Source organism: Salvia hispanica, chromosome 6, assembly GCF_029641045.1.
Source record: "Salvia hispanica isolate PSC_SH4W2 chromosome 6, Shi_PSC_v1, whole genome shotgun sequence".
Classification (NCBI taxonomy): Eukaryota; Viridiplantae; Streptophyta; class Magnoliopsida; order Lamiales; family Lamiaceae; genus Salvia; species Salvia hispanica.
The window spans coordinates 19855766-19997071 of record NC_142697.1 but is presented as its reverse complement, the minus strand read 5'-3'; the positions used below and the strand labels follow the sequence as shown (position 1 = coordinate 19997071).

General features: G+C 35.9%; 16 protein-coding genes, 3 long non-coding RNA genes and 1 pseudogene across 25 annotated transcripts; 5 read left to right on the top strand and 15 right to left on the bottom strand.

The window, feature by feature from the left end:
- The first annotated feature begins 5901 nt into the window (after positions 1–5901).
- LOC125207173 (squamosa promoter-binding-like protein 12) lies at positions 5902–10035 on the top strand. 4 transcript variants are annotated; one of them, XM_048106401.2, is made up of 5 exons: positions 5902–6020; positions 7692–8420; positions 8522–8652; positions 9096–9353; positions 9504–10035. In XM_048106401.2, the coding sequence occupies exons 2-5, from the start codon at positions 7756–7758 to the stop codon at positions 9821–9823; spliced, it is 1374 nt and encodes a 457-aa protein (XP_047962358.1). In that variant the 5' UTR covers positions 5902–6020; positions 7692–7755; the 3' UTR covers positions 9824–10035. The 4 variants fall into 4 exon arrangements, with proteins under 4 accessions (XP_047962358.1, XP_088917374.1, XP_047962357.1 ...); XM_089061248.1 differs by lacking the exon at positions 5902–6020 and adding an exon at positions 6027–7021; XM_048106400.2 differs by lacking the exon at positions 5902–6020 and adding an exon at positions 6027–7241.
- A 6-nt stretch (positions 10036–10041) lies between these two features.
- Positions 10042–10524, bottom strand: LOC148923329 (uncharacterized). The gene is made up of 2 exons (XR_016132817.1): positions 10422–10524; positions 10042–10318 (listed from the first exon to the last, which is right to left on the bottom strand). It is a non-coding gene; the product is annotated as an uncharacterized LOC148923329 (long non-coding RNA).
- Positions 10525–13866: 3342 nt separating this feature from the next.
- Positions 13867–15210, bottom strand: LOC125204287 (non-specific lipid transfer protein GPI-anchored 1-like). Its single transcript, XM_048102891.2, has 2 exons — positions 14802–15210; positions 13867–14203 (listed from the first exon to the last, which is right to left on the bottom strand). The coding sequence occupies exons 1-2, from the start codon at positions 15142–15144 to the stop codon at positions 14007–14009; spliced, it is 540 nt and encodes a 179-aa protein (XP_047958848.1). The 5' UTR covers positions 15145–15210; the 3' UTR covers positions 13867–14006.
- Positions 15211–17167: 1957 nt separating this feature from the next.
- Positions 17168–18277, top strand: LOC125204224 (arabinogalactan O-methyltransferase 1-like). The gene is made up of 2 exons (XM_048102819.2): positions 17168–17765; positions 17836–18277. Exons 1-2 carry the CDS (start codon positions 17233–17235, stop codon positions 18140–18142), a joined length of 840 nt encoding a protein of 279 aa, XP_047958776.1. The 5' UTR covers positions 17168–17232; the 3' UTR covers positions 18143–18277.
- Positions 18278–20288: 2011 nt separating this feature from the next.
- Positions 20289–21723, bottom strand: LOC125204950 (uncharacterized). Of its 2 annotated transcripts, none has more exons than XM_048103721.2 (3): positions 21568–21723; positions 21374–21451; positions 20289–21207 (listed from the first exon to the last, which is right to left on the bottom strand). In XM_048103721.2, exons 1-3 carry the CDS (start codon positions 21619–21621, stop codon positions 20356–20358), a joined length of 984 nt encoding a protein of 327 aa, XP_047959678.1. In that variant the 5' UTR covers positions 21622–21723; the 3' UTR covers positions 20289–20355. The 2 variants fall into 2 exon arrangements, with proteins under 2 accessions (XP_047959678.1, XP_047959679.1); XM_048103722.2 differs by having other exon boundaries at positions 21374–21448.
- Positions 21724–35468: 13745 nt separating this feature from the next.
- On the top strand, positions 35469–36050 carry LOC125205443 (chaperone protein dnaJ-like protein). The gene has a single exon (XM_048104370.2). It carries the CDS (start codon positions 35625–35627, stop codon positions 35916–35918), a length of 294 nt encoding a protein of 97 aa, XP_047960327.1. The 5' UTR covers positions 35469–35624; the 3' UTR covers positions 35919–36050.
- Positions 36051–39028: 2978 nt separating this feature from the next.
- Positions 39029–40502, bottom strand: LOC125205441 (chlorophyll a-b binding protein 7, chloroplastic-like). The gene is made up of 5 exons (XM_048104368.2): positions 40343–40502; positions 40013–40195; positions 39894–39931; positions 39298–39812; positions 39029–39210 (listed from the first exon to the last, which is right to left on the bottom strand). The coding sequence occupies exons 1-5, from the start codon at positions 40393–40395 to the stop codon at positions 39193–39195; spliced, it is 807 nt and encodes a 268-aa protein (XP_047960325.1). The 5' UTR covers positions 40396–40502; the 3' UTR covers positions 39029–39192.
- A 9297-nt stretch (positions 40503–49799) lies between these two features.
- Positions 49800–51492, bottom strand: LOC125207330 (REF/SRPP-like protein At1g67360). Its single transcript, XM_048106623.2, has 3 exons — positions 51207–51492; positions 50873–51112; positions 49800–50475 (listed from the first exon to the last, which is right to left on the bottom strand). Exons 1-3 carry the CDS (start codon positions 51219–51221, stop codon positions 50023–50025), a joined length of 708 nt encoding a protein of 235 aa, XP_047962580.2. The 5' UTR covers positions 51222–51492; the 3' UTR covers positions 49800–50022.
- A 492-nt stretch (positions 51493–51984) lies between these two features.
- LOC125207329 (meiosis-specific protein ASY1-like) lies at positions 51985–57180 on the bottom strand. Its single transcript, XM_048106621.2, has 22 exons — positions 57080–57180; positions 56915–56971; positions 56045–56141; positions 55897–55965; positions 55724–55816; positions 55363–55486; positions 55211–55280; positions 55080–55121; positions 54731–54859; positions 54536–54649; positions 54369–54411; positions 54219–54260; positions 54003–54127; positions 53865–53877; positions 53713–53789; positions 53514–53612; positions 53099–53249; positions 52939–53015; positions 52795–52852; positions 52541–52710; positions 52338–52457; positions 51985–52240 (listed from the first exon to the last, which is right to left on the bottom strand). The coding sequence occupies exons 1-22, from the start codon at positions 57080–57082 to the stop codon at positions 52187–52189; spliced, it is 1827 nt and encodes a 608-aa protein (XP_047962578.2). The 5' UTR covers positions 57083–57180; the 3' UTR covers positions 51985–52186.
- Positions 57181–61925: 4745 nt separating this feature from the next.
- On the bottom strand, positions 61926–65926 carry LOC125206352 (uncharacterized). Of its 2 annotated transcripts, XM_089061235.1 has the most exons (9): positions 65729–65926; positions 65430–65607; positions 64796–64975; positions 64199–64341; positions 63927–64023; positions 63729–63806; positions 63366–63635; positions 62478–62815; positions 61926–62346 (listed from the first exon to the last, which is right to left on the bottom strand). In XM_089061235.1, the coding sequence occupies exons 3-9, from the start codon at positions 64947–64949 to the stop codon at positions 62137–62139; spliced, it is 1290 nt and encodes a 429-aa protein (XP_088917361.1). In that variant the 5' UTR covers positions 64950–64975; positions 65430–65607; positions 65729–65926; the 3' UTR covers positions 61926–62136. The 2 variants fall into 2 exon arrangements, with proteins under 2 accessions (XP_088917361.1, XP_088917360.1); XM_089061234.1 differs by lacking the exon at positions 65430–65607 and having other exon boundaries at positions 65729–65925.
- A 2791-nt stretch (positions 65927–68717) lies between these two features.
- On the bottom strand, positions 68718–71342 carry LOC125204973 (cytochrome P450 78A5-like). Its single transcript, XM_048103749.2, has 2 exons — positions 70389–71342; positions 68718–69422 (listed from the first exon to the last, which is right to left on the bottom strand). The coding sequence occupies exons 1-2, from the start codon at positions 71325–71327 to the stop codon at positions 68826–68828; spliced, it is 1536 nt and encodes a 511-aa protein (XP_047959706.2). The 5' UTR covers positions 71328–71342; the 3' UTR covers positions 68718–68825.
- Positions 71343–79727: 8385 nt separating this feature from the next.
- Positions 79728–92615, bottom strand: LOC125206351 (uncharacterized). The gene is made up of 6 exons (XM_089061463.1): positions 91851–92615; positions 89362–89485; positions 86679–88659; positions 86475–86569; positions 82108–82184; positions 79728–79798 (listed from the first exon to the last, which is right to left on the bottom strand). Exons 3-6 carry the CDS (start codon positions 86778–86780, stop codon positions 79728–79730), a joined length of 345 nt encoding a protein of 114 aa, XP_088917589.1. The 5' UTR covers positions 86781–88659; positions 89362–89485; positions 91851–92615.
- On the bottom strand, positions 83226–84505 carry LOC148923328 (uncharacterized). Its single transcript, XR_016132581.1, has 2 exons — positions 83612–84505; positions 83226–83522 (listed from the first exon to the last, which is right to left on the bottom strand). It is a non-coding gene; the product is annotated as an uncharacterized LOC148923328 (long non-coding RNA).
- An 8960-nt stretch (positions 92616–101575) lies between the features above and the next one.
- On the top strand, positions 101576–106066 carry NF-YC13 (nuclear factor Y, subunit C13). Its single transcript, XM_048107031.2, has 2 exons — positions 101576–101704; positions 105492–106066. Exon 2 carries the CDS (start codon positions 105500–105502, stop codon positions 105902–105904), a length of 405 nt encoding a protein of 134 aa, XP_047962988.1. The 5' UTR covers positions 101576–101704; positions 105492–105499; the 3' UTR covers positions 105905–106066.
- Positions 101577–105485, top strand: LOC125207622 (uncharacterized; annotated as a pseudogene). Its single transcript, XR_016132624.1, has 2 exons — positions 101577–101704; positions 102548–105485. The product of XR_016132624.1 is annotated as an uncharacterized LOC125207622 (transcript).
- Positions 106067–106313: 247 nt separating the features above from the next.
- Positions 106314–109899, bottom strand: LOC125207620 (65-kDa microtubule-associated protein 8-like). The gene is made up of 11 exons (XM_089060702.1): positions 109760–109899; positions 109477–109680; positions 108778–109035; positions 108470–108682; positions 108217–108372; positions 107988–108147; positions 107754–107905; positions 107573–107660; positions 107379–107452; positions 106890–106964; positions 106314–106754 (listed from the first exon to the last, which is right to left on the bottom strand). Exons 1-11 carry the CDS (start codon positions 109844–109846, stop codon positions 106431–106433), a joined length of 1791 nt encoding a protein of 596 aa, XP_088916828.1. The 5' UTR covers positions 109847–109899; the 3' UTR covers positions 106314–106430.
- Positions 109900–112242: 2343 nt separating this feature from the next.
- LOC125198982 (flavonoid 3',5'-methyltransferase-like) lies at positions 112243–113532 on the bottom strand. Its single transcript, XM_048097188.2, has 4 exons — positions 113376–113532; positions 113207–113292; positions 112839–113115; positions 112243–112607 (listed from the first exon to the last, which is right to left on the bottom strand). The coding sequence occupies exons 1-4, from the start codon at positions 113424–113426 to the stop codon at positions 112317–112319; spliced, it is 705 nt and encodes a 234-aa protein (XP_047953145.1). The 5' UTR covers positions 113427–113532; the 3' UTR covers positions 112243–112316.
- Positions 113533–116854: 3322 nt separating this feature from the next.
- Positions 116855–118638, bottom strand: LOC125204768 (flavonoid 3',5'-methyltransferase-like). The gene is made up of 5 exons (XM_048103496.2): positions 118502–118638; positions 117828–117913; positions 117602–117746; positions 117386–117517; positions 116855–117313 (listed from the first exon to the last, which is right to left on the bottom strand). Exons 1-5 carry the CDS (start codon positions 118550–118552, stop codon positions 117014–117016), a joined length of 714 nt encoding a protein of 237 aa, XP_047959453.2. The 5' UTR covers positions 118553–118638; the 3' UTR covers positions 116855–117013.
- A 16252-nt stretch (positions 118639–134890) lies between these two features.
- Positions 134891–135788, bottom strand: LOC148923327 (uncharacterized). Its single transcript, XR_016132400.1, has 2 exons — positions 135347–135788; positions 134891–135270 (listed from the first exon to the last, which is right to left on the bottom strand). It is a non-coding gene; the product is annotated as an uncharacterized LOC148923327 (long non-coding RNA).
- Positions 135789–137509: 1721 nt separating this feature from the next.
- Positions 137510–139330, bottom strand: LOC125206349 (uncharacterized). Its single transcript, XM_048105616.2, has 3 exons — positions 138476–139330; positions 137810–138352; positions 137510–137739 (listed from the first exon to the last, which is right to left on the bottom strand). The coding sequence occupies exons 1-3, from the start codon at positions 139328–139330 to the stop codon at positions 137638–137640; spliced, it is 1500 nt and encodes a 499-aa protein (XP_047961573.2). The 3' UTR covers positions 137510–137637.
- Between the last annotated feature and the right edge of the window lie 1976 nt (positions 139331–141306).

Genomic DNA, 141306 nt, shown 5'->3' with positions numbered 1-141306 from the left:
TAAATTTAATAAAATTGGTGGATTGGGTCATTTTCAATTTCGTTTGCTCTTTTCTTCTACATTTCTAAAGTTAACTTCACGAATTATTTCTATTTGTGAGTCCCGTCATCAAATTATTTTGTCTATTCACCTAATAATATGATATTTTAATCAATAGAGGCTTATCAGAAGAAGAGTCCAACTTTGGAAGTTATATTATATAATGACCTCTTAAATCCTTATTTCACTGCTCTCTTTCCCACTTAAATTGAATTAGGTAGTGTAGTGACAAATTTATGAATATTAAATAAATAATTAATTTAATATCATTAATGTTGGGATAGTTCTAGCAATAAACAAAAATAAAGCATAGTATAAGAAATGTGGTGTGGTTAGGGGTGGGAATATGGTATTCATGGATGCCCGACCCGAAAAAACTGGGTACCCAAACCCGAAAATCATCTAAATGCCTATCCAAAATCCGACCCGATATATTTTCGGGTACTCCAATACCACCCCGGGTATCCATACCCGATATATCGGGTACCCAAATACCCGATTCTTTACATGTGTTAATAACTAATAAAAAAGTTCAAATTTTATTATATTAATATAAATATAAAAATATATAAATTGACTAATATCTTTAATGTTGCATTTATTTTGTAGTATAAAACTATAATAAATGAGTTATTTTTATTTTAAAGTATATGATTATATTTATGGGGATTGGTTATGCAATACATAAGTAAAATAATAAAAGTTATGCATTTAATTAACTGTAGAAGCAACCAATAATATAGTTCAAAAGTCAAAAATAATTAACCAAAATATAAAAGCCACATGAGTTGATTATGCAATACGTAAAACTTGATAGTTTGGAGAAGCCGTGACCTAGAGTAAGAGAGATCGACTTATTTATATAAGTTTAGATAATGTTAACCTAGTAAATTGTAATTAGTAAATAAATTGGCTCGGCTCTTGAAGCCTAAAATGGCTAAAAACCTAATTTAAAAAAATGCTTTAAATAATAAATTGGATATTTGGATAATATCCGATATCCATTCAGATTACACAATACCCGATTTGTCTTAAATTTCAATATCCAAACCTATACCCAATCCTATAAAATTGGATATTAGATATTCAATACCCGATGAATATCGGGTCGGGTACGGATAAACCCAATACCCGATATCCATATTCCCACCCCTAGGTGTACATCTAAATCAATTATCTCAAATCTAAATCAATTATCTCAAATCTAATTAGTATTCTGAATCTTTTTCCATTTATGGAGTACATCTATTTTTCACTCTTCTACGTCTAATATTTCATTCTTACTTGTAAACCATTTTTTAATTTTCTTCTAATACAATTCATTTTTTTCGATTATCGATTCAATTATCTCAAATCTAAATCAATTATCTCAATTCTAATTAGTATTCTGAATCTTTTTCCATTTATGGAGTACATCTATTTTTCACTCTTCTACGTCTAATATTTCATTCTTACTTGTAAACCATTTTTTAATTTTCTTCTAGTACGTTTCATTTTTTTCAATTACCGATTCCTTATGTGAATTATTTTAATTATCGTCTAATTAATGCATTTAATTTTTTATCTTTTTAGTTACTAGCTTTTAAAATTTTAATCTCCTTAGATTTTTTAGAAGAATAAAAGTGCCTTCAATTCCTAATAGATATAAGTTTATGTAAGAAAATCTATTTTAAATAGTGGAAGATAATAATACCAACAAGTAACTCACTTTTACATAGAATAAATTTTTTAACAAGAAAAGATATAGATTATGATTGGAAAAAATCCACTAGAAAGAAAATAAAAGGTTATTCGAATTTGAAACTTTAAATCCTATGATTATTTATCGGATCTCTAAACTAAAAATTATAGATTCGCTACTGATGAGACACATATATATCGTGAAGCTAATTCAGTTGTAGGTTATTTGATAACTGGTTGTCAGATTATATTTGCATGATGAGCTACCACTTAAAATACAAAACTTGTTATTGAGCTACTCCCTCCGTCCACGAATAGGAGTCTCATTTCTATCCGGCACGGATTTTAAAAAATGTAGGTGGAAGAAAGTGGAATAAGAGTCACTTGTATATGTTAGTTTTAAATGATATGTGAGTGGAATGAGTTAGTGGAATGTGGGGTCTCTTTACCATTTATGATAATTATGAACCGTAACTCCTATTCGTGGACGGACCAAAATGGGAAAACGAGACTCCTATTCTTGGACGGAGGGAATATTAGTTAAGAATTCCATATAATTAAACTGGATAAACTATAGTACACCTTCCATTCCACAGTAGTGGAATCATTTTGTCATTTTAGTACGTTCCACAGTAGTGAAATCATTTCATTTTTTTTAGTAAAAGTCAACACATTTCTTCTCACTTATTTTACTCTCTCTTATTTTATTCTTTTTTTATCTATCTACCTTTTTCCTCTCCTACTTTATTCTTCGTTTACTTAACTCACTAAACACAATTTTTTATAATTTTTATGCTAAAAAGAAATACTTCAATTACTATAAAATAGAGGGGGTACTATATTTTTTTTCATAGGTTTACCTTATTTTACAATAAAAATTTTTTACAAAAATGAGATGTATGGTAGTATGAAACGTTAGCGCAAAAAACAAAATAAAAAATAAATTGGAGGCAGAGAGGACAAGAAGAAAGCGCTTTTAAGTGGAAAACGACAGCGAGTCGACTCGGTTTGGATGCGTCTGTCATGTGCGAATTGCCAGAAAAATTCCCATCTCGACCGTCCACGTGTAGAGGATGGACCCCGTTCGTCAGTTCTCCCTCACCATATCGCTAACTAGTGGACGCTCACACACCATACCACTTCTAGTGGACCCACCACTACCACTCGAATTACCATTTCTATAATTAACTTTCCTTATTAGAGTATCCTTTGCACTTATTTTTTTTTATTCATTACCAGTCATATTGACATGCCATTATATGTTATTTCCTTAACATTTTTATGAGTACATATCTTATTCTTTAATTTATATAGTTTATAATTGTAAATATTTATTTATATATCTTAATTAATTAAATTAATATAGTTAAGATTAAAAAATTCTATTAGAATTTGAACAGTTACATACTTAAAATAAAATTACATACGCAAATGATAAAAATAATTTCAGTTCATCAATAAATATTATCGAAGTGTACCAAATGCCTAAGGCATTGGCTTGACGATCACGTATGGACTCACAGACAATAACACTTCTGGTATTTCCTAAATGTCGGAGGCACACTATAAATGAGACCTTGCAAGAAGTTCAGGTGCAAACTATGTACATGCCTTCCCATTTAGGAGTGCCCTTATTGATCATGTCATTGAACGAATTATCTTCGAACGGGAAAATTTTTGGCACGTTTATATTTATATAAGCGAGATCAATTTTAAAAAAAAGATAATTGATAATAAAGAGAAGTTGGAGAAAATGAAGAAGAATCAGAGTTAAGGTGTGGAATAAGATGAAATGAAGAGTATTTATAAATGTTGATATCATATTTCAATTGAGTACACATGAAGTGAATCAAATATTCTTTTTTTCCTTGTATATTTTATGCATTTTCTCATGTTTTATTCTGACATTTGGTATTAATTTCATTCGGTCTTGAATCAAGGTTAAAACGGAGATATGATAATGTTTTGAGCAAGAATTAGGAGAGCATCACGACAATCCACCCGATCGGGTGAGTCGTGCAAAGTTGTGCGGAGCTTCTATCTGACCAAATGAAATTGTCATCACATTTCACTCGTTTGGAGCGTGGCAATTTTGTGAAAACCACATTTAAATGAAGGGAAAAGGACATTTTGACATATATTCTATACATGAAAGTTAAAAAATCACAAAGAATAAGGAAAATTAGTCATAGAAGAAAATAAACCATATGAACTCTATCATCTCGAAGGACAACAAACTCATACAATTTTCGTTATTTTTTAAATTAATTTTTACTGAAATGTTTGGATATTTCACTCAATTGCCTTGAACACAATGTAGGGTTCAAATTGTGAAGTACTCTCTAACTAGTATGTAGTAGTAAGTGTCTGTCTCACTTCACGTCTTTAATGCACATTTTCTTAAGGCTATAAGTATATTGTAGAGAAGTCTTCGATAACATATTTATCTGCATACTTAGCTAGAAGCAGAACTTTGTTCGGGAATTTAGGATACTTAGTTATTTAGAGTAGGAAGTGTGAATGTATATATATATGTTGTAGTAGTAGGTGGAGCTAAATTAACAGTTATGCTTCCGTAAGATCATTAATCAATCAGAGGTATTTGCTAAGTGTTCAACTAGCTATGATTCTAGAATTCGAGAATATGTCGAGCACAATTTCGATCTCAAAATATCCCTTTGACGTTGCAATCTTGCAGCAGAAGAATAATTATAGACAATAGTTAAATTTGTTGTGTTCATTTGATATTGAAATATCGTGGTCTAAGAGCATCGCCAACGGCGGATGTCTCGGTGGACGTAGGACCAGCGTGCTCGACGTCCGTCGCGGACGTCCGCCATTACGTGGGAGGGAGGCAGACACGGACGTCCGGCGGACACGGGAGATCCACGGTGTTGCCGGGACGTCCGCCATTGTGTCGTGCTGACGGACGTTCGATTTTTTATTTTATTTTATTTTGTTAGTTTAAGTTTTTTTTAAAAAAATAATTATGTACTTTTTTTTAAAAAAATAAAGTGGTTGCATTTTTTCCGTATTCGTGTTGAAATTTTAATTTCGTACATTGCTTAATTCCGTAAATTGTTTAATTTGATGAAATTGTGATTTTTTTTATTGCAGGAAGTCTGCGCGGCAAGGGCGAGGGACATTCGCCACTGTGCAGTGGGAAGTCCTTATGACGTGGCAGTGCTGTGAGAGGTCCTTATGACGTGGCAGAAGGTGTTTTTGGGAAGTCCGTCGGGAAGGCTATGGGACATCCGTCCCCATTGGAGATGCTCTAAAATAAGGTAACACGCCATTGCATGCGATGGTGATACGAGCACACATTTATTAATTAGTTAGTTTAGATTTATCTTATATTTCTCATATTTGATTAGATATTATTAGATTTGTTTTAGGATATTCTTGTATCCTCACATATTATAAGTATGTGGAGTATTCCATAGCATTCAATCAATAAGAATATCAATATTATTGTTCATTCTTTTCTCCAAACAGAGAAAACCGTCGTGCTCGACGGGCACTCGCCCGCGACAGACATTTATCGATCGCCGATCTACGGACGCCGATCAGCCCGATAGGATTATCCTGTCAGATGGCCACATAGAGTGCGCGTTGCTGCGAAACACACGGCCCGCGAGACTTAGCAACGGCCGAAACCGTTCCCCACAATGGTGCGCTGGCAGCTGGGAATGCCCTTAAAGAAGGCTCTAAAGAGCACCAGTGCAGTATGCAGATGCTCTAAAGTATAATAAAATTGCATAATTTTAATTAGAAGCAATACCTTATAGGAGCAATGAAAAGACAAGTTAGTATTTAAATACTAGTACATCAGATCACAGTATAAAGCGGCAAGATCATACATAAAGAGTGGCATAACCGCAAAAGCAAAAAAATACTAGTAGTAAAAAACATTACATACATAGAAATAGAAGTATACCAATTTAACAAAGAAATACAACTCCAAGGCAGAATTTTCCATTGGTCAAAGGTAATGTAAATCCATGTAAGGTGGAGAGCCCCCAACCGTCCGATCTACCTCGCTCCTACCGGTATTCGTTGAGATAGACACACAGCGGATCACAGTATGGGTCCCACACCCACTGTGTAAAATACTCACACCATTGTTATTGCCGATTTGCCCCCACACCTCAAATTACTTTTTTTTTTTTTTTCTCTCAATTATTTATATCTAAAAAATTTCGCCTCTCTCAGTCTGTAAGTCTCACTTTCTCCTTTTGGTAAGATAAATTCCACTCTCTTTCCCTCCCACTTCCCAAACTCCCTCTCTCTCTCTTAACTGGGTAAGCTACAGTTTTCTCTCAATTCCTTTCTTATCAGGAAAATTATGTTACTTTCATGTCCTTGTTTGTTGTAGTATCTCAGTATCTGTGTGTTATGTTATTTAATTATTTAACTAACTCCTCTGCTACTGGAATGATTGCTTGCGACCGAGCTGTAATGATTCAACGTTGGGGGGAGTGAAGGAGTAATTGATGGATGGAGTATATCAGTGAGATTTGAGGAAATCATAACTGCTCCATTTTTTGGTTGTGCTTTCTGTTTTAGGAGAAACAATTAAGGGAATTGTCTGCAGCGGGGGGATTATTAGGCGAAGACTTTCCTAATATGTGCAAAGAAGCCCCCACCTCTCTCTCTCTTTATCTCTATCTCTTCCTTGATGGTTTTTATTTTTCTCTTTTTCTTTCCGCCCCTTTTGGAGGAGTACTAATTTTTGGGGCTGTGGTGTCTGAGGTGTTTCCACGTCATTGAGGATGGGCAAGCGACGTTGGAGAAAGGGAAAAATGTTTGCTGTGGCCTGTGAGCGAGTTTCTTCTAGTTTTTGGTTGTTTATTCTTGTAAAAAGCTCTGAATAGGGGATGGGGGACCATAACGACCCATCAACTACCCCTATTTTCTCTACTTTTTTAAACTTGATTTAACTATACGAGTATAAAAAAACTGCAGCAGCCAGCAGGTAAGTAAGAATTTTTTGCATAAAATTTGGAAGGGAGGGAGGGCTTGACTATATTCATATTTTTATTTCTACTTGGATTAGTGCAACTTTAACTCTTACTTATAATTCTTTTATGTTGGAGTTTAGTTTGGTGGTGAAGAGGCCAAAAGCAAACATATCTTGGTCTTTTTTTTTTGTTTGAAGAAAATGATTAGACCATTATCTTTTCTTTTTGTGGTTATGTTTAAGAGGCATCTCAGTCAATCTTGGTAGTGCGTATTGCCAGAAAAGAACTGAGAAGATAATTAAACACCAGGTTGAGGATAAAAGAGAAGTGAAAAGGGAAAGGTACAAAGCAGAGTCTTTATTGCTATCAAAAAGGATGGTGATTGCAGGCAGTTAACAGTAAAAATCTCTTTTTTCCACTCATTTGATTGCTCAAGTGAATGGGCTAAAAAACAAAGTATATCACCTACCACTTCTTCTTTTAGCTACCGACTACTATTCATCTGTTGTTGGAGAGCAGCTAATCTGCTTCGTTTCGTGGTGGGATGATTGGAAAAAGATGGTATTTTTGCTAATTATCTGAGATTCTGTGCTGCCACAATGTTTCTTGATGTGTACGCTTGGCCTTCTGGTTCAAGATTGGGTTTCTTATTGAACTTATTTATCATATCAGTATGTTTGATTGGTTTATTTTTGTGTGTGTGTTTGCTCGTGTTTTCCGCTCTGAATTTTGGATTTGGGGGCTGAGTACATGTGGTGATATCGGTGATGCGTTTTGGTTGTCATGAAGCGTATTGATTATACATTTGTGATTTCCTTATCCATGAAACATGAAGCTATAATTTCTTTAGGGGTGATTACTTCGTGATGTCTTCTTAGTGATTCTGATAAAATTTTGGGTATGGATAACCTATTTGTTGTTTGATCCTTCTGAAGGAGTTTCACCTACTATTTTGCTTGTTATGTAGAGTTTCTTCCTCGAATCTGAAGAGTTTAATTTTATATCTTGCAGTTTCAGCCTAGGCCCTGGTATATGATGCATTATTTGTGCTAGATTAATTGAGAAATTCTACCTAATGAGCCACTATTTGGAGATGGATTGGAATGCTAAGTGGGATTGGGAAAGCTATGATGCATTTGGTCCAAAAACAACAGAAAATCCTAAGAAGCTGCAACTAGTGGATTGGACTATTATTGATGATAGGGAAATTGATGCTGGATCCTTCAATCTCTCAGCAGGAGCCTCTGGCTCTGATGGTGGCCATGTTTCTTCAGCAAAAAGCTCAATATCAGCTTCTGATTCTTCCACAAAAGATGGGCAAACCCCCCCAGACTTCAGGCTAATGGCATATGAAGATTTTTCTGGAAATTTTAAGATTACAGAACGTGAAGGAACTAAGATTTCTGGAACTTCTCCACCTCTGGAAGCTTCCATTGGCTCTGTAGAACCACTTATTGGCCTCAAGCTTGGAAAGAGAACATACTTTGAGAATAGTGGTGCTGGAGGTCATGTTAAGAGTGCATCTTCCACTGGGCCTACTGCATCCACCGCTTCATTGAAGAAAACTAAATTGCTGGGTGATAATCTCCCGATGCCTCGCTGTGTAGTTGAGGGCTGCAATTCCGACCTTTCAACAGGTAAAGAGTATCACCGGAAGCATAGGGTTTGTGATAGCCATTCTAAAGCCCCAAAGGTTGTTGTTGGTGGCCTTGAACGCCGGTTTTGCCAGCAGTGTAGCAGGTAGACACAGAAGACAAATTGTCTCATAACATTTTATATGACTTTTTTCTTTTAATGGTTATAAGTTTTCATTGTTTTAATGCCACTCTCTCTGTTTGAAGGTTTCATAACATATCTGAATTTGACGAAAAGAAACGCAGTTGTAGAAGAAGACTTTCTGATCATAATGCTCGACGCAGGAAGCCACAGCAGGAAATTCAGTATAATTCAAGGCTCTCATCACCATTCTATGGTATATTTATCCATTTCAGTCCTTACAGTTTTCAGTTTTCAGCTTTCTAACTCGTAAAAGGTTGATGGTAAAGTTGTTTTCAGTCCTTTACACACAATATTTTGGCATTCTGTATGAGTAATCTTAAAGAAAATATATTTCTAATATAAGGACTTGTTGAACCTTGTAGAACTAATCAAGTATAGTGGAGCATTTGAGAAATTTTCATGTGGACACTGACATTAATATGATCATATCTGGCTCATTTGTGTTAGAAGACTTTGGTATGTAAATAAGTGTGTCAACGTTTTATCATGAGTAAAATTTGCTTGTTCCTATAAGCCCTAAGCTGAAAATGGGAGGGGACAAAATTCATAGGGGAGAGTTAGAAATGTTGGCTTCGTGTGCTAAACAATAGTGCAAGTTTTGGTAGTAATTAGCCTAATTTGGTTTGTCACGCGCAGGAGGAAGGCAGCAAATGAATTTTATGATGAGCAATTCTGCACTTGTACACTCTAGAGCTATGGGTGATGCAGCATGGGATAGCACCAAGTTCACCCTGACCAAAGGGTATCATCCTTTGAAGTCTAGTGGAGATGGGGTTAGCAGCGAGCAGATGCATATACCAGGAGCTAAACTTACACATTTCACCAACATGCAAAGCAGTGCAGCCAAAGGATTTCCCACATCAAAGAGCTCTGTGGCTGATGTTTCAAATCCAGGTGTGTTTCTACTCAAATCCCCATCAGCAGTAGCATTACTAGAAAAGGGTTATTGCTTAGAAGGTTTTTGTTTGTTACAAAGATAGGCAACTCGACTTGCCATTGGACTTGAGAGTGAAGTTGATTATGTTTGTTTTTGCAAATATGTAGGTTCGAAGTATTCTCCCCACTTAGATGCAGCACCCGAGTATGGTCGTGCTCTCTCTCTTCTGTCAAGTAATTCGTGGGCTCCATGTGGATCAGAATCCATGGCTTTGAATCAAATTCAAGAAAATAAAACCTGCATAAGTCAGCCTTTACCTACGATGCATGGAATCCCAGAAGGGGTGCCCCTCTCTTCTTCAGAATTGTGGCTGCATCAGCCGCCTTCTGCTCATCCTCCATTGCCAGGCAACACTAACTTCCCGGAAATCCAGCTATTCATAACACCATATGAGGAGACAGACTTATATTCCAACATAATGAACTGACTACCATTCAAAAGCACAATCTTGTTATTTTGTATTTTGAACGCTAGCTGCACAAGTGTCCTTGTTAGTTGATAAATTTATAAGGTTCTTGCCTTCCACAGCATATTCTGTTAGTGTGGAGCTAACGTTGCAAATTTGTGTGTTCTTTGGATAATCAACCTTGTTTGTTTGGAGACATTTTTTTGCTTTATCAAAAATTAAATTACAGGTAACAGATATGAGATCATATTCAAAGTCTTATATATCCCCAACAATACTTATTTTGAATTTTGATAACGTGGGTATCATTGCAAAGTGAATAACAAAACTAAGGCTGAATATGGTTGGGGTTGGGAAGGGCGGGAGGGGGAGGGGCCGGACAGCCGCGAACGCATATATTTCCAAAGCATGCACAGAAGCCACACTTGGAACATATCGGAAAGCAATCTCGGTCGACTCTGCAATATGGCAATGGCAGTGGTGCTTCAGCTTCTACTCCCACATTCTTTATTCCACCTGCATCCAATTTATTCACCACCCCAAATCACAATATATATAGGAGTTCTTTTCATCTAATTTTAAGTAGTATAACTGTATATGAGGATAATATTAGTATTACCGGATAACAGAGCGAAAAAGGAGACTAGAAGGAGAAAGAGGAATCTGGCTTTCTTCATTTTATGCTCCTTCAAATAAATCTCACACTCACAATACGTATATTTTTCGTTTATTTGTGGTGTGGAGATTCATTAGCAAACACCTTTTTATACCCCATTTTTTAGAATCAATAGCATTAATATTTCGCGTGATCCACTAAACATTAAAATGGTGACTTGTTTCTGGATGCATACAAAACGTTTCGTAAATTAACACTTTTTTCCGTTTATTTCCTAATCTTAATGGTTGTCTTCGGCAAACTCTAATTAAATGTATTTATGAAGAATTTGAGTATGATGATGCGTACAATCCTCAAACGTTACGTCGGTGATAACATCACATTACAAATACGCCATTTACAGTACTCCCTCCGTCTCGCTTAAGATGACACGTTTTCCTTTTTAATTTGTCCCAACTAAGATGACATATTTCCTTTTTTGGAAATTTTCTCTCTCCAATTAATACACTCAACCACTTTTTCTCACTCCTATTAAAATATTCATCTTTCTTTATCTCTCTACTTTAATACTTACACCTACCTTTTCTCTCTCCAATTAAATACTTTAACCAATAACTCCTAAAATCTCGTGCCGGCTATGCAATGTGTCATCTTAGACTGGACGGAGGGAGTAATATTTTGCTTAGAAGTAGTTGTAATGGGTAAGGATTAGAATTGGATTTTGTTGGGATCAAGTTATATACGTATGAGACATTTTTAGATGTACCGTCTCGTATCGCTTGTATCTGGTCACACTACCATAATATACTATGGTATTGGTATACGAGGAATGGTATGCTATCTATTTTATTTGAGTTCATTATAGTATTTAGTTTGCTTCTAATACATTAAAAAATATTATTGAAATTTTTAATTTAAAATTATAGAGAAAACGAGCAAATTGAGCTTTGATTTTTATGAATTTTGTGAAATTAAAATTTTCAATAACATTCTTTAATGTATTAGAATTAAACTATATATATAAATCAAAACGAACAACGTTAAACGTGCGTCAAATGAGAGTGGTACTCGTATAATGAGCTCACATGTAATATGTAGCATATCATTCCTAATTGGATTCAAATTATAGTTTCCCGTAAGACTGGTATCCATATTTAAATTCAAATTAAAATGGAATTCGAATCCAATTTTCCCTAATCCAATTTTGAGTAAATTAGACATATGTCACGAATGAAAAGGCAATTTTAATTTTAAGCACAAGAACTTATACGGTTTGTGCCAAGAGATCATCAAGGAAACAAATCAGAGGACTGATCGAGCCTCCCGAGATTTAATTTCACAAATTCAGCTTACCATGTAGTAGTAGTACAAAGTAAATCATGGAGTACCTATTAAAGACATGCAATCCTTTACTGATTTCATTGAGTTGAATAAGAATACAAAACAAATGGAGTATTTAACAATATGAGACCTTTGGTCTCAGACATTAACCTCTTTACCGCTTAACCAACTCACACATGCGAATCATTTACATTTATGTTTAATAGCAAAGGAGTCGATATCTTATGCATTAAATTCCACGTAACCTTATTTAAAGTCATTAGATAATAATTTGATTACATCATTCTTTACGAATATGTGAACGTTGGATATATATTTATCTTTTTAGTGAAAAAATATTCAATTTTGATTTGATTTTTATAATTTGGTCTATCTTTACCGAAATAGAATTAAGGTATACTCACTTCGTCCTATTCTAAGTCACACATTTTTCTTTTTGGGATATCACACTCTAATGACACAATTTTTTTAAGATTAGAAACATCTCTATGTTTTTTATATACTTTACTTTATTATCTCTTCAATTAACTCATAAAACAAACATTATATAAAATCTTGTGCCAAATAAGAATCGCTCCACTTAAAATGACACAGAGGGAGTATTAGTCAAAACATAACTATAGGAAACATAAGGCGTGATCGTGATGTCAGTGACGACATAGAGACGTTGTATAAGAAAAGGGTAAATGGCCAAAAAAATCATGAAGTTTGGCCGAATTCTGGTCTATCCTGCAATTTAAAAAACGACCAATCATATCATAGCTTGACAATTTTCTCAATTGTCCTATAGCAAAAAGTTTCATCATGCCACGTTTCTGAATTTATCCACGTAACTCGTGCATGTGTAAAATTTAAAGACATAATTAACTAATTAATATATGTTGTTTAAATAGTCGAATGTTTTGTTTGTATGATATTTTTTGTTTGCCAAAAGCATATATACATAATTTCTCCCATATCATAAACTATGAGACAATTATGAAAAATGTCAAAGTTATGATATAATTGGTCATTTCTTTAAAGTTTCTGGATAGACCAGAATTTAACCGAACTTTATGGTTTTTTGGCCATTTATCCTATGACCTGAATATTGTGTGTTCACTTGAGTAGTTATAAATTTTGAGAATCTTACTGCACGTCATTAGATAGATTCGTTGTATGACTAGAGAGATGGTTAATTAGATTTAGGACTCTAATTACTCGTGAGCTATTTGTTGTATACTTTAAAATTTTCAGCATGGCCTCAAAATCTTTATAAATCTTGCAAGCGAAACTCAAAATATAAAAAATCTTTAAGGGCTCGTTTGATAAGAAAGATGAGATATAACAAGATTTGTTAAATAAGATAAGAAATGCGGGCTTCGTGTCAAGATAAGCTCGGATGAAGGTATTTTCGTTGTTGTTTGGTAGACAAGAAATTATCTAGATTTTGTATTAATAAATCATAATAAATGAGGTAGAAATGCCATCCGACCAAATTTGTGAGATACATATCTTTGTATTTTAAGAAAAAATTTGCGGGCTCAGATGGGCCATAGAGAAAACCACGGGCTGACATAATAGGTTAACTAGGATATCAAACACTTAAAATAGTCATATAAATATCTATATCTAGGCATTACTAACTTATCAAACGGGCATAGTACTACGTGTTTTATAGTAGTAGTATAATTTAATTTAAACTAAATCTTGAACAAACTATAGCACATCATATAAATATGAGGTTTAATTTACGAAATATTTGCGCGAGTGAAGTAGAATATAGGTTTGTGTTAGAATGAACACATCTTAAAGTAACACCATGCCATCATTCCTAGCCAATCATTTGTACACATGGATGAATAATCAGCTACCATATGACAATCATAAAAATTGTTCAAAGGCAAATTTTCTCGGGCTGCAATATCCAATACGCTAGATTGCAATTTTTCCCGTCTGCAATATTCAATACGTTGGACTGCAATCTATAGATTGCAGTCATGAGTATTGGATATTGCAGTGTAGCGTTTATAATATTGCAGTGTAGCGTGGTGTCATAGTGTCACTTTAAGAGGTGTTGTCATTTTAACGCACCCCGTAGTATATACGTGCTATAATACGCAGTTAATTAGTTAAAATGGAAGGCAAAAGTTGATAATAGTCGAAGCTAAAAGTAGGATAGGCGTTGCTCAACAACAAGCGTGGAAGCTAAATAAAATTCATTCATCTTAAACTTCAAACATAAACCACTTTCAAACTGATCTCCGCTTAAAAAGGCGTCACCCACAAGATGAACATCGCCGTCGCCACTGTTACGCATCCTGCAACTTGAGGTTTCTGCCAATCCCCCTTATTGGGTGTTGGCGACGACGTTCCCGGTGTTGCCACTGGTGTTGAAGTCGCGCTCGTGGAGGTGTTGGTGAAGATGGCGGCGTCAGGGGAGTTTGGAGGCAGGTTTAGAAGCTCTGTCCATTGCAACAATGCGTCAAATTTAACAGTCGGTTTATATAACTAATTAAGTGTGTCTCAGGAACTTTTTCAATAGAGAGAATGGATCGTGTCACATCTCTCTCCTTAATTTCCTACCAAATGGAAATTAATACTCCATGCCATGTGCCATGTGGTAACATGTTTATCAACTTGTCCACTATAATAAATAAATACTTGCATGTTTTGTACCCTTTGTTTATTTACCTACTAATTTTCTCAAATCTTATGCATTAAAGGTACATTAGTACTTTTGCGGATACTTGATAAGAAATTCATTTAGTAGTAGTACAATATTTTGGTCCCAGCATCAATATTCAACCTGTCAATTTCAATTTCGAGTCTGTCTTTTGCGGATACTTAATAGGGAGTAGTATAAGATTTTATCAAGAACACTATTTTCGCATATTATTACACAATAATGGAATTCAAAATCATTTAGTTGTGCTCAAGAGTTTAGTAGTTGAAGTATTTGATTTCTGAGGAAATATAAATAGATAGGTTAATCTAGTTTGAAATGAAAATAAAAGTATGTGCAGGTTAAAGTAATTAATTTGAAGTAAAAAGGGAGCTTACTAGGGCATTCAGTGATGCTGGCATTAGCGAGCTTACAAGCGGAGGGGAGCTGCAGCAGGAGAGACTCCTGGACGCCCATGCTCTTGATGGCGGGATTGGATCCGTTGTGCACCTGCTCTATGATGTAGCAAAGGCACGCCGGATCTGTGTCCTTGAGCTCCGTCACCGAGTTGCAGCAGTCCTTACTCGGCGCCTTGGCCTTCGCCGTTACAAACGACAGGCACTGCGTCACCTTCTGGAACTCCGCTGCGCACTTCTCAGCTATCGTTTCCGCTCCTCCACCCGCCACCACCGCCAAGCAGAGGATCGCGGCGGCCAGCTTAGCGCTCCTTTTCATCGCCATTTAATTTCTAGGAGTATTTTGTTTAGATGTGAGAGAGAGGAAGAATGAGGATTTGTAGCAGTAGCAAGCATTGAATTGAAATTGGATAGTGGTAGATGCTAAAATTTATGTCTCCGGCATACGCATTAATGAGTTCATTCAATTCATTGTTTGGTTGACCATGCACGCGGCATCATGCCTTCCACGTGGAACCTGCCTTCATTCAATCCTAATTCCTATGGACTCTAACTGTACAATTATTATTTGTACTTTCTAGCCCAATAAACGTATTACTCTATAGTTTTCTCTTCAGATTTTCGAGTATGGACGAGGCCCAATAAACCCAGCATTATAATCGCTTTGGATTGTTTTTCAATAAAAATTGAAGTACAATCTATTTTTATGAAATGAACAAAAATAATAAATTTAAATAATTTTGATGCTACACACTGATGTTAGTAAAATTTGTGAACTTTGTCCTCGTCTATTCAGTATTAGTAATATGGAGCATGTATTTAGTCTGGTTCAAATACTTTAGAAATTGGTACTGATGGAGTCATAAATTTATAACTTACATGAAAATCAATTCGATTTCTTAATACTATATTTTTGCAAATACTTGAATTATGTATATTAGTGACGTGTCACATATATGGAACAAATTGAATTAAATAAAAGTACTCTTTTCCAGTTTTCCGCATGTGCAAGTCGTCACACTCTTTTCCTTGAGGCAAACAATTCTGGGTTGAAAATTGAGGTATTTTCTCCAACCCTCACCTTGTGTTTGGGATTTTGAGTCTCCATACATACGGAAACTGGGTCCCAAACTCTGACACAAAACTAGTACAATTTTCGTTCATTTTTAATTACTAGTACTATTTTTCTTTTATAAATTTAGTGTTGGAGTGTTAGATAATTGGTAGTAATAAGATTGGGATCACAGATTTTGAATTGAAATAAAAGGCTAAACAAAAAGAAAAATATTTGGATATTCTAGTCCAGAAGAGTGCGTGTAGCGTTTGGTTTGAAATATAAAAGCTAGAAGCCTACAAATCTAATCCCAATAGAGGGAGGCGACGATAATTAAATTTTGATACGGGAGATTTAGAAGTTGACGAATAAGATGAGGTGTAGTAATTGTAGCGGGTATTGATTTATGGGAAGTGGTAATGAAATGGACATGCGTTCCCACTCACCATAAACTCACCTCTCCCTCTTTTGTTTTACATGTAGACTCCTATTATTTTATTCTATAAAAATTGCAGATATTTATTTGTGATATTTAGACGAACAGAGAAATTACTATCACCGTATTTTCGGAATAAGCTATATTTGAACAATAAATATTGAAGGTTCTTTCGATTTGTTATTGCAAAATTTTTATGATTGCCTGAAAATAAGTCAAAAACAAACTCACACGACAAATGTGGTTTGCAATTGATAAGGAGATCACACCTTTTAATTCTGTTCTGGTTCTTGTAAAGAAACAAACTACTCCAACTAATTCCCCTATATTTGTCCCTTTTAGGATAGCAGAAAACCATTATTTGGAATCTCTCCACCATTATCTTATTATTAGTACAATTATCTACCAGTCGGTGCTAATAAAATAATACTACTACTAATATTTGGCTAGTAGAAACGTAGTATTGTTTTTAAAAGATACATTGTCTGAGGAAGGTATATCCTAAAATGATGACATTTTATCGATTAAAAGGCATATTTTTATAGTAATAAAAATACTGTAACTGCAATGATGAAAGTTATACAATGTTAAATATTTTCACAAGTTCCATTTAGTATGAAATTTTTTTGAATAACACAGATTTTAAGTAGAAGAAATTAAATATTTGAATAAAAAGTGAAGAAACAAATTTATCCTGTATATAAAAATAGAATATTTTAATTGAGATATTATCTTGAATAAGAAAGAGGAAATAGTAATAATGAAAAATATAGAAACTCTATTAGTCAAAGCCTTAACCCCTTAAACCAAAAATAAATATACAAATAATTAATAGTAATAAAATAAATACTAGTACTAAATGTGGGCGAGGAAGAATTCTGGTTTGGTCCCAGTCCCAAATCCCTCAAAAAGAAGAGAAAATAATGCAGAAAAACAACAACCAAAGCCAGGTGGCGGAGAGCCGATGGCCCCTGAGGCTGGTGGTGATGGGGCTGATCGGAGGCGCATCGCTGGTGTTCCTTCTCCTCGGTAAGAACTCGTCGGCCCCGTTCCTGTGCGGCGCGTGGGGGTCACGCGTCTCCGGGCCGGCCACCAGCCTCCAGTTAGAGGCGATCCTCCACTACGCGACGTCGACGGTGGTGCCGCAGCAGTCCCGGGGCGAGATTTCAGTCACGTTCAACGTCCTCCGGGCGTCGGGGCCCGCCGACTTCCTCGTCTTCGGACTCGGGCGCGATTCACTCATGTGGGCCTCCCTCAATCCACGTGGCAGGACGCTATTCCTGGAGGAGGATCCCAAGTGGGTCCAAACCGTCCTCAAAGACGCCCCTGCCCTCCGCGCCCACACCGTCCGCTACCGCAACCAACTCTCCCAAGCCGACGACTTGATGCACCATTTCCGCTCCGAGCCTCATTGCTCCCCGAATAAATCTTTCCTACGTGGCAACCATAAATGCAGGTATTCCTATTGCTAAATGCTAATCAGTCTTTCTTTTTTCTAAATTCCGGTGAATTCATTTTGGATTCAGATTAGCGCTCAACATGCTCGCCAACGAGGTGTACGACACGGAGTGGGACCTTATAATGATCGACGCGCCGCGGGGGTACTTCCCGGAGGCGCCGGGGAGGATGGCGGCGATATACTCGGCGGCGGTGATGGCCAGGAACCGGAAGAAACCGGGCGTCACGCACGTGTTCCTACACGACGTGGATCGGAGGGTGGAGAAGATGTACGCGGAGGCGTTCCTGTGTAAGAAGAATCGGGTCAAGGCGGAGGGGAGGCTGTGGCATTTCGAGATACCGCCCGCCGCTAACATCAACTCCGCCTTTTGCTAGGCTGCGCCAACCCAGATTTTTATTTCATTTTTACTATTGTCTCCTTTTATTTTTACTATGGTGTCAAATCATGGGTAGCTTAGTTCTACTAGTATAAACAATTATAAACATGCAATAAATACATTACTTTTTTAATGGAGAATATAAGAAAAAACTTTAAGTTGCTTGTCACTATATGATAGGAGAATCTTTATATATGATATATTTCCTATTTCACAAATAGAAATTTTATTTTAATTATAGAGACTAGTTTTTAATAAACTTTTGTGGTGCTGTCAAATTTAGGTGGCTCCACCTTGACAAGATGTCAAGATAGATTGTTATAAATATCTTCTTTAAGTACAAAAAATCAACATATTATTAGAAAATGTATGTACTAAGATAAGATAAACTTTGTTCTTATGAAATAGTACTAACAATGATAAATCATAGATTTTGTTCAATGAATTTCGCTGTTATTCAGTAACACGCAACTCATACATACACCACAAACAGGAAAATAAAATCATGTTTACTGCATGTTTAAAAATTGGTGGTTAGAGGTTCATGGATTTGGTTGCGCTGGAGTCTTGACCCTTGACCCTTTCTGGGTCTAATTTATACTAATATTTCTCCACACAAACCGCTATCAAATGTAAAATGGCCTACCTTTCAAATGGTTGAAATTTAAGATATATACGACGACTCATGTAGATATTTTGCCATTTGTGCTGTTGTGCACTACAGTTTCTCTTCAATCAAGGATCATAATTTGTTGGACTTCAATTTTAGTGTGTAGGCCCATTACAAAATGTCAATTAATCAACCGACGAATTAGATAGCATATTGAAAATAAGTATGGTGAACATTGAATAATGCAAATGGCGTTATAGTATTGCCTGCAGGGGCAGAATTGGAAGAGTGGCAATTTAGTAATTAGGCAGGTATTGATTATGCAAAATCAGTGGCAGGTATATATTGATTGATATACTACTAATGACGACTTTTGAATTAGGCAGGCATTGATTGAGCAAAAAGTGGTAGTATTAGTATTAATTAGAAACAAGCAAAAAACCCCAAGTATAAAGTCTTCATAAAAGTTTTGATAAATATTAGTAGTACTAAAATAATTAAATCTATCAGCAAAGCACGAATCGACACATAAAAATTGGTCGGAATACCGAATTGAAGTGCCATGTTTCATTTAGTAAGGTGTTTGTTCGTCACTAAATCAACATTTCATATTGATTTTAGTTAAGTTAGATATTTAAAAGAGGAGATAATAAATTAATTAATTACATTTTGAACTGATTGTCCATCAACTGGCTTGCCTTTTCCTGTTCAGATATTTATTTAGAAATTTGAATAGTAGTAGTATAAGTAATTTTGTTTAATAATGTTGTGTGTAAAGATGCAGTTGAGCTTGACCCTTGGTAGCTAGCATTATCCATTCTGATTGATTATAGAATTCACAACACAAATCTGTGGAGAGAGTATGTGAGAAAGTATACTAGTGGAGTAGTATATTAGTTGATTGATTGGAGAGATGCTCTATAGCAATGCAGTTTATTGAATTTCAGGCCAGCTTTATGGTTGCCATGTGGTCTCAATGCAACCAATTATATCTTCTTCTTGTTCTTGATCCACAAACGTTGGACGACATAATTCTTGTTCCACCTACTCTATTCATAGCATTATCCACACCAGATCCTCCATTTTCTCAATTCTGATTTCTAGTTTTGTAAATGTTAAAAATTGCTTGGAACCGGTTCACAGACAAACAGTCTGTTTTTCAATTCAAAAGGATTTGATTCATTACTGGTTTAGATATATAAAATCGGGACCAAATAGTGCCATGCATTTTGAAAAACATTGATACATGGTAGATCAACTTGCAATTGAACAAAACCATTGGCCATTGCAATAGCATATTAGCAAAAACAGATATACCCCCTCATACCAAATGACTGATTATACCCCCCTCAGTCACGAGAAAATTTTTATGGATTCTTAACTTTTTTTTTACATCTAATGATCATTCATACAAAAGTAGCCAATTAAGAAACAAGGAACCATGGTCAGTATTATATTTATCCAACACAACACGATTATTCCAAAATCAAAACCTTGCTTAAACAAAATATGTTATGCAGTATAAATCATCATAAAAAGGCCAAAATGTAGAATGCGTATATATATATTTGCACCAAAACAAGGGTTAATCCCCGTATATGTTAAGCAGAAGGCGCGTTCGTCTCAAACGACTTCCTCCTCACTAAGAGGCAGGTAACCTTAGATGGGTGCGCGTGCGCCACATCAACCGTGCACGTGACAAAATCAGGGCGGTGCAGCGCCAGCGACAGGCACTCCTTCCCGGCCTCCAACCCGGCAGCGTCAAGCAGCACGTGCCACGAGTTCCTATGCGCTTCCGATATCCAGTGCATGCTTGAACGGAGAAAGCCCCCTTCTCCGTTCGAGCAGGCAGCAGGGTAGGCAAACAGCCCCTTGGGGCTGCACTTGCACTTCCTCCTGAAATACTGGCTCAGCTGGGACCCCTTTATCCTGAGGTCCAGCCAAGCCGCGGGCGCCCCCACCACCTTGGCCTCCTTGGACGCCGCCACCTCCCTGATGACGTCCTCGTCTTCAGGGAGAACTGTCATGTAGTAGTTCCCCCTGAAGAAGGGGTAGGAGTCCCCCACCATGGTCAGGGCCTCCCTGACTGTGGCGGTGAAGACGACGAGGTAGTCCTCTGCAGTGAGGCCGCAGCTGTCGAGGGCGCGGTTGCGGGCCTGGATCTCGGGGATGGACATGAAGTTGCCCTGGAAGGACGTCTTCTTGGTGAGGGTGTCAACCAGTCGTGAGGGCGACAGCTGGATCCTAGTGATCATGTCAGAGGTGGAAGATTCGTGATCGGATCGGTCAGGGAGGCAGAGGCCGTTGCAGTACTCCGGGTACTTGGCCAGGACGTACTGCTCCACGTACTGCATTTCGGCTGGGGTGATGGGGCCCGACCACCTCAGGTCGAGCCCCTTCAGTGTCGAGATGGCCTCAGCCACTAGGTGAGCAGGGATCACTCTGTTCTCCTTCTGTTTTTTTTTTTTTTTAATTTTTTATTTAAAAAATTAGAGATTATTAATAAAACTTATGTGAGATTGTCTCTTAGGTCATGACTAGAACCTGTTTGTTCGGGTTCTGATCATGACCAGCCAATCTTAACTGAAGCAAATATATTGAGGAGTTTAAGGAGTTTGCCTTAAAGACCATGCTGGTTGGCCTGCTTGGTGACGATGATTGCAATGATTCTTCTCCTTCATCACATTCCACTTCCTTCTAATAATTAATATCAATAACATACACCAAAAAGTTTCAAATATCTATATGTGTGTAAATAAAATATAGTAGTAGTAGAATTTAATGATGACAAAATCATGAAATATGAGTAGTACCTTGGAGTTTCTCTCTGTAGTAGCCTGTTGCTGAATGCTTATTTCTGGTAACATGATAGCTTAGATTAGAAGGAAGTACAAATGAGATTGGAGAAGAAGAATATAGATGATGAGCACAAATTAAATATTTATTGGTGGATGCACAATTACTACATGCTTATATAAGAAATACATTAATGTTGATATTTAGAAAAAATTGCAAGACAAATAGCGAAACGCCGACATCGACGTCGTCAAATGGCCCACAATATAGAATCATATTAACTTGTGATTTATTAATAATGATAATCTCCCTAGAAAAATAAAATTCATGCGTGCTTGACCACTAACCTTTTTAGCTTACATCACAAAATGCTAATAATTCACAATTTGATGTAATCAGCATCACAAAAGTTCAGTTGTTTCTTTGCTTGCTTTTATATTTTATCTATTTATGGAGTTCAGAATGCTATTTACTTTTAAATTTCGAGACAAATGAGATATTCTTAATTCGGGTATGACTTAGAAACCTTAGCTTGTGAGATGGACAACCAAAGTAGTATATATATATCAAATTCAATTATAAGAAGAGAGAAAAAAAAAAAAAAAAAAAGTCTCCCTAATTCTTGATCCTGTTCCATTATTAGTTCATTGACTGAAACAAGTATGGGGAAGAAAGAAAAGGCAGTTCACTTTCCTTATAAAAAAAACTAATAATATTTGTTTTATGTTTTTCAAAAGTTGATCTTTATATCGAAAGTGACAATTTGAGCAATGGAGAACCGTTGCACAACTAGAGGTCGGCCCCACCCTCTTGTTATTAAGACTCCACTATATATTTTGAATAGGTTTAGGAAAAAATCATCTTTAATGTTTAATTTAGTACCGGAAATGGTTTCATTAAATACTGATTCGGTCCCGAACTAATTATTGTTTTATTAAAAATAAGGTCTATGGGAATATTACGTATATACCAAAGCATCTTTCATTTTGAAATGCAGTGTGCAAAAAAACAATTGGTCGAATTGATGTTTTCTTGAGGATAATAAGTATTGTGTTTATTGCCAAATAATTTAAAGATCAGCCCCGTTTAAATTGATGATTCCTTATACAGCCTACTTATTTTATGGGGTATCAATATCATATTTTAATTGTTTTGAGTGGCAGTTATATTAAACTTAATAGCAAAAGTTGATGTTTAGTAGAGCATTTTTATTAAAAGCAATAATAATAATTTTAGTAGCAATAACGTAATTTCGCATGTACTCCCAATCTCATGGATTAAAACTTAAAAGAGTTGTGGATGGATTAGGAAGAGATACTCCACTATAAGTCTAAAATAGTGAATAGAAAAATAAGACTAAAGCGGTTGAGGCATACTAGAATAGATGGAAGGCAATAAGTTAATGTTTAGTGCTTTTCACCAAAAATAATTGGAAGAAGAAGCCTTTTTAGTAAAGACAGTCAACACAATTAGGTCATAGACAGCCTTGGAATTTTGCTGGAGGGGCATCTTCCAACAACTGCCATCACCATGGATGAGCACACTCACTTGTTCCTTATCAGCTTTTTCCAAACATAAAAAAGAATTGGGGTATGAAAATATTTTACAACATTATGTTACTATAAAGGAAAAAAACAATCCAGCTTAAGCTTAAAGTAAATGGTGGTGAAAGACATAAAAGTCTACATCAATGCAACAACTTTGACGAATACTACTTCAGTTTGAATGCATAAGAAAACACAGTCGACTTAGCTCTCAAAGGCCAATGAATTAACTTATATTAATGTGAAAACAAAGACGTTCTACGCCTCTATCTATACTAGATGTTACAAAACCTCAACAAACTACTATATGGAGTATTTTAATGAGGATCCGTTTTGTTTGCTAAATTTTCAGATACAAAATTCACAAGGTAACTATCTATCAGCTTGTGGAGATAAACGAACTGCAAGTTTGGTGACCAAACTGGAACTAGTTTTACAAAATAAAATATACTTCATCTTGTACCTGGAAGAATGCAACTCCATCACATAATATAGCATTTTTCAATAATAAACTAGTCTTATAGAATTATGATAGTGAATGAACTGAGACATCACCAGATCATATTTTCTAGAATGGATCTTGTATCCCAATTACTACTAGTATTACTGCTTTGGGTGCATGCGCTCAAAGGGGCTATTTATTCAAGTATCTTGTGTACTTTGATGTGCATAAACTTAAGAGAACAACACCATGCCCCCCCTCCCCCCGAAGAGAGAGGGATAGCATGCACCTGCTCACTGGAAGTCCAATGTTTACTCATACATATAGGGATGGGCGTGTTGGTTCTTCATTAGCTTGAATATTTGCTAGCTTGTATAAGTGGCTTCCCTTTGAGGAAAAGCAATTGACAGAAACAGCTACTTAAACTTGGAGCTAATTGGGACATTTACCCTCCAAAGATATCCCCTAAATGTAATCAGAATGTTGATTTTTCATTTTTTCTCTCAGAATCTATAAGACATCAATAAACTCTACACAGAACCAAATTCCAAAGTGTTTGTATATCTTTTAGATCCTCAAATCAAGTGCATCTATCTCAGTATACTACTAAATGTCTCAAGCATCACATGTGAAATTACCATCTTAAAGCCTGAGCACAACACCCTGAAGCACTTATATAACTGAGATCTTCTACACAATTTTAGCCTATCACATGCTTATTTCCAGTCAGAGACCTAAGTAAGTAACTTGAGCAGGAAAGAATACCCAGCCCTGATAGTCCGACACGTTAATCAATCGCTTCACCTATACATATGTTCTCAATTTAAGTTATTCTTTCTTAATAATTCAATAAATAAAATCAGGCCAAACTCTAAATGTGTGTTCCAGATATCCAGTCAGAGCAGAAACACTATGGTCTATGTGCTTGGGAAAACATCTGCCTTGTTTGTTTGTAGCAACCACATTCCTAACTTCCTTACTAGTATCTGTTGGAAAGACGACAAGTGAGTCTCAAGTATGTTGGAAAGAGGAACATGTGAGTCCCAATTGTATTGAAAAGATGATATCATTTATAGGGTTATAGTTCCAATTGTATTTTTCCTAGGTACCTTTAATTCTCTAGTTCTATAAATAGGGATGTAGAATGTATCTCAAACAACAATTCAAATCAATCACAATGTAGTCTTCAAGAGTTCTTCAATTTTTTGTTGACATTTTAGCTCGTGTCAGGGAGCTTCTTCAATTTTTGGTTGATAGTTTTAACTCGTGTCAAGGAGCCATCTTAGACAGTTTTAGCTCGTATCTAGAATATATCTCAAACAACAATTCAAATCAATCACAATGTAGTCTTCAAGAGTTCTTCGATTTTATTTTTCGCATTTTACTTTTCAACATAGTATCAGAGCAGGCTCGATTCCTTGAATGGATCGATATGTATCTATAGAAAAAAAAAAGAGGAGGAAAAATTCCTCCCAAATATACAGCCCAAAATCTGCCCAAATAAACCAAACAACCGTCAAAAGTTGATCTCAAACTACTGTTTTTTTACTGATCCAATTAAAGGTCGTGGTCATCGTTAACGGATAAGAGCGAGCCGGAGATGGGGAAATCAGAAGGGTCGGCAAAGCACCGAGTGATGATAGAGCAAATGCCTAAAACTTGAGCGGCAGCAGCGCCGCGGTAGGAAAAAAGACGGTGAGAGGGTGTCGCAGCAGCGCTGGCGAAGGCAGCGAGCGACGGTGGTAGCGCAAGGCAATGGCAAGTTGGCAATAGAGATGGAACCCCGACAGCGATGAACGTCAATGACGACGAGGCTACTGCTCCACGAACAACCGACTGTGGTGGAGATGGCAGCGCGAGAAGCAAGGTTGGCGGCTGAACAGCGCTGGCAGCGGCGGTGAATCTTTTGCCCGCTGAGTGAAAGAGCAGAGCGCTAGACGACCGAAGCAAACGACGGTGTTGTGTCACCGTGAAATTGAGGGGAAAAAGGCGACAGGAAAATCATAAGTCGCTGTTCTGGCGAATTGAGAAAATGATAGGATTAAACGTCCTATCGCCGATGGATTGCAAGATGTTCGATGAATTGCCCCAGTGGAGGTGCTGGGTTTTTGTTTGTAGAGACTAGGGTTGAGACAATAATAAATTTTATTAATTATTTCTCAAGACTCGATCTAAGGGAATTCTATAATATATAGAATTCCCCCTGCTTGATTCGGACTTACGATTCGGGAAAGAATCAAGAAGAAAACCCGAAAAGATTTGACTCTATCTATCTAAGCAAATAAAACGATAATTTAGGAAAAAACAATAATTTCTCTCAAAAATAAGGAAAAGCAAATAAAGTCTCGGTGCCTATCTTGATACGAAATCCTTGTACTTGCTGGGGCGAGATCTTGTGCGCTTTGGATGATCTCTTCTCGCTTGGGCTGCTGCTTTCTTCACGGTCTTGGGCTTGTTTACGGTTTGTTGGACTTGCCTCTCGATGTCAGGTTGCTCCTCACGTGGGCTCGTCGATTGTGTTTCCTCGTTCACTGTTGGGTCCCTATCAACTCCCCCGTCGACGAGAGCCACCTTGTCCTCAAGGTGAAGATCTGGGAAATGAGTCTTAAGCAACGCCATTGGTTCCCAAGAAGGAACAACGCCATCATCCGACGCCCACCCGACTAACCATTGCTCCTGCGGAACGCCTTTGACGAGCACCGTACGTGTGGCAGACGCGCTGATGGGTGAGTCCAACGGGTTGCTGCGGCGAAATGACGCCGGTAAGTCCATTGTGGCCGAAATAAACGGCACAAACTTCTTCAAAAGGGAGACATGGAAAACATCATGGATCATGCTATCTGCCGGCAACAAAAGTCGGTATGCTACCTTACCCACACGTTCGGTAATTTCATAAGGACCGAAATATCTCCGTGCCAACTTATTAGACGCCGGCTTACCCACCGAGTGCTGGCGGTAAGGTTGGAGTTTCAACAAAACACGTCACCCACGTTGAACTCCACATCCCGGCGATGGCGGTTGGCAAACTCCACCATAGACTCCTGCGAACGAGCAATGCGCTGCTTCAGAGCCCTCAAAGTCTCTTGCCGTTCAGTCAACGGATCCTCCACGGCAGTATTGTGCGAAGGCCGTGGGTAAGTCGCGAACAAGTTGGGCGGCTCTCTGCCATATAATGCCTGAAAAGGCGACATTCCGATGCTAGTATTCATGCTGCAATTAAGGGCCAACTCCGCCCATGGGAGCAAATCGAACCACCGCGCTGGTCAGTCAAACGTAAACGCGCGTAAATATTGCTCTAACGCCCTGTTAGTAACCTCCGATTGGCCGTCCGTTTGAGGGTGATAGGCCGTCGTAAAATGTAATTTCGTTCCACTGAGCTTCAAGAGTTCCTCCCAAAAGTCACTCATAAATATGGAGTCTCGATCAGATAACAGTTTGGTGGGGAATCCATGCAACTTAACAACAGTATCAACGAAAAGTCGAGCCACTCGCGGCGCATCAAATCCTGGTTTTAATGCGCCAAAATGAGCGTATTTCGACAAGCGATCTACGACCACCATAATCGCCGTGTATCCGTGTGATGGCGGAAGGCCAACTATGAAATCCATCGATGCAGCCTCCCACACCATACCTGGGATAGAAAGTGGCTGGATCAAGCCATTGGGCTTATCACGCACATATTTTGTGGCTTGACAAGTAAAGCACGCTGCCACATACTCCCGGACATCCTGCCGCAGTCCCAGCCAATAGAAAACCCCAGCCACATGAGCCAACGTCCTGCGCTCTCCTGGGTGCCCCGCCGTGGGCGAGTCATGACATTCACTGAGAATGGCTGCTCGTGTGACGGAGTCGCGACAGACATATATCCTCCGCTTAAAGTAGAGTAGTGCATCTGTGGCTGAGATATGAAGGGGTGCGTTGCCCAAAATCACGGCCTGGTGCAAGGCTACCAAATCCGGCAGCTCTCCGTTCTCGCGACGAATTGTCTCAAGCACTGCTGGTGTTGGCTGAGCATATAGGGAAAACAATTTGGGAGCGGGGTCACTACTGTCATCGTCCCGCCGAGATAAGGCGTCAGCCACCTTATTTGAAGCTCCCGATTTGTATTCAATTGTAAATTTAAACCCCATTAATTTCCGGACGTAGAACTGTTGGTCCGGAGTCTGCACCACCTGAGAAAGGAGGTCTTTAAGACTTCGTTGGTCACTCCGGATGGTGAACTCATGACCCAAAAGATATTGTCGCCATTTTTGCACTGCTTCAACGATGGCATAGAGCTCCTTATGATAAGTTGACGCCATTCGACGGCGCGGACCAAGTTTTTTGCTGAAATACGCTACTGGGTGTCCTTGTTGCATCAAGACCGCGCCTACACCGAAGTCAGAAGCATCCGTTTCAATCACAAATGGTAGGGCAAAATCCGGCAATCTAAGGACCGGCGTAGAACTCATAGCTTCCTTGAGGGCAGTAAAGCTAGCTGTCGCGGTCTCACTCCAAATAAAGGAGTCTTTTTTGAGTAATTCCGTAAGCGGAGCTGCGATTACCGAATACTTTTGCACAAAACGGCGATAGTAGCCTGTAAGGCCGAGAAATCCGCGTAGGCGCTTAATATTGATAGGCGGCGGCCAAACCATCATAGCCTCGATCTTGGCGGGGTCGACTCGTAATTCCCCGGCTGAAATAATATGCCCCAAATAATCTATGGTCGAGACACCAAAAGCACATTTGGACTTCTTGATAAAGAAAGAATTTGTCCGAAGTATAGATAATACCTCACGGAGATGGCACAGGTGATCCCCTGCAGAGCTGCTGTAGACGAGTATATCGTAAAAAAAAACGATCACAAACCGACGGAGAAACGGTTCGAAGATCCCATTCATGGCAGCTTGGAATGTTGACGGAGCATTCGTTAAGCCGAAGGGCATAACTAAAAATTCAAAGTGCCCGTCGTGTGTGCGGAAGGCCGTTTTGTGGATATCATCAATATGCATCCGAATCTGGTGATAACCCGAACAAAGATCTAGTTTCGTGAAAATCACCGCCGCGTGCAGCTCGTCAAACAACTCGTCTGCCGTTGGAATGGGGAAGTGATCCAGTGTAGTCGCCGCATTTAGAGCACGGTAGTCGACACAGAATCGGAACGTCCAATCCTTCTTCCGAACCAGGAGAACCGGTGATGAGAAGGGGCTGGTGCTGTGTTGAATAACCCCCTGAGCTAGCATATCTTTGACTTGGCGCTCGATCTCCGCCTTCTGGAAGTAGGGGTAGCGGTATGGGCGAACGTTAATAGGTTTGCTCGACTGGAGTAGGTGTATCCGATGATCCCAGCGGCGTGTAGGAGGCAGCCCAGCTGGGACTGCGAAAACAGTAACAAATTCCTCAAGGATCGCAGCCAGTGCTGGGTCCAATTCAGCCGGAGGTGATGGGTCAGCCTGTTCGTCTAGAGCCATAGGAATCACCTCAAAGATTTCAGATTCCCTGTCCTGACGGATGAGTGAAAATAAGCCATTATAAGATATCTCCTTCGGCGGTCTGTCTTACCCTTTCAAAATTATAGGAGATTTCTTCCATAGGAACTCCATAGTTAGATCTCGAAAGTCCAACATCACTTTGCCCAGATCCTGGAGCCATTGCACGCCCAAAATGACGTCAGGGCCTTCGACCTGCAGCAGGTCGAAGGTCGAACTGATTTCCCTGCAGAGAAATGGGTGTATTGAGACTAACATAATCACAGCGCAACGAAGCACCGTTGCCTACAAATACCCGAAATGGAGAAATAGTATGTAAAGAGAGACTTAGCTGTTCCGCGACGGCGGGCTTGATGAAATTATGGGTACTGCCGCCGTCGATCAGTACAGACACCGAAGCTTCAAAAATCTTGCCCGTAACGCGGATTGAGCGCGGCCTGAGCTTAGGGCCAATAACTAGGACGCTGGACACGTCACCTGAAATCACCATATTCTCCGCGTCGCCGGTATCTATAGTCTCCTCGTCGCCCATGAAAGCATAAAATTTCTTGCTGCAAATATGTGATCGTGTATACTTTTCTGGGCAGTACCAACACAAATTCCTTCTAGTACGGTCTGCCCTTTCTGCAGCGGAGATACGAATAATTGGGTAATCTATCGGGCCCTGTGGTTCGCGTTGCTGTCGTGGCTGGCCATTTGTTAACCGGGCCGAGTCTGCCGGTTTCAGGTTAGAGATGAGGGGCTTCTGGTTGCTCTTGAACTCACGGGGTTGCCAATTGTTCCGCGCGTTATTAGAGTGTCCGGCAGTCGAAGCAGCTTGGCATGCCGCTAACTGTTGAGCGAGGGCTATGGCCTCGCTTAGAGAGGCAGGCCGGCGAATCAATAGCTCATGTTTGAGCGAGGCCGTCAATCCAACGATAAACAACGACGTCAAGGTCTCGTCTCCCACATGTGATACCTTCCGTAAAATCGGCTCGAATTCGGCGAGATATGAATCCAAAGACCCGTTCTGGCGAATGGTAGCCAAACGGCCTACATAATCCTCATATAGATCGGGATCAAAACGCTTCTTAATGTCGAGGAGGAACTCGTCCCAACTTCGGTCTGTGTTGTTGGTCTCCCACCATTCAAACCATTCCTCCGCCGCTTCATCCAATAGAAACGCCGTGAGATATAGGCGATCCGTTGGTAGAGTGAAGGTGTGATTGAAATATTTCTGAATCTTCTTTATCCACAACACCACGCCGTCGCCATCAAATCGAGGCGGATCCATCTTCAATTTTGGCCACGAATCCTGTGTAAACCCCACCGGTTTGATGGTGGTGGACGGCGGAATCTTCCAACCACGCGGGTTGGGTGCCGATGGAATCAGCGACGTTGTTTCTGGGGGCTTTTTTCCCAGGTTTTCGACCGCTGCGAGCAATCGGGTCATATGGTCATCCATGCTCTTGTTCCATTGGGTCTGTTGTCGCTCAAAGGCTTCCTGAGCAAAACGATTGGATTGAATCTTTTTCTCGTCACCAGCGATGCGCACTTTGATGTCAAACATGCTCTGGCCGAGTTCTTGGAATGTGTAATTGAGGGTAGGGTCTCCACCGGTGATAACTTCGTCGGACGCCATGGCAGAACGTAGACAAGGTTGTTGTAACAATCAGCGGGGGAAGAGAGGCTCAAGAAAGCACTAGTTGATAGGATTAAACGTCCTATCGCCGATGGATTGCAAGATGTTCGATGAATTGCCCCAGTGGAGGTGCTGGGTTTTTGTTTGCAGAGACTAGGGTTGAGACAATAATAAATTTTATTAATTATTTCTCAAGACTCGATCTAAGGGAATTCTATAATATATAGAATTCCCCTTGCTTGATTCGGACTTACGATTCGGGAAAGAATCAAGAAGAAAACCCGAAAAGATTTGACTCTATCTATCTAAGCAAATAAAACGATAATTTAGGAAAAAACAATAATATCTCTCAAAAATAAGGAAAAGCAAATAAACTCGCGGTGCCTATCTTGATACGAAATCCTTGTACTTGCTGGGGCGAGATCTTGTGCGCTTTGGATGATCTCTTCTCGCCTGGGCTGCTGCTTTCTTCACGGTCTTGGGCTTGTTTACGGTTTGTTGGACTTGCCTCTCGATGTCAGGTTGCTCCTCACGTGGGCTCGTCGATTGTGTTTCCTCGTTCACTGTTGGGTCCCTATCAGAAAACTTGTTGAGATCAGCAGCAATGCATTTTGGAAAGGATGTTAAACAATCGTAGAACTGCCCGGTCGAGGGGGAGAGGAAGTATTCTCCAGACAATTCCTCTCTTCCTCTTCGAACATCGGAAAGAACCACTGCTGAAAGTACTCTCGGTTTGTCCGGCCGAGGGAGAGAAGATGTATCCCACCGAACAATCCTTCTCCAAATGTATGTTGGCCGAGAAGGCAAAGATGCCCGCGGGAGAGAGGGCGAGAAAGCTACTGCAATGCAACCCACATATCGATGGTGCCAGGAAAGACCGGTAGCAAGACAGCCCGTAAAGGAGGCGAAACAATCGGAGAATTATTTGGCAAGAGGAAGTACCAGCATAGTGGTGAGTGCAACGAAGTCCAGTTTAACTGGAGAAGAAAGCAGCCTCGAAAGAGGCGCGGTGCACAATTGTCGAAGTGGAGAAATCTGCCATGATGGCAGCACGAGGAGAAATCGAAGTGAAAGAGGCTGTCTGGAATAGTGAGAATTCCGAAAAGAGGGGAAGCACAATGCTGGAGAAGCACCGGCCGATAAAGAGGCAGGTGACCGGAGTTGGAAAGGAAAGTGAAAGGAAGCAGAGAGAAGAAAAAAAGAGACGCCATTGAAATCGATGAATCATGTGTAGTCGGATACTTCCTCCTTACAGCCAGAGAGAAGCAGCCGGAGAAACAAGGAGTTCAGCGGTTACTCGGCAGAGGTGGTAGTCTTCTTTCTTCAAGAAAAAGGAGGCTGATGGTGGTAGACTAGTAGTCTTCTTTCTTCAAGGTTTCCAAAAAGGTGAAGTAAATTTGGGCCTAAGTGTTATTGGGCTCAAGAAGAAGAAGAAAATGAAAATAATGGGCTCATAGTTTGAGCTGGAATGGGTCGAGAATGGTCCCCCCTAAATTAAGCTTTGGGCTGCAAATTAAATTCAGTCCAAAGACTAGTTAACTCCTCAACATGAGTCTAAAATGTCTGATTGAACTCCTCGACATGAGTAAAATGTCAGTCAGAAGAAGAATGAAGTGGCTCCTAATGGCATGAGCTAAAACTGCCGAAGATGGCTCCTAATGGCACGAGCTAAAACTACCGAAGATGGCTCCTATGGCATGAGCTAAAACTGCCGAAGATGACTCTAGACCGAGCTAAACTGTCATCAGAAAAAGTGAAGGACTCCTGAATACAAGTATAAACTATTTATCAAAATGAAGATCGTGCAAGTTAAGTGTCGAAAAACTTGATACTTAACTTGAGGGGAAGTGTTGGAAAGATGACATGTCAGTCCCAAGTATGTTGGAAAGAGGAACATGTGAGTCCGAATTGTATTGAAAAGAGGATATCATTTATAGGGTTATAGTTCCAATTGTATTTTTCCTAGGTACCTTTAATTCGCTAGTCCTATAAATAGGGATGTAAAATATATCTTAAACAACAATTCAAATCAATCACAATGTAGTTTTTAAGAGTTCTTCGATTTTATTTTCCGCATTTTACTTTTCAAGTATCAAACTTCAAGTAAGAGTATGGACTAATGTTTAGGAAACCAGAATCCAGAAAACTATCCTTTCTTGCACTTTTGGAAACCATTATATATTGAACATGAATAAAAATCCTGCAACCAGCTTCATTGTCCGGCTAAATGACTTCAACTGAAATTCCTTGTGTCAAAAGATTATACTACATTAATAGAGTATTATAAAACCATACTATGTGCATCTTTGGATAGCTCATGAGTTAAAACTTGAAAAGAAGAAATGGCATTTTGAACTTTATCTGTTAATAATATCAAGAAAAGCGGAGAGGATCACCTCATTCAAATGATACACCATTTCATCCTACACTAATAAAATAATAACACGTGGATATTTTTTAAATTAACAAAATAAAAGACTAAAAGTTTAATTATGATGATACATATCCTCATACATCAATAGTTTAATGCCATATATATATTCTTTAAAAAAGGAAATAACACACTAAAACCTAAAATTTAAACCCTAGAGGTTTCATTTATTTAATTCTCATTAAAAATTATAAACGTAAATCCCCTTTTTTTTTCTTTTTTGTTAAACTTTGTTTTTTGTCTGCAAGGAAGGTTAGCTCCGATTACTTTACGTTTACAACTATGTACTATTACTTGATTTCGTGACTTATTTCAAACTTAATTGGTATTACGTGTTTCTTCTTCCTTCTAATTCTCTAAGTTAAATGCATAAAAAATATAATAAAGGATCGAAATATCTATCAAAATATTTTATGTAATTGGTTTTAACTTTTTATGAGGCAGTACTAAAAATAAATGACATTGGATGAGAATATGATAAGTATGAGAGTTTTTTTATCTAGAAGTTAAAATTTAATTAAAAGAAAATTCTTGATAAATTGAATGTTTCGTTCATCCAATTTATAATGGAGATTTGGAGAGCTTTTGACATTTTGTGGTTTTTAGAATGGTGAAACCTTTATTTAGTGTAGGAGTTGTTAATTTCATGGTGAAACTTTTATTTAGTGTAAGGCTTGTTAAACGTTTAGCATGGTGAAACCTTGATATTAATTTATCGCAGTTTTTTTGGCAGCTGCGTGGGGGATTACATGGCATTAAATGTGTATGAGGATATGTATCATCGTAATTAAACTTTTAGTCTTTTATTTTGTTAATTTATAGAATATTCACATGTCATTATTTTATTAGTGTAGGATGAAATGGTGTATCATTTGAATGAGGTGATCCTCTCCGAAAGACGAGTTACTTGCAACTAAAGGATGTAAATATGAGTAAATGTCTCTTTTGGTCCTTAACATGTTGTGATTTTATGATTTTGGTCCAGAACATTATCTTTTGAATTATTTGGTCCCTCACAAATAAAAACGAATCACATTTAGTCCGAATTAAATGAAAATGTTAAAATTTAACAAGTCAACTATTCATAATTGAATTTTGACCAGATTAAGAGTTAATAATTAATGCCTGAAATGCTAAGAAGAGGAAGAGAGAATTCAAATTCTGAGATCCAAAGCTACAGAGCTTCTCCTCAGAGAAGAATAAAGCGACTCCCAAATCATATTTCTCTGCCAAGAACAAATTTCCCCTATATCCAGCCAATCCCGTCTCTCAAATTTTAACTGTTCCATCCAATTCGGACTAAATGTGATCCGTTTTTATTTGTGAAGGACCGAATAATTCAAAAGATAATGTTCTGTACCAAAATCAAAAAATCGCGATATGTTTAGGACCAAAAAGGACCTCTACTCTATAAGTATCAAACAATTATGATGGTGCCGAATAAGACACATCTTCATCTATTCATAATAGATACAAACTCCATGAGAACATGCCTACCTGTGGGATTGGCTTCTGAAGAACTGATTCAACATCAATAACCATCCATGAGTTGCACAAATTCGTTACCTCCAATTCCAATTGCTGTGAACCCTCTATCTATTGGATTATATATCAAATCAAAAAAGAGTTTTTGGATAGCTAATGTACAAAGTAGTGGAGTATATATATTTAGGGATCACTGCATCAACCAATTTAATCCAGGACAAAAATTATGCATTTACGAGCTGGGCCTTATTGCAGGTGGGGATCTATGTAATTCAACCTTCTGATCTAGACTATATTCGTACCTCCAATAACTATATTACTCCTACTTTGTCCCACCCTTCCTTCTGCCTTTAATTCAGAATTTGAATACCTTCTATCCTTCCCGAAAATCCCTAGAAACAATGCGTATATATTGACGACCATGACAACCAATTAGTTACGTTAGTAGTGAAATACTCTTATAAAGAAGTGAAAATGTTGAATCCTGCATTTCAATCTCAAAACCAGGTTGAATCAATGGAATTTAATATTAATAGTGATTTATATCCTTTAAATAATTCAGAATTTGAATACTAGTATTACTCCCTCCATCCGCTGTTAGGAATCCCGGTCACTTTTGCACACTCATTTTATAAAAATGATAAAAAATAGTTAAAGTGGAGAAATGGTAAAATAAAAGAGAGAATAATGGTGAGAAGACTCTTGTAACATTATTTTCTCTCTCATTTTACTATTTCTCCACTTTAATTATTTTTTATAATTTTGATAAAACGGGTGTTCAAAAGTGACCGAGACTCCTAATCGCAGATGAGGGAGTACAAAATTATAAATAGAATATAGGCACGACACCGAAAATATAAAGAAACGACAAATGAAACATGGAGTAAACAAAATGAATAATTAAGAAAAGCCCAAATCACCACCACTCCAATCCGACTTACGTGTACTCTTCCACCACCACTTCCCCCCATAAACACAATCCCATTCCCTTCCAAAATCCAAATCTTAATCCAAATCCACCCCCAAAATCAACCCTTTCCCCTTCCCATTTTCCCAAAATCGCTGATTCTACTTCAATTATATATGGCGCCGATCGTGTTAACCCAATTGGCCACCGGCCTCAGCGTATTGGCAGGGGCAGTTCTCGTCAAACAGGTGATGGATCACAACCCCATGATGGGTTCGGGCCGGACGCCCAGATGCCCCAGCTGCAACGGAACGGGCCGGGTCACCTGCATGTGCACCCGCTGGAATGACGGCGATTACGGCTGCCGGACTTGCGCCGGCTCCGGCCGGATGGCCTGCAATAGCTGCGGTGGCACCGGCACGGGCCGCCCCATTCCGGTTCAGATTACTGTTCGCCCCCCGCCTTCTTGAACACCATTCGGGTTTGTTGCTCTTTGTAAAATGTAATCTTTGTGGAGACACACAGAGTCACATACAGATGACTGCTGGTATTGCTCTTTAGGATGTAACTAAAATTACAAAATTCATATAGTTTACTGTTAATGCTCGCCTTTTTCAAGATATCTGCTTTTCTAAATATGATGTGAGCTCTTCTGGTTGAAGTTTGTGTGACATTAGATACTGCTATACGTGGTGATTTCATCTCTGATTTCCGGCCTCAGTTGTATTATGTAGTTTAATTTGGTGTCTTGTTGAAGCTTTTAACCATTGAAAGTTGAGGGGTTGTGCATCTTTGTCTAATTTGTTTTCTTCATTTATTTATTGCGTGTTTTTCTTTGATCTTTAGGCTAGGAAAAATGCACGATATGTTGCTTTGTAATGGCTGGGACTCTGGCTTACTGCTATAATGCTATCTGGATCTTTTCTTGCCTCAAAATCTTTAATCTTATTTCATCTTTTATTGTTAGGTTCTTTTCCTCTTTCATCTTTTTGCTTAATTTTTACAACTTAGTAACTTATTAGTAATTCGCTATTCATGATATAATTTTGTTGATGAGAGGAGAGCTTTGAAATGCCTGTATTTATCTGAGATTAGATAATTCTAAAGCTTCTTAAGTAATTACTGAATTCACGGTATAATGCTGGAATTCAGTTGTATTTGACAAATGGTGTATAATTTATTACTAAAATGAATCATGTGTGCGCCCCCCAAATTGTTAAGCTGTGTGGTGTGAACCATGGCTTCATGAAAACTGTAGACTGCGGTGAACTTGAGCCTTTAAAAATTCAGAGTGGTGGTTCGTATTGGAAAGTATCAGAATCAGAGATTTTTTTGGATCAGATAAACTGAGTTTCTGGTTAATCATTATTTACTGAATCTTGTAATCTATGATGGAAAACAATTTGCCATGAGAGCTAAGAGCTAGAGAAAGATTAATACTTGCATATTATGACTACCATTTAGAATTAGAGGCACTAAAAAGTGCGTGGCTGAGACTTGTCCGGGTTGTTTACTTGGTCACTTCTATTGGCTTATTTTGTCTCTTCGCTTTGAGACTTGAGAGAGACATTCACCTAGTTGATGTTTATGTTTGTGATTGAACTTAATTCATATTCGCTTAGTTGTCCTATTATGTAGAACCGTGTGAAGCTGTCATGTAACTTCAAGTATCTTATTACAGGTAACTATGTGAATCTTTATAATCATCAGCAAAGTAGTAGTACTACTATTTGACTTCACTAACATATTCAAGATGAGTATTTAAAACTAATTCTCCTTCCATATCAAGCAAGAACTCTTAAGAAGTGCAAGCTTGTGTGCCATGCCAAATTTGCACGTTTCAGCATAATGTTTTTCTTTTTTTACTTAAGGATACTTCCCTTTCAAACTCAGGTCCTATAATCTTCAATAACCAAAATTCACTGAAGTTGAAGCTTAGTCTTTACGAATAGATAGCAAGAAGCAAATTTTTTGGGACGTCGCCAATGGAAACTAGGTAACCAACACAATGCTATACTAAAACTGTGAATTAGAGAAACCTAGTGAAGTAGAGATAAAGGTACACAAGCCCTTGCATTCATTTTGCACATTGAAACTTCTGCAATATCTAAATAACATTGTGAAAACAACCTAGTAGAATCTTGAATGTGCGTCAATTTTAATCTGTAATAGTTTAGTGATTTATTTTAACGTATTGATCAAACATTCTTAGGGAGATCAGACATGCTTTGAGATCTTTTATGCTTTCTATCATCAAAGCTGTGTTTGTTACTAATAAACTTCATGGTGCTTTAATCTTACCAAGGAAAACTAATCTTAAAAGCATCACACATGAATCAAGATACAGAATATCTCCCTCGTGGCCATTTCTTTTATTGAATAGTTCTAGATTCTTGCTTTCCATATTAAAAAATGTACTTAAAAAGTTTCAGACTTTAGTCCAGTTTTCATGTTTTGTTTGTTTGAATTAACTGAACAAGAAGACAATAAACTCTTGCACGTCAAGCTGGGATATGAATAATGAGGCAACTATAGCTTTTAGGTTGGTCTAGTTCCATTGTAATTTAAACTAACTTGTAAGATTCTAGAGTTATTTAGTTGTAGGTTACAGTACGCTGGAATGAAACATGAAAGCATAAGGATAAAAGGAAAAAATAGAAGAGTGAGCAATAGACATTTGGCGTCATATATATTACATGTATTTCATAGCTACAAAATGAATCAAAGATTTTTCATCTTTATAATATGTTATACTAATATGAATAGATCATCTCATAGACCATGCACCAAGTAATGGCAAATATGGTATGAATTGTTAAATGATCCAATTTGAGCACTCAACTATTTTAAGAATTTTGTTCTTCTCTGAAAACCTTGTTGAAATGTTCAAAGCATCTTTAGCAAAGATGAAATTACTGATGAAGACAGGTAGTATTTCATAAATTGATCAGTTACCGTCCACGGTCCATCTGAAATTTAAGTTAAAATGTCTTCTTATTAACATCAAACTGCTTCACTTGAATCTCAACTCTGCATCAATGTATAGGTTATTTTGAAATGGACTCAGTCTTGCTATGCACTTATGAAATTTGAAAGATGCCTCTTGTCATTCACAGTTATGTCATGACTAAACGCTGATGCACACGACCTCAACTGCTTACAACCAGAGTCAGATTAGCAGCAGCATTCAAGATAAAAGCCAGGTGTATATAGAGCTAAGTTAGTTTGCAAGCCTATGGTTTCCTTGATGAAATCTATTATTGTGCGCATTTTACCTTTGATATAAAGTAACATTGTCATATAGATCCTTCTTACTTCAATACTTCTTTGTATTAGTAATGATTAATTGTCTCTTCATATTTGTGATGCTGATTACTAGGATTAGGACTTGTAGTCCAAATCATACATGATCAGCATGTACAATTTGTGACTTTTAGTTCATATTTGTGATGCTCATTATATTCTGCTTTATGATTTTCTATCATCAATGACTAATCTAAGATTCAATAAACTGTCTTCATGATGCATGCATATTGTTATATATATGGACATGATGTGTATTTAGGATTTCTTGGATGCATTTGTACACGGCTTAAGCACTTCTCTACATACATAAGGATGTAGCAGTACACAACTAAACAATGCAACATTAATTGGAAAAACAAACTAAGAATGTCTTCTTCCCGGAGCAATTGGTTGCTGCTGTTTGTCTCCCTCTTGTGCTATCGACTTTGTTGCTTTTTCTTACTTAGGACTGAATGACTGCATTTTGTAGTGAAACCTTCGTTAGATGTTAATAGACTGTAAAATTTTAATGCTTGATGCTTGAAATTGTAATGTTTCACTTACAGCAAATATGGTGGCGTGGCCAGGATCAGCAAGGTGAGCAAAGAGGTTATCGATGGGTCCGGTTCCGGTGTAGATATGTTGAAACCATGCTCCCATGACTGCCAACATTGCCAGCCTTCCGTTCTTGATTTCCTTTGTTCTCAGCTCCTTCAGTTTTTGTGGTGATCCAGTGCCCCACCCGAGTGGGTCGAACCACAGTCCACCAGGATAGCCAACATCGGTTCCAGTAAGCTTGTTGTTGGGGAATATGGGATCTGTGTTGACAGATCCGGGCTTGAGGATGTCTGCCCATCTTCTTCCCTCGGCCCAGCCGATGAGAATCAACTCGACAACAAAGAGTGTCGTCGTGTCAGTGAAGTACTCCTGCTCACCGGCAGTGTACCACGAAGGGGTGTTGAGGATGCCGATCTTGGTAAGGAACTCGGGGATGAAAATGCCGGCAGCGCCCAGCATGGCCCATCTGCAGTGGACGAGCTCTGCCTGCTGGTTCCATTTCAAGCTCTCGGGGTCAGATGCTGCAGAAAGAAGCAAAGCAGTTTAAAACTCAATTGGTGTCTTCCAATTTCTCTAGGTCTAGCTGATGCTTGATAATGTACCTAGGCCAAGAGGATCGAAGCCGAAGTCTCCGGGAAGGCTGCACAGCAGGATTCAGATAGGTATCAGAAGTATATTCACAATGCTATCAAAACTGGTGCATATGGGAATGTTAGCAGACCTGCCATCGAGCCACGGGGGAGGGGTGCTCCCAGGGAACCACAACGGTCTGTCGGGATCAGCTGCCGCACAGACAGCCACTGATCTCTTGTCCGAAGGTGCGGTAAGCTTGCTGACTCTCAACTTTCTTTGTCCAAAGAAAGAGGCCTTAGTTGCTCCCACAATTGATCCATTTTTCTGTGAGCTGCATGATAAGTTTTATTTTTAATATGGTTACAATGTGATATTTTGCAGAATACTGATTATACAAAATATGCTAGGGTAAAAGCTAATGACTCTTTGATCATAAAAATATCATTTTTTGTGATTCTTGAAAAAAAAAAAAACTTGCCTTGGGGAGAAGGCAACAGCAGCAATGGCTGATGAAGCACAGGCAGAGGCCATTTGTGAGTGCAGGAATGTGTGTAGAGAGTTGAGGAACAGAGAGTTAAATGTATGGATGAATGGGGCTTATCTAGTTAGGATATGAGTGTGGACGTGTGATTGGCTAGTTGAGATGCCATGTGGTGTGCCTACCACATTCTGTTATAGTAATGTATTTGCCATTTGGCAAAAATCTTAACTTGTGGTGCTACTTATTCTCACCTCTTTCTCATTTGCTGTCGCCTTCTACCAAGATTTCCATCCCTATGTTTTTAGTTTTCAATTACAAGAAGCTATATTGAACACATAATATGTAAAGAAGACATAAAAAAAATGCCCTGGATCAGATGAATAGGTTAAGTGATTGCTTGCACTCTCAAAGTGAACAATCAATTAGATATTGCTGAATTTATCTTCACATATGCAGCAAATAGATAGAAAATGTTTGGCGCTGTTATAGGGCCAGCACAGTATTCATAAATAGGCCTGCAGCCCACTCCTTCAGAATCTGATTAGAACATCGAGGATTATATATCCTCGGTGAGAATGTTATGAGACATTATTTATAAACAATTAGAAATTACATAATACTACCATATTTTAGTTTAATTCCTTGGTTTAGCGAGACTATTCATTATTCATTTTTAACGAATGTATAAACTAATTAAGTATATTTAGAAACTAATATTTCCTCATTTTCCAATTATGTGTCCCAATTAGCTATTTTGTTACGTCTCTTATTAATTGTCTCACTTTACTTTTACTATTTTTGGTAATGAATCTCACATTTCACTAACTCATTTATCTTATATTATATTATAAAATTAATATAAAAAATAGGATACACCGGCCATTAACTTTTTCAACTTATTTTACTTTGCATTTCTTGAAATTTGTATCTTGTCAAAATGGGTTACATATTGGGGAGAGGAGTGAGTATTAGCTGACCCTCCAAATAGAGTACTATAATTCTTGGACCCGGCCCATGAGCCTTGTGTTTATGTACAAACTTAGAAATTTAAAAAGAAAACAGATGTTAGAGGATAATTATAATTTTGGAATAATTTCATTAATGGTTAGTAAATTATGATACTAGTTCAAAATGAGTATTCCCTCCGTTCTCCAGAAGTGAGGAGATTCTTTTGCCTCGAGATTTTAAAAAAATGATTTTAGAAGAGAGAATAAAGTAAGAGAATTTAAATATTCTTAAAAAAAAATAAAAAAAAATAACTCATCTTAAAGTAGGACGTCCTAAAATAAAATATAAATTGCTTATGGTGTGAAGTCTAGGGGTGCTTAAACGGTTCTCCGATTCTCGGTTAACTGGAATCGGAACTGGACCGGCCGATTAATTGAAGAACCGGAACCGGAAAACGCGATTCCGGTTCCGGTACCAGTTCCAACTTTTTAAATAAAATCGGTTCCGGTTCGGAACTAGAATCGACCGATTCCTAACCGGGAACTGGATTATAATTCAATTTTATTTTTTTATAATTTAATATACTAATAAATCTAATTTAATTGAATTAATTTTGAATTAAAGGTAAAATAATTTGAAACATTGAGTAATTTTTAGATTTAAACAGTGTTAGGTTTGCGAGCTTTGTTTTATGAAGTATTTAAAATGTTTAACCTGTGATGCTTTGAATCTACAATTATTTCCCTAATCCATTTTTTATGAACTAACTACAATGAGTAAGACATCATAAGTTTGTTTTTAATTTCCAAAAGAACTTATACAAATACAATATCATTTCATATGATAGAAATTTAACTTTATAAAAAATTTATATAACAATTCATTTAACATATGATTTTAACCTATTTGGGAATAATTTATTAACTATTCCGTTATAAACCAAAAAGTCACGACAAGATCAATTAGCATTGAAAATTCCAATGAATATTTGTTTAGCCAAAAAAGGGAAAATGGAATTCAAGTTTAAAACTCATTTAAAAAAATACTCCCTCCGTCCCAGATTTGTAGTAACATTTTACCATAAAAGTCCGTCCCACATTTAGAGTAACATTTAGAATTTACCATATTTGCACATCAAATTTATCCCATTATTCACTAAAATTACACCCAAATGCCATTATCTACATTAAAATAAATCAAAACAAAAATAACAAACCAAAAAGTCAAAAAGGGATCCACCAACTCACTTAATTTATTATACACTCCATTATCTCACATCATTTATTACACACTTCATCATCTCACTCCACCAACTCACTTCATTAATTACGCACTTCACCAATTCCTTAAAACTCGTACCATAACTAAATGTTACTCTCTCCGTCCCGCTTTAGGAGTCCCGATTGAGTCGGGCACATGTTTTAAGAAAAAAGTGTTTAGTGTGTAATAAATAAATATTTTAGTGGATGTTGGGACCCACTTTTAGTTGAGTGTCTAATAAATAAATGTTTTAGTGGATGTTGGGACCCACTTTTAATACTTTTTTATTAGTTGTAGTGGATGTTGGGACCCACTTTTAACACTTTGTAGGCATTTTTTATTAATTTATCTCAACCGGGACTCCTAAAGCGGGACGCCCAAAATTGATCAACCGAGACTCCTAAAGCGGGACGGAGGGAGTACTACAAATGTGGGACGGATGGAGTATTTGCTAAAGTTTAGAACTCCTATTTTTGTATTAAAAAATTGCTAACATAAACTAGTCCGACCTACACACTTGACATCACTCTTATTCATATATGAATATTATTGTATTGTTGGTTTGTACTTTTTGTGTATTTATTTGAATTTTTAGGTATTATTTTTTAGTATATTTCTAGATGTTGGATTTTTATTTTTTTAGTATTGACTTATTTAAAATTATAAATAAATTCGGATTAAAATTACACATCGGTTCTGGTTCGAAACCAGAATCGACCGGTTCTTAACCGGCCGGTTCCAAACCGGAACCAATCAGTTTCGGTTCTAATTCCAGTTCTAGAATTTATAAAAATTTAAAATCGATTAACCGGTCATCGGTCCGTTTAGAACTGGAACCGGCCGAATAAGCAGGCCTAGTGAAGTCCCATCTAAGATGAGTCTAGTTCAATTTAATTGATTAAAGCTTAATAATTTAGTCTAGTTTATACAGAGTACATTAGAGGAGCGTATCAGGACAAAGGGAGAGAAAATAGTAGTATTACTATTGATTCTCTTTAAAAATAAAAAATTAACCTGCATGTCCAATAATTCAAAAAAGCTCCAAAAATGATAAAGATCATAAAATGCACTTCATTTTTTAAACCAATGCATGTACTCTCTACGATTTACGGAGTACTAAATGAACGGTTTCATGCAAGTAAATACGGAGTACTAAATGAATGGTTTCATGCAAGTAAAACATTTCTTTTGCCATAAAAAAGTTGTTTCCATATGAGGAAACCTCTATAAATCTTAAACCGATCTAGAAATAAAGGGATAAATAATCGAAGCTTCATAATCAATTTTTTCCCCACAAAATAAAAGAAATGTATTTGTTCATTAATAATATGCCCACTTCTAGACGTGCGGAAAATATGGACTGCGACAAAGCATCAAATCAACCACTCGTTTAAACAAAATTCTTAATTAATTTTAATCTGTTGAGTGGAACTCTTTAGCCGTGGTAAATTGATATACTACTAGCGTATTTTATAAATTTTGAAAAGGATGATTATCTAAATGTGCCGTTACATTTACGAGGTTTGTATAATTGAAAAAAATTACAAAAACAAATAAACGATACATAATATAAATACTTCCTCCATCTCAAATAATTTTTTGAAACATCAATTTTATTGCATAATTAGTAAAATAAGAAATAATAAAAAGAAAAATTGACTGGAATATTATTAGTGAAAATGAGATTTAAGTTTTATAAAATAGAAATTGCTTTATTTAGAGCATCCGCAATGGTCGGCTAGCGACCGGCTAGCCGATTCGTCGCGCTGGCCGATCGGCTAGCCGAACCATTGCAGTCGGCGAGAGCGAAATCGGCTAGCGCTTCGGCGTGGGCTGGCCGATCGCTCGGCGCTGGCCGATGCGCTGGCCGCCATTGTGGCAGCCCGATCGGCCAGCGCTATTTTTTAATTTTTGAAAAATTATATAATGTATTTTTTTAATATTTTTTTATAATTTTTTTTTAATTATGTAATTTTTAAATAGGCACACAGACGACGGGCTAGACCCAATACAAAATTAAGACCTAAAACATAAACATAAACATGTCATACCTAAAACATAAACATGTCATAAACATAAACAGCGAGACCCCCGTTCGGCTAGCGGCAAACTATAACGGATTCAAGGCATATTAACATTTTTTAATGTATTTTTTTAATAAATTAGTGAGGAGTAGAGTGGGGCGGTGGCTCGTGTGTGGAAGCCCAGATTTTTTTTTATTATGTAATTTTTTTGATTTTTAGTTAATGTACTTTTTTTTTTATTTAAATAAAATTAACGAATTTTTCCCGTATATGTGTCGTAATTTTAATTCCGTAAATGTAGTATATTTTGAATTATTTTTATTGCGGCTGGCCTATGGCTGGCCTAAATCTGATGTGGCAGGTGATTTTTTTAGTGTTGCTGACGTGGCAGGGGAGAGAATGACTGGCTTATGGCTGGCCTATGGCTGGCCTAAGCACCATTGCGGATGCTCTTATAGGATAAAAAAATGATCTATTTTTTTGGATGTAGGAAGCAAAAAAGATTAAGAATTCATAAATCGAAACCAGAAAGGGTCGAGCATAATTAGTGTATCATTTACATAAAACTTAAAGTAGTACTCTTACTCCTTTGTCTATCATTCTCTCTCTCAAGCTCCTAACCATGCTTCTTTTGCGAGAAATAATTACAAATTGTATTGTTTTTCCTCTTCTTTTCGTCCAAAAACAAAAAAGAGAGGAGAAGATAATCATAATCTCGATTATGGCCACAAATATAATATAGGATAAAGCTATATGGCCACATTATGGCCGATCATAATAGGATATTTTAGTCATATACATTAGAAACAAATAATAAATTAATAAGTCTCTTTAATGTTTATGTGTTTTTACAAAAGTACCCTTTACAAAATTACCTTTTACTTTACAAAATTTATTGAGTTAGGAAATTCACGTGTGGGGGAATGGGCCTTAGGCGAATGGCTGGAGTTGGAAGTCATAAAGTTAATTTAATCTTTTACTTAACTTTATTTATTTTTAGGCACTTATATTGTACAACTACCATTTAAAATTAAAATAACTTCTAAATTATTTTTATTTTAAATGGTAGTAGTACAATAGAAGTGCCTAAAAATAAATAAAGTTAAGTAAAAGATTAAATTAACTTTATGACTTCCAACTCCAGCCATTCGCCTAAGACCCATTCCCCCACACGTGAATTCCTAACTCAATAAATTTTGTAAAGTAAAGGGTAATTTTGTAAAAACACATAAACATTAAAGAGACTTATTAATTTATTATTTATTTCTAATGTATAATGACCAAAATATCCTATTATGGCCGGCCATAATGTGGCCATATAGCTTTATCGTTAAAAGTATGCAAGATTTATGAATCTTCAAGCTAAGAATACAATGTGATTATAGCCTGGGGGAATACACTAAAACATGAGTGTATTAAAAGATGTAATATTTGGTAATTTCAATATTAGAGTTGGTGGAAAGTAATTTGGGGTATTAAAAGATGAGACATAATTGTGGCCCCACCAATAAAAGGAAGACGACGAAAATAGAATGAAGTGTTTGGAAATGGTGGGGATCCTATAGAAATCAATGAAAAGCTAGTAAGGCAATTTACTGGTCATTTCCTCAGCTGTACCACTTTTATGTTTCGGCAAAATGTGTGTGAAAGTGAAAGAGATTGGCCAAACCACCACTTACGATCAACTGAAAAATGGGGAGTGTTTTAAGTAAGTGTGATAAAAATAAAGTAGAAGACTATTCAAGTGCACTTGAAGAATATGGTTGTATTTTATCAGTCTTGACTCTTGAGGGAAGAGCTTATTTATGCCTTCTCTTCTCCAGAACAGGAGAGAGCAGTAGCACTTATTCTTCTTTTATCACAGTTTTCAAAATCAAAATACAAATAAATGAAATAATGCATTTCAAACTTAGGCAGCAGAGTAAAGGAATAGTTTTGTGGTCCAAAAGACCAACAAACCCACAAAATCCCATTCAACTTCAAACCCATGTGCTGTTAATTGTTACTCCCTTCGTCCCATTGAAAATGATCCACTTTTCTTTTTAGTTTATCTAAATCAAGATGATCCATTACTAAAAATAGAAACACATTTTTTCTCTACTTTATTCTCTCTCTTACTTTACTCTCTTCATTTAACATACAAAATAAAGTTGCATAAGAGCACTCCCAATGGAGTTCCCTTATTTCTCCCTTATTTCTCCCTAACTCCTGCCACATCAGCGCCACATCAGCATCACATTTTATCCCCAGTTTTTAGCCAACCCCTACAATGGTTTCTCCCTTATTTCTCCCTTATTTCTCCCTAACTCAACATTTCATTTTTACATCATCACTAATTTAATTGTTTTATTTTTATATATAATAAAGCTAGCTTATTTAATTTATAAAGATAAATCAAATAAATAGTAATAAAGTTCGTTGTATTAAACACGGGTACACATTACAACGAAGAAAATTAAAAAAAAAAAAAGTACACGAATGGAAATAAAAAATCAAAAAAAAAATTCAAAGAAAAAAAAATTCAAGGGCGGTGGGCGCGGTTTCTATTTGCCCACAATTCTTCGATGATATCGTGTTGTAGTGCTTGATGGGCCTCCTTCTGGTGTATGTCCATGAACGCCTGGAACCGTTCATGTTCGTTGTGCGGTACACCCTGGCGGGCGGACTCGGTTGAGACACCGTGACTCGATGATGCAACACTTGGGTCGTTGGTGACGTCGAGGACGCCTTCGTGTTCATCTTCGATGATCATGTTATGCATGATGATGCACGCATACATGATATCGGCAATATCCCCCTGGTAGAAAAAGCGCGTCGGACCCTTTACCAGTGCAAATCGCGATTGGAGCACCCCAAATGCCCTCTCCACATCCTTGCGCGCAGACTCTTGCGCTCGGGCAAAATACCTTCTTCTATCTCCGAGTGGGCATCTGATCGTCTTCAGAAACACGGGCCATTGCGGATAGATGCCGTCAGCCAGGTAGTACCCCATGTTATGCACATTGCCATTGGCCGTGAATTCGATGGAGGGGCCTAATCCGTTGATCCGCTCGTTGAAAAGGGGCGAGGAATTGAGAACATTTAGGTCGTTGTTCGACCCGGCTATACCAAAATAAGCATGCCAAATCCAAAGCCGTTGGTCGGCAACGGCTTCAAGAATGATGGTGGGATGCGTACCTTTGTAGCCGGTAGTAAACTGGCCTCGCCACGCGGTTGGGCAGTTCTTCCACTGCCAGTGCATACAGTCGATGCTGCCGAGCATCCCCGGAAAGCCGTGGGTCCTCCAGTGCCAATCCAGTAGGAACTGGCAGTCAGCTGCGTCCGGCGAGCGAAGGTAGTGCTCCCCAAATATCTCTCGCACGCCCTGACAGAAATTCTTCAGGCACTCGTTGCCAGTCGTCTCGCCGCATTGCAGATACTCATCGAACATGTCGGCGGACCCTCCATATGCCAACTGCCGGATGGCAACAGTGCATTTCTGTAGGGGCGATAGTCCGGGCTTCCCTGCTGCGTCTCGCTGGAGCCGGAACTCGGGGTAACGCGCGGACAACGCATTAACAATGCGCAGGAAGAGGGAGCGGCGCATTCTGAACCGGCGACGAAATACATCTGCCGGATAACGTGGTTCCTCCGCGAAATAATCGGCGAACAGCCGATCGTGCGCACCAGTGTGGTTGCGAGGGATGTATCGGCGCCGCCGGCGGATTGGCCGTTGGGGGGGTGGCTGCTGCATTCGAGCGATCTCGCTTTGTATGCAGCGGGAGATATAGTTGTTGATTGGGTTGTTGGCGAAACCCGCTACATCCCATCCGGTGGGAGCGGGAGGTACCTCTTCTTCGGAAGAAGAATGTGATATTTCCTCGTCGGACTGAGCACGAGACGATGAATCAGAACTCATTTAATAAAGATGGAGAGAAAAAAGATTGAAAATTTGTGTGAATGAAGTTTGTGGGTGATGAATGGAGGAAGAGGATGAAATATTTATAGGGGTGGGATAAAATAGCCGTTCGGCCAAAAAAAAAAAAAAAAATTTTAAAAATCGCCGATTATCGCCGAGCGTCGCCCACAGTGGCCGGCGATCGCTCGGCGATAATCCGGCGATAAATCGCCACTCGGCGAAGCAACGGTAACATTATCGCCGAATTATCGCCGACTTCGCCACAATGGCCGGCGATAATTCGGCGATAATCGGCGATTTATCGCCGAGAATTCGCCACCTCCATTGGGAGTGCTCTAAAATCTCATGCCGCCCAAGGAAGGGGTCATCTTCCTTGAGACGGAGGGAGTACTATGTTGGTTGAGTATGCAAGTGGGAAACTAGTTGTTGTTTGGTCGAATTGTCATGATGTACTTATACACACACATTTACAAGTATATTTAGGAAAATGATAGATAAACTATTTTCAGTTTTAACTATTAAATATTTATATACTTCGACTAGTTAAATGGAGTACTATTACTTTTCAGTTTTAACTATTAAATATTTATATACTTCGACTAGTTAAATGGAGTATTATTACTGTGTTCCACGGTAGTTGAGTCATTTCATTTTCTGCACTCGTTATGAAAAAATGGTAATAAATAGTTCAAATAGAGAGAGCAAAGAAAGTGACATGATAAGATAGATAAGAGTCTTATCTACACTATTCTCTCTTTTACTTTACTTTTTCTCCACTTTAACTATTTATTGTTATTTTTTAAAAACGAGTGCAGAAAATGAAATAGTTCAACCACCGCGAAACTGAGGGACTACAATACTACTAGTGATTAGTGGATGCATATACATATAGCGATATAATGATGTAATCAAATGCACATTATAAATATTAAACGGTTATCTGTCCATATATAAACACAAAATTCAACTAAATGGAGTACAAAATTGAAATTAAAGAAAAAAAATAAGAATATGCTAAAAATTACTCGACATACATGAAGTGATACACAAAACAAATAGAGCAGTAGATATTATACATGCATCTGCCAAATGAAATTGGTATTGCCATTGCCATACCTCATTTAACATGTTCCCACCACTAAATTAATTTATTTTAATACTATTATAAAAAGAAAACTAAAACACAATATAGATTGAAATCGAAGTAAAAAAAATGGACTAAAAATGAAAAGGTTAACATATTGAAACCCACATTAACAGGTTGGTACAAAGGCCAGTCATCCTAACAATCCATCAATATAAAGATCCACATAAAATTGCATGATGACCAAACTTTATCATTTGAATACTGGTATTTCGTGTAATGTACATAAAACACCAAATGCTGCCAAGAGTCGCATAATGTACACAAGAAACACACCATACGCTCGCAGAAATCCCCCCATCACACGCCCACACCACCGCCATTTACACAATTCAAAGAGAGGGACAATCACACGCACCTATCAGTATTTGCAAGCATGCCACATTACACAAACACCTCCGACCTATTCCTTATCTGATTCACTACCACTTGAGCTGGAAACCTCCTCCTCCTTAGCCGCGTCTGCCTCCACTCGCTTATAAGCCTTGGCCATTTCCTCAACCGGGATCAACGGGGCATAGCAGAACAAGATATAGCCTTTGCCTCTCATGCCTTGGACCAAGTTATTGTACTTCTCCGAATAATGTGTGGCTGTTGGAGCGGCGACCTCAGCCACTCCGTGCAGAGTCGGGTGCTGGTTGATCTTGTACCACACCACGGCTAGCTGGTTGACGGCAAAGGTCTTGGAAATCGAAGAGGCACGAGACACTGCAGCAAGTGGACCACCAACCTTGGCTTCCTCAGCCAGCTCTTCAACTGTGGCGGACGCCTTCTTCATTATTAAGTGGATCTTGAGGGCAACATTCTTAGCCACGGGTGGAGCGCGCTCATCGAACGTGTGAGACGCTTCGTCCACCTAAGACAACAACCAAACAATTCTGTCTTTTTTATTGCTCTTTTAATCAAAAGATTATTTGGAAGGATTTGGTTAAAAATGATTGTTTCCAACTAACATAAATCCATGCCACCAGATGTAAATAGCTTTCAAGTGAGATTGGTCAAATTCGCAAATAACTAGAAATTCACAAAACTAGCAGAGCATGTGATTGATTGTGATCTCCAATCACCAAACAAGCAGATAAAATATCAAAAAAAACAAAAAAAAGAATTAGAATTCAGAATCATGATAACTGATGCAATCAATCGAGAAGAAGTAATAATCGATCAACAGCAATAGATACGAATCTAACCTTATTCAGTAAATAACGGCACCAGCATGAGAAATTCATAGAAGATAATCCGGAAAATCTAACCTTATTGTCAAGGAAAACGAGGAGATGAGTAGGAACGTGTTTGAATCTGTGGTAAATGGGGGTGACAACCGCAGCAACGGCGCTCTCCGCCCTGTCGACGGTGGGTTTGAACGAACCAGAATTCTGCTTAGCGTGGTCGTAGATGTTTGAGACGAGACCGACGACGTTTATAGAGAGAGTCCTCACAAAACCTAGGCGCTTCAATTGGATGCCATTCCCGGCAGTTCCCTCCATCTCAACCTATTACACAATCGCCATAACCAAACACAAAAAATACAGATAAATGAGAAAATGTAGAAATAGAGAGAGTAGAAGTGGAATTGAAAGGAGGAACCTGAGATGAAGCCATATTTGAGTGTAACAGTAAATGTTGTTAGCGTGAGCTGAGTTTTGCAGTTAATTAGTTTTCGGATCTTGCACTAGGAGACTCGCGAGAAACAAAAGTTCAGGAATTTGAAGGGTGACGGTGGATTTATGGCCACGTGTCATTCAACATACCTTCAGATTCTCGAGGGGTCTGGAAATAATCAACCCGATTAGTGTTGTCGCAAACTCCCAATGCCACAATGGCATTGGACTTAAGTGATTGGTACTCCCATCCATTCCACAAAATAGGTCACACTTGTTGGATAATATGAAATTTTAGGAGGTTTTCTTTTATGTCTTAAATGAAAAGAGAAAATATATTATTTATATTCATTTGAGAGAATTTTTTTTTTTAAAAAGAAAAATATAACCTTTATTTTAGAATAAACTAAAAAGAAAAGTATGAAATCTTTTATGGACGGAGGGAATACATACCGCATAGTACAATAGGTAGAGGAGGAATGATACGGAGTATATACTTAGTACATACAGTATTTGGCACTCTGAATTATTAGGATATTGTGACGAAGAAGTTCCAACTCATTTGGCGAGACGTTTTCTTTTTAATTAATAGATTAAAAATATATAAAAAATTATTATTGATCCTCTTTAAGATAAAATTATTTCCCAAAAAAATTACACTTAGTAAATGGAATTTAGATAAACATGCTATACATACAAAGACTAACTATTGATTAGATAATGTTTAAAAATTTAAACAATACCGATTTATTGCATTGTAGAACTTGAGATCCACCAAACTGATTATTTAAAAATTCACTCCGAATTGCGACATTCCACGTATCAGTCAATATATACTTATTAAGCACTTAAAATCATTCTGCAGTACTATTAGCTGATAAACAAAATAAAGAGCAAACTCGTTAAACAAACATGAACCATGACACAGAGAAAACGACCATCCACTAGAAAACAGAGCATGAATACTCAGATAGCCACAGATTTCTGGCGCTTTGCGTATTGCTGGATCGGCTCTTTGACCTGTAATAAATTTCCAAACAAAAAATGTTTATATAGTGCAGATAATCAGATTCGTTAAGATGTTGAAAGCTTAGAAACACATGTAAAAGAAGCTTACTGTGCTTGTTTTTCTGAAACGTTTTTCCTGAGTGCACCTGCTCTCCATAACCAAGTCCATGTCGTCACCAGCTCTGCCGTCATCAGCCCCAGGCACAAAACTTTCTTTAGATGCTGCTGGCTGTGAATTTTCAAATAGACCAGGTTACTATTGTACTGTTAAAACATAAAGTGAGTGAAAGAGAGCATCTGACTGAATCATACCTCAGCCCTGCTAGTTGGGGTATTCCCGGAACGACCCAATTTCCTGACAAGACCATTCTCAGTTCTAGTTGAGTCATTCATGTTTGCATCTGATCTGCCTCTTGTCCTGGTGATATCCGACCCGATGGAGTGGAGACCACCGCATGTGGATAAATCCTTGTACTTGCTACCTGATTTCAAACCATAATAGAGTGTAAATCATGGTGCTAACTTAATTTATTACTCCATTTAGGAAGTATGGTAATGTTAGGCACCAGCAATCTCAGTTTCTAGATTGTTGGCCTTGCCTCCTGATTTCTTATTTTCCCCTTCCTGTTAAGAAGAACATATTGCTAAGCATCTAAAACCAATAATCTTATGGTTATTCTGTCATGCAAGAAATGCAGTACTAATTGTACCATTGCATCAAAGCTTAAGATCTTTTTCACTTCAATCAGTTTTTTCATAGTGAGGTCAGATTGGATCACCCTCTTTCCTGGGAGAATAAAAAGCATGTATGTAAATTACAGCACCTTTGATTTCATTGGAAAAACTGCTTACTTTGTTACGTTTACTAACCAAGTCTCCGGTTGCTAGTGGCCTCAACATAGCCATCTTTGGCCATTCTGTCTAGAAGCTTCCGAACCATACCCTGGCTGGCTTCACCTTCGAGTTTGTTTTGAAGTTTTGGTATTGTTATATACCTCATTGGAAGAGTATGGTACAAAGCCTGGAGCATAATATATCATATCAATGTTTAAATGCAAGGTCAGTTGTGTCGTGAAGGCAACAGAAGAGTGATGAATGAAGCTTCTCAGTCCAACTTTTGTTTAAGTTCCAGCAATAATAGTTGTTAGTATTTATCAACATTTCTTAAGCGCGCCTTCAACAAGTTTGAAGATGTGAAGTGCTGTGCAGAATGATGCAGCTTGCAATAACTCAATAATTAGAAGTAAAATTGAGTTATGTGGTATAATCATATGATGAAATTCACCTTCATGTACATGTGATCTACGCTTCCAGCATTAATATTATATCCTCCCACTTGCACATCAACTTCTTCTTTTACAGCATCAAACTCGTAGTCTAAATTCTGCAGTTCAGTTGCAGTCCACAAGGAGAATACACAACTCATATACATGTTATAAATGGAACCAAAGGGGAAAAGGTTCCAACGACAAAAGAAAAAGAACCTTTTTCGAGTTAATGACATAACTATCTCCTGCAGCTTTGGTTACAAAAGTTTCCTTCACGAGCTTGTCCATAATATCTGGAAAATAGCCAATAGGTAAATAACAACGAATTGGTTTCTTTAGCTTGAGATATTAGGATCTTTTATATGTACCTTCAATCAAGACCTGCACAAATAGGATAATTATAGGTCAGAGACATTGACCAGAATAACTTGAATGCCTTATACTAGGTAACTTAATCCTAGAAAATGTATTTTTTTCCACTATTGGATCATTTAAAGTGTTCTTACCACTGAAATGTCAGGGAAATTTGAGAGGACATCAGTGAGGTCCACTGTTTCAAGGTGATAAGAACCAATCCATTCCTTCACCCGCGCCAACTGATGTTCATCTTCTGCTGGATCCTGGGTATTTTCTGCATTAACAGTGAGAAATATTTTTAAACATCTTCTAAACTACATGAACATAGAAATCCATCTTAATATATTCAGGTGATTAAATGGAACCTTCATCAGCTGCTCCATTATCCTCTTGAAATTGCTTTCTTTCTGTCCCACAAAATGCCAAAATATTGATTTTAACGAAAAGTAGTGTGAGTTAAGCTTTAAAATGTACAAAACAGAGTTATCTAAAGCTGAAAAGTTTGAAAGATTTACCTACGGGTGCTACAATGTACTGATCATCATCTGAATTACTCGTCTGAATTAGGAAAAAAAAAAGAAGACAAGTTCTTATGTGTCCAAACAAGATGATTGTACTTCAGTTTACAAGAACCGCAAATCACCGAAACAAGAGAACCAAAATGCAATCAACCTAATAATACCTCACTGTCTGATTCACTATCTTCATCTTTTTGGAGTGAATCAGCTCCCAAGCTTATTACTTCATCTTGGTTATCATTATTTTCATCTTCACAAGGATCAAGCACACTCTTAACCTGTTAAGTATGTAATGGGAGAATAGATTAAGAAAGCCTGCTTGATACAGTAGAAGTTTCAGTTATGTTGGAATCCCATACCTTCAGAGTTAGTACCAAATGCTTGCTATTGACTTTTCCAACTTCCATCTTCAATGGATCTTTCATCCATGGATTGCACACTTCCTCATCTGTGCAGCCTCTGAAAAATGGGGGTTCATAATCCATTGGCTGCAAAATTGAAGTTAGAATGTAAGAAATCAAGCAAGGCAAATGACTACGCTAGCAGAACAATCTGAAACTCCCTGCATCCATGAAAACCACTACTGTTGACAGTAACAAGCAACACTTCAGTTTATAAGTTTTCCCATATTCTATTCAGAAAATCAGTTATGAGCAAATGAAGATTATAGATGTCTATATAAATAAAACCACTCATGTAAAATCCTACCGTGACATCATCATAGTACAGGAGCTTCATCAGAACAGTCCGCTGAAAGTTTGGGACACAGTCAATAACGTATACAAGTGGATCAGGTAAAAGTAAGAGAGAGTCATAACTCCGGTCTACAGAAACCGCACCTCTTCTGGCATCTTATCAAGAGTTCTCATCAGTTGCATTAGTGTACGGACCATCTTGCAAGCTGAACTCCTGTTAAATAAGATTTTCATATAGTTTGTGCAGAAACAGCAAGAAAATGTTTGGTTGTAGAAATGTTGCACACTTCAGTTACCTCATCTGACTTGGAGTTATTTCTGTTGTTGAATCATGTTTGAAAGTCCCTCCCTTCTTTGTCCCATTACGACTGATGTTCATTGAAACCTCTCGACTGTCAGAACTAGAGTAGCTAAATGAGACTGCAAGAAAGGTTCTTCATTAGTGTGTGCTACAAACAAAAGGAAACCAAATGGCATGCCAAATCTCGAACTGTAAACATCGCAGTCAAAACCTTAAACCATAGAGTAATATTTTATACAGTGTTGAATATGTAAATAAAACATTAGGAATAATAAATGATGACTTTTCATCATCAACATAATTTGAACTTCTGTATATGTATAGCTATTTCTCTGGAAAGCTTTTCAAAGACTTACATGAGTACTCCTCAATCATTGGACCATCTACCGCCTCACAGACACAGAATAGCAATGTTTTAAGATATTTTTTCAGTAAAGCATCATAAACACCTATACAAAAAGGGTAATACCAGTATGAATGAGCTCCTGACCAAGAGAAATGAGATAGTGAAGATAGGTTTCAGATATACCTTTCTCCATCCAATCAATGAGTCTACATGACTCCGCATCCATAGGCATAAGCTTTTTAATTTTCATGTCTGTTACAATGTGAACAATAATTTTATAGTTTTTGCTTAAGGAGAGAGAAAATATTATGGTCAGCACTTAGCAGCCTACCCAAAGCTGGAACAGACTTGTCATTGAAATATTTCTCAGGGAAAAGGCCTCTGATGTAACTGATATTGAATATGGCAATTCGCAACAGATTCCTCGTCTGATCAAATTCAGGAGCGATTTTCAGGATGCTTGTTACACATAATATAACCAAAACACAGAAAATACTATAAAAAGGAATATTAATATGCAAGAAAACGAATAATTACTGCAAATGATCGGATCAGGAATAAGATCTGTAGGCTAAAATGACATCATAGTTGCAATACAAGTCAAGCAATACACATCATATATGACTAATGATTTACAAGTTCCAATCATCTTGAGTCAAATGACTATCATGTTATTTCAAACTGTCATTCAGGCTCATACCATCTTTATCTTTTAACGTGAAGACAACTGAACACTTAATCATTCAGATCAGATACCACACAAACTTAATATATTCTTCCAAATATTGATAATCCAGTTCTCAGTCCTAGCTAATAGAGATCGTGCTAAAGTCACCGATTGAGTTGTACAGTATCAATTCAGAATCTAACGAGAATGATTTATGACTATTTAAAAAGCAAAAACAAGATAAATATGCAACTATCTCCAGTCATTTGATCTGTATCAACAACAAGTGTAGCAGGAACAAGAGGCGCTTTCACGAAACCAAATCAAAACAAAAAATACTATATAAACGGAAATTGAGATTTCTAATGTAGCGCAATCATATTCATCACAATATACCAGAGTATCAAAGCGCAATTAAAAAGCCAGTATCAAATCGGTCGCAGATCACAAGTTAATAGCCGTTTGTTCATGCCGAAAACAAATACTCCTAACTCGTACAGAAAATACTAGATCAAGCATGAGCGAGAGATTTACAAGAAGAAGTGAGTCCTGCTCCGTGATCTCTGATTCTTTCACTTTCTGAGCAACCACCTGAAATTGTTAAAACAATAGACATCTTAGCTACTATTGGAATCTGACTAACTAAACTAAGAGAAGTGGAAAAACAGAGCTGTTTCTGTGATAGATCTCTCAGCTCACCATTGCTTCGGAAATCAGAAAGAAGCAAGAGTTGCGAAAGTTTGTAAAGGATTTTGTGTTTTGTCAAGCTGAAATGAACAATACACTGGCGGGAGCTGGTAGAATTCGGAGGGGGTTTTATAGTACTCTTTGGGCGTATTAACCATGGTTAGGTACTTAGGTTCATAATAACCGTAGTTCAAACGGCTTAGTCAGTTTGACTGCATGGGCAACGTGAAGATGGGGAAATCTGTAAATTTCGGTATGAAGGATGGGTATATTTCTGCACCTGAAATGGGCAAGCATTTATTTACTGGCTTAACAAAAAACAACAAGTCTATATAACCAAATTTTGTCCAATAAAAAACTAATTTATTTGAAATAAAATAAAGTTTTATTTATGTATTTAATTAAAATATATAGATGCATATATAGTATATGGAAAGTGCATAAGGGCATCTAGAGTGGGACGGACTAAGCGACGCCCCTATGCACCGCCACATCAGCATTTTATCCTCCACCACTTTCACCTGCAATGAGGCGGATTATAGCCTGCCCTAAGCCCCGCCCTAAGCATTTTACTTCTATTTTGTATTTATATAATTTATGCAAATATATCAAGCAAAATAAATAATTAAAAACAACACAATTAAGGCAAACCCTACATTTACTTAATTAAAAAAAAATTACAAAATAAGAAATAAAAAATAAAAAAAAGTTACAAACTAAAATTTTTAAAAAAATTGCACTAAATCCCGTCTAGAGTAGTCCCAATTTGCGGCTGAGGCCATCGATCATCTGCTGGATGCCTTCGATTTGAGTCGGGTTGGTCGTTTGCATCAGGGCGTTGTGCACGTCCAACAACATCCTGTAGTCGGAGGAGGCCACCAAATCCGTGTAGGCATGTGACGCAGCCGAAGTCTCGCTCGGGGCCGGGCTTGCGGCATGGTCAGGCGGCGGCGCGGCAGATGTGATCGCCTTGCCCTTGCCCTTGCCCTTGGCAGCCTTGATGCTAGGGGGACGCCGGGATATCGGAGTGCCGGAACTCTCATCCTCGAACACCGGATTGATGAGGTCCAATCTCGCTGTTTGTATAATCAGCGAAGGTGCGCTTCGACGCCATCTTCTTCGCCGCCGTCGATTGTGGAATCATACCACCAATGAACTTATGCTTCTCCTTCAAGATCGCCCAGGACTGGTAGTGCTTGAAATCTCCGTACAATGACGTGTACGATCTCACCACTTTGTCCCGCACATACGATAGACTCTCGCAGCTGGCCTGCTCTCTCTCGCACTTGTCATACTCCCCCGCGAACAGATTGACCTGCTTCTTTATTTGATCTTAGTGCTTGCGGAGCTGCTCCCTACGGCGCTTGTAGGCGTAGGGCGGCTTGGCCTCGTTGTATTTTTCGGCGATGCGCTCCCAATACGCAGTAATCTTCTGGTTGTTGGCGAACACCGGATCCTTTGAAACATCAATCCAACATCTCGTCAAGACGAAGGATTCGTCTGCGGCGTAGTTCGTCCTTCCCGGGGTGAACTCTTCACACACCGCCGTTTGCGGCAATCTCTGGGCTCGTGCCTTGGGCCTCTTCTTCTTCGTGGCGGAGCCCGACGCGGCGGCGGCAGGTGTGCGGTTCGGAGAAGGCTCCATATCTGACAGCCCTTAAGAGTCCGTGCTGAACTCGGGATCGTACTGGGCGTTGGTGTCGAATGGCCGGTATTCGTCGGGTTCTGTACCCGGCCATCGTGCACCACCGAACATCGGACTATTCGGACTTGGGTAATCTCCAGGATTCATTTTGTTTGAAGTGTAGAATATATAGTGTGAATTTGCGAGTGAAAGGAGTGAAAAATAAAGTGAAAAGTGAGAGGTATATATAGGTTTTGAAAATTAAATAAAATTAAATTAAAAATAAAAAACGCGTCGCATGGTCCGTGGCATCGTCCGCGATGCCACAGTGGCGGACGATCGATCGATCGGGCGCGGACGATGGTTAAGCCATCGTCCGCGACGCCATAGTGGCGGACGATGCGACGGACGATGCATCGTCCGCCCCATTGTGGATGCTCTAATATTGTGGTCATATATTTATGATTTGTGTATAATTTTTTTACTTTTCTAGACCATAAATATAATTAGTGCATACTTTAATTCAATTTTATAAATAATAGAAAAAAAATTCAAATATAAAAATAAAAAATGAGGTTAAATGCTAATAAGTCTTTTTAAGTTTTCCACTTACTTTTATTAATTTAATACTCCCTCCGTCCCAAGATAAGTGACTTGTATTCCTTTTTGGGGTGTCCCACTATAAGTGACATATTTCCATTTTTAGCAAAAAGTCATCTCTCTTACTTTGTTTTCCACCTACTTTATTCTCTCTTCTCTCCTCTACTTTTCCCTCTCTCATACTTTACTCTCTCCACTTTAACTTATTTAAATACCATTCCTTAAATCTCGTGCCCAAAAGAAGTAGGTCACTTATCTTGGGACGGAGGGAGTATATAATTAATATATCAAATTATTAATATAATCTTATTTTGATCGTACAAAATTCAGTTTTTTATCATCACTCTAATAAAAATTAATGTCTATATTTCTTCACTGAAAAAAATGGGCGAATTTTTGTAGGTGAACTACAAATATTCTATGTAGTTTGGACCAAATATATTGTCACTGCATCATTATCATATAGCAGCAATTGCTTGATTATGCTTCTATGTAGTTTGGACCAAATATATTGTCACTGCATCATTATCATATAGCAGCAATTGCTTGATTATGCTTCTATGTAGTTTGGACCAAATATATTGTCACTGCATCATTATCATATAGCAGCAATTGCTTGATTATGCTTCTATGTAGTTTGGACCAAATATATTGTCACTGCATCATTATCATATAGCAGCAATTGCTTGATTATGCTTCTATGTAGTTTGGACCAAATATATTGTCACTGCATCATTATCATATAGCAGCAATTGCTTGATTATGCTTCTATGTAGTTTGGACCAAATATATTGTCACTGCATCATTATCATATAGCAGCAATTGCTTGATTATGATTCCGAGAAATTATTGGTGTACAATGATTTACAAAACAATACAGATTTGATTTATGTAAGTTGACGCTATAAAATGGATTTTATTTACAGTCCCACTTCGCACTCACTAATTTTGTGACTAATAAACAAGATTGTTTACTTGTTCAACAATTTTGTGACTAATAAACTACCACCCAGACAAATTCTCTCTTTGATACACTGAATTTTATTCGATAATTGGATAGAAAAACTTTGAACAACTTAATTATGTGCGACACGTGTCAAGAACATCCTAGTCTAATGGAGATTTCAGATTTGATTGCATATTAAGACAGGCTTCTGATAGCTTGACAATATTTCTCTATATTGGTTTGTTTACTCACACAATGAATATTGTCTTTAGAGCATCCACAATGGATGCCCGATCGCACACCCGATCGACTGAGATCGGGCTTGGGCATAATCGGGCATCCATTGTAGGCGTCAGTCACGCCCGAGCGCGACCGAGAGTTCGGTCGCGACCGATCTCTCGCCCGATCCATCGGGCGTGAGATCGGGCGCCCATTGCGACAAAACACCCGAGCCCGATCTTTAAAAAAATTTATAAAAAAATTGATTTTTAATTATAAAAACCGATTTTTAATTCTAAAAAATCAATTTTTAAATTAAAAAATTATTTTTTAACTTGAAATAAAAACTATAATTTCACAACGATCCATACTAAAAGAAGGACCCGTGAATTAGTGAAAGAATATATTTTATAGTATATAATCCTTCACACTAAATGAGCAAGTATTGCATTACTTGAGTAAACCTTTTATAGATAGGTTTTCAACTCCAACTTTCATTGTGACATCGATGTGGGACAAATGATAATTTTATAGATAGGTTTTTAACTCCAAATTTCTTTGTGATTTCGATGTGGGACAATTAGTTTTACACTTAAAAGAGAGTTTTTTGTTGATTTATGCAAAAGTTTGTTTGATTTCAATGTATAATCTATGTTTAGCCAAATGGTAAATATATTTTGGAAAATTATAGAGATTGTGTGTTCAAGTCGCAAACTCAACATACTTTTTTTATTTTGACCTTTATTATACTCTACTCATTTTATTCGATTAATGTAAGTGTTTTATTTAAATTTATTGTGTTGTATAATATTGTATTTATATTTTGCTATTTTTTATTTAATTAAAATTAAATATATAATTTATAATTTTAAAAAAAAATTAAGTAATGCATGATTTTCATTTAATTTAGTATTTAATTTTTCTATTTATAATATGTAAAAATATAAAAAATAACATTAAAATTGAAATGAAAAATGGATAAGAGATATGACATCATCTACTAGGGCTCCAGCAGAAAAATAGAGCATGCTGACGTGGCAACCATTGGGCTCTCACTAGGGCATCCACTCATCCCACCCTTTCTTCAAACCTTAAATCATTCAATAAGTTTCTACTTTACAGATATTTATTCCTCTTAACACATTGATTTGTAGGTTGGCTAGGTTTGTTCGCCTCTAAACAATTGGAAATTCAAGGTAAAATGCTCTTTTCCGGAATTCATAATGCAATTTGCTAGTTGCGTTTCTGAATTTCTTTTAGAAAAAAAGAATAGTGCAAAATATGAAATTATAGTGGAGTGTTTATTTCTTGTGACAGCAAATACAAAAAGCACGCAGCTACATTACTCTACATTCTATAATAACCAAACTTGATTAACAGCCGTTACACACAAACATAAAAAAGAAATCAAATCAAGAGATAAAAAAAAAGGCCAGTGAAGCAAATAAATCAATTGTTTGAAAAGTGACTTGTATAAACTTAATTATTCATTTCCATTTCCGGTCAACGTCTGCAGTCCTCAAACACCTTGAGATTGAGATCACACTGCTTTTACCTGTGTGTGGTTCTTTTATCACTTCTACTGCTTGGGACAAGTAAACGGAGAAGCAAGTATGAATAAACATCGATCCTCATCTCCGCAACGGAGAAGCAAGTATGAATAAACATCGATCCTCATCTCTACAACGGGCCTCTTTCATTGTACTCTAAAGGGGGGACTGCTGTGGCTATTTTCTCTCGGAGATTGTATTTCTTGGCGATTAGGGGCCGTACGTCTTGAGCTCCAACTAAGCTTTCCAAGAAGGGGAGCAGCAATAACAGTTCTGAATCGGTACGATCATCAAACCAGCTTTCAATTGGTATTCCATTGTCAACTTGGAAACCAAAAGCCTGCAAAACATGACCATATAACATGATAGTCTTTATACAGTAAGGCAGGAATTCTGAAAATAACAGCCTGTTTATACATAACTAATGAAAGCAGCCAGGAAATTGTGAAGGTGTGATTTTCAGACTATTACCTGAGGTGAATTGTCAATTATAATGACACACGACAAGTCACGACCAAGAACTGATAGGTCTTTTAGATAATTTCCATCAACAAAGACACAGGAATCACGAAAAATGCGATGGCGAAAGATTTTCCTCTTGGGGTCCAAGACATTTAAAAGCTGCTCTGCATAGATGCTTTGACTCGCTGTAAATATAATTACCTCGAAAATTCCAGATACTCTCTCCAGGAAATCTCTAAGATGAGGACGGCATCGGACATATATTGTGTGCTCTTTCATGTTAAAATTAACAGAGAATGTAAAATCTGCATCATTACATGGTTCGAGTGTAGAGTGCACCAAGGTCTCTGCCAAACACAATAATTCAATGTGAGTGTAATTTCATTACCATATAACAGCACCGTTAGGTATAAACAACAAATAGTATGGCACAATAAGAGAGGACAGAAGAATATTTCACACCAAGAGATCGGCCAAGGTGCTAATACATAAACAACAATATGCTCAAACAAGTTGGTCCAACAACTCAACATCTTCAGTTATAAATCAGAATGTAAACAGACAACTGGAACTTTTTCATTCAGGTCATTTTTATAAGCCCTATCTGATGACTATCAAGTTTCCAAATTTAGTAAAGTACTTGGTAGTATTATAGAGAGAAATCAACTCAGCTCCAATTCCAAATGATAGTATGAGACTATGAGCTTGCTTAAACAGAGAAATCAACAAGAGATGAATCAGCTCCAATTCCAAATGAGGTGTCTTTGTTTCAAATATTAATTAAACTGTTCAATCAACTTTAATCGGGTTACAAGGCAATCAGACACTGGTAAAGGATCTCAATAACAATAGTACCAGAAAAGAACTGCTAAATGACAAAATATGCAGCATGCTTACCATCCAAGTCCAGAACAAGAGATGTTGAAGGGCAGCTTCTTGTTTGTTTAGGCAATAGCAGAGGCCGAAACGTTGGAACCACCGAAGAGAGGTCTGGTAAATTCTTTATGAAAAAGTATGGGTCAAAGTCATCATATTCTTCAGCAGCTTCATCCTCCCGACGTACATCCGCTGCCATGTGGTCCTGATTGTTCTCATCGATAAATTCCTGGTTTGAATTTTTCATGGAAAGATATATAGCTGAAACTTCAGGTGAAAGAGTGACACCACCTAAATTTCACAGAGAATAATCTAGTGAATTAAGAGAGGAAGAAATTGTGGAATTTGTGGAGAAAAATACATTTCTATTTGCTTTACAAATACCTGGGCAATCAATCTGGACGTTCTCCTTTGCACAGTCCTGAAATTGCTGGTTCCCATTCCGGAAGTAATTATAAAAGTCTGCGGGAATGATTCAATCAGAGATAAGTAAAGGTACTTGAATATATATCATACTCCATTCACTTGGAAAACAAAAATGAAAATAAAAAGGACATGATCACTGTTCATATACTATGGTACCTTCACTTGAAATATCATCGACATCACTTCTAGCAAGGTGAAAGGAAGGAGAGAATATGGTGCCCGCACTGTAATCAGCAGCTCCATTCCCATGAATCTATAGTATGACAAATAAAATAAACAAAATCTGGCAAGTTATAGCAAAACTTGTTTCCGGCATTCTTATTTCCCGAACATAAAAATTAGTCGTCCCGTGAATTTTTTCACAGGCAGAAGCAAGAATGTAAAGCATAATTCAATAGAAAATATGCATATGCAAAGCACTTGATTACCTTATTTATAAAAGAATTATGAGACTCATGCTCAGCTTGATGACCCAAACATATGTTGGAGTCCTCTGCATCTACCAATCTGAATTTGGAATCCAAATTTGTTCCACCAACAGATTCCTCAACTACCTTTAATTTTGTGCGAACTGAAATTCCACAAGAAACCTCCAAAACGCGTTAATTCATTTGAAATTTCAAATAGAATGAGTTGTATAATAGTTCAGTTGTCTATTCAAAATAATGCATGCGGCTGTGGAGCATTAAGAAAAACTAAAGAGGGAACGGCTATAAATAGGATTAAAGAAACTAGGACTTGGGAGCTTAATTTACAAACATGTGCCCAAAAAATCAATTAGAAATAGCAATACATTAGGTTAAAGATGTAAGCATGCTGAAGTTAGTAGCAAAATCAGCCGCCTGAATGGGAACAGGCTCTTCTCAGTATCCTTTATCGATGAAGGAAACGATATTATCTCGGTAAGTTTATGGTTAAGGAACTACGTCTCCTGATTTAGCATTGCATTCACCATTTCACTCTACCAATAAAGACAAACTCAAGGCAAAAAGAACTTGAGATAACAGGTTGAAGAGAATACTAACCAACTTTTTTCTTTCTCGCAGATGATGTAATTAGCTCAGCAACTTTCTTTCCCTGTACATGCACATTCTCAACCAATTTTTTCTGCAGTCTTGGAACCCTAGGGCTGACAACCTCACGAGAATTTCTACCAGTTGCTCTTTCCCTTGTCTGCATTGCACGTTTAAGGAAGATTTTCTCACCTGTAAAACATTTTTGTTAGACTTGGTTCCATTAGGTTCAAAGAATTAACTTGTGTACAAGTTACAAACACACACACACAACCTTCAAAATTCAATATTATAAGAAATAATAATTGGTTGCATAAATCAGTTCCTTATACAACACGACATTACAAAATCTACATTTTGACGAAGTAATTGCCGAGGTACAGTCAAAACCAGCTCCAGACATTTTGTTTGTTATTAAGATCAACTCAACAATACTGAAATTGAGAATGAAAACAACCTATCAATTCATTTTTTGTGTAAAATTACAATTAAATGATTGAATTAGACCTCGACAACAGCACCAAGAACTTCACTAAATTGCTCATCAGAAAGTCTTGTCGAAAATTAAATCCTACAAGCTTAATGATCATCATACACAATCCAAAGAGCTTCTATTCTCATTGAGCAAATATGCCGGAAAACATACAAATCCCAAAACGCAGCTCAGCTGATATCTAGCCACTGATTTCGTTGCAGCCAATCGAGAGAACTAAAGCTCCCATTTACAGAGAAATAGTAAACATTTGAAAAAAGTTTTTCTCGGGAGAAAATGAACTCAGCCACTTAGCAAATCCAAATGCAGCTTGCCTCCAATCAAAATAACCCTAAAGACCCAAAAAAAATTAACCAACAAATGGAAGGCTGTAGAATTAGAGTATGAGAGTATACAAAGCCAATCACAAAAAAAGGGCGAACATATTCAGAAATGTAGCAAATGATTCGTACCTGGAATTCAAAAATCTGCAAGATCAAGAAAGTGAGCTGCTCGAATTCTGTTTTGTGAGCTCAGGTCAAATTTGAAAAAAAAAATCGTAGGAAATTAAAACTTTGTCTTTCCCTCCAAACATTAGAGAATGGAAAAATTAGAGGGAAATGAAAAAGAAATCCAATCTAGGCTTTTCTTTTTTCTTTTATTAAAACATTTGAATAAAATGTTTAAATTAATGTTGTTTTCCGCTTTACAATTCTCGTTCCGTAATTTATGATTAATGTCTTCAGATTTGCAGGATATCGTACACGTCACTTTACCTCCAATGGGGGGCTTTTCGTAATTTTAGTAAAGTTTTGTGAAAAGATACTTCCAACTGCATTTTATTGATTTGTTAATAAAAAAAATAACACAAATTATGATTAATTGCACGATCCAGCATACAATTAACACAAATTTCCGGATTTTAATTTCCATGTGGGATGTGATATCATTCATTTACATCAATAATCACATTTAATAAAGGGATATTGACCCCTAATATATTAGAAAAATCATAATGGCAATTTTAAAATATTTAATAAATACTGTAGTAAATAGATAAAACTGCCGGTCATAAAATAAAAAAAGTACTCCTAGTAGTACTAAATAAATCACAGTTTTAGTGGGCGATCTTTCGTGGTGGCTGCTGACTGAGAGTAAAAACTCGTGAGGTTGTGAGCTTAACTCTAGCCAGAGAAAAAATTCAGTGGTCACGGCATACCAAATGGCAGTATGACGTGGTATGCACTTAATATACTTTATGTTTTTCTCCTCTAGCCCAGTCGGGCCAAATCGTTTCGAGGCTTATTTTTTAAAAAGTCACTTTAATTTTTATTTATTTACTAGTATCTCATCCCATGCACGGCACAACATATTTTTCTTTAAATATATGTAAATTTGATTATTCAATTTAATAATTTTATATTACATATACTTTTTGGACAAAAACCTACATTGAGATCAAACTAAGATCCTGATATAAAAGGTGTATGAAATTAATAGCACCGTAATGCAATTCAAAAAAATATTTTCCACTTTAAGATTAAAATGCACTTTAACATTTCCTCGATTAAAAGAATACTAACCATTGAAAATGGAATATTAACCATTGAAAATGGATTCACAAATATGCTGGAATTGAACAATGAAACTTTCAATATAAATTGTTTCCCAAAAATAATTTCACTTCCCCTCTTCCAACCATTTGCTTCCCAATTAAGACAATAACAAAAAAAAAACTTTTTCACACTTCGTCTTCTTTTTTTACTACAAAGTGACAGTAACACCTATTCACAATATAGGATAAGAAAGTCCGCTTCCTTCTTTATTGTTTACGCAAATTATTGAAATTCCAGAGCTATCTCCTACTTCCATGTGTACATGACAATTCTTCCATTGCAAAAATATCCTACTCAAGTATTGAAAAATACATATTAATGATCAAATATTATTTTTTTTGTGTATCACTTAATATAAGTGTAATGTGAGTGACAATAGATATATTAAAATAATAAATTGTGTAAAGATGAAAAATATATTATGCATGATTCGAGTTAGGATGTCACTATTTTCAGCCCTCTTACTGATAAAATAAAGATCAATTTTTCGAACCATGCACAAATTGTACTTTAACTATTATGAGAATAGTAGAAAAATGAACAATAATGAAATGAACACAGATTTTTGATATATTTCATAAAATAAAATAAATAAGACCAACTAACATGACAAAGCATGAAATATAACTCTCAGTGGTTGCAACCTCCAAAGCTGCACTTGAGGGAACGATACCTCGCAAAAAGAATGGTCGATTTGTTTAAAGTCTATCAGGATGAGCCACCAAACACCTGAAATATTCACATTTGAATTCTAAATCAACATCAACCACATACAATGAAGAATAGATTAGAAAGAAATAACACTCACTCCTGCTAAGATGTCCCTCGACAGTTGACCCTTGCCCTCTCCGGCTTTGTTCCCAGCGGGTCTTTTCTGAGGGAAATGGCAGACTACTTTTTGGGACCATTTCAATCTTCTGTTTCAGCATTGAGAAACAAATGCAAGTGTTATCCATGGCCTTTTGGGAAAGTGAAAACATTATAAATGTGTATATGACAAAGAGATTAATTGTGTAATTACCTTCTTCAATCGTTCTCCAATCTTACTAATTGCTTTAGGTCGGTCAACTTTAGAAAGATAAAAGTCTCGCTCTATTTTGGCAGCGGAGAGCTCCAACACCAGCTTCTGCTCCCGAGTAGCATTCTTTATTTCTAAATGACATTATTCAGGTTATTTAATTTCATTCTTGCAGATAGAGCACGTTAAGGTAATAGGAGAGTTAAGTCAAATACCCGTCTCCTCTTTGAGATCATCCGACTTGAATTTACTCAAATATTTGATATTCCACAGGTCATAGTAGATTGACGACCTTTTCTTTCCACCTATACCAAAAAAGGGGAGATCATAAAATTAATATACCTTGCACCACAAAATTATCGTAATGGAATGGCAGTTACAAAAGAGGTGAAGAGGCAAAGACTCCGCATGACGTCCCACGTTTAATTTTACACAAATTAATCAAAGCCCTTTTTTTTCATTAATATTACATCCCAAAACTCTCCTTGTCCCACGTTTAATTTTACATAAATTAATCAAAGCCGTATTTTTTTCATTAATATTACAAAAGTTTTATGGAAAAATAGAAAGATGGAAAAGTAATACTATGAAACGGAGGGAGTACTTCAAAGCCTACTTAAGAAATACATTCACTACTATAAAACGGAGGGTGTACTTCAAAGCCTACTTACTTGTTGTAGGAAATCCAAGGTTATTTCTTAATTATAATTACTAGTGTCAGATTTAATTATCATATTTCGGTTAATTTTGTCCGCAACAACCAAATCATCGATTTTATACTCTTATATCTCGATCTTCACACATAGACAAATATATATAAACACAAAATAACTGGGCTAATTAAGATTTATATATAAAGCTTGATAATATTGTACACTTTAAAGCTTGTACACAACATGCAAATCAAAAGCATTTGAGTATAATATGTTGAGAAATTCAACTTATGGTAACCGCACGACATACTAATGGATTCTTCATTTCAAGAGAGAGCTTTAGACATTCTCCAATATCCACCCGTTGGAGAGGAAGCCATTCCAAGTTTTGCAGCATTCTCGCTAGCCACAGGTGCACCGTGGCTAGCCCGAGGGCCTTCCCTGGGCAGGCCCGCCGGCCCGACCCAAAAGGAGCGAGCCTCAAATCCGATCCCATAATGGAGAAATCTCTTTCCATAAATCTCTCGGGCTTGAAAGCCCATGGGTCGGGCCAAATTGCCGGGTCATGCGCTATGGCCCACATATTGACCATAGCAGTGGTCCCCCTCGGGATGAAGCATTTGTCCACGTGAACGTCGTGGACAGCAAGACGGGCCCACGAGAGTAACGGGCCGGGCGGGTGGAGCCTCAGCACCTCCTTGACAACGGCTTGAAGAAACGGAAGATTCGGAATATGGGATTCCGTGATGCGTTTGTTGCGACCAACATTGACTTGGATTTCATGTCGCACCTTTGCTTGAATATCTTGGTGTAGAACCATTCTTGCCATAATCCATTCCAGGAGAATATAAATATTATCTACTCCTCTAAATACCATCTCCTGCATGCACATATAATAACATAATTAGGATGATAATCATAAAAGTAAGTGGTAATTTTCTTCTGACTCTGATTCGTTTGGGTTGTTGGACTTTTAGCTCGTATCGAGTCGACTTAAGCATGTTTCAAGTTTATAAAAAAAATTAACTGATGGATAGTTAATGCATAAATACTGTTACATGAAATGAAATACTACCTCCGTCCCCCAAAATTTGCTACACTTTGACCCGACACGGGTTTTAAGAAATGTAATGGAAAGTGAGTTGAAAAAGTTGGTGGGATGTGGGTCCTACTCTAAAGTATTAGTTTTATAATAAAATGTGAGTAGGAATGAGTTAGTGGAATATGGGATCCACTACCAAAAATAGTAAAAGTGAAGTGTATCAAATTTTCAGGGACGGACCGAAATAGTAAACTGTATCAAATTTTCAGGGACAGAGATAGTAATTATTAAAGCATTTACAAGAGGAAAGCAATAGTTTATGCATGTTTCCTCGGATTCTATTAAAAAAAAGTAAATATACACAAAGATCAATGATGATTGTGCTTGTCTTTATAGCCAAAAGACTTTTATCTAATGACTTAATACCTTTTGACCCTTATGGTCAATTTTGCATTCTTAATCATTTTACTTCCATAAACTAAAAGCCATCTCTTCCTACACAGCTTTAAAAATGCTACTACTAGTTAGGTAAAAAGAAAGAGTTATGAATCAATGATTTGAAACATTCTCTCTTATCCCCTTTTCAGTTAATATATTTATTTAAATTCCAAATATTAATATAGAAATCATGCTCGTTTTTTTTTATGCAAAAGGAGAAAGTTTCCTAGTCCCAAAATCCGGGAGAATCAATTCTTTTAGCTTTGTGCAACTTCATTTTGAATTCGATTATTCCACCCAAATTCAAATGCTCATGAAAGATTAGTGTAATAGTAAAAATAAAAATATAAATTATTATATACATACCCAGAGCACAGCCACCATATCTGCATGAGTAAGTAGATCCTCTTGAGGCAGAGAAAGCAAAACACTAAGAAAATCATCCCTCACTTTAAAATCCCCCTCTTTTCTTCTCTCTTTTATAATCCGAGTCACAACTTCACTAACCCTACCTGCCAACCTATGGCATCTTCTCCTCACCCCAAAGAAATCCAAAAACCCTAACGGGAAATAATCAGCCCAATTGAACTCTCCCATCAGCTCATACCCCTCTCTAACCATCACCCCCAACTCATCCCCAATTTCACTCCCAATCCCAAACACACTCTCCAACACATTGTCCAAAGATGCCCTCTGTAGAATCCCTCTCAGCTCCACGAACCCCTTCGCCTCCATCTCCGATTCCACCCGTCCGATCAATCCATCCGCGACGGCCTGCCTGAGGCCCTCGAGGGAGGCCACTCGCCTCGGGGAGAACATGTGGGTGGAGGCTATTCTGCGGAGGTGGCGCCAGTAGCTCCCCGAGGGAGAGAAGCCGATGGCGCGGTCGAACATGAGCAGGCGCGTGGAGTCCCTTATGGGGCGGTCCGAGAACGCGCTGCCGCATAGGATCTCCCTCGCGGTCTCAGGGTCGCTGCTGATTACCACGCGCTCAATGCCGAGGCTTATGCCCATGAGGCGCGTGGCTTTCAGCGCATAGGCTGCGGCCGCGAGCCTGCGGTGGGCCAGGGGGCCCATTTGGGGTATAAACCCTAGAAATGGCCAGGAGAGTTTGGGGCTTTTGAGTTGGATTTTAGGGTTTTGGTGGTGGTTTCTCCATGCAAAACCGCATGGTGAAGAAAATAGGTTTGAGGGGAATGAGATTAAGATGAAGAAGGAGAGAAGGAGGAGAGAGAGGGAGAATGCAACAGCTTGGTTGAAGGTTGGGAAACATGAGATCAAGAAAGCAGACAAGAATGGCTCCATGATTTTTTTATCTGATCCAAATGTGAATGCAGTGGAAATGTATGGGGATGTTAGGTCTATATATAGGAGATGGAAAGTGATGACTAGGATTAATGAATAATTAAATACTAGTACTCCTACGACCTTCGATTAGTTATGCATTTTGAATCGAGTAAAGTTTCTTAGTCATATACTAGTATACTTTCTTATAATCTCGATACTTAAATATGATTAATTATATTGATTGCCTACAAGGTTAAGAAACAAAAGGAAGTACATATGTGTTGGTACCGATCGATGCTAATTTGTACTACAAGCCTTGTTCGGCCAATTTTAAAAGCCATTTTAATTTTAAACCGAATTATTTCAATAGCATTTTTAATTTAGTTTGTTATATATCACCACCCTCAAAACAAACTAATTTTGTATCACTGTAACCCGTCTTTTGGTGATATTCAATAATTTATTTATTATAAAGTATAATATATTACTCCATACTCCCCCTATCCCAGATAGTTTGTCTCACTTTAACCGGGCACGAGTTTTTAAGAAATATAATGAAAAATGAGTTGAAAAAACTAGTAAAATGTGGGTACTACTTTTATATTAGTTTTATAATAAAATGTGAGTAGGAATGAGTTAGTAGAATATGAGGTCCACTATCAAAATGGTAAAAAAGTGAAATGAGACAAACTATGTGGGACGGATCGAAATGAATAAATGGGACAAACTATCTGGGATAGAGGGAGTAATATACATTAAAGTTAATGGAGTATATATTTATTTTAAAAATTAATTTAAAAGAACATAATGTAGCCTACTATTCAATTTATCAACTTTAATTACTTTATCTGATAAAGTGATAAAAATTCTAGAAATATATATTAAATACTCTAATTGAGGCAGATAAACTCGTAATAATAAGTGAAAATTGAGCTAAAACATACTGCTACAAATTAAACTTAAATAAAAATAATAATAAAAGAATATTTCATGATTGCACTTTTTAGATTCCTTTATGAATGAAGAATATTTCCAAATCCAGTAAAGCATAATTAGCTACATGGAGGGTCAGCGCCTCCTATATAAATAATATATACTCCTACAAAGATTATGCAAACATGAATAAGTCAATAAGAGGTAGACATCTGTACTACATTAACTTATAGATTCATTAAGATGTTACCATAATCAATTTCAGTAGTCACATAATAATATTATCAGAGTATAGCAATTATGTTTTAGGTAGGGCCGGCCGGCCGGCAGCCAGAGGATTCATCATTCTAATTTATATACGAAAATAGTAATTTTATTAATTTTTTCTATGACCAGTGAATTAAATCTAGGGCTGCTATTGGGATGCATCTCTTAAAATAGCAAATCACACAAGAAAAGTAAACCACAATTAAAAAACTACTAGTACTATATCTATATGCGATATATTTAACTTATCTCTAGTCTCAAGAATACTACTATATCCATCACTAGGTCAAATTCATATAAACCCAAATTAGTTCTTTGATAACGAAATGATGAGTTTTATTTTTAATAAATAAATATGAACCTGAAAGCGAGCCTCTGACGAAAATATATTTGTGTCCGACTATTAATTTATGACGAAATAAGTGTAATAATTTAGAATAAAATATACATGTGTCCGATTATAATTTATGACTAAATAAGTGTAATAATTTAGAATCAATTATGATTGATTATATATAATTATTTATATTAATTAGTCCATATACATATTAGAAAATGATATGTAACATCTTATCAATATTTTTGAGCACATTAAGTAAAACTGGGATGCGGTTTGAATGAATAGACAAGAAGGATTCAAGTGACAAAATGAGTAAACTAATTAATAAATGGAGTATTCAACAAGCAGACAAAAATTATTAAAGAAAACAGTGCAATATTCGTCCACCATTGCCACTTTTTTCTCTTATGTCCTGTAAGTGCAAAACCAGTCCCGATTCAACCCTTTATAGTTGAACTGTTGAAGTATCAAACACCATAGACAAATAAACTTAGTCAAATAAATAAAATTATTCCATAAATTATACTATATAGTATTAATTATATAATTGGAGTGGGACATTTATAATATTATCCGCTAGTCTACTAGCCTAACTGCCGTACTGATTCTATATCCTCTATTTTCTAATATCGTTGCCGAAATTGCAGTATCCAGCCAATATCTATTTTCAGTGAAAATTTATCATGTAAAATAATACTAGTATATTGCTTTATAATGATGATGTGATGATGACGACAATAATAATAATAATAATAAATAATAATAATAATAATAATAATAATAATAATAATAATAATAATAATTTATTGTTGTAACGCCAAATAAATACAATATGTTTACAATTTTATCTAGACGCTAAGAAACACAGTTGGCAATGACCAGGAGATCCATTTTTGTGGATTAAAAAGTTGTAGAAGATCAATAGATTGTCCCACACATTGGAAGCTAGTAGTTGGATTCAATTGAATCTGAAAATAGTCTCTAACTAATTTTTGTAAATATCTATTTATCGAATATGAAATCATCATATTTATGTAGATAAAACAATATGTATCCATAGTTGATGTGATATAGTACATCTTAATTAAACTTAAAACTCATAGTAGTATTAAAACAAAGCAAGGTACGTGCACAGCTTCGGTCCGCGAATTCCCCCGCATTTCTTTTCTTAATTTTATCATTATTGAAATTAAACATACTTTACAAAAAGGGATGGCTACAATTTAGACTATTAAAAGCCTTCCACTAACTACAATTTAATTGGACTGTAGCCTAATGACTATGCATAAATAAAAGACCGACTTAATCATATAAATATATAAAGCATAACTCACAAATCTAAGAGTTAACACTAGCCCACCAAATCTTTGTCGGATTGATGTTGCATATCATTATTGTGCATCACAACACATAGCTCATTTTTTTTTACATTATTACTACATTTTATGTTTCATCATAATATTAGTACGAAACATTCCAAATTCCAAATAACCATCAAATTTAATTAATTTAATCAATTACATAATTTTTAAAACTATCAATTATACTATCAATAATTTTAACATTTTTTCAATTATCCCATCATCTCATATTTGGAAAAAATATATCTTGACGCAAAGAAAATACACCTAATCAAAGCCACATCTCTATTCAGCAATACAGGATGCCCCTGCATGACTTCCTGCAGTACTTCATATACAATCCGTTCTTTTCCACGAATTTTACTCTTAGCAACTCCTATGTTCGAAGCAAAATGGTGTCTAATTAGACCACGAATGTAATTACAAATGTCTGGAAAAGCTCTATTGCTATTTCACGCGTGAATCCACACCGGTGTAATGAAAGTGAAGGGCCTAGGACAATGATGGAACGTCCTAAACAATCGACCCGTTTGCCAAGTAGAGTCTCGCGAAATCTTCCCTCAATCTTTAATTTTATAAATTAAAAACACTAGAAATTTTCAAGCCACGTCTTTAATTTTTAAAATGAAACAATTGAAAAAATGTCAAAGTTTATGATATACTTACTCATCAACTATATTTAAAAGTTGCAAACTTGACCTTTGACCAAATTTAGTGATTTTCTAACAAATCATGAATTAAAGAATATGAAAGTTTATTGAAGCTAGGATCCGATATGTTGATTGAACTTTCCGACGTTGAATTCTAGGTTGCGGTCCAAAATTAAATTTGTACTAAATTCGAGATGTTCTTATAAGAAAATAGATAATTAGTTAATTATAATTTTAATTTCAATCTTTAAATCTTATTAAGAATTAGACTCAATCTTTGAAGTGCCTAAATAGGGTCAGAATCTTTTGATTTATTGTAAATTTAACTTATTTCCTGTTATGATTTAAATTTTATGAGTTTTGAACACCTCAAGGCTGAAACTAAGACATCCATTCATGCAATATATCAAAAGACTTTAAAGTTCATTGTATAGATTGGCCTATTATGTTACCAAATTCTGGATTTTACGACTATTTAGGTGATCAAGTTGGTAACTATCGCAACGAAATTCAAACTCTTCACTGATTCATAGCATCGTGTAATTTCACTGCATGTGTAGTTTATTGTTCATGGGCAACTCAATGCGTTCCAGATTAGGTGTTGGTGGCATTTGAAGACATCTACTTTTTGTAAGGAGGAACCAGAAAGGATCGAACACCTCTTCTTCAGCTACAGGATCTGGTTAAGACTCTGATACTATCTATTGTTGTGACCAATATATATTCCTATATATGTTTGTCAAACGAACCAGACCGAATGCATGTCTCATTCGTTTTCTTTTATTTTATTTGTGTGCGTTGTTTGTTGTAAGTTTTTTTTTTTTTTATTTTATTTTTATTTTTTTATTTTTATGTATGATACCGTGTTTACCATTTTTTTAATAATCATAAGCATTTTTTCCCTATAAATAACTTCCTTTCTTCTTTTTCTCCCCTCTTCTACCTTCATTAACATTTCGCTTCATATTCTCAATTTTGTCAATCCAATGAATCCGGAAAATATTTGTTGCAAGGAAAATCTAAGAACCTTAGTTGAACTAATCTGAATAATTAACAAAACGATTTATCTGATTTATATCTTAAAAAGCAATCACTCTTTTTGGATGGATACGTAGTATTTTAATTTGATTAATTCTTCTGGAATATCACTGGGGAAAACGACAAAACAGACATCTCATTAGTGTAACAACCTGCACTAATCTTCCAAGACTTTAATCGCACATGTAAGATACTAAAATTTGATTCACTGTTGAAAATAATATTGCATCTCATATCTTGATACGGCTAAAACAATATATCAAGTTAGAATATACGTCTACTCCCAACTTAAGTAATAACGAAAATAATAGTAAGAAATTAAGATGCAGTGTGGGTGCATGATTGTGCCAATGAGATATTGTAAATTGTAATTAATTAGACTAAATTTGTTTCCACTAATGTAAAAGTTAATCTGCCAGCCTGATACCCATTAACATAAATTGGTGGACTGTATCTGTGGGACTACTTCTCCACAAATACATCTAATGTTTTAACAATAACTAATTATGCCCTACAATTAGATGACTCATCCTATCCTAATACACACAAACTTTGGCGGGGCCGCCGGCCGCAATTTTAACTATTAATTAATTAATTATTACTCTCTCCGTCCGCCATTAAAAATCTCATTTCTTGGCGGTACGAGTTTTAAGAAATGTTAAAAAAAGTAGGTGGGAAAAAGTTAGTAGAATATAGTTCCACTTATATATAGTAATCCCATCCGTTCCACTTTAGGAGTCCCGGTTTACCATTTTTGAGTGTCCCACTTTAAGAGTCCCGATTAGAATATTCCATAAATGGTATTAAGCCCCACATTCCACTAACCTTTTCTACTCACATTTTATTATAAAACTAATATAAAAAGGTAAGACCCACATTCCACAATTTTTTTTCATCAACTTTTCTTTATATTTCTTAATACTCGTGCCGAACTCAACCGAGACTCCTAAAGTGGGACGGAGGGAATATTAGTTTTAAATGAAATATGAGTGGAATGAGTTAGTGGAAGGTAAAACCATATTTTTATTTGTGGTAAATATGAACCGGGATTCTTATTTGCGAATGGACTAAAATGGAAAATGGAACTCCTATGGAGGGAGTAATATTGAAATAATTTTTAATCAAATCCTTATAATCTAAATAAAATTTATCGATTTGATTAGGATTAATGCATTATTAAAGAATCTCAATGCACGACAATATCCCTCTTACCCTCTAATTGGACTTTTTTACTTGACTAAATTCCCATTTTGCATATTCTAGAGAATCTATCACTAAATGAACATGTAAAAGGTTTAGTGGAAGCTCGATATGCCACTTTGAGTTGAGGAGATCATTCCGACATTAATTTAAGCTAGAATCAGTTTCAATCTCAAAATCATATCTGGTTAAAAAAAATCAATAATTTAGTTAAAGTTAGATTACTTAGGTGCAATTGTTCCTTTGCTTTAAGTCTTCTCCTCACTGAGATAATCAAAATGTACAGTCTATCGAGAGTGTTTGTCTGAATAAATAAGTTTCTTAAAATACCTTATAAGAGTACTGCTTGTGAGTTAATAAAAAAACATATAAATTCTTCAAAGGGGTTTGTTTGACTAAGTAAAATTTTAAATAATTTATAAGTTATAAACATAAGGTCCAAAACAACTTATGAGTTGACAAAAGAAAAAGCTCATCAAGCCCGTTATATTTTTGTGTTATTTGAATATAATCAAATTAAATTCTAATTTTATACATAAACTTTTAAATATGTTTGTTATAAGTTGAATTTTGATTTGGTTTGACTTTGGCACATTAGTGTGACATGCCTTGTTGATTAATTGACGTGACATTTTTCACTCTGTGCACTGCACTATCGAAAATAAATATAATATCGAAACTCATGTCAATTAATCAACAAGTCATGTCATCACTAATTCTGAGTCAACTGCAAATTATATCAAATCGAAAGTTAGTAAGAGTCGCACTTGCCAATTTGGTATGTCCAACAATAAAAGTCACACTTCATTTTTATCATAAATGGTAAGTAGGTTTCATATTCCATTAACTCACCTCATTCAAATTTTATTATAAAATCAATATAAAAAAGTGGGTCTCATATTCCAGTAACTTTTTCAACCAACTATTCTTTACATTTCATAAAACTTGTGCTCATAATAAGAGTGACTCCTATTATGGGATGAGGGGAGTAATTAAACACATAGTAATATAAAGTAGTATGGAAAACTAGAATTTTCGGCAAAGTTCCAAAATTTTGAGCGAATAGTCTTATAAGCATCAATCCTTACACAAAGTTAACCCTAATATGTTTGATTATTTCCAATATATACTCTTTTTTCCAAAATTTTTGATATATTTCTCACACATCTCTCTCCGTAAATACAATTTCAATTATCCAAATACTAACAATTTATAAATTCTTAAAATAGTATTCTTTCATCAACTACTAATCTTCCTAGTTTGTCATTTTCATACCTCGATCGTAGTAATTGTATCATTTGCTTTTTATTACTTTTGGTAATGAACTCCACGTTCTATGAATTGTATCTCTCTCATAATTTATTACTACTATAAAACTATGACCTACCTCCACTGACTTTATCCATCCACTTTCTATTACACTTTTTAAAACCTAAGCCAAATCAAAGTGAATTCCTTATTGCCTATTGGCAAACAGAAAGAATACATGCTACCATAAGTTTTCAAAACATCTTATAAGACAGACTTAAATAAACTTCAACAAAACACTCTATATTATTAACTTTTAAGTTAGTATTAAGTTCATTAATTTAAGCTACTTTATTCCAGCTAAACCTCAATACCACAACATACTCGATAAAAAGAAAATCAACTATTGATTGCAATACACTCTAAGACCCTTCTTAATAAGTACGATAGAATGTAATGAATGTATAATCCAATAAAGATAAAAGTAAAATGACAATTTCTTCGCAATTCCTCATTTATTCCAATGTACCAAGCCAAAAAAAAAGTAAGAATGAAAATAGGAATCACATTTATTTCCATTGTGTACAAAAAACAGTAAAACACCCGAAATTTCACTAAATTCAAAAAACTCAAATAACATATTTTTATATCTCTCTCATACATTTATGCACTAGCAAAACAAAATGTGACACGCACCCGAAGTAAAAGTTCGAGAAATATGATTCAATCCAAGAGAATATAAGAGTGGGATTAATAGGACAGCCACGAAGACCAAAAGTGAAAGCCCATTTATTTGCTTTAAGAGGAAAAGTAACCCCACTTCCTTTTAATATATCTTTCCAGAATTAGATATGCTTGTAACTATCTTTATCAAAATAAATAAATAAATGGTCACAAGAAACAAAGATTTCCTTCATCAAATTCTATTTTCTGCCATGATTTTTAGCACAAATTAACCAATGCCATCATACTTATGTGGCCTATATCAACCAATTGTAATCTCCTCATTATTTGTTGTTTCACAACATCATCAACCTCAACCACAAATCAACAACATCCAATTACACGCAGACAAAGCTACACCCTACAACTAATAACAATTAAAAATTGTTTATCCACTAATCACAACTTTACTCACAATAATTAACAATATAAGCTTTATCGATCATCAACAAGCCAATAACAGTTTAGATGTACCGTTGGTGATCACGACATTATATTGGAGAATGTCAACTTGTAGCCAGCGATTATAAGAGCCATTTATCCTCCATGATATTTCTATTGGCTGCTCATCCCAACGTGTTCCTCCAACTCCAGAGGATATAATGTATGTGTATGTGTTTTTCCCTCCGAGCGCTTGCTTGTACAAGTTTCTTCCACATCAAGTAGTTGATGCCAGAAATGAGCGAATTCGCTGCAGCATTTCTGCTCTCACTGAATCAGGTACAAAAGCTGGATGCAAAAAGACCGAATTTATAAGATGAAAGCAAAACAAATAGAACATATTGATCAAACGATACTATAAAATACTATCACCAGACACTTGAATCATATTAGATGAGCTTTGATGCATCCAAATATCTAATTCCATGGTGCTTGTTTACTTCAAGAAATTGTCATTCGGTGGCTGACTCTGTTTTGGATTATAAATGATAAAATTTATAATTGATACCATCAATATTTTTATGCTAGTACAAGGAAGATAACGATATACTGTAGGTTTGTAATTGATACATTACTTATCACCCAACTAATTACTTAAGTTCAAAATAATAACATGCTATGGGGCTAGCCATGAAAGTTAACATTAAGTACAGTTAAGGAATTTGTAACACCCATCCTTATCAAACAATGTAAAAATGGCCTAAGTAACTGCACATAATAGTTTTAATATGATGAGCTCAGCCTAATGACTTATCAAAGCAAGGTTTATTGATCCAAAAACCTATTTACTGGAATGAAAGATTATTCTACTTCTTAAATGTATTCTTCTACTTCTAACTATACTGCAGTAAAGTAACAAGCATCATTTATAAAAAGGTTCATCTTATACACTACTATGGTTTGTATATATTTGCCACACTAACATGGTTCTAATTCCAATTAAATGTCTAAAGTTATGATTAGCAACAATGCAAGTCAAGCCAAAACCAATGCTTACCCCACTAAGAAAAGCTTGGAACTTGAACCTATATCTAAATGCTGCATTCTCAGAGTAAGTTCCAACCAACAATATTATTTTTACAGATGTTTACACAAATTTCTAATGATATGAAATAAGATGTTCGCACTTGGAAACCATACTGCTCTATAAAGAAAAAATAGTCCCAAGTAAATATACTTTACATTCAAGTTAACATTGTATATTATCTTTTAAATTGACTTCATAACTTCAAACACAGGATGCGTTGAACCAAAAGCCAACCTTTATGACTAGTAATCTGTTTAATCAGGCATCAACGCCTGTATAAAAAACCCGTTTAGTAGCCATTGATATGTGATGTCTAGAGTCACTTCTTTCTGGATAAATTAATAGACTAATAAAAATCACAAATCTTATAATTGCAAGGTATTTATGTGCTGAATGTTGTAATCAACATTTTTCTCTAGATCAACATTGAATCATTTACCAGTTTTTTCTTAGAGAAACATTGGAGCAAAACAAAATAGAACGTAGGACTAAATAAATAAGAGAAAAAGACAGGAAATATTGATAGCAGGCTGCTGGTGTGTTAGCATAATTGGGGCCAGATATAGGTGGATTATAGCAAATACTTCACCCTCATGGTAGGTGATTGTGAAGCTTGAACTTGCAACGATATACTAGTAACTCAACACAGAGAAGAATGTAAGAGTTTGAACCTAAACTTTTCAAGTTAATTGGGATTCCATAGATAAAAGAGAGAAGGAAGGGTAGATTCGCATAAAAGGAATTTTAAGATGAATGATATGTCCTAAAACTTCATTTGTGAATCTAGCTTTCCAGTAGATCTTTACAAGTCAGGCATTTTTTAATTGTTTCAAGTCATGTTCACGCTGTCCACATGCCTGCCATGTATGTATTGCAAACCCTGAGGTTTCCCGGTATTTCTTTTTGCTTACAACCAACACCAGGGTTAAGTCAAAGCAGTTGCATTTAATTTTTATTCATGTGCAATTGTACTGAATCGGTAAAGTAAGCTGACTATCAATATTTTATAAACAATCATTCGTAAACAGTTTGCTGAAACACTGCATAAAATTTATCGCAATCATCATTATAAACGTAACTGAAAAATATAATGAATAGTGCCTACTAGAAAATAAAATATGTTCTCCGCAAAGGTGTTGATACTTGAATTTATAGAAAGAAAGTATAATAAATTTAATATCAAGCTAACAACTATAAAATCTCTCATGTTTACATTTAGTTGCCTCCATCTTTCAATCACGTGTGGATGATCAGAATCTAGAAGCTGTGCATGTATTATATTCGTAATAAGATAAATGCTACAATAAGGACATTGGTATTCCAAACGCCCTTGAAGTTAAAAAGATTAACAATACTAATTCAATCATTCAATCTTATTGATACATGTCCTCTACTAACAAATCAGAACATGTGCACTGCTGAGAAATAAAAGAAAGAATGAATAAATAATTAAACAGTAAAAAGAAGGAATAAGAAAGCCAAATATAATAATACAATCCATGAAACTTAAGAAGTACTATGTAAATCATTAGTACTCCATATTAACACAAATGAATAGGGAGAAACCCACCTCTTCCTTTTGGAGTTATGACTTTGACAAGCTCATGAACAGTTACAGTATCCCTTCCCTTCTTCTTTGCAAACTCCCTATCAGAAAAAAAATGTTCAAGCAAAGTTAATGGTGTAAGCACACAAGAGAAATTAGAATCCATGATTAAACTAGAGTGGGGGATATAAAAAGATGAAGGATGAATGAAAGCCATGATGGTCAAGTAATGGAAAATGTAGTATTCCGTATTTGAGAATTCGACATTCCAGAATTCTATCAATCACCACTATAAAACAACCAAACGTTAAGTCAATAATTCAATTATTGTCAGACTCAAAAACTTAATCTCCCACGAGTCTTGAAGAACTGTTGTACAACCAATAAGAATGATTAAAATGTTTAGTACAAATATGATAAGGTACCTGTAACACTCTTTAAGTATTTCTTGCCTGGCACTCAAATCATTTTTTTAATGATTAACATGTTAAAAATTTACACTGCATAGAGTTCCAAGATCACACTAAATTTAATTCATTAAATACTGATCGAATGAACAACATTTACTAACACTTTAGAATCTATTAACTCGCAATAATAAAATGTTTCCTATATTGATTATTAATGATAGTATAAAGAGTTAATGTGAACACGAGTTTAAATATACATTAAAAGATCTGAACGAAATTTTGGTTTTACAGCTTTTAATTCAATTAAATTATAATATGCACATCAGGGGTGATGTGAAACCCTTTGTCCAAGGATTTGTAGTGACTTAACCCCCCCTGGTACGAGGAGAATCTGGAGTTATTTCAAACAATCCATATAATTTGACAACATTAGGAATATGAAATATGTTGGAATTTAAATTGGTAAAAAGCACCTCCCAAGTCCCTAATCTTCTATACAACTTCAGTGTGCCGAAGCAAGTAAACATTGTTGACAAATGTTAACTAGACCCAATGTAATACCCGCCTCTTAAGTCGCCTTAGCTTACAAATCTTTTTTTTTTTTGTCGTGCTTAGGAACGCATGCCATCCTTTAGGTGTTTGTTAATGATTGTTTTAGTTGTTAACCTTGGCTGATATGCCTAACTAAACATTAAGTTGCGAAATACAAATGAGAAGGGAACGACGAACGAATGAAAAAAAATGAAGTCGTGTTTAATTGCGTTGGTAAACAAAATTTAATATTTCAAAGAATACAAGGTCGACGTCATGAATAAGAATACATGTACACACCCCTGAGCTTACTACTTAGCTTACTTGTTGAACTCATGAAACCACAAAAAGGAATTTTAAAATACAAAGGAAATGTTCTTTCGGGCCTTCTCTAACCAAGTCCACGTTACACCCCGTCGCGGCCCATTAAGTCAGCCCTTTGGGCCGAGGGCAGCCACTTTTGGAGCAGCCTAGGCAGCCTACACTCCTCTTCCCCACCTGCAAAATACAAACAAGATATTTAATGCATATGTACAAGAGAATTAAAAGAGCCCATTTGCAAGAGAAATGGAACAAACTTGTTTTACCCATAATAGATCTAGAGCCTCCCCAAAAATGGCAAGTCAGCCCCTACACTCCTTTCCACTCCCAATGTCTCTCTTATGCACCCTGCAATAATCAGACAAGTTATATGAATGCAAGAGTACTTGTACTCCAGAATAGAAACAAAATAAATTAAATAAAAGTAGGGTGAAGACCATCAGAAAGGATTGACTGCAATAAGATAACAAAGAGCTAAAGCAGCTCCTTAATTACTCAAGAGTAAACAGCCAACTAAAGTGAACATAAGACAATGAGTTTCAGATTTGATTTTTTGCCACATAGCAACAAATGGTACAACAGCCATTTAAGGCTCAAGAGTACACCAAAGCTCGGCCTATAAAGGCCCCTCCACACCACACACCAACTCCTTTCACACACACTTCAAAATTCAGCAAAAACAGAGAGTTAGAGGGTAGAGCAAGTAGTGAGCAGCAGCAAGTCAGCCACTCCTTCGAATTTCAGAGGTAATACACCTCCACCCTTTTCTCCCAATCAAATTTTCATGTCATCATATAGAGGCACCACAACTTAAGAACCACAATCAATATGACACAAGCACACCCTCTGCCCTTGTTTAGAACACCATGCTAGCTCAAGAACACAGAATCATGGCTATAGAAATCTCATAACAGTAGTAGCATTCTTAGAGCTTAACACATAAATGGAACAAGAGCACAATAGGCTGCCTTTAAGCTAATTTTCAGTAGCAAACTATAACCTTTTCAAGATCAACACTTTAGCCCCAAAAGTCGAGCTCATTCCAGTGAGCTAGTTTTATCTCAGAAATCACAAACTCAAATCACAATAATCAAAAGCCACCAACATAACTACTGCCCAAGTCTCAACAAAATACAAAGAAATGAAAGGGGGTAGTAGAGCTTAGCTTCGGAATCGAGAGTGGGACCAAACAGGGCCGTCCAGCTAGGGCCGAATGACGACGGAGCCGGTGAACTGATCGTAACGGCGGCGCTGCTAGAGCAGCGGCGTGAGGAAGCGGCGACTTAGGCCTCGAACCGAAGGGGGGCAGAGGTAGGTGCCCCGCCGTAAGCGGCGACGCGGCGCGAGCCAAAAACTCCTCCGTGGCTTCGACGGAGAGGGGAATTCGAGAGTGGGAAGCCGATTCTCAGATGCGCCGACGGAGGAGGGAAACAGCAAGCAGAGCCGACGACTGTGCTCCGGCGACTGCGAGGCGGGGCGAACGGAGTCGATTTCCGCCGAGAAGGAAAGAAGAAGAGGGAAAAAGGGGAGATGGCCGGAGTGGCGCCAAGCGATGGAGCAGGCGGCGGCCCTGCTTGTCGGGCGGCCGCGGAGGAGGACGAAGCGGCGGCGGACGGCGGCGGTTGGCGGCGATACCGCCGAGAGAAAGAAGAGAGAGATGTTGATTTTGGGTTTAGGGTTTGATTTTGGGAATTTTGTGAAAGTGAGAGAGAGATGTCGATGGTTATGGATTAAGGAGAATTTGGGCTTCTCCCCTTTTCTTTGTTTTGGGCCTCCCTTATTTTTATTTGGTTGGGCCTCTTTAGTAATAGGTTGGGCCACCAATTAATTAAAATATGGGCTAAGAATTTAATTAAACCATGGACTCTCCTACGTTATGGATTAAATAATAGTCCGCTAATTTATCTCCACAAGGATAAGTTGTTTTTCTTCCGGATTTTTAGTACGAGTGCTCAAATAATTAATTTTAAGAGACTACGATACGCGAACGATAAATAGACCTCGAGTTTATTTTAGTATGTTTAAATAAATGGCATGGGAGGTAGCACCCTCTAGTTAAGTGAATAATTTTACTAATTTAATTAAATCTACTGATTTAATTAATACTCAAGAATTCTAGAACTCTTCCAGAAAATTTAGAGAAAGAATAAAATGATCATCGCACTTAGGATGCATTCATGCTTAAGCTTAATGGATATCTCAAAATCTAATTAAGTATCTTTTTATTTCCTAAAGGGACGTCTTCGAACGTCATCTAAGACCAAGTTAAGGAAATTTCGGAAGGAGTTTTAGCTTTTGAGGTGGGCATTCTTTTAAAACGTGTTTTTAGTATGAAAATGTGATTCTTTGCTCAAGTATGTTGTCATGCCATGTTTTGTTTTATGATTACCTATCTGCTTGGCTATGCCAATTCAAGTTAAATCGAATTCGGGTCCCAGTAGGGCCGCAAACCCTACTCGGACTAGTGTACACATAAGGGGACCGTGAGCTAACAAAAGGGGTTGGCCGGTCCAGTGACCGTCGTGGAATGTGGCCACATTCCCGGTTCACACAAGATTCAGATATGGTATATCTATGTTACGTGATTGCGCAGTCAAAATCTTTACTAAAGGAAAAGTATTTAGTGACTCGGGTCCTTTAAGTAAAACCCCGTGATCACTCAACTGTGGCATTGACAATTAAAGATAGAACTATTTTGGCAATGTGCCCACTGAGTATATCAAGTACTCAGCCCTGCATGTTATTTTCAAATGTGCAGGTTGAACGTGGACGAGCAGGCGAAGGTGTTGGGACAAGCATATTAAATAAGTAGTTAGGTAGCCCAAAGTAGCATGTCTTCATACGTGCTATTTTGTCTTGGACTCTTCCGCTGCAAAAAACTTAGAATTATGTACTTGCAAGCTTTGAACTTAGTCTTGATACTCTGATCACGTTTTGACTACGTACCCATATGCCTTTGATACTTTTGATTTGAGTGATTTCATCCTTTTTATGTTGTCCCCTTGATTATTGAGAATTGTTTAGTCGTGAAATAGCTACGCTCACTAGCACTAGGGAGTTGTGGTCGTGACACCCAACATGTATTTGAATATATATAATTATTAAATCAAATGAAGGTCTAAGCAGAACCTGCAGAGGGCTTTCATCTCATCTTTCCAGCCACATTCCACAAGCCTCTCCACTAATAACTCCTTCAATCGCTCTTTTTCTCCGCTCTCCACTAACTAAATAAGAAACCAAGAATTGATCAGCAAAATGAATACCTAAATCTCCAAAAACCCTAAATCGTGTTTCCACAGTTCACTGGTTAATCAACTATTCAAATCCTCAAACCTTCAAATTGACTATTTGTTGAAGAGTCGGGTGGATTTCCCGCTCCATTTCTGCATCCGGAGTCGGGTGGGGTTGAATTGATTCGTTCCTTCTTCCCAGCATCAGAAATCAGACGTCGCGCCAAATATAATGGATTTATGGAATGGATTCGACGAATTGAACTCGTGAACTGAAATAGGGTGAATAATTAATACTAACAAAATTAATATTTAAATTAAAAGGTTGCGTCACACATGATTTCAAAAGGTTGGCTCCAATCTGGGGTGATGAGGATGGGCGCGCTTACTAAAGTCTTCTTCAAATCCTCAAATGTCTGCACACAATCAGATGTAAAATTAAATTTCACATCTTTCTCGAGTAATTTACAAAGAGGCTTTGAGATTTTTGAGAAGTCCTTGATAAATCTCCTATAAAACCCTGCGTGTCCCAAGAAACTTCTCACGGCCTTCTCGCTAGATGGGGGTGGCAATCTTTCAATGGCAGTAATCTTGGCTAGATCAACTTCTATCCCTGCAGAAGATACCTTGTGTTCTAGAAAAAATACCTTCTTTTACCATGAAGTGGAATTTCTCCCAATTAAGAACAAGGTTAGTCTCGACACATCTTTGCAACTCCATAGCCAAATTTTCAAGACAGTGATCATAAGATTTTCCAAAAACAGAGATATCGTCCATAAAGACTTCCATTACCCTTTCAATAAGATCATGAAAATTCGCCATCATACATCTCCGAAAAGTAGCAGGAGCATTACAAAGACCAAAAGACATCTTCCTATAAGCATATATCCCATTTGGGCAAGTAAAGACAGATTTATATTGATCCTCGGGAGCAATTGCAATTTGATTATAAGGAGAATAACCATCTAGAAAACAATAGTAATCATACCCCCCTAATCTATCAAGCATTTGATCAATAAAGGGCAAAGGGAAGTGATCTTTCCTAGTGGCTGTATTTAACATCTTATAATCAATGCATACTTTCCACCCTATAGCTATTCTTGTGGCAATCATCTCACCATCCTTTCCGGGCACAACAGTCATCCCCCCTTTCTTAGCTACTACCTGCGTAGGACTAACCCATTCACTATCTGATATAGCATAGATAATTCATGCGTCTAAAAGCTTAATCACTTCTTTCCTTACTACATCTTGCATGATTGGATTTAGTCTACGTTGGTTTTGCACACGGGGTTTATGCCCTTCCTCAAGTGAAATCCTATGCATGCATGTGGTTGGGCTAATCCTTTTCAGACCTGTACTTGTTTAAAACACATAGCAGCTTATCACATTCCTCATCACTCAAAGCAGCGGCCACAACAACGGGGTAAGTGCTATCTGGCCCTAGAAATGCGTACCTGAGATGTTTGGGAGTGGCTTCAATTCCACTTTAGGCGGACCTCGTGGTTTCCCCGATTCCTTTTTCCTCTCTTCTTCTTCCTCAGGGGTTCGCAATGGCAAGAATGTATTCCCCAATTGAGGAATTCTTTCGGGGAGTACCACAAGCTCTGCATTCATAGCACAAACATTAGTGTCACAAGAAGGGTCAGTAGTGGGTGTGAAAGAATTCACTAGACACGATTCCAAGGGGTCCTGGTTCCGATGATAAGTGACTTCCACTTCCCCCACGCAATCCGTGACCACTGGGATGACATTGCACTCTTGATAGCCTTCTGCTCCTTCCTTTCCATGGAACTTCAGGGCGTCATAAATGTTGAAAGTGATGCTTTCATCATGTAACCGCAACGTCAGCTCCCCCTTTTGAACATCTATCATGGCCCCTTCCGGTTGCTAGGAATGGTCTTCCAAGTATCAAGGATACCTTCTTGTCCTCCTGCATGTCCAATACTACAAAATCAGCGGGGAAAATGAATTCACCAAACCTTACCAAAACATCCTCAACGATCCCCCTCGGTGTTGTTGTGGTTCTATCTGCCATATGTAGGGTGATCGAAGTGGGGCGGAGATTGTCAAAGTCGAGCTTCCTGTAAAAAGATAAAGGCATCAAATCTAGACTTGATAAATTGCATAATGTAATTTTATTAGAATTAATAATAATCAATTAATAGATTTTGGAAGTTTGATAAAAACATCTAAGTTTATAGACCTAATGAAACTAATCGTGATATTTGCTCGTATGAATATATTCTAGACATTGATTTGATATATGCTATGATTTTATAGAAATTAATCGTTTAAGAATGAATGGATTTTGAAAATAAGTTAGAATATTGGAGATAAGGGGAAATTAAATTAGCATAGTAATGAAAGTTTTGGATGTTTTGATTTTAGATTAGTTTAGCATAAGTATTAAGCATGGATATAAACTTAGGAGGATTTTTTAAGAAGGTTTAATAATGAAATTACTGAAGTTATTAAAATTGGCTGTGAATAGTGCCGGGTGAATGGTGCCTTGAAGCTTTGTCCTTTTTAATTAGATAGTTTAATGATATGAAATAAGTATGAAAATGAAATATGTGGAAAATTAATATGGAAAGTAAGTAGAGATAATGTCACGGCCGCACTTTCTAAGGATAGAAAGCCCGGTTGATCGTGACTAGGGGAGGATGAAAGAAGCGGGGAAGAAAGGGGAAAACTGTGGCACAACTGAACTTGAACTGAAATAACTTGGAACATATATAAAAATCAGAGTGCATGGTACAAGAGAATGAAATCTCGACTTTTACATTGCAGCGGAAGAGTCAAGAGCAGATGACATCGTGTATGGAGACACAACGCATCCAAGTACTATTCTATCGAATGATCTTCATCGTCTATGCTCAACACCGCCCGCCGTCATCACTGCTCAACCTGCACATTTTTAAAACATATGCAGGGCTGAGTACTTGGTGTACTCAGTGGACACGTGCCGAAAACAAAACATACATTATATAGTTGTCAAGCCATCACAGTAACACACAGGGGTTTTCTTAAAAGGCCCGAGCTTACTAAGTTCTTTTGTGAGCTAAAAGTTCGACTACAGACTAGGTTCTTTCATCGTTCATCATTCATTCATAAATCCATTCCATGCATTCATAAATCCATTCCATTCGTTCATAAATCCATTCCATTCGTGAATCCATTCCATCTATAAATCCATTCCATTCGTGAATTCATTCCATCTATAAATCCATTCCATTCGTGAATCCATTCCATCTATAAATCCATTCCATTCGTGAATCCGTTCCATCTATAAATCCATTCCATTCGTGAATCCATTCCATCCATAAATCCATTCCATCCATAAATCCATTCCATCCATAAATCCATTCCATTCGTGAATCCATTCCATCTATAAATCAATTCCATTCGTGAATCCATTCCATTCGTGAATCCATTCCGTTCATAAATCCATTCCATTCCATGACATTCAATCTCATTTATCAAAAAAAACATTTATGGCATGACAATAATTTTGAAGAGAAACATAGCTCCATTTTGAGAGAAAGATGATTTTTCATAACTTCAAATGTATTTGCTTTATATCCACACTAGTGTGCTGGATATTAAAAGAAAGCCCACGTAAAAAAAAACACTTTAGTTCGAAAGCCTACGTAACATCATATCATAAATAAAAAGCTCACTAAAATACTTTAGTTCAAAAGGCCACGTAAAAACACTTTAGTTCGAAAGCCCATCTCGTTCGTTTAAAGCTCCTTAACTTGATTTTTCCTCACTCCGCCTTTACTCGCAAAGATAGCCTTTTGAAAGCAAACAACGTACTAATAAGACTCAAGAAGTTCTCATACTTATAGGAATGCATGCCCCTAATTAATTCTCTTATCTTTCGTTCACTTCTAGGAAATTTTTAGAAACTTGCATATTAATTAAATCGGGAAATTTAATTAATAGCACTTCTTTATTAAACTTAATTATTTTTGTGGCTCGAGAACGTCGTCTCTCTTTCCTCCTATTTCCTTAGCGGCCGTCCGAGGCGTCGCGGGCGACGCCGGTCGGCCCTCGCTTTTCCAACTTCAATATTTTCCATCTTTGGAAACTTAGTAAATTATTCGGGAATTAATTAATTGAGCTCCAACTCAATCCTTAAATAAATTCCAACTTCTCATAAATAATTCTCGACTCAAACTATTTAGACATGTAATTGGTGTATTTTTCTTCACAATTAATCGGCCCTCTTAATTAATTACTAAGGCCCAACAACTATTTAAAATAAATTGGCCCAACATACTCCCCTTATACTCCATCGATCAACCCTTCTTCTCCAAATTCATCTTATTCCCAAACGAACTCTTTCTAAAGAAGAAGAAGCAGCAGCGACAACCACTCTTCCATCTCCGGCGAATTGCCATCTCCGGCGTCGCCGGAGCCCTCTCCTTCTTCCCCTTATACATCTTCTCCTTTCATTTCTTAATTCCAAAACAAATCCCCAAATCAAAATCAAAATCCCTAAATTCAAAATCAGAGGCGGCGCCTTTCCTCTCCGGCGAAACCGCGCCCCGCCTCAACGGAAGTTCGGAGTTCCATCGGCGCGTACTCCTTCCTCCATTGAGTTCTCCCTCTTCGCTGCCCTCTTTGTCGAGCCCTCCCCGTTGCTTCTTCGCGCCAGCGGTGGCAGCGCCGCTGCCGAGCACTTGTCGGGCTCCTAGTGCTGCGCGCACTCTTTCTCCGGCTCGCGTGGGGAAGCTCCGAAGCTCGCCGTCGCACTCACGCCTCCAGCTGCCAGAAGGGCTGCTGCCTCCATCGCCTTCTCGGCGAATCCAGCGGCGGAGAGGAGGGCCTCGCCTCACTCTTCCTCTCTCAGCCGCAGTAGCCGCTCCGCGGACTCCGTCGACGCTTGCTCGTCGCCCGGCAGCCCCTCTGCCTAAGCTAAGTCACCTCCCATTTTCTCCTTTACTCAGTTTCTTTAAATTCTAATAGATTGGAGATTGATGGTATTTCGTATGATCTTGTTGGAGTATTTAAATTCCATGATCCATCCTTTTTGAGTGCTCACTGGAATTGGTCTTTGGCTATGGTATTAAAGTTCTGATTTTTTTTCAATTGGGGCATTTAGCTTACTGTATTGAGTCTCTATTCTTACACAAGCTTACTGTGGGAGATCTTGAGGTTTCTGCTATTGTTCCATACTTGGTTGTGAGAATCTTATGGAAATTCTAAGTTCTTGTGCTATCTATTTGTTGTTCTACATGATGCAAAGTTTTGGTTGTGGTGTTACCTAAGTTTGATGAATCCTCTTGGGTGGGACTGATGTCCTGCCTCAAACTCCTCCTTGCTCCTTCTCCCTTCCTTGCTATATTCCTTGACTTATTTGGTGAAATTATAGTGTTGAGAATGAGGGGAGGAGAAGAAGATTGGGGCTGCTTATATAGGCTTCAATTTTGGCAGTTTGTGCTTGAGACTTGGAGGCAAAGGCTCCTATTTTGGGGCTGCCAGCTCTACCTCTTTTGAGTTTCATGTTCATGTCATCCTTACTACTTTGGTGTATGTGTGGCTGTCTCTCTCTTGGCCGTTTCCTCAGCCTTGATCGATGGGGAAAACTAGAATTTTGCTCATGTCTATATTGGGCTTGTGTAGAGGCTCATTCTACTAAGCTCTCTTGTCTTGGTTCCTCTTTGATGCTAATTGAGAATGTGCCAAAAATGGCTGACCTCAGGCTCTATACTGCAGCCTCTACCTTGCCTACTACTTCCCTTTCCTAATTAAGCTTGTGTCTCCCTTCCTCTTTATTTGTGAGTCATCTTCTAACCCCATTCTTGTGCTAAATTGCAGGTACCATAGCTGGAAATTTGGAGTCTTGTGGCTGAAGAAATCGAGAAGGATGGGGAAAGAAGAAGAGGGAATCTTATCCCCACTATGTCTGCATTCTCATTCTTACTCCTAGCTTGGAGTCAAAGTCTTAGGTCTTGAGACCATTAGGATAGTAGTAGTTGTCACTATTCATTCTTGTACCAAATAAAGATGTATGTACTTAAATACTTTATTCTCAATTACATCCCATGTATTTCTATTTCTCCAAGCATTTTTCCAATAAGAATATCTCTTCTACTTTTAAAATTGAAGTAGAAATTTCCTTGCACTTTAATTCCAATCGTCTTTTCGCCCAAAATTTTTTTTATACTCTAAAATTAGTGCACGAAAACTCGGGGTGTTACAGATAATTTTAGAATTTACTTAGGCATTTAGTATATTTGGTTAATTTATAACATAACTGGAATCAAGCCATGAATAGTTATCAGTCAATAGTAACTGTTATTATATGAAGAATAAATGAAATGAGTATAATATACAGTATATGATGTTAATGAGGACTTTTGGGTAGTAAACGAAAGAATGGGATTGAGAGTAAAAGAAATATGGAGAACTAGATTATTGGTAAAGCTTGTAGGATAAATGTGAGGTCATAAAATCATTAAGAGATTTACGTGTTTAATAAACAAATTGAGAAGACGATAATAAAATGGGAGAAGAATATGGAGTGACCGGAGAGTTAAGGTGGTAAAAGGCAGGTACTCATAAGCCTATCATGTAGTGCACTCAGTATTTAAGAGCTTAATTTTCTTGTGTGGTGTTATATGCTACCATGTGTTAAATGTATATTTATAATTCTATACGATTATTTATGCATATGTGATTTGTTGTCACAGTTAGACATGACATATAGAATATGCAAATAATGGATGAAATATGGTAATGAGATGAATTAACGAATGATTTGGGAATAAGATGGATTGACGAGTGAGCATGATGACTTATGTGATTTCCCGTGCTTAGTTGATATCGTTGGGAAAAATTGGCATGTCATATGATGAGATTAATTCGATCGGGCCACGCGCGGTGGCAATGATATGTTTTGTGCACCATATTCACTCATGGGGCTATACGGCCAGGTGGTTCATGATGATATATGATGATGAATTGCCCCATGAGCTATAAGGTCAGGCGGTATATGTATATAGGTGCACTATACTCACTCATGGGGCTATACGGCCAGGTGGTTCATGATGATATATGATGATGAATTGCCCATGAGCTATAAGGCCAGGCGGTATATGTATATAGGTGCACTATACTCACTCATGGGGCTATACGGCCAGGCGGTACATGATGATATATGATGATGAATTGCCCCATGAGCTATAAGGCCAGGTTGTACATGTTTGAGTACGCTATGTTGCAGCTTATTCGATCGGTCCACAAGCGGTGGAAATATTATACGATTTCGTTCGGGCCTCACGCGGGGGCATATAATTGTCAGTGTACCCATGGTGTCGCCAAGCACGTGGATGAGAGCTTAATGTTGTGATGTATGTGTTGTGATAAACTTGGTTACAAATTTTCGGTCGATGCTGATTTGAATTGATGAATTGTCTGTGCATCCAAGTAGTTAAACCGAGCACATTGATAGGACCATGGATGAACTATGATATGTGATATTGGTGTAATGCGGTATGGTGTGATGTGATGTGTGGATTTCATGTGGAATTATTGAATGCTTTATGTGAATCACTGATAACTGTGTAAATTATTGGTAATTGTGTGGATATTGATCACTATTGATGTATTATCCAAATTCCATGATTGATATTTGTGCACATTGTTGGCTTTTGGGCATGTGTTGGGGAGATGTTGCTCGATTTATATTAGGAATAAACAAGATAATCATAAAATGATGTAATGCAAATTGTTTGGGCGGAGAGTATGATTATTGATTATGAATTACGGCGTATGCGTCTAATTTTGTTAGATGCACATGTTTGTAACTTGGAATATATGCAACAGCTTCCCTTATAATGTTTATAAGTTTTGATTGTATATAATTTTGAAAACTGTTTTATAATGCCGCTAGAAATGGATTTTGAATTTGTAAAATTTATGGTACTGGAATTGTGACATCATCTATTCGGTTAGCAGCTAACCGGGTAGGGGGTGTTACAGCTGATCAGCGGCCGGCCTTCGGTTGGTTGGCCCATTTTCTTTCTCCTTTCTCCTCCTTCCTAGGTCCGATGCTTCTAGAGGTTGATATGTAGTCCCACTCCGGAGCTGCACATCATGGCAGTTTCCCTTAGGATTGATCTCTGGTAAACTCGGAAGCATCTCTGGCATATGCATGCTTCCTATTGCTATGGTCAATGCTCCCATTTTGAGTTCCATCTCTCCCACCTGCACGGCTAGGATCGCTAGATCTTGCTCCAACAGACTCGTGTTCCTTTCCAGATTTAGCAACCGTTGGGTTGTCACTTTCATGTTTTCCTAAATCTCGATGATGCACACTTCCAGTATTTCATCCCATTTGGAGGAGGTTTGCTCCTCCATAGCTGCACAAATTTCAAAATTATCATTCATAAAAGGATCTTGTGCTTCATATGAGAAATTAAAACAGTCTGGTCATAATATGATCCCCCTTGGTCGGGGCTGTAGTACTCCTCGTAGTATTCGCCCAACTGCTCATCAGAGTATGGATTCTCCATTCCTGTGAAGAGATCCATTAAACTAAAGAGAAAATAAAAATAAAAATAATAAAAAAAGTAGTAAAATCCAAAGTAGCAAAATAATCCGTTGGAAGATATCAATTACAAAGTGATGTTATTCCCCGGCAACGGCACTAAAAACTTAATGCACTTTTTATTAGCACTAAAAATACCCGCAAGCATACAGGGTAGATCTAGTATAGCTAAAGATTAGTACCGGGTTGTCGAACACGGGGAATAATATCACCGACTGGCTACCTTTGTGACATCCCTAACCCGAAACGTGCATTATTTTGCATATTATCATATTGTCATGACATATTTTATTGTCGTTTATATTACAGAGATATGAAGTGTGTTATAGAGAATATATTTATTGTTATGATCGACTCAATATAGTCGAATATATAGATAGTTTTGATTCATGAGAATTTTAAATATGAATATGTATACATAGTATAATTAAATTAGTGTATATATGCCATTATTTAAATATGTGTGCATGTGTACCATATAGTACTAACAATTATATACGTACTTATAAATATAATATATAAATACATGTTTTTTATGCAAATTGTTTATGTAAGTTTTGTTAGTATAATGCACTAGGTTCTTATATTATAATTTATGTAGTTGACGTGTCACATAGTTAGCAAAGATATGACACTTGTAGTTATGAAATTCATTTTAGTTAGTATGAGTAGGCCAAATAGCCGACGTACATATATTTGTGTACAAATATGTATATAGTTTATCATTTAGAAAAAGGAAAAGGGTTTAAAGGAGTTTAGAGAAAAACAGAAGTAAAGAGAAAATTTTGGATCGAGAGTTATAAATCAAGAGTTGGAATCAGGAACTCAATAAGTTTATCTATCTTAACCAGGTGTGTATAAATCACACTTTTAACTTTACATATTTTATGTGGTTGATTGTCAAGTGTTAAATTGGAGTAAATATTTTAGTTAGATGATGTGAGCCTTAAATGGTTATATGTTATTTGATATTGATGGTGGAATATGATGTGGTTTTGAAAGTACATGAATCATGTGATTAAAGAAGATTTGTGACGGTCTTGCCCTGGATCTGAAAAAAAAAAATATAGAGAGACCTTCGGGTCATAGAGGGACCTATGAGTCCAATTACAGAGGGACCTTCGGGTCAAATACAGAGGGACCTATGAGTCCAATTACAGAGGGACCTTCGGGTCATAGAGGAATCCCGGGCAGATACCAGGCTTGATTTGTCACAGAATAATAATATACTGAACAGAGTGGCATATGCATACGTATATGGAATTAATTTTAATATTTGCTGATTATTGTTTTATATATTGGTTAAAGAATATATTGATATCTGGGATGTGGAATTAAAGGTAATATTTATATACACTGAGCTGTGGTTCATATAAACCACTAACATTTTTCAGGAATAAGATATCAATGATGTGTGGGTTGATGTGAGTTACATTTATTATAAGGGTCGGCGGCTGACGCATTTTGGCAACCTTCTCTCCTCATCGTTTTTGCATGTAGATAAATGTACAGTATATAGAGTGGTGAGAGGGTCCCACTACTGTTTAGAATGTTTTGAAACATGTACTTGTTAAATATTGGTTTTTGAAATTATATAAAATGTGCATTTTATTTACTTGGCGCGTGGATTATTTATTTAAAATTTCTGAATTTATTTATAGTAAGTGCATACATCATAAGAGTTGAGGTGTGACAGTTTAGGTGGTATCAGAGCGGGGATAGAATCCCGCTGGGACATAGCATTCGTGCATATCGTATGATACATTTTGGTCATAAGTTTCATTTGCATTTGAATTATCATGAACATGTGTCACTGAGGAGAGAAGGGTCAGTCGCCCTGCATCATTAATTAATTGTAGAAACATCTCATATACATGCTGCATTATATGGAGATTTCCAGTAAAATACCAGACTTTTAGAACAAAGAGTACATGGACCAATGATGAGGTAAAGAGGTAGAAAATTTAAAGAGCTCGAAAAAGTTGAAGTTGTTGATTTTATGGGACTAATCTAACTGAGGCCGAGATATAGTTAAAAGTGATAGAACCTGTGTTCAATCAGTTGAGTTGTATGTCGGAAGAAGGTTTTGATTATAGGGTATCTCTTATTTGAAGCAATACTTACTCTTGTTGGGAAAAAGTCCCACAAGCTATGATACAGCTTCTGGTATTCAGTTCAGACGATTTTTCTAGAGAACTCAATGCTAAATATATGCAAAGAAGTGTATTGTGATAAGAAGCAGAGAATGTTATGTCTTTAATCAAGGAACTATGTTTGTTGATTACGAGCTGACATTATTTCAATATATACGGTTTTTTAGAGAAGGTGTTGCGAGTTAATTCAGTTGAGCTGCCAGCGGATATTGATTCTCTTATTCATACACAAGTTTTGATATTATTATGGGCATTGATTGGTTTTCATTTCATCGAACCAAGGTAGCTTGTCAAGTAAAAGAAATGGTAATATAATCATCGAGACGGGATCGAGTGATATTTTATGGTAATCAATATATTGTTCCTGGTTTTCTTATATTATCGAGATCGTCTTTTTGATTTATTGGAAGTGCGGATTTATCTGGATTTTCACCTTATCAGGAGACATATTTCTCTATTGAGCACTGCATTTATTTTTATTTCTACTTATCAACCGTCTTCATTAGAGTTTCAAGAATTTAAGAATCAGTTACAAGAGTTTTCTGGTAGGAAATTTATGTGACACAGTGTTTCATCTTGGAGTGCACCAATATCATATTTGAAGATGAAAGACTGCACATTGCGACTTTATATACACTATTGAATATCGAATCAAGTGACAGTGAAAAATAAATATTCATTATCCAGAATTGAAGACTTGTTTGATCAGTTTCAAGAGTCTCTCAACCATTACTAGAACGTCAGTATTTCAAGTTCGGCGAGATGAACAACTCTTGCTAAGTTGAGTAAAGGTGAATTTTTGCTAGAACATATGGTAATGTTGGGACACGTGGTGTCAGGTTTTGGAATAGAAGTGGATCTACAAAAGATTGAACTGGTTTTCAACTGGAAATGTTTCTTGATTATTATTCAATTGATAACGAAGTTAGTACGACATAATTCTTCTTTTATATGGAGTGAAGCATATCAAAAGAGTTCTAATGAGTGGAAGCATCGGTTGAATATGTCACCTATTTTGGTTATCTCCGCAGGTACAAGATATTATGTTATTTATAGTGATGCGCTGAAATATGGAATTGGTTATGTTTTGACTTAATGGAAAGTTTATTGCTTATGCGTCGTAACAATCGCAAGTACATGAAGTTTCTTATTCTGTTCAAAAATCTGTTATTAGCGACATTATTTTGCTTTGAAGATTTGGCATCATTATCTGCAGGAACGCTTATATGGTATTCTAGTATCTTATATATTGACAGAGATCCGCGATTTACTATCTCAGTCTTGAGAAAGTCTTTTGTGAGTTTCACCTCAGAAAGGTAAGTTGAATCCTCATTATATTGAACCGTGAGATATTGTTGAAAGAGTTGGACCATTGGCGTATAGGTTAACATTACCTCCAGAGTTGACACAGATTCCTAATATTTTCTATGTCAGTAGGATTCGACTTTATCGATCTGATCCTTCGCATGTTTTGAAAAATTTTGATGTACAACAGAGAGTTATATAGAAGAACCAGTCGATATAGTGATTCGTTAGACCAGACAACTGTGAAGAAAAGATATTCCGATAGTTAAAGTTATTTGGCAGAATTAAGGAGTTGAAGAAGCGATTTGGTAAACTGAGGAAAAAAAATTATCCACATCTATTTACGGGTCAACGATTTCATAGACTGCGTTAACTTAGAGAGAAATGAATTTTGCGGACAAAATTCTTAAAGTGGGCTACCTTTGTGACATCCCTAACCCGAAACGTGCATTATTTTGCATATTATCATATTGTCATGGCATATTTTATTGTCATTTATATTACAGAGATATGAAGTGTGTTATAGAGAATATATTTATTGTTATGATCGACTCAATATAGTCGAATATATAGATAGTTTTGATTCATGAAAATTTTAAATATGAATATATATACATAGTATATTTAAATTAGTGTAGATATGCTATTATTTAAATATGTGTGCATGTGTACCATATAGTACTAACAATTATATACGTACTTATAAATACAATATATAAATACATGTTTTTTTTGAATAGAAAGTTACATGCAAATTGTTTATGTAAGTTTTGTTAGTATAATGCACTAGGTTCTTATATTATAATTTATGTAGTTGACGTGTCACATAGTTAGCAAAGATATGACACTTGTAGTTATGAAATTCATTTTAGTTAGTATGAGTAGGCAAAATAGCCGACGTACATATATTTGTGTAGAAATATGTATATAGTTTATCATTTAGAAAAAGGAAAAGGGTTTAAAGGAGTTTAGAGAAAAACAGAAGTAGAGAGAAAATTTTGGATCGAGAGTTATAAATCAAGAGTTGGAATCGGGAACTCAATAAGTTTATTTATGTTAACCAGGGGTGTATAAATCACACTTTTAATTTTACATAGTTTATGTGGTTGATTGTCAAGTGTTAAATTGGAGTAAATATTTTAGTTAGATGATGTGAGCCTTAAATGGTTATATGTTATTTGATACTGATGGTGGAATATGATGTGGTTTTGAAAGTACATGAATCATGTGATTAAAGAGGATTTGTGACGGTCTTGCCCTGGATCTGAAAAAAAAAATATAGAGAGACCTTCGGGTCATAGAGGGACCTATGAGTCCAATTACAGAGGGACCTTCGGGTCAAATATAGAACGACCTATGAGTCCAATTACAGAGGGACCTTCGGGTCATAGAGGAATCCCGGGCAGATACCAGGCTTGATTTGTCACAGAATAATAATATACTGAACAGAGTGGCATATGCATACGTATATGGAATTAATTTTAATATTTGCTGATTATTGTTTTATATTTTGGTTAAAGAATATATTTATATCTGGGATGTGGAATTAAAGGTAATATTCATATAAACCACTAACATTTTTCAGGAATAAGATATCAATGATGTGTGGGTTGATGTGAGTTACAGTTATTATAAGGGTCGGCGGCTGACACATTTTGGCAACCTTCTCCTCCTCATCGTTTTTGCATGTAGATAAATGTACAGTATATAGAGTGGTGAGAGGGTCCCACTACTGTTTAGAATGTTTTGAAACATGTACTTGTTAAATATTGGTTTTTGAAATTATATAAAATGTGCATTTCATTTACTTGGCGCGTGGATTATTTATTTAAAATTTCTGAATTTATTTATAGTAAGTGCATACGTCATAAGGGTTGAGGTGTGACAACCTTCTACTAAGCTTCTTTTACTATTTGGAGAAACAAAGATTTTTCGAAAACTTTTGGAAACAAGAAATAGAAAGCAGTAAACAACTAATTGTAACTAAGACTAGAGGAAAAATATATGAGATAAGAGAATTCCAGGGATGCGCGTTCACAGTTATGGTTATACAAATTCTACCTACAATACCCTAGCACAGTTTATACTTCGATAGAACGAGTCACACTAGTAATGCCCATGCGGTACAAGCGTAGATTATACTAGGGTTGTCAATCCTAGATTCGTAACTCCTAAAAGTGAAGGGGTTGGCAGCGGAAGCATACATAAATTGATTACATAATGATCCTGATTTATTTAGTCGATTATTTAGACAAATTCTATTCGCGCAATTATCACATGTATCATGCTCATAACTCAAATAAATCATTTTTTAAATTAATTAAAACCTAAAACATGCTTTTCTACGGTTTAGCTATTTTACCTTGATGATTCTCCAAAGAATCGAAGATAGCTAGCGCCTTGTCCACGTGAAGATCTTCAGTACTAAATCACGGATCTTCTGTCTGGTTCCCGGACTGTAAACTGATATCAGGGTGGGCTGATCTCACCAGTATACTAGGACTTAAATACAGAAGACGGAAAACCTTTCCCACGGAGGTGAAAAATCGTCCCTTTCCAATGTAGAGATGGGGACGAAAATTTTTGAAGAAAATTAAGTGTATTTTCTGTCACCTTTATTCTCCTATTTATATTAAGTCACATATTGGGCCCAGATAGGGATCTATAGGGTGAGCACATAAAACCGAAAACCGAATATCCGAACCGAACCAAACCGAAAATTGACAATTTGGTTCTGTTTTTTCAGTTTTTCGGTTCGGAGGAAAAAAAACCAAAAAACCAAATTTTGTTTTAATATAATATTATCTATATATATATACTCCCAAATCTGTAATCCTAAAAGATTTTTCACTCTCCAAACTGCCATTCTTCACTCTTTTTTCTCTCAAACCTCTTTTTCTCTCATTTCTCCCAAATCTGTAATCCATTCTCGTTCTCTCCAAGCCAGTAGGCCTCCAACCATCTCCTATCTCTACCCCATCCCGTCGCCTCCGCCTCCACCCTGCCGTGCTCCAGCCCGTCGCCTCCAGCCGTGCAGCCCGTGCTCACGCTCGTCGCCTCTTGCGGTCGCCTCCACCCTCCAGCCATCCACGCCGCTTCCATAAGAAGGTAAAAACTCCACTCACCTCTTTAGTTCCTATTTAATTTGTTAAGAAATTGCCCTAGGAATTTTTTTTTAAGTTTGTGTATTTCTTCACAATTCTGTGCAAATTTTAATAAGTCCAAAGTTCATGTATTTATGCATTAATGTGTAGGTTAATATTTATTTACAAATTATTAAACTGTTGAATTTGTTTAATTTTCTCAACTGTACTTTGATATTTGAAAATGAGTTTCTGATATATTAATCAGATCTGCAAGAAGCCATTCATATGGTGAAATTGAGAATTATGATTGTACTACTAATCAATTCAGATCTGTCATCCAAAACCATATTTAAATTTTTTGATATTTCAATTTTTGGAACCCCTCTACCTTCTGGTCTTTTTTTTTGGAAATTCATGAATTTTCCTTCTCATTATCAATAACTTATGAGATTATTTTGTTTTCAAGATTTATTTATGGACAAAGGATTGTGCCAAAGTTCCTCCCTTGCGTATTTGGAAATATGAGCAAGAATGTAATTGAAACTTTGAAGTTATTGAAAGATTGAAGAAATTAGTTGTTGAAGCTTAGAAGCTGGAAGCATTGAAGACTTGAATGTTTACAATTTGTTGAGTTGTAAAACTTTATTTTAGTTGACATTGTTATTGTAGCCTAAATACTTATTTGTGTTGGTTGATAGATGTTTATCATGTTTTTTGATTTATTGTATTTTGTATTTTTTTTTTGTTTTTCAGTTTTTTGGTTTTTCGGATTTTGGTTTTTCGGTTTTTTTGAAATCTCTTATAATTTCGGTTTTTTTGGTTTAGTTCGGTTTTTTAATTCGGATTTTGTTTTTTTGGTTTTCAGTTTTTCGGGTATTCGGTTTCGGTTCGGTTTCAATTTTCACATAAATTCAGTTTTTCGGGTTCTGTTCGGTTTTGGCAAAAAACTGAACCGAAACCCGAATGCTCACCCCTAGGGATCTTTGGAAGGTTTTGGATATGAGCTCCTCCAATTAGCTTTTTACTAATTAAATTGCACCCCAATTTAATATAAGCTTTTAATTGCAAAATTACGAGCAGCCACTACAGAAGTAATATTGCACTCCCCATCCAAATCCGAAATTATAAGTATTTCGGGTTTCCATTGCTTGATATTTATTTCCCGCGCTTAAGATGGAAACATCCATTAATTAATTAATCATTGTCTGATATGGACTTAATTAATTAATATCTTATTAATTCCAAGAATGGACTCAGCAAGAAATTCTTATTTATTATTCATAAAGTAATCAAACTCCAACTAGCTAGGTTCCGAATAATAAAACCTTATTTCAAGCTCCTCTTGAGGATGTTATCAAACGAGACTCACCTCGCGCACGATTTAACATAATAGCAATCCTAGCCCAGCTAGGTATTAATCACCACTACCCAATATACCAGGCTTATTGGGTTGCGAAAACCCCGCACCATATGGTAAGTCAAAGTAGTGCATAATCAATACCGTATGCTCAATGCTAACGTACATTGATTAAGAAACAATAATTTACAAGACCTCGTCTTTCAGTAGATAGCATAAAGACATGTCTCGCTGTTAGATCCAATTCAGTGCTATACCATACCAACGTCATCTTATTTCAGTAAGGCTTAGAAATAATCGGACTGACATTGCAACCTTTCACGATAGGTGGTCTAAGCCCATCTAGGTTGTGAAATACTTCTTTTCTTTGTTCAGAACTGACCGTGTTACCTTAAAGTGAACGTCGCCCACAACCGGTCTACTAAAACAAAGACTTAGACTTTGTTAAGTTACTTATATATTTAAACATGTAATAAACATACATTAAATGTAAAACATAACAACATTATGAAAAAAATAATCTGTTTTATTCCTTGGAAAATAAAATAAGAGTTTTAACAATATTCAATCACTCGAGAGGTGATTTCTAGTATACAAACTCTAACAAAAAGCTCCTAAGACCCTTGAAAAGTCCTCACTCTCAATTAACAATGTCGTTTTAATAGAAGCTAATTGTAGTGTCTATTAAGTGGATCTAACTCGCCAACCTCCTCTCACGATTATGTAGCAAGTTATATTAAATATGCATCGGATGTGTCACTCAAACATGCAGTATTACAGAACATTTTAAGGAAGAAACGAAGTAAAAACAAAACGGATATTAAATAGAAAAAGGAATTGTATAACCAAAGTCGTTACTAACACATCCCTAGAATCATATGAATTTAGTTACACATGATAGAATAATCTGAAAACATAGTTTGAAGGGAAACAAAGTAAATATGAGAACTAAAGCGATAAAATCCAAAGGTGGAATCCTGTAGCCTTGATCTTCGCTTGAATCCGTCTTCAACCTCTTGCACAACGAAGAACTCTCAAATATTATGCTCTATAATGGTGAGGCAAAAAGCGTGTAAAGTAAAGTATGAGTGTCTCTAAAGAAGAGGTTTGAGGGGGTATATATAGTGAATGGGTTGAATCCTATTGGTAGAAGGAAAAAGGTGGCTAATTTTGGTAAAATTTGGAGAGAAAATAGGTCAACTCGTGCGCCGCTTTTTCGCAGCGGACCGCTGTACCTTGGCCAGCGGTCGCTGTGCGTTGTCCGTAGCTTCTGCCCATTTGTGTAGCGGTCGATGCAAATTAGTCCAATGGCTTCGGGACCTTCTCGAGCGGTCGCTGGGCGTCTTCAGATTTTTAGCACAACTTTCTCTGGAGTGGGCCGCTATAGGCGTAGCTGTCGCTGGGCCCAGCGGTCGCTGCGACACACGCAGCGGGCCGCTAGCCGTCTTAAATGCTCCAGACTTCCATCTTCGACTTTTTCCAATCTTTTTAAGCTCAAATATGCACGATTCTCACAAAACATGTCAAAATACCAGAATAAATAAAACATGTAAAATACGGACATGAATTGCGATTTAGACATTGAAAACAGACCAAATAAGGGTCTTAAAACAGTGCAAAATCCGAGCGTATCACCTACTCCCCTCCCCGGTCAATGTCGTCCACCACGAGCATCCACGTGACGGCTCTCGAAGGCCCGGTGAATGTGAACTCCCTCTTCACCATCGCTGTGTTCGTCGGGCTCTCTCTGGCGACGCCGGGGGCAGCACAGCCTCGAGAATCGGTCGGGCTGCGATGCCGGCGTGGACATCACAAAGAAGCGGCTGGTGTTCGAGGTGGTTTCGTTCAGCTTCTTCCTGTTCTCCTCGCTGGTGGCTCAGGGGCTGAAATTGGCGATCAATTTGCTGAACAACAAGGATGTGGACGAGATATTTAGGGCTCACATAAATATGAAGGTGATGAGATTTGGGATGATGGCGTCGGTGATACGGAGAAAATTTATAAAAATAATTATGGAATTAATTAGGGAGTAAAAAATTAGAGAAAGTTTAATTTGGTCAAAATTGGGATTAAACCCATTGACCGTTAGTTTTTAACGGAACAGTTAGTCTAGGACCAAAATGATCAAATTTCCATATGTTCATGATCAATTTTGGCCTTTACTCTTTAAAATATACTCCTGCACATTTTTGTTCTTAGACATTTTAAATTTAAAACTTATTTCAAATAGCAGGAGTAAAAAGGAAAAAGGAAATATTTTAAAATTATGCTGGTGTGACGGCGTCAATGATGAAAAATAAAAATGATGAAATTAAATTAGAATGTGAAATGGGTTTATTAATAAGCTGACGCTAATTTGAGAATACCACTAAATTATTTCCCGCCAAATGATGGCGCCAAAATAAAATAAAACATAAATAAAATAGACGAAATCCCTCTTTCATCGTCACAGAAGGCGCAATGGCAGAGCAAGAAGAAGGAGAAAACGCCGCCGGCATCGACGAGCCGCACAAGCTGGAGATCCCGACCCGCCGAGTCAAGAACATCATGAAACTCGACAAGGATATCAGCAAGGTCAACGCCGAAGCCCTCTTCCTCGTCGCCTCATCCTCCCAGCTCTTTCTCCAGTTCCTCGCCGAGAAATCCGCCCACGCCGCCGTCGAGAAGAAGAGAAAAACTATAACACTCGAACACATTCGGATTGCCACCAAGCGACACCGTCCCACTGCCGATTTTCTGCTCGATTCTCTCCCCCTGCCGGCTGAGCAGAATCCTCCGGGAGATCGTGCTAAATCGCGGCCAGATAAGAATCCCGTTCCTTTTGCTACTCGTTCAATTGATGCTTTCTTTCAAAAGACCACTTGAAATTTCCGTTGATCGTCGAGACTGTAAAATAGTTGATTTTTTTTTACTTCATCTTCGTGCTAGAAGATGTTTTGCTTTTGTGATACTCAGTTCGCGCTGTTTCAATTATTTAATTAACAAATCCTGCGCAATCGTGATTATATTAGAATTTTGAATTTCTCATGTCTAATTGCCCTTCTTCTATTTGTGCACACGACTGTTGACACAACTGTCTTTATATTATACGGATATCATAGTGTGAGAATGCTGTGAAGGTATCTGTGATGAATCAGTTCAATGTGTTTCAGTTATACTTTATGAAGTATTTGTGGCATGTGATTTGATCTGCGAAATGATTTTGCACATGAAGAAGACTGTATGTACTTGTTTTGTTTGTAAAATGCTGCAGAAAATGTGCACATGTAGGGTCTAGATCTTGGGAAATGATCTGTTAATTTATTTCTGGACATGACTCTTTTTCTTACTTCTATAAGACAGTGGAAACCGATTATACGATTGAATTAGTTCTTGATGGGATCCCAATATCCTAGGGTGAGAAGGGGCCAGAAAATGATGAGACAACTGAAACTGTATCTTCTCTGAGATGGTAAGAAAATCTTTTCTGACTGTATGCCCTTTGCCTGTTTGTTTTCTTTCCTCCGTTTATGGAAGATATGCCTTGACTTGGTGAGTTGATGCTGTTTGGTCCCATGGGCTGTAAGCCGAGGGAAGATTTTCTGTTTAGAAGGCTTGCACTTCCGAAGCCTCCGTTTATGCTTTTATCAGAAAGACGCCGACTGCTGGTGCCTGGCCTTATTCCAAATGGGCTGTCAGGCTCGGCTACTACTTTACTCTGTACCTTCTTCTGTTCCTGCATAAAAGATCACCCTTGTATATTAAAAAAATACTCTAAAAATGCCATCAGCATAGTTTATATAATGGAATCTGAAGAAATTTTTGGAGTAGATTTGTTACTAGTGAATGGAAAAGGTTCTGATGATATTACCCATTGTCTTTGTTTCTCGTCTTCCTTTTCCTTCCTCAACGTATGGTACTCTTCAAGCATTGCCAATAGAGGAACCTGAAGTCCAAATTTTAGTTGTGATGATGAAGCCCAACATATTTCTAGTACAATGGTTTATTCAGAAACATTATAAAAAGCTTGGGTTCAATGAACTAAATTAAGGTTTAGTTCCTACAGAACTGATTAAATGTGTGGTTTTGAGAAAAAAAAGTCCAGTGAGTATAAGTTATCTCGAGAGTGTTTTTTCTGCTGAAAAGTACTCAACCTAACCAATTTGACACTAGAATTCATCAGTTTCTGTGCAAAACTAGTTCTACATAGATATCCAATAAATAATCATCATCATCCACAACTTTTCATATCGGCAACTTTTACTTGTTATATTTCCTTATCACATGCGAAGAAGATGCATTTTCATAATGCTTACAAGAACTAGAATAACCACTGAAGTAGCTATTTAGAACAGTATACCTCATCATACAAGAAGACTTTCTTTCTTTCATCTTCCCAGTCCTTAGTCTTTGATATCAGCAAGTCCACCAAAGCTGCCAGGAGGATGAAGCAGACAAAGTGCACATTGTTATAGATCTCTTTAAGACTCATTTTTAATCCTTCATTCTAGCACAAAATGCTAAGTTACATATATCAGTAAGATAACTCTTGACCTGGTATCTTGTTGACCATCACTCTGGCTCGCTCAGCTCTTTTAAGGTTCTTATGAGCACCTCTGCTAACAGAATAGCGATTTTCATCCTGAATCGGGAAATTAATGGCTAAGATTTTCTTGCTTACGGTTCTTAATGTATTTAATGTTTATTCTTTGAATGTGGAAGAGAAGAAACTAACCGTGCTGTACTCTTCTAACCATAGCTCCTCGTCACGTGCCAATATCCACTTTTCAACCTTCTCCATGATCACCTTCCTGCTAGCAGCTTCTTCTTTAGCTCTTGATATCTGTTCATCCATGCTTGTGAGGAGATCAGCATGATCAATCTCCCCTTTTTTTACAAATTGCCACGGGTCAAATAATGATATATGCGCAATAACTAGGATTTCTTCGTTCAAAAGATTTAGTCTAACCAGAGTCTATTTGGTTGATTATTTTTTCCATCTCTGATCGTGATGGTATTTCCATGTGTGTTCTTCTGCATATATCCTCAAGCTCTATTTGTTTCTTGAAGAAAAACTCTTTCATCTTGCTTGCTTTCAACTGATCCAGTCTCTTCACTTCAGTCTCAGCCTTCAAATAATTTCTCATCAATTTAAATCATTATGGCATAAAATTATAAAGACGTGTCAGAAGGCATACCTGCTGTACCAAGTCCAGAGTAAGGCTTCCAGGAGTGGATATATCTGTTGATGGCATAGATGATAGATTGGCAACTTGTAGATATTCTTGACGGTCTTTATAGGGTGTATCCATGAGATTCCACAAATCAGACAATGCTTTACCAAGTTGTTGCAGCTGCATTAATAGTTCAACTAAACAGAGTTATTATGCTAGGTGTTTGAGGACCAGATCTTACTTGATGAAATTGTACAGGATATAAAAAATTAATTACCTTGTCAAATCGTGTTTGTTTTTCTGTTTGAAGTGATTTCACTGTGCTATCAAGCTTTTCCAGGATACCGTCACTGATGTTCTTTGACAATCCTGATAATTCATTCAAGCTTGGGTGCACCTTTGTTATGATCAATGAAGAATCCATTCCTAAAGTGGCTGACAAGTTTTTTATTGTGCTAATGTAGTTTTCCATCCTCTGAAGTCTGTCACTCTTTGATACGGATATGAACATGCAAGAGAACAATTAAAGTGATTGGTTTTTTAATCTATTTAGCCCTAATAACATACTCTAGTCACATGCAGTACCTTTTCACTGTGAAGTCTCAGAAGCTCATTTTGGAACTCCTCGAGTTTCTTAAGTGATAGATCATTTTCATTGACACAAACTGGTGATGTTGAATCATTATACTCTGTCTGACCTGCAATTTCTGCAGAAATTTTATGAATCTGCCCTTGTACTACTCGAAATTGCTTCACCCGATCTTCTTTCCTTAACTGCATCTCTCTTAGTGCTGGTGTTATAGAATTTAGCTGCTCTTTCAGCGTTCCTGCCATTTTCTCTGGCTGTCAAGGATGAAAATGGTACTTGGATCAAAACAGAACACTGCATATTTAAAAGCTTTTCACCTGCTAAAATCCATAATAATTGTTTGCTGTAAAGTAAATTTATTAGAATGTCAAGCTTCCTTCCCCAGTAATTCAACATGAATAGATGTTTTAAATCAGTTTACATAATTGCATAGAACATCATCAATTTGTTTTTACATTGTGCTTCTACCTCTTGACCATCATGTAGAAAGCATTGAGAGTATTTTTCATGCTTCAAATTTGATTTCTCTTTAAGCCTGTGAATATTTACAAGAGCGAGCTATAACATTTTGGTAACAGTTTTTCAATATTGGTATACAACAGTGTTGGCTCTTCCTGGATACATTACTTAATGAGATGATTATACAAAGATTTTGGTTTAACTATTATACTAGTATGTAGTAGTACATATCTTACCCTTCCTGGCAGTGATCTTTCTCCAAGTGAGAGGAGGAGATGAGTAAACTCAGCCTCGGACTCTGCAAGCTGCTGATGTAGCCGAGCTCGTGAAATGTTAGCTGTGTCAACTTTTCTTCTATAAATCTCGACACATTCCTGTTCAAGTTCAAGCAGAACCTTTTCCCGCTCAAATTTGTCTTCTCCGACTTCATCCCATATAATCTGCAAGTCATATTACAACAATCTCGTAAGCAAGCTGATTCGTCACATTGTTATAAGTTAAAAATTTGTATAGACATGCCTGTAATTCTTGTAGTAAGTAGCCACACGATGTCTCTAACAATGCTAAACTTCCCATCCCACCATTTGATTTCTGTAAGGATCCCATCAGGAGAATCCTTTGTGATGAGATGGAAGACGGGAGGAGAAAAGCTCAAGCCCCGATTAGAGAGCTACCAGTCGTTTCTTAGAGACGACTAGTATTGTCTTGCACTGCAAGAGCAGTTTTAAAAACTAGTGAGATGGAGGGACCATAGTGAGGTGGGACTTTGGTTTTGGGAGTGAATATTTGCTTAAAAGATAAGTTTTCACTGGTGGGATGACAGTGAAACTTTAGGTTCAAGGATTCTTTGTTGCTTTTGATCTTCAACCTACTTTACTTTCCAGATTAACTCTACTGTGTTTTGTGTCAACAGATGAGATAATGCTTTGATTCTCTCATCACAGTCCAGCTTCTAATGATGTGTGATTTCACCACTTTATTTTCTTCAAGCAGGCAAAACTCTCAAGAGAAATAAAAGGGCAAAACAAATGGTAATGCACCATAGAGTTGTGCTATGAGTGAGAATCTTGTTATTGGATTATGATTATCATATGGGATTACTAGATCATGGTCTCGTGCTCTTAACCTTTATTCTATAATCATGTTTAATTATTGCAATTAGTTCACTTATCTTGGAAATTTTCCCATCTTAAGTCAGCTAATTAGTAAAGCTCTATGTGTATTGGTTATGCACTGCGATTCCTCACCGATAAATTACTCAATTCTATGAATAATAGACCAGTAAAATCGGTCTCTGTAATTCCTTTTTTACTAATTTAATTTACTGCAATTTGTGTATCTAAAGAAAAAAAGAAAAAATATTTGTGGTTGATGATCTGGTATTCTCCCTATTTCTCTGGACATAATGATGACAATAAGATTAGTGATGGCTTGTCCAAAAATGGACATTTTACCTTGACCATTTAAAAATAAAATCAGAAACAAAACCAGCACATCGCTAATGTTGAATGCTTAATTTTAGAAGACCATTAGATATTATTCTAGAATGCTCGGTAGCATTTCCTTATCACTACGCTTTTGTTAGGTGGCGCAGGTAAGCGAGAGCGATGCTAAATCGTGTTTTTTTTCAAACCGAACATGATTTAGTAGTAACTCACATGTGTATTATGCAATTTAGTAAGGGAATATAAAGTTGGATTTCTTTTTCTAGAGAATCCAAATTATTATTATTATTTATTTCTTACCTTTGAACTTTAATTAATAACCCTAATTTTATATTAATACTATAAAAATACATACAATTCCATTAACCTCGTAAAAGTTTAAAGATGACAACATATTTGTTTTAACAATCATATCTTGTTAAAAATGTCAACTTTTTTTCATATACGATCCATAGTCGATTGTTGGAATTGATCAACACAACTGAAATCCCATTCTACAACAGCTTCATATTTAAATTTTTAATCTTACATCATTTAGAGGCCTAAATTCCAAATATATACTTGCATCCAATTGTTTCTTGGGCTTTTAAGACTGTTTGCTCTTTAAAATTTGATAACGTTTAGAATTGATGATAAAGACAGGACTAAGAGGAAAATTGGAAAAACATACTAACCTTGGTCTCAAAAGTCTTGTGTTTCAGATTATATAGGGCTTTAATAAAGTAGGATAACTATAAACGTTGGCAATTAAATCATCAATTGCAGTCTCGTGTAACAATATCAGACATCCGGTGGATTTATCTACGCAAGATTTCGTGACCGTTTACATATAAATTATTAAAAGTGAATTGTAGTATTAATTATACTACTTTTTTGCCAAAAAAATTAATGTTGGAATCTCCCAAAAAAAAAGAATACTTCTGTTAACGCCCCATATTTGTCAAAATAAAAGCTAAAATGCTTGTTGGATCCAACAAAAAGTATGTCACACTTTTTTATAGAGAAATATTATTATGTTACATGTGAGTACCGTGTTCATTAATGGAGTACTACTCTCTCAAGTTCGTTAAATTTTTATCACATTTTTCCTTTTCAGTTTATCCTACAAATTTATCATATTTTATTTTTTATTACTATTTTTTTTAGTGAATCTTATATTCCACTAACTCATTTCAACTAACATTTTATTATAAAACTAATACATAAAAGTATGACTCACTCTCCACTAATTTTTTCCACTCATTTTTCATTACGTTTCTTAAAACCCGTGCTCAATCAAAGTGTGATAGAATTTAAGTAACGGAGGGAATGTATTTTATATGTGCAGTTTGATTCCTATATCTATAAATTTGTTATTAACGTAATGCAGAGAGTTTGGCAAAAAGGAATTAATTTTGCATTGTTGACCAATCCATGGACAAGTTTGAATATGTCACACTTATTTTTCCAACTTAGCATTTTTGTTGATTTACAAACTCATATATGCACCAAACTAAATAAAAGGCTGGAGTATTAGATAATTTTATGTGTTGTTTTTCTATTTTAAAATTTGAGAAAGAAGGATAAAAAGAAATTGCATTGACAAAAGTTGGAAATAAATGAAAGGTGAATAAAAATAGAGAATGCATATATCAGATGAGACGCCTGCACAATGTAAGGCCATCTCCGATGGAAAGTTGAGCCAAGTCAATGCGGGAATCGGCAGCGAGAAAAGAGTTGAGAGTCAGGATGTGGCCTTTGCAGCCCCTCAAGAAGTCATCCATCTCGTCTTCCTCCGCTGCCACCACAGTACCCGACCACAGCGTGTTGTCGTACGCTATAATTCCTCCCACCTTAACCAGCTTCAGCAGTTGTTCATGGTACTTGATGTAGTTCTCTTTGTCCGCATCAACAAATGCAAAATCAAACTCCCCTTCCTCACCCTATATATATATTCATTCATTTCCCATGTATCAAATAGGAGTAAAGTAATATCCCAATTCCCAACTTAGTCTTTATAATATATATACTACTTTATCCCAAAAAATATAGTCTTGGTTGTGCGACACATATTTTAATGTAAAATTAATAAAGTACTTTATAATTGAAATGTTGTTGGTGGAAAATGAGATCTACCTCATCAAAAAGAAAAACTCCTAATTTTAATGGAGTACCTTGGAGAGGAGGTCCTTCATGACAGCCATAGCATCAGACTGGATGAACTGAATTTTGTGAGTCATGTTTGCCTTTTCAATAAAAGGCAAACCAGTTTCGTAGGCTTCTCTATCCGGGTCGATGGCTATTATCTTGGCGTCATCTGGAAGAGCGAGAGCAGTGGACAGAAGTGAATAACCCGTGAAAACTCCCACTTCTAATGTCTTCTTTGCATTCATTATTTTCAACAGCATAGAGAGAAACTGGCCCTCATCCGCAGGCACATTCATCAGACTCCTATCATAACACCAGCACCAATTTTCTCATTTTAATACTCAAATTATTATCATGCATAATATATTAATGTTTATGCTCATTCGTTTAGTACCAAAATTGATATTTATCGACGGTCGCTTTCCTGATCTCTTTCAGTTGTTCGTGCTCTCTTGGATAGGCACTTGTTTCCAGAATATACTGCATTACATGTAACAAATTAAAGTAACTTTCTTAACTATATATACATCAAACACAGATTTAAAATGCATAAAAAGAATAACCTTTGCGAGGGCCTCGCTCTGAAGAATGGAGCCGTAGTACTTGTCCTTCATTTTCAAACTCTGAAAATAGATGACTGTTAATTGATGGTATGGTTTGAATGATGATATATGTTTGTTTGAAAGATTAATCCAATTTATAAAGCTCCAAGCAACGCGTTTAACCAGCTCTATATGGCATTAATCGCATACCACACAACAACTAGGTTCATTATTATTCGATAGTTTACTTTTTATACATATATTAATTTAGTTTTTGAGAGTAGGTGCATTTCTTGATTAATGAAATAGTTAGGTGTAGGCAAAGGTCAACTCAATTTTAGTGCAAGTTCATTAATTTGCCAATAAGAGGTTTTTCTCCTAAGGCAGTTGTAGTAGTGCCATATCACCATTGATTAGAATCTGAGGAGGCATATTTCCTACAAATCAATAGGAACAAAATTTTAATGCAAGTACTTGGCATTGAATAATACTACTTCCTCAGCCACACAAAAATATGCACTCTTTCATTTTTAGTCCGTCCCATAAGAATATGCACTTTCCAATTTTAGAAACTTTTTTCACTCTAATAAAGTGAGACTCATTTTCCACTAACAATACTTTAATTACTTTTTCTTTCTACCTCTCTTTTATTTTACTATTTACTTTAAAACTCGTGCCGAACCAAAAATGCATATTATTTGGGACGGAGGGAGTAAATCGTTACTATCTAACACGATGTCTTCTTAGTAACTTGATCACAAACTAAGACATACGCACATATTAATTACGAAAACGGTTAGGATGTTAATTAGGATAATTAAATGTTTGATTAGATATCGCTTAATTAGATGTTGATATGTATGGATTGCCAGTGGCGCTAGTTAGTTGTGAGTGTACATGAGAACTACTCATTATTGCAAGCACAAATCCATTTTCAATCTGCAGCATAATAACTATGCTAAATTCAACTGGGATCATTCTTTCTTTGATTATTGGAATTTTGATGTGGGTATTATTCATTCCACACTGAATTATTAAAATTAGAAATATCCATATAACCTTTTTTTTTGTCGCCGGAGATATTCGAGATGGTCTCATTCCCATAGCAACAAATATAATATGAGCATATATACTCCTCCGTCCCATTAGAAATGAAAAATAATTATAAATAGTTAAAGTGGATAAAAGTAAAGTAAGAGAAAAAATAATGTAGAGAAGAGTCTTATCTATAATATTCTCTCTCTTACTTTACTTTTTCTCCACTTTAACTATTTATAATTACTTTTTTAAAACAAGTGTGCAAAATGAAATGTCTCTATTACTATGGAACAGAGGGAGTATTGTTTTGTGAGTAGTGAGAAGATAATAAAGTAAAAGAGATAAAAACAAAGTAGAAATAATATTGTTTTTATTTTAGAAAACGTTTTATTTTTAATGGTACAATTCGAAAAGGAAAATGTTTTATTTTTAATATGGCGGAGAGATTACTATATATTCAATTAACACGAACTTCTTCATTTCACTATTTTAAAAATAATACTAGTATGTACAAACGAAAAATACATGTTTTTCTAAACATAAATGACTGTAAAACAAGGCTTATATATAGTTTAATACTGCTAGTGCTCTTCTTTATTTAAAATTAAAGGTGAATGACTTGGATAAGAATCTTCTAATTTAAAAATGCTTATGCAATTAGTGATAGGTCATTACTCATTAAGCAAATCAGGAGTTTGGTGAGTGCAATTAAAATAGGACAGAAATTAGAAGTTTGGTAAAAGTCATTACGCATAAAAATGACAAATCATGATTAGGAGTTTGGTAAAGGGCATTAAGAATCAATAAACTAAATATGAGAGCCCATAGAAATCAAATACCGTGTAGGAGTGGTGGTGACTGGTGATAATACGAGTATTATTTAAGAAAAAAATTAATTTCAATGCAATCATAACTAGTTTAAATTGTCGAATAAAAGTTTAATCATGCAATATTTAATAAAATTAATAAAGTCAAGTTTAGTTCTTAAAAACATATTATTATAAAATATGTATGGGTCATGACTACAATGTCAATTTCAAAATCATTTCTTATCTTGGATGACTAATGACATTAGGTGTGGTATACCACTAAACTAAATTACAAAGATATACATATTGTTATGTTAGTTAAATCGCTATTTAGATAATTATTTATTTCTAGATATACACAACGGACATTATGTGGAAGTTTGATATTCATTCCAGCCCACACGTACGAGGCCGTGTTAAAAATCTCTTAAATCGTGACCCATATAATTAATCATGTCTCATCTATTTAAGTTGGATAATCCATCGGTCCACCCCTTTTAAAGGGATGTATGACCTATTTTTAATATATAAGTTAATATGAATGTGCATTATTTTGTAGTTGCTCAAATATAACTAGAATTACTTTTCCCTCACATAAGTACTCAAAAGAGAGTGCAATGATAATGCAAGTTTGTCACAAAAATATAGATTTTAATTGGGTTAGTTGTAAACTTTTCAAAGTAATTAATTAGAGAAAACGGAAAAAACTTGACGATTATCCAGCCAAACAATTTGATTATTTTATTGTTTGATAAAAATATAATCTTCAAGATATGCCACTATATGGTGAATTACGGTAGGTAGGCTTATAAAACTATACAGCTATACTCATATATAACTAAAATTCAAGATTTTAATATGGGTCTCAGTTAGTGCAGATTTGGTTACGTCAACAGAATACGAATCTTAACAATTGTTACTTAATGTACACACCTTTCATAGGAGTAGTAGTTTATAAAGTTATTAGTCCAATTCCAAGTGAGACTTAAAATAAGTTATATTCCATAAAACGGAAGCTTTGATTAGTCCTCTACATCTCTCACTTTCTTTGTATGCATTTAGGCGAAGCCAACCTCCATGAATCATGATTCATGACCACGATGAGGATGTTTTTTTTCAGAAAAAAAAATGCTATTTAAAAGTTGGTTTCATAAAATCTTAATATATGTTTTTAATTAAAATTTGGACATCCTTATATTCCAACTTTCATTTCGATGTCAAAACTCGTACTACATATATATATATATATATATATATATATATATATACTCCACTAGATTAAGAACTTTTTGAAGCCCCGAAATTACTAGTCATCATTAGATAATAGACTATAAAATTGACAATTTTAAAAGGACAAAGAGGATACGAGCTTCAAAAATCATTAAACAATTTTGAATTTTGATATTGGATGTATATCAAAATCCAGCTAATTAATTAAGAGCATGTTCCTTTTATTTACGAATAAAATAAACATGTTAGTATTTTACCATTGGAGCTGTGGTTCATAGCATGTTCATCAAAAGTTGATTCCGTGAATTATTTAGAAGCTTTTTTTAAAATTTTTATATAGATTGTTGTATAGCGTTTATAATATTGATGTATATGTAGCGCCATGATGTCACTTTAAGAGGTGTTGTCATTTTAACACAAATCTACGGAAGTATTCTCCAATTTATATATATAGAAATTGGGAAACCTGGAAAACATCTTAATTAAAAATCTTTAAAACCACAATATGAAATAAATTGCGTACTCGATAACATTAATCCATCTTCTCATAGATTGATTTATTTAGGGAAATAAAAAAGAGAATCAGTGAAGGCGCCTGCAAAGAGAGAGGCCATCTCCAATTGAAAGATGAGCCAGGTCGATGCGACTATCATTGGCCAAAAACGTGTTCAAATTCCTGAGAAAGATCCGATTCTCGCCGATCCGATCCTTCCATTCCTGGCTCAGATCGTCGTCGGCCAATGCGACGGTGCCGGACCAAAGGGTGTTGTCGTAGGCGATCATTCCTCCCACCCTCACCAGTTTCAGCAGCAGCTCGTGGTAATGGATGTAGTTCTCCTTGTCCGCGTCCACAAATGCGAAATCAAATGTGCCTTCTTCTCCCTGCAAAGTGCAAACTCATATCATAATCAGATTGAGATCATCAAACTCAAACTAGGGTATATTGAAGACTACATTTTGGAGTAATTGGTTAATAGCAGTGACTGCGTCGGAATTAACGAATTGGATCTTGTGAGCCACGCCTGCCTTCTCAATAAACGGCAAACCCACCTCGTATGCCTCTCTATCTGGATCGATCGCTATCACCTAAACAAAACACAATTCAATTTCATTTTTTTTTAAATCTTCATAAAGTGATAGTGTTATCATTCTTTTTTCCTAATTACTTACTTTGGCTTTATCAGGGAGGGCAAGAGCAGTAGCCAAAAGGGAATAGCCAGTGAACACTCCAACTTCTATTGTTTTCTTTGCATTCATCAATTTCAACATCATTGACAGAAGCTGCCCTTCATCGGCTGGCACATTCATCACGCTCCTGAAAATAGTTACTTTTTGGGTTACATTTCTTCACATTGATTTTATATATAGACTTTGGGTTAATCATATCTCTACATACAAATGACTGTATCTATCCACGGTCGCATGCCGAAGTTCCTTCAGTTGTTGGTGCTCTCTTGGATAGGCACTTGTTTCCAGAAGGTACTGCAATTATATAGTAAATTCTCTTATAGCAAATCAACATATCCAAATAAATATGTCTAAATTTGTTTGCAATAACCGAATATGGAAAAGACTATTGTGTCAAATTTAATTAGACAAGTTAATCGTAATGAATAAATTATAAATTTCTCAGGAAAAAGTAGGTAAAAGGTTTATCAAGGCGATAGGAATTTAAGTTATTTAACGGTAAGAAAATTTAAAAAGGGAGTACATAAAGGAAAAGTATCAATACATTAATAAAAAAAACAATAAGGTTCCGCTACATATTTATTTAATTCAGAATGTGGATGAACACACCGATTTCAAATTAACTTGCGACTTTAACTAACGTTTCCCCAAAAGAATTTTTTACTTATGCATAGTTTGATCAACTTCAATTCTGCAACAACCTATTTGTATGTTTTCATGAAAAATAAATTACTACTATAGAGGCAGTCCTTTTTCATGGTTGTTTATGCCGAAAATACAAAAATTATAGGGAGATAACATAGTCTGCAAGAGAACTAGTAAGAAACTTTATATCGTTATTTTCTTGGATTAATTATAATTAAGAAGGTAAAAGAAATAAACCTTAGTGAGGGCGTCGCTTTGGAGAATGGTGCACGAGAATTTCTCTTTCATCTTGGAAGAAAAATGTTATTCTTGAGCGAGACTAATAGAAGAGGTTGAGATTAATCTTTATGGATCTCCAATAGCTTCAGCTTAAGATAATTTATAGAATTCTTAAAACCCCAAAAGTTTTAGTTGGTTCATATTTTATTGTTTGCATGATAGTGGAGGTGGGTTACTTAGGTTGGTTTGGTGGACCTCTTTAATTATTAAGTAAAGTGCTCCTAGTGTGTTTTGTTAATTAACCAACTGAAGAGGCCATGCCTCAGTAACAATGAGAGGATTTGGTGACTCCGATTTAATAATTCTGATATTGCTAGATTTTCTACCTAACTTGTTGATAAAATATAAATTTCTTTATTGTACATATTGACTTCTTTAACTAATTACAAATACTCCTCTAGTCTCACAAAAATATACTTTGTTTAACTAATTACCAATACTCCCCTAATCTCACAAGAATATAAATTCTTTTTTTTTAGTCCATTCCACAAGAATATACACTTTTTAAATTTGTAAACATTTTTCTCTCTAAGAGATGGAACCCATTCTATATTAGCAATATTTTAATTATTTTTTCTTTCTACTTCTCTCTTACTTTACCAATTGTGTATTAAAATTTGTGTCCAACCAAAAGTATATATTTTTATGGGACGGAGGGAATACTAGATTCGCGTGATAGTAATTATTGAATAAATTAATTACATAAAAGTTAGATATAAAGAACGTATGTACCATAATTATATTGCTAGGTTAAACTAAAAGTGTTTGCCTCTTGCTAATGGTTCGAGCATTTTGCTTCATTTACTGCAGACTACACTATCGAAAAAAAAGGTCAAAATTGTTCTAAACTTTTTTAAGTACTAATATTATAAAATCACAAATAAGTATAATCATATCATGAAAAAAATACTATAAATATACTTTTTTTTATAGAATGAATACTATTACAACTACAATTATTACAAAAAAAAGATATAATCTGTCAAAAATAAAAGAGTTGGTCTGTCGGTCTCCCCCGAACAGTGAGACCACCCATAATCTTATTTAATTTAATTTGTACATTTATTACTTATTAATCAATTGGATTAAGACTTAATTAATTCTAAAAACTTAATAGAGATAGTTATCCTTAGTTAAAATAAACATAAAGGAATACAAAAAGTAGATGAGCATTTTAAAAAAACTGGGCATGAAAAGTAAAAAAAGTGATCATCATATCATTCAAAAATTGAAATGATCATCGTTAACTTTAGTGTAAGATATAACCAATGGAAAAATAAAAACAATACATAATCAAATGCGATGGTATTCGAAGGCTTAAGTTTGTGGGGCAAGGGTTCCTAAACGGATCGCAAGTTGTATCTCAATTTATTAATCCATGAAATCTGTCTTTGGTCACCTAACCACATTCAACAACTTGCTTACACAAACTTTTATAATTTTTTAAGGTAGCAAAGATGAAATGCGCTTCCTTCTGTGTATGAAATTAATTTAATCTAATTTCAGTGGCTACCACTAACTGGTGGGGGTGGGAAGGAGTTGGCAAAGATGCTTTGATGTCCAATACCTAAGTAGCTAGGATGTTGTTGTATAGGAAAAGTAACTAACTAAGTCGAAATTTCTTAGAAGATATAATTAATGCTAATTGAATATTGGTGAGTGAGTGCATGCATCTATGATTGAGGGGTTGTGAATTGTGTACTAGTCAGTGTGATGGTGCTACAATATTCTTCATAGTTAAGTGATCTAAAGAGAAAATATGCACGTCTCCAATATTGGTTACGAGAAACGACGTAGTATTAGGTAAAAAAATGAGAGAGAAGATATTTAAAAAAATCATAATTTAATGGCGTCCTTCTTTATCTCATGGGCGTCTTCTTTATCTCATGATCTTTAATTAGGATGTAGTTATAAAATATGGACAAATGAGTAAAAAATATTACTATCACACTAATATACCGTGATATTATTATCACGAATTAGAGTAAAAAGAGGAAAATAACAAATTTACTCCTTGTACTGAAATAATTTTTTTTACCCCTAGACATGGAAAAAGAATGAACAATGTTAAATGGGTGAAAATATGTGTATATATTCCATCTTTTCTAATAACGAATAAACACCTTACAACAATTTTTTCTTTGATACCAAAAAGTTTACAAGTCTATATGCATTACGTTCCTCCCATTTTCGTTCTTTACTAATATGAGTTTTTTTCTTAATTAGAATTCATTAGTTTTTCGAGATCATAACAGGATTATCTGGAGTTAATTTAGTTTTGTAAGAAGTGATATTAATGTTATGTTTTTAATTTGTTTTTGGGTTTGTGTTTTTCTTTCTTTTGGTAGAGGGACACCAATTGAAGACAGTGAGAGTATAAGGTTTTAGACTTAAATAAGCATACGTCAGAGATGCGTGGAAAAATCAAATAAAGGTCAGTAACGAATGTCTTAATTTGTTGTAATATTTAATTAGTTGCTGTTGCCATAAACAAATACACACATGAGTTGCATGTCTATTACTATTAGGATTTGTATACACATATCACACATGTAACTATGTAAGTTGCACACATAAGCCATAAACAAATGGGGCAGCGAATTACAACATTTTTATATTACTTGTTATGCAAAGCTTGTACTAATAATTTAAATTATATTTTTGAATGAATTATAAAAAAAATATAGCCACTAACTTTTTTTTTCACTGTTCACCCCCACTTAATTGCACTAAAAAAATAAATTAATACGATTTTCTTAATTAGCAGTAATAGAGTACAATAGCAAAATTTTCTTCCATGAGTCAAGGGTGGATCTTGTTATCAAAGATTAAAAATTAAGCTCAAATTATATTTGACGGTGTTGTCGTTGACGGCATAAAATTTGGGCTATAATTAAACTTTTGTGGAAGTCCAGCCTATAGCAGAAACTAAACCAGAATAATAATCTTTAAAAACGATATAAGTGCTGGCAGTTCAGATTATAAACTGTAATTAACATCTTTTATTGATACGCAGATGAACTATTATAAGCTCATCAAGTAAAGCTAATACGCGGTTTCGGTTTGAACTGCTCAAACTTAAAGTTGGCATCAAATAATAATTTTAATAAATGTATATATATCACAAAAATTATTTGACAAAGACAAAATAATGAATGAAATATAATTAGATACCTGCAATCATGATTCAAGATTTGAATTTCACAGCCACTTGTGGCTTGCCAGCCTGCGGCAGCTTCATCTTAAGTGCAGTTGTTAGTAGATAATTCAGTAATTCTAATTGGTTAAATTATTATAATTTGTTAAAGATAAACTATAATTTCATTTGAAAGTACAACCTTTATATTGCACGTTATGCGACTTAGACTTATGCTAAAAATGACAAATTTCGTACTAACAAAAATAAATTAGATTAGCATAGTATTAATATAAAAAATTAAATTCTGATTATACAGACAAAAAAAAATTATGTTAATAAAAATTTTCCAGAAAAAAACACGAATTAAGAGCTTATGTATAAAAATCGACGTTTTATATAAAAGACTAGTAGTTATTAAAATTCTAAACATGTCACAAAAATATGTGTACGTAGCCCAATATTTTTTATGGACGGAGGGTATATAAATTTATGATGCCTATTTTAAACAAATTTTGTAATAATAATAAATCTGAATTCGAATTCCAGGACGGAATTAACGTGTTTTATGATGATAAAATATTGATTCATGAGTGATGAATGTATTTTCTTAAATCATTTAATTTGGGGTATTTTTCGGCAAGAAATCCCACCCTGATCATCTCCAATTCTCCATTCAGTAACCTCCTCAGGATTAAAGTTGAATACTGTAAGATTTTCTTGTAAACATCTAATGAGCGCAGTGAAAATTGTATACAAGAATAACATATCTAGATTCATAATCGTATTGCAAGTTGAGCATGTGAAATACAACGGAATTAAATCTTACTTGTTGTGTCGTTATCTTCCATTGATTGTACGAATCCTGCAAGATGAATCCACCACTATCGAGGTCCACGTGTATTTTGATCCGATGCAGGAACAATTCCTCGGTACAATCGTTCTACAGAGAAAACTAAGAAATCTCTTGTTGAACTGATCCGATGCAGGAACAATTCCTCGGTACAATCGTTCTATAGAGAAAGCTAGGAAATCTCTTGTTGAACGTTATAGATTCTTGCACCGCTTTCTCTCTTAGAGAATTAGGTTTTCTCTATCTGCTATTCTCTTCAATAGAGCATATTTATAATAGAATAATTGTAACATTGGGTCAAGTCCAATAGAATTATTTCCTATTAATCTAATCTAGCCCATTTTCTTTCATAATCTAGAATAAATTGATTCATGAGTGATGAATGTATTTTCTTAAATCATTTAATTTGGGGTATTTTTCAGAAAGAAATCCCATCCTGATCATCTCCAATTCTCCATTCAGTATCCTCTTCAGGATTAAAGTTGAATACTTCGAAGAAAGAGAAAAAAATCAGGATACGATCTCACACTTCATTTTATAATTTAATTTTTAAAAACATGTCTTTTTTTTTCCAAAAAGTACACTTATTTTATAATAGTGGATCCTTAGTATAATTACACTCCATTCACTAAAATTACTCAAAAGTCAAAACATCTATCAGGCTCCGCTCGGAATTGAGGCTGCGTAAATTGAATTAGAGCATTCAATTCCAAATCCAATATTTAGTATCGCAAATATTTGAAATTGGAATTGAATTATATTTCCAATTCCACTTAATTTTATAATTTAGTTTCATATCAAAAATAGAAAATTGAAATTCTAAATAATTATATAAAATTGGACGCTTTGCACACAACACACGCTACACATCACACAATTTGATCCAGTAGTATTAAAATTCTTACAAATAGTATATCATTTTAATCGAATAAAAGATTTGAAATTGAATCATAATTCGGTTCTTTCAAATTCAATTCCATAGAATTCTAATTTCAATTCTATGTACCGAAGATATCCTCAACTATTTTTATAAAATATATATGCTGATCAAACGATTTACTCCCCCATCCACGAAAAATAGTTTTATTTTTTCATTTTGGGATGTCCACGGAAAATAGTCTCATTTCAAAAATTGAAACTTTCTCTCATATTTTATCTTCTTTTTTAATCATTCTCTCTTACTTTTTCTCTTCTCTCACTGACTTTTTCTCTTTCTTTATATACTCTCTCTGTCCCATTAAAAATGACTCACTTTTCTTTTTGATTTGTCCCAACCAAGATGATTCATTACTTAAAATGTAAACTCATTTATCTCTACTTTATCCCCCTCCCTCTTACTTTACTCTCTCCATTTAACACACAAAATAAAATTGCATAAAATTCCGTGCCGCCCAAGAAAGGGGTCATCTTCCTTGGGACGGAGGGAGTACTTTTTTTTATCTCACCTTTCTTACTTTACCGACTTCTCATTAAAATTTGTGTCGTCTATGAATAAGACTATTTTTTTGTGAACTGAGGGAGTATACAAATTAGTGGATAGATTAGAGGGAGTATTATTTTGATATGGTAAAAATAAAATAGCAATCTATATCTATAAATACATAAAATGCGAGTTTTGGCCTTAAATTAAAATATTGAATAGTACTTATTAATTTTGGATGTATAATTAAATATTTAAAACTTTGGGGGCAAATCTAGATATTTGTAGTAACTGTAATGAATATTTACGTGTGATAAATGTCATGAAATAGATTAGTCTATAAACAGCATTTGCCTAATGAATTTAGATTATACATAGTAATTATAAATATATATGAGTTTGGGTATTTAAAATGTGACGTTCAGTCAATTAGATATATATAGTTGTGATCAATGTCGAACCAATTTTAAAGACCGAACTAGAGACTAAATCTGGGCCATTAGATCTAGTTTTTTTGATGAGATGTGCTGCAGTGAACATTTTTTCTGCTTCATTACTAGCCCATTTTACTTCATTGTATAGGTTTATTACTTCATTCTGTACGTAATACCTTGAAACTACCACATGTTTTTACTAGCTTCCAGTAGGTTTTGAAATGATTCAACATATGCTTCATTCAAATTCATTGACGTGAGTTTTTGCTTGATTAACATTTAAATATGAAATTTATTCAAGTTTATTACTTCATTCAGAAATGTTATTACTTCATTGGATAAGATTTTTACTTCATTCCAGTAGGACTTCAAATGCTTCTACACATACTTCATTCCAATAATTTATTATATTATTCCATGTGTTTATTAAACCATATTAGCGTCATGGCGGTGGTGATAGATATTGTAGAGAGAAAGAACGGCACGCGACGGCGAAACCACATTTACGTACTGGAATGAAGTAAAAACCTACTAGAATGAAGTAAAAACCTACTAGAATGAAGTAATATATTCTGGAACGAATTTAAATCTTCGTAACCTGTTAATATGACTTATTTACCTTCGGATGAATTAAAATAGGCTCGTGATGAAGGCGAAAATAATTTATAAATTTATGTATCTTATCCATAAAAAACTAGATCTAAAAGCCCTAATTTGGTAGGGTTCGGTCTTTAAGAGTGGATTTGTGGATAATGGGACTCTATATATATATATATATATATATATATATATATATATATATAGTTGTGATCATTGTCGAACCAATTTTAAAGACCGAACTAGAGACCAAATTTGGGCCATTAGATCTAGTTTTTTTGATGAGATGTGCTGCTGTGAAAAAAATTTCGGCTTCATTACAAGCCCATTTTACTTCATTATATAGGTTTATTACTTCATTCTGTACGTAATACCTTGAAACTACAACATGTTTTTACTTGCTTCCAGTAGGTTTTGAAATGATTCAACATATGCTTCATTCAAATTCATTGACGTGGGTTTTTGCTTGATTAACATTTAAAAATGCAAACTATTCAAGTGAGTTTATTACTTCATTCAGAAACGTTATTACTTCATTGGATAAGATTTTTACTTCATTCCAGTAGGACTTCAAATGCTTCTACACATACTTCATTCCAATAATTTATTACATTATTCCATGTGTTTATTAAACCATATTAGCGCCATGGCGTTGGTGATAGATATTGTAGAGAGAAAGAACGGCGCGCGACGGCGAAACCACATTTACGTACTGGAATGAAGTAAAAACCTACTGATATATATATATAGAGTCCCATTATCCACAAATCCACTCTTAAAGACCGAACCACCGAACCCTACCAAATTAGGGCTTTTAGATCTAGTTTTTTATGGATAAGATACAGAAATTTATAAATTATTTTCGCCTTCATCACGAGCCTATTTTAATTCATCTGTAGGTAAATAAGTCATACTAATAGGTTACGAAGATTTAAATTCGTTCCAGAATATATTACTTCATTCTAGTAGGTTTTTACTTCATTCCAGTACGTAAATGTGGTTTCGCCGTCGCGTGCCGTTCTTTCTCTCTACAATATCTATCACCACCGCCACGACGCTAATATGGTTTAATAAACACATGGAATAATATAATAAATTATTGGAATGAAGAGGTGTATTCATATACTTTTCATATTTGTTATGCTTTTTGCTTTTTAATCTCCACCATCTATTTTGGAGATCTAATGGCCGAAATTTGTGGCTAATCAAGTATTTTTAATTAATTAAATAAATGGAAAAGGGTGTTTAGGGTAAGTGAAATTAACGTTGGTTATGGAAACTCCATAATTCTCTCCCTCACAAAATCTTTCATCTGTTTTTTCTATAGATTACAGAATTCTTTTTTCTCTTTCATCTTTCAGCGGTTTTTCCATTGTTTCTTCTCTTTCATCGTTCTCCTCTCTCAGCAATTAAATCATTCTCGAAAATTCTTTTGTTAACAAATCTTGCCATCGTCCGAATCGCAAGATTGGGGAGCATTATCGCAAGATTGGTTATGAAGTAGCGATTTTCAGTCGATTCTCAACGTTGCACCAGTTAATTCTGTCCATTATTGCAACAAGGTGGGTTTTTGAAATTTCGATTCAGGGTATTTAAAACATCTAAGCTTCGATTTTGGTCATTTAGGAGACCACATAGTCTTTGATTCACTGTTTCTAGCTTCGATTGAGTTCGTTGATGCAATAATGCACAAATCTTTATGTCAATTTTTCAGCAAAATAAGAAAATTGTAATCAATTGAACTAGGGTTATGTCCAATATTGAAGTTTTTTAGTCTATTTGGTATATGTTCAAATTTTGCGCTTGAAACCATTATGATTTTTTAGATGGTACGGGAAATTGACGATTTTGTGTTTAGTTTGTTGTCGATTCTGTCCATTATTGATGGCTTGGTTGATTATTTAGTTGTTTCTTGGTTTTTGGTCAATTTGGATTAAGATTTGTAATATGAAGCGATTGTTTCATTAGAATTGATGCATTATTTATGCTAATATGTGCATTATGATTGGTTTACTGTCTAGAGTAACACCAATATTAATTTCATATTAGGCATGATTAGGTTGATATTATGCATTACACATTACACATTACTGCATTATTGGTCTGATTTATTGCATTATATAATGAGAGGGATACATGACTGACTCTATGTTACATTATTGGTTTGATTTATTGCATTATATTAACATCGTTTGTGCATCATTTGTTCTGTACATTTTATGGATTGGTATGCATAACTATTTGTTGATGTAGTGGATGTTATATAATGTCGTCCATTATTTGATGGAATGTAAACATTACTGTATGAAGTTTTATGCATTATGTTGTTAGTGACCTTTGGTTCCTGCATTACACAATACACTACTGATACATCTCTGTTTCCTATTCTGGACAACATCTAAGCAGCGTCGGCTTGATTTTGACAAAGCGGTTGACGATGTTATTCCAAGCAAGTGAAGTTTGCAAGGACTCCGCTCACCTGCGCACATAATACCAGAGGGTCTGTCAAACCAGACATATGCGACCAGGTTTTGGAGAGAGGGGCCGAAGAATTTACAGTTTCTAATGATGTTGTTCGTGTGTATAATGTAAAACTTTCATTTGTGTAATGTAGATAACACGTTCTGATTTGGCATGGATCAGTGAATAATGCAAAGATTGAAGAGAAAAATGTTGAAAGGAAATTGAATTCATTTCTTTGGGTTTAGCAATCCATGAGGCTAGGTTGTACTACTCACTCACAAATGGAACCATCACAAAGGGCAAAGAGTTTGAATCATTCCCCTTGGGTTTAGCAACCCATGGGGCTAGGTTATAGCACCACCACATGAATTAAATTTTATTTTTTAAAACTACTCATAAAATCACAACAAAAACGTCTCATAAACATATACATTACAAGACACAAATCGTCCATTACTGAGTAAATATAATCCATTACACTGAAATATTTTTACATTTTATACATTACACATAAGAACATTGCATTATTACACTGTTAATGTACATTATTATTCATGAAGATGTACATTATTGTATGCAATGACTTATGTTGTTGTAGATTATATTTTCGGGTTAGTTCATCATTAATAAGCACATCTTGTCCATTATTCGATTAATACATCCATTATTAGTCTGTTAATGGTCATTACTAGTAACGAAGAGATTGTACATTATTATTCATGAAGATGTACATTATTGTATGCAATGACTATATAATGTACACCACTTCATACAATAATATACTCAATGCAGCAAATAATGCACAAACGCGTACGATATTCACTCAATTACATTCATATTAGGAACCCAACTGATGTAACTTCAAAAAACAACATAATCTACACCACACCCTACAATAATGCATACTACTTGTTGTATAATGTACAAATGGAAACGGATAATGCACCAAAAAATATTACATTCTCCCAAACATAATGTACACCACTTCTTACATTAATGTACTAAATGCAGCATATAATGCACAAAAAAGCAAATAACAAGAGATTGCTCACCTGCAGTGGTGGGTTGGCTTTTGTAAGGTCGGCCTCTCTTCGTCATGATAGATCTGTGAGACAAACCACAAATGAAAACCGCTACATTATAAATTCAGTACTATACAGAACCCTAGCAAAAATGCTACTGGTTTTGAAAAATCGACACCAAATGTAAATCAATCGAAACTTCAATAACTAAAATCGACCAATACAACGACCTAAAGCCACAATGAACTGAAAGGGGCGAATAATGAAGATAAACCTACAACAAATGAACAAGCTTTCCTGATTTAACAATCAAATCGTCCAAATGTTTGCCAAAAAAGTGTCCGTCTTTAGTAGAAAACCCCGAACCGTCGACTATAGGTAATTTTTATGGCTAAAATCAAATCGGGAACTGCTCTATTACCAAAAATCGAAAATTTGGAACCCTACCTTGTTGTCGATTGTAAATCTTCCACCAATTGAAACGTTGGTGCGTCGACCGTAGGGCGTGATTCCGACACAAACCGTCGCTTATAGAGGAATCTCCACGATTTTGCAGGTGCTAGGTTTTCAAATGGGAGAGAAAGGGTTTCAATCCTGGGTTGAGGGATGAGAGAGATTTTGTGCGAGAGAGAGAGTGATTGGATGGAATGTGAATCAGTAGCAATGAATAGCCCCCTGAATTCTCGCGCCTGCCGTTTGAAACGTGTGGAATCCTCTGCTGGTTTACCATTGTACCCTTATAATGCACAAAATTGAACTAATAATGCAACACGGGATCATATATATCCTCTTAATCTAGTCCGCCCATTCCATCAATCTAATGGATGTAATTAAGAAGGAAATAGTATCTAAAGGGGTAAAAGGAGTTTAACGCTACCCTATGTGTATATATATATATATATATATATATATATAGGGTCTTGTTAGGATGAGATTTTTGGGCATAATTGAGAAATGAGATGCAATCTCAGCCACTAATTCACAAGATTAACTTAATGTCAACAACTATTACATTATGTCAACACGAGGGTATAATTGTCTTTTCATTAAATTGTGTTTGAAATAATTTTCTAAAATCCTCTCTAAAACTCTAGCTGCAAAGTCTTCAAATCTTCAACATTCAAATCTTCAACTTTCAAATCTTCAAATCTCTTCAACATCTTCATATCTTCAAATCTCTTCAACATTCAAATCTTCATATCTCCAGATCTTCAACATTCAAATCTTCAAATCTTTAACATTCAAATCTTAAATCTTCAAATCTTCAACATTTAATAAAATAACACTTATTAAAATGTCAACAACTAACAAATAACACTTGCAATTCACATATCAATACCGAAAATATCGAATGTCAACAACTCGTATTAAAATGTCAACAACTAAAAAATAGCACTTACAATTCACATATCAATACTGAGAATATCGAATGTCAACAACTCGTATTAAAATGTCAACAACTAAAAAATAACACTTACAATTCACATATCAATACCGAGAATATCGAATGTCAACAACTCGTATTAAAATGTCAACAACTAACAAATAACACTTACTATTCACATATCAATATCGAGAATATCGAATGTCAACAACTCGTATTAAAATGTCAACAACTAACAAATAATACTTATAATTCACATATCAATACCGATAATATCGAATGTCAACAACTCGTATTAAAATGTCAACAACTAAAAAATAACACTTACAATTCACATATCAATACCGATAATATCGAATGTCAACAACTCGTATTAAAATGTCAACAACTAAAAAATAACACTTACAATTCACATATCAATACCGAGAATATCGAATGTCAACAATTCGTATTAAAATGTCAACAACTAACAAATAACACCTACAATTCACATATCAATACCGACAATATCGAATGTCAACAACTTGTATTAAAATGTCAACAACTAACAAATAACACTAACAATTCACATATCAATATCGAGAATATCGAATATCAACAACTCGTATTAAAATGTCAACAACTAACAAACAACACTTACTATTCACATATCAATATCGAGAATATCGAATGTCAATAACTCGTATTAAAATGTCAACAACTAACAAACAACATTTACTATTCACATATCAATATCGAGAATATTGAATGTCAACAACTCGTATTAAATATTTAACTGTATCATGATATCATCTAACTATCTTAGAAATAACTTGCATAATCCAAATGAAACCATAGCTAATCAATCAATAATATCATAATAATGCAGCCAATAAACAAACTCGACTGTATCATGATATCATCTAATTATCTTAGAAATAACTTGCATAATCCAAATTAAACCATAGCTAATCAATCAATAATATCATAATAATGCAGCCAATAAACAAACTCGAACCTCCATATAAAAAGTCGTAACGTGCTATTAATAACCATGATCTCTGCATAATACTTAAATATATGATGCAATCTAATCAAATCAAACAGATGATCACTGATTCAGTACCTCGGCAGCAAAGCAGACTGATTTCGGTGAGAATATGTCAGCTGGACATCATCGCCAACCTTAATGGAAATCGCCGAAGAATTGGCGTCGAGGAATCGCGCCAGCAGCTTGTCCGCCGTCACTTTAGGCGACGGCGTCCGGCTCCCTGCTGCCACCAGCTCTTCCGGCGGCGACATGATCGAGCTGCCACCGCCTCGTCGCCGTCATCTCAGCGCAATCGCAGGCGCAGGCGGCGCTCAAACATGCGCTACATGATAGCTGCAAGTTCAATTCACAGCTGCCGCAACCTCTGTTGTTTCACCACTCCGTTTCACCTTACGTTTCGAGACAGAAATCGCACACCGGCGCATCCGCGACGCGTCGCCCCCACGGCGGGCATCAGCTCTTTTTCAGCACTCCCCAATTGACGCCTCGCCGCTCAATTGCAGTCGAGATTGAGAGGTTTTCTTCTCTATTTTGGGGATTTTCAGATCGAAATCTAATTTTTCTCCCCAACAATGCGTCCAGATGCAAGGAATCAACATTTACCATTCTACCCTTTCATATTAAATTAATCTAAAAATATTTATTGTGCGGCAAAATCTGGACCACTCATTTAATAAAAATGAGTGGCTGATATTGCATCTCATTTCTCAATTAGCCTAAATAATCTCAATTGATCACAAATCTATATATATATATATATATATATGGATGTATTCAAATCCTTTTCATATCTTTTGTCCTTTTTCCTTCTTAATCCTAGCCCCATGATTTTGTCATCTAACGGTTAGATTAATGTCACGTGTCATTTAATAATGCACATTTTCATTCTAATAATGCACAGCGGCTAATAATGCAACATTATAGACTAATAATGCACATTTTCATTCTAATAATGCACAACGGCTAATAATGCAACATTATAGACTAATAATGAATTGATCACAACCATCCAATTCAAGGATCCAAGGGCTGAGATTAAGAAGGAAATAGGACACTTAGGGTGCAAAGGAGCCTAACGCACATATATATATATAGGGATGTGCTCATATCATAACCCATATTTATGGTGATAACCTAATAACCCTCATTTTATGGACGAAAAATATCATTTTATGGAACAGAATATCATTTTATGGAATAAAAGTATCATTTTATGCATGCTGAAAAAATATCATTTTATCGTGTATAAATATCATTTTTAGTAAAAATTATACTTTTGACCCATAAAATGATAGGGTTATTAGATTATCACATAAATATGAGTTATGATATGATCGCACCCCTATATATATATATGTATTGCCTATACTAACAAATCATCAATTAGCCAATATTTATGTGTTCCCTATATTAACAAATATATATGTATTCCCTGTTCGGACACCACCTTTGCAACTCCAAATTGTTAGTTTTATTAATCAAAATTATTAATTTACTCTATACCTATCAAGTACTCCTAAATCATGTAACGGATTTCATTGCCGCAATTAGGTATATCAATCGGGCTAACCCGTTCGGGTTCAGGTCAATTCACTCGGGTTGTCGGACTATTCAGGTTATGAATTTTTCGGGTCATAAATTTTCGATACTAACCCTAGCTCGTCGGGTTTCGGACTAACCCATCGGGCTATTCTGGCCTAAAAACTTTCAAAAATAATCTTTTGTAATCAAATTTTCCTCAAAAAAATAATTTTAATTTTTAGATATATTTTCTTCTTGGTGTTAGAATCATATAAAATCTTCAAATTTTTTCATAGTTTTCCTCAATAATAGTTGGAAAGAAGCATTTCATCTCGATCAACTACAATCTAAGCAAAGATAAAAAAAATCAATTAATTTCAATTAAAGCTTGTGTTCGTGTTATTATTTTGGCATTGTTTCATAATTATTTCTTTATGAAAATTAAAAATCATATCTTACCTGAATCATTATTAAAACGATAACTATCTTGAGATTTTGATGGGTTAATTCTTAATTTTGTATTGATTTGTTTTGTTGGTAGTAAGACAATAGTGACAGATGATGGGGCGCTGGAATAATGAGTTGATGTGAAACTTTAAAGTTGATAGTGTGAGATTGAGTGGAACAGTGTAGTAGAATGTAGATCGAAGAAGACTTATGATTGTGCCACATTAAATTCAAAAATATAAAAACTCAATATTTTTTAATTAAAAGTTGCAACCCGTTCGGGCCGACCCGCAACCTGTTCGGGCCAACCCGTTTAACCCGCCAACCCATTCGGCTCAACCCGTTTAGCCCGCTTTGTATTCGGGTTATAAAATTACAGCCCTAACCTGCTCATTTTATCGGGCTATTTGGGCCGATCCATGGATTTCGTGTTGAATGACATCCCTAGCCACAATTGTTGTAACTGCCAATGGTGTGGGAAAATAATTAAATCTTAATTTGTAGGCAATTGTTAATAAACGTGTAACAAACATTAATATAAATTATCATTGATGCATAAATCGTGAATTTTAAACTTTCAGTTATAAACTGAATTAATAATTCCAATTAACTCATTCAGTTACAAAATCATTTAGTTTATTTTTATAACTAGTATCACACCTGCACGTACGGTTAATATTTTAAAATCTTAATTTTAAATTTTAAATTAATTGAATAAAATTAGAATTAATATTAGCACTGAACAAATATATGTAATAAGTATTAAAAATAAATATACAAATCAACATTAGAATAATAGATTTGAAACAAATCACATAATATAATGTTCAATACAAATTATGGAGCAAAGATAAAAGTCCATCACAATAAAGAATTAAACAAAAGGGTACTTTGTACACTATATTAATTTTAAAATTGAAAAAACCATCAATCTTGTTATTACAAACTAAAGCCTTTTATTCCTTAGTACTCGTCACTCTCCAACAAAACTCAATAGAATAATATAATTAAATACTACTATGACTCCGATTTATTATAAATGGAAACCTAAAACCTAAGGTGGCTGAAACTTAAACGCAAAACCTGAGTAAGTTTAATTAAAAAAATTGGGCTAGGTACCGAAGTGAATTCTCAAAGCTTAAGTAATTAAATGTTATCAATAAAATCGTAAGCACCAACTTACATGAGTTTGTTTGACTCCGATTTATTATAAATGGAAACCTAAAACCTAAGGTGGCTGAAACTTAAACGCAAAACCTGAGTAAGTTTAATTAAAAAAATTGGGCTAGCTACCGAAGTGAATTCTCAAAGCTTAAGTAATTAAATGTTATCAATAAAATCGTAAGCACCAACTTACATGAGTTTGTTTGGTACTCCCTCTTTCCACCAATAATCATCCCATTTTGCAATTTTCCTTCGTCTACTAATAAATGTGACTTTTGTTTTTTCAATACTATTTGATATCATTTTCACTTACAATTCAGGAATAATGAATAAATATTTTTTCCTCATTGCAATGAAATTAAATCATAGTTCCATAATGGCGAATTTGGTATTTTAAAACTTTACATAATTAATCAGGTAGCAAAAATATTCCATTGAATATAAAAGTTCATATCTTCAAGACCATCTTGGGTAGGGTTGCCTACAGAATGTATTTGGATTTTGAGATGGATTAGCTGGAGTGGTTGTGTTCAACTGTAATCGGTCTTCATTCTGATGTAGTACTCCCGCAGGATTCACGGGAACTTGCAAGCTCGTCTGACAAATTTTTGAAGGGAATTTGTGCAACTGAGATAACAGAGAGTAGAAAGTAACGTGGAAGAAAAATATAAAAGAATTTGATGTTCTTGTGCATCTATAGTCCCTTTATAAGATTCTTCAATAAGCTCTTAACAAAATTCTTGCCACTTATCTAAGTTTAGCAGCCATTGAATTGCATATCTCAAATGTGAAAAACTCAATGACATTCTCAATTTTAACAACTCAGTGAGAATTAAAGCGTTGAATTCCAAATACAACTCAATAAACCTTACAACCTAATCAAACAGAATATGCTAATATTAGTTTTATAGTTTATTAAGTACATGCTGACTTCTGTAACACAAACAAATATTTATAGCTAAAAAGTACATACAAGGTGATAAACGCATATGCAGTTAACCACTAATAACTAAAATATATTACTCTGTCTCCTATAATAATGGATCCTGCATAATAGTTTACTTGATGTGGTATAAAGTTATAAACAAAATATGATAATTTTGCAGAACCACCGGGTATGCATGAGAACTCCAAGTCTTCTGTCATCCATTTACAAATGGAAACATGAAGCATGGTGGACATACCTTTTGAGGGTTGATACATGTCAAGTTTTCCAATTGGAATACCGATTCCCTGAACTCCAAGATCACCAAGACCTAGAATACGACTACCATCTGTCAGCACAATCATATCAACCTGCATAAAGTCATGTTAAGATTACTCTGTACTTACACAGTAACACAAGCAAGATTGCATCTAAGGTTGACATGATATCTGCTGTGCATGCCAATTATAGATCATTGACATCATCTCCCCCTTATCTTTGGCACTGCAATACATTCCACGCATAGCGAGAAGATGGCCAGAATACATGACAAATTATAATTATAGGGTCTAAAATTGAGCTTTAAAAGGAAAAAAATAACTTAACTGACAGCAGCCTCTCTATATATAATTTCCAGCCGGCCAATTACGCTAATTTTCTCTAAATATCCGATCTTGATTTTCAAATTGTTTGAGCTCTATCCCATTTTCCCGATTTCAGTTTCACCCCCAATTCTGGATTGGGGGATGATCAATTACATTCAATCTTGTTAATCCTCCGCTGCAATTCCAATCCAAATGTTATGTTTCCAAAGCTCAATTCCAGTTGACCACCACATAGAAATGGCCAAATCCGTTTCCAAGGCGAAGAAAAAGAATCCCGAATAACTCCCCACTAATTTAAATAACTCCCTATTAATTTTAAATAACTCCCCACTAATTTCAAATAATACTCCACTTATATAACTATAAAAAATAACCGTAATACCCCACTTATATAACCATAAAAAATAACTGTAGGAAAAAACTTATTTAAATAATGATATCATATTTCCTAAATACCCCCGGAACTCTCCTTTTATATATTGTATTTTATATATTGTATAGATAACTAGCTGTAAAAATGATTAACTATTGTAAAAATTACTTGATTTATTTTTATTGTAATCATGATTATTTTTATATAGAACGGTGCTAATTTCATGGTGTCAATTTTATTTAGTTACTAATTATTTTTATTTTCCTAATAATTGAATTGTTTGTTGCACCATTTAATATCAGTGCCATTACAAATTGAGAATTAATGGATACAATTCAAATAGAACGCTATAAATATATGTCATTTGCTAGCTTCTAACACATTCACTACTTTCTCCTGTTGCATTACTGAATTATTACTTAACACACTTTTTTTTATGATTCTTATTATACTGTACTAATAACTAATATTTGTTGTTTGTGTTTTTCCTGAACAAAGAAAGTTCAAACCATGGAAATGGAATTCACCTTCCACAATAATCTACAATATTACCGTAATGTCATCCATCAGTTGAAATTATGGAAGCATCAATCAATTGAAATCATGGAAGCATTCACCTAGCAGAATTTGGTTTCGAAATAGGTTAATGTTTCGTGAAATTTTATAATCATGAACTCCTACAGATTACGACTTTTAGTAGTGCAAATTCAAAGTTATGTTTGCACTGTTAACGAAAGCAAATACTTCTCAGAATTGCAATATAGGGTCTATAGTTGATTTTTGTTCGAAGTTCTTACCTACAAATGGGGGCAAACTATCTTGATGGAGAAAATGGCGTCAATACAGGATGATAAAAGTGTTGGAGACGATGAGCGAAGACGATGATAGAGGTCGGTGGGCGGCGGGGCAGAGCTTCATGAGCATAGCGAGTTTTGGTCTTATTTTAAAATCATTATAAGCTATGGGATGGATTTCAATATTTATAAGATTGTGTAGAAATGAGTGAAATTATAAAATGTAACTGCAGTCATCATGTAACTCATGTAACTGGATTCATTTTATCTTCTTAGAGCTTAATTAGATGATGTTTCAAATGTCCCCATTCATGTATCGTGAATCTTATTATAATTGGTTATTAACTATTTTAAATTTATGGTATTTTTTAGTTGTATAATTTATAGTTATTTTGTTTACAATTTTGATATATTTTATAAATTAGTTTACGATCTAAAATCAATGTTTTAAAATATCTTAATCTATGCACATGTGTGATACTAGTTGTTATTAATAATAATAAAAACTAGTCACTCTTGAAATATTACTCCACTATCATTATTAGTAGTACTCCATAATACTACTTCATTTACAACCAGAAAATTCTTTAGTCATGAATTGACCATGTATATATATTGCTTACAATTCATAACTACGGAGCTTGTTATTCGTGAATTGATCCGCAAGCTAAAATGTTTCTTAGTAGTGTAGTATAGATAAATAATTTTACCTCAAATTTGATTTTATGAACTGAAAAAAAACAAAGTAGAGAGAATATCTCATAAATTGGATTCACAGATGTTTCTGCTATAATTAAATCATATAAGCACTTTTGCAATCTAGTATACGTTTACAATATTTTAGATTTTACAGATAAAATTAGAAAACTTTACTACTACATGAATGCAGTTGATTGCTTCTGTAGCCATTAAAAGTTGAAATACTACTACAATTCGTTAATCTCACCTGATCTGCAATTCCCCACCCACAAATACATAACCGAAACCCTTCTCGACGGCAAAACCCTGCAGCAGTCCCTTCTCGGCGACTGCTAACACAAACAATCCGTCAACACCACAAACTGAAATTTGATCAACCTTTAATATTATAATACTTACCCTGAGCCACCTGTCGCCGTCTGACCTTTTCAAGACAATAACGGTGTTGAGCTTGTCAGGAGAGTCGCTCTTCCAGCGGCAGGAAGGGTGGGACTCGTTGTGGCGGTTGTACACGCCTACTATCTGTCTTCGCTTGTCGTCGTAGCTGAGGGAGGAGAGGTAGAAGAGGAATGGCTTCTGGCAGGGGTGGCGGGCAACCGGCCTCGTATTGAAGGCGTAGCCTTTATAGTCTGCTCTCTTGTACCAGTTGAGGAAGGTTCTGGTTGGCATCTCCAGCTCTCGTGGCGATATGATGCCTCGCATCACCTGAACCACGTACCCCCACGACACCGATATGCTCCAGTACTTGTCCTTGTCGTAGCAGAACGACTGCTGGATTATGCTGGAGGAGTCCTTCTCCACTGACTCCAGCAGCCTCTGCAGCCCCTCCACCCTGCTCAGCCCCGGGAATATCGGGTCCACCACGTCCAAGTGGTGGAGCGATACTAATGGAGCCACTGGGTGCGCCCCCAGCAGCCCCAGTAGGTTTCCATACACATCATACTGCATCAAGAATAAGTAAAGTTGCAAACAATATATAACAGCTATCCCATTCTAGTATTAATAAAGTTGCACACAAGAATAAAACTGCGAGAGTTTAGCCCAAAGCGGACAATATGCAGGTACCTGGTGAAAGCCAGGTTCTTTGGTGAGAGGGACGCCTAGCTCGGCCATGCAGGCGTGGATGCGGTCATCGCTGCCATACAATCCCGGGTAGCGTTGGATGCAGCTATCCTGCATCCTCTCGAGTTCCTTAGCGAGCGGGTAGGTTATGGCGAAGCCCCCTCCGCCATAGGCCATCGCGTACGAGAAGAATATGTTCTGCACGTGGCTCTCAGACGAGCTCCCGATGTAATAAAACTCGTTGTGGTCGTATTTGGAGAGCACTCTCAACACGTTCTCGACCACGAACACTGTGTCGTCGTCCCCCATCACGAACCACCTGACCTCCTTCATCCCTATCCTCAGCGTCTCCGACACTATCCTCGAGATGCGCAGCGCAGATCTCCTCCCCTGCTTGTTCGAGTAGTTGAAGTTGGATGTGTCTTCAGAGATCCGTATTTCAGGAAGCTTCTTGGATTCGTCCTCGGAGATTGTGACCTCTTTGTCGAGCCACACCACCCCACGAGTCTCCTCCGGCCGCCACCACAGCTTGATGTACTCCTTCCGCTTGTTCCAGAGGCTGGAAGAGGCCGCGATGCCGAACACAACATGCTTGATCTCCAAGGGGGTGGTGTTCTGAGGAGGGGGCGGGGTCGGTGGTGGAGGGGAGGGGTTGTTGTGGTCGGATTGTTGGAAATTTTGCTTGGCGGAGAGGGGTTGGAGGGGGCAGTTAATTAGAGTGTCGTCGTCGTGTTTGGTGTTGATGATGAAAGTGGAGGAGTAGATGGAGTAGAGAAGGAGGACGGAGATGAAGAAGCAGGTGGCAGCGCTGCGAAGGCTGGTGAAGCCGGGGACCGGGCGGTGAGCGGTGGGGTTCATTTGGGTGTGGGGAGAAATGAAAGGTGTTTTTGCATGGCTCATACAAGTGGAGGAGATACATCAGGAGATATGTTCGGATCTAGTAAGGTAATGTTTAGTTTTTTTCTATATATATATGAACTATTTTTATATAGTAAAACATACTTGCATGTTATAGAAGTTCTAAGATGTTAGTAATTTGTATGAAAAGAAGTACTACCATGTACTAAAACAAGTGTCTAATACTGTTCGAATAATCATGACTTATACAAAAAAATTACACTACTAATCGTCTTTAAACAATACAGTGTATTGTAACCAAAAAAAATGTACATAAAACTTTATGTTGTACTTAGTACCATTGGCCTTCCAACTCCTATAAGATTCAGACCAATTTCTATTACTAGGACTAGACTACTAGAGTACGTGTTTGTATCATCTCTTTCATTGTAAATTATACTCCCGAAATTGGCTAATTGAGAATGGAATAGGTTTTAATGTGTAATTTAAGCCTATTTCTATGAGACGACGGGAGTATTTGAAAAGTATATTACGTTCGTCCGTCATTTATAGTCTCATTTTCATCATCATAAATTTTAAAAAATTGTTTAACTTTATAGGACAAATAAGTAATACTAATAAAAAATACATAATTAGAAAATAAGTGATGTACTTATAAACTAGAGGACATATAATAGTTGTCGGCAACACCAACATCCATAAAAGTAGATAGTCTCAAAAAGAGATATCAGGACAATTGTAAAGCACAATAACACAAATAAATAATACTTCCTCCGTCGTGGTCTAAGTGAGACGTTTTTATTGCGATAATATGAATTTAGGTAGTAATGTTTAGTTAATTAAATTATTAACAGTAAAGTAAAAAAGAGAAAAGGAGAATAAAATAATGATGAGAATAAAGAAAGAAAGATAAGAGGATAAAGTGGGGGAGAAAAGTAAGTTAATTATTGTCAGAAAAAAAAAATGTCTCACTTATGTTGGAACGTACTCCCTCTATACGCAAATAGGAGTCATGGTTTTCTATTTCAGTTATTCTGTGAATAGGAGTCTCGGTTCATTTTGATTATAAATGGTAATAAGGCCCACATTCTACTAACTGATTCTCCTTCCATTTCATTTAAAAGTATTTAAAAGTACTCCCTCAGTCCACCATTTAAAGAGCCATTTTGTCATTTTTGGTTGTCAACAATTTATAGAACCATATACTTTATTCCACTTTTAGCATGCGAATCCCACATTCTACTAATAACTTTTTACACTCATAATCCATTATAAAATCTATAAGTGGGTCTCACATTCCAACCGTTTTCTTTCTTACTTTTCTTCACAAAGTCAAATACTAATTTCTTAAAACTCAAGTTGAGTCAGAAGGATTCTTTCAAATGATAACCAGAGAGAGTAATATATACAAGCGAGACTCATATACCACAAACTTTTCTTAAAACACGTGCCAGAAAGAAATGAGGCTCCTATTTGCTGATGGACGAAGAAAGAAATGAGACTTCATTTTGCTGATGGATGAAGTACTAGAAAGGTATACGTCTCACTTTGATGGGACGGAGGGAGTAGTAGGAGTATAAGAATTTATTTTTGTACATATATATATTTTTTGATGATTTTTTAGTTTTTTTTTAGTTAATGAAGTTGTAGAAAATAGAAAACATAAATTGCAAGAGTAAATCGAATGGAACGTCTAGTAGTACTAGTAGTATTAATTTCTAATCATTTTTTTTATTAGAGTGAACTACAAATTTGGTACCTATGTATGAGGGTTGGAACGCTAGACACCCCTATATTTTTAAAATATCGCCACACACCTCTATGTATGGACTTAATATTATTTGAAGGATTTGTTCACTATTCACGGACTTTTAAACCCTTTTTCCACTTGAATTTAACCAAAATGCCACTAAGGGCATTCTAGTCTTTTCAAAAACAAGGGGTACTATTTATGATATTTTAATATTCTTATAGGG

Bases quoted from the DNA above. Each gene is read 5' to 3' on its own strand.
- LOC125207173 (XM_048106401.2), top strand. From the start codon at position 7,756: ATGAGCCACTATTTGGAGATGGATTGGAATGCTAAGTGGGATTGGGAA. The intron at 8,653-9,095 runs GTATATTTATCC...TGTCACGCGCAG, and splicing joins GCTCTCATCACCATTCTATG to GAGGAAGGCAGCAAATGAAT. The intron at 9,354-9,503 runs GTGTGTTTCTAC...GCAAATATGTAG, and splicing joins GGCTGATGTTTCAAATCCAG to GTTCGAAGTATTCTCCCCAC.
- LOC125204287 (XM_048102891.2), bottom strand. From the start codon at position 15,144: ATGGCGATGAAAAGGAGCGCTAAGCTGGCCGCCGCGATCCTCTGCTTG. The intron at 14,204-14,801 runs GTAAGCTCCCTT...TGCAATGGACAG, and splicing joins CAGCATCACTGAATGCCCTA to AGCTTCTAAACCTGCCTCCA.
- LOC125204224 (XM_048102819.2), top strand. From the start codon at position 17,233: ATGCAGAAAAACAACAACCAAAGCCAGGTGGCGGAGAGCCGATGGCCC. The intron at 17,766-17,835 runs GTATTCCTATTG...TTTTGGATTCAG, and splicing joins CGTGGCAACCATAAATGCAG to ATTAGCGCTCAACATGCTCG.
- LOC125204950 (XM_048103721.2), bottom strand. From the start codon at position 21,621: ATGTTACCAGAAATAAGCATTCAGCAACAGGCTACTACAGAGAGAAAC. The intron at 21,452-21,567 runs GTACTACTCATA...ATTAATTATTAG, and splicing joins CTACAGAGAGAAACTCCAAG to AAGGAAGTGGAATGTGATGA. The intron at 21,208-21,373 runs GCAAACTCCTTA...AAAAAAAAACAG, and splicing joins CAACCAGCATGGTCTTTAAG to AAGGAGAACAGAGTGATCCC.
- LOC125205443 (XM_048104370.2), top strand. From the start codon at position 35,625: ATGGCGCCGATCGTGTTAACCCAATTGGCCACCGGCCTCAGCGTATTG.
- LOC125205441 (XM_048104368.2), bottom strand. From the start codon at position 40,395: ATGGCCTCTGCCTGTGCTTCATCAGCCATTGCTGCTGTTGCCTTCTCC. The intron at 39,932-40,012 runs GTCTGCTAACAT...CCTGCTGTGCAG, and splicing joins CCCCCGTGGCTCGATGGCAG to CCTTCCCGGAGACTTCGGCT. The intron at 39,813-39,893 runs GTACATTATCAA...TTCTTTCTGCAG, and splicing joins CTTCGATCCTCTTGGCCTAG to CATCTGACCCCGAGAGCTTG.
- LOC125207330 (XM_048106623.2), bottom strand. The intron at 50,476-50,872 runs GTTAGATTTTCC...TTGTTGTCTTAG, and splicing joins TCGTTTTCCTTGACAATAAG to GTGGACGAAGCGTCTCACAC.
- LOC125207329 (XM_048106621.2), bottom strand. The intron at 52,458-52,540 runs GTATGATTCAGT...GAAAATTCACAG, and splicing joins CCCCAACTAGCAGGGCTGAG to CCAGCAGCATCTAAAGAAAG. The intron at 52,241-52,337 runs GTAAGCTTCTTT...AATTTATTACAG, and splicing joins GTTTCAGAAAAACAAGCACA to GTCAAAGAGCCGATCCAGCA.
- LOC125206352 (XM_089061235.1), bottom strand. From the start codon at position 64,949: ATGCAGACAAGGGAAAGAGCAACTGGTAGAAATTCTCGTGAGGTTGTC. The intron at 64,342-64,795 runs GTTAGTATTCTC...GTGGAATTTCAG, and splicing joins TGCGAGAAAGAAAAAAGTTG to TTCGCACAAAATTAAAGGTA. The intron at 63,636-63,728 runs GTATTTGTAAAG...TGTGAAATTTAG, and splicing joins CGTCCAGATTGATTGCCCAG to GTGGTGTCACTCTTTCACCT.
- LOC125204973 (XM_048103749.2), bottom strand. From the start codon at position 71,327: ATGGAGCCATTCTTGTCTGCTTTCTTGATCTCATGTTTCCCAACCTTC. The intron at 69,423-70,388 runs GTATGTATATAA...ATGTGCATGCAG, and splicing joins ATATGGTGGCTGTGCTCTGG to GAGATGGTATTTAGAGGAGT.
- LOC125206351 (XM_089061463.1), bottom strand. From the start codon at position 86,780: ATGCTGGGAAGAAGGAACGAATCAATTCAACCCCACCCGACTCCGGAT. The intron at 86,570-86,678 runs GTTTGAGGATTT...TTTCTTATTTAG, and splicing joins AACAAATAGTCAATTTGAAG to TTAGTGGAGAGCGGAGAAAA. The intron at 79,799-82,107 runs GTGGGTTTCTCC...TTTTGCATCCAG, and splicing joins CATAACTCCAAAAGGAAGAG to CTTTTGTACCTGATTCAGTG.
- NF-YC13 (XM_048107031.2), top strand. From the start codon at position 105,500: ATGGCAGAGCAAGAAGAAGGAGAAAACGCCGCCGGCATCGACGAGCCG.
- LOC125207620 (XM_089060702.1), bottom strand. From the start codon at position 109,846: ATGGGATCCTTACAGAAATCAAATGGTGGGATGGGAAGTTTAGCATTG. The intron at 107,453-107,572 runs GTCAAGAGTTAT...TCCTCCTGGCAG, and splicing joins GATGGTCAACAAGATACCAG to CTTTGGTGGACTTGCTGATA. The intron at 106,755-106,889 runs GTAATATCATCA...TCTTTTATGCAG, and splicing joins ACGAGAAACAAAGACAATGG to GAACAGAAGAAGGTACAGAG.
- LOC125198982 (XM_048097188.2), bottom strand. From the start codon at position 113,426: ATGAAGGACAAGTACTACGGCTCCATTCTTCAGAGCGAGGCCCTCGCA. The intron at 113,293-113,375 runs GTTATTCTTTTT...CATGTAATGCAG, and splicing joins AGAGCGAGGCCCTCGCAAAG to TATATTCTGGAAACAAGTGC. The intron at 112,608-112,838 runs GTACTCCATTAA...ATATATATATAG, and splicing joins TGAAGGACCTCCTCTCCAAG to GGTGAGGAAGGGGAGTTTGA.
- LOC125204768 (XM_048103496.2), bottom strand. From the start codon at position 118,552: ATGAAAGAGAAATTCTCGTGCACCATTCTCCAAAGCGACGCCCTCACT. The intron at 117,914-118,501 runs GTTTATTTCTTT...ATATAATTGCAG, and splicing joins AAAGCGACGCCCTCACTAAG to TACCTTCTGGAAACAAGTGC. The intron at 117,518-117,601 runs GTAAGTAATTAG...TGTTTTGTTTAG, and splicing joins CCCTCCCTGATAAAGCCAAA to GTGATAGCGATCGATCCAGA.
- LOC125206349 (XM_048105616.2), bottom strand. From the start codon at position 139,330: ATGAACCCCACCGCTCACCGCCCGGTCCCCGGCTTCACCAGCCTTCGC. The intron at 138,353-138,475 runs GTACCTGCATAT...TTCTTGATGCAG, and splicing joins AAGAACCTGGCTTTCACCAG to TATGATGTGTATGGAAACCT. The intron at 137,740-137,809 runs GTAAGTATTATA...TTGTGTTAGCAG, and splicing joins ACGGCGACAGGTGGCTCAGG to TCGCCGAGAAGGGACTGCTG.